This window comes from Nipponia nippon, unplaced genomic scaffold (genome assembly GCF_047370975.1).
Source record: "Nipponia nippon isolate SJK-2023a ecotype South Korea unplaced genomic scaffold, ASM4737097v1 scaffold_3, whole genome shotgun sequence".
Lineage (NCBI taxonomy): Eukaryota > Metazoa > Chordata > Aves > Pelecaniformes > Threskiornithidae > Nipponia > Nipponia nippon.
In genome coordinates, this window is record NW_028262347.1 from 49731346 (window position 1) to 49875524 (window position 144179).

General features: G+C 38.6%; 2 protein-coding genes across 2 annotated transcripts; both read right to left on the bottom strand.

The window, feature by feature from the left end:
- Positions 1–1478: 1478 nt before the first annotated feature.
- LUM (lumican) lies at positions 1479–13034 on the bottom strand. The gene is made up of 3 exons (XM_009463922.2): positions 12729–13034; positions 8735–9631; positions 1479–2538 (listed from the first exon to the last, which is right to left on the bottom strand). The coding sequence occupies exons 2-3, from the start codon at positions 9609–9611 to the stop codon at positions 2384–2386; spliced, it is 1032 nt and encodes a 343-aa protein (XP_009462197.1). The 5' UTR covers positions 9612–9631; positions 12729–13034; the 3' UTR covers positions 1479–2383.
- Positions 13035–30558: 17524 nt separating this feature from the next.
- DCN (decorin) lies at positions 30559–70625 on the bottom strand. Its single transcript, XM_009463923.2, has 8 exons — positions 70447–70625; positions 66159–66391; positions 49437–49549; positions 39485–39698; positions 39186–39299; positions 37871–37964; positions 33179–33317; positions 30559–32080 (listed from the first exon to the last, which is right to left on the bottom strand). The coding sequence occupies exons 2-8, from the start codon at positions 66361–66363 to the stop codon at positions 31886–31888; spliced, it is 1074 nt and encodes a 357-aa protein (XP_009462198.1). The 5' UTR covers positions 66364–66391; positions 70447–70625; the 3' UTR covers positions 30559–31885.
- Between the last annotated feature and the right edge of the window lie 73554 nt (positions 70626–144179).

The window sequence follows — 144179 nt, forward strand, 5'->3', positions numbered from 1 at the left end:
AGAAGCAGAAACCTGTGCTTCTGTGTATCACAATATGAAAGCAAAGAGGTACAGTGTCCAATTTCTCCTTTAGCAGAAGGATCTCATGTTCTAGTTATTTCACAGATAGTGTGAAGAGCAAGCTGTGTAATGTTATCTCTCCTCAACTAACTGGGAATTTCTGAACCACAGGAAAGAATTGTTCAAGATGAAAATGTACTACCAAATGACATTTTCTCTTGGTAGTCCAAGTGCTCATTGAAAAGTGAAGGTTCCTCAGTTTCTGAGGGAGGTCATTGGTACTGTTTGCTCTTTTGACAGGAGGCTTTATTCTACTGTATTGCTTCAAGAGAACTTCAAAATGCCTTGTGAACATCTGTGGATGCTTTATTTGCAACATATGGGTATGCAGAAAATACTCTCATCTACAGGTTTTGATCTATCCTGAGGTGAACTGCTCTCAGTCTCACTGTTCACACTGTTTCATTTTGCATAAAGATAACTGGTTTGCTGAAACAAACTGAAAAGAAGAATACATTTCTGTCCTGTTTGCTAGATCACGGCTATGTGGTGACACATCTTAGTATCAGTTTGTGCTCTAGAGGTCTTAGTGTTTAGTGTATTTACCTGTGAAGGGGACAGTTGGGTTAAAATCTCTCTGGAAATGGTTGAATGCTGTTTCCCATATCTTTTTGCATTCTTTGGGTTTTTTTCAATGCACTTCTTTCTTCTCCTCCTGTGTTATAATGCCTGAGTGCTATTCCATACTGATTCCCACTCTGATGTGTTCAGAAAGCCCTAGCTTTAGACTTTATTCCTCTCTGAAAATTCTAGCTTACTTGTAAAAAAGGTTACTTTCAAACCTTCCTGTATGTGGATAAAAAAAGCAATAACACTTATGAATTCCAAAATGACAAAAATGAGGAGGGAAATATTTCTATTGTCTCCTGCATCCCTCCTTTTGTTTTAGTCCCAGGTTTCTTTGTGAATTGTGTATTGATGCGGAACATCTGGAATTGGCAATGTGTCGACTAAATGGTATAGTGTGTTTTTTGGTTTTTGGTTTTTTTTTTTCCAGAGGTGATAGTTTCAGCTTTTGCTATAGAAACTAGAAGAGTTTCTGTTTGAGCATTTAACAGTCTAGTAGTTAAAAAGAAAATAGTACCCATGGGATGATCTGTGTTTGCAAGCAGGCCATTCATGGCTCTCAGTTACTGACACATTTATTTTAGTGTGTGTTCCAGGATGCTGACAATACTTGGACTATTCATTCCCAGACAGAATATGCTACCATCTCTCTGTCCTGAGTAGCTAGGGCTGCATTTTGATCATTGCCTGTGGCTTCTGAAGAGATTTCATTGTTCTTTCAACAATGCTCAGAAATTAATTTGCATTGTTTCATAGTGCTGTGACTCTCATACTGCAAACTCCATAAGGTATCAACTTAATGGCCAACACAAGTGCAGTGAAGTATGTTAAATTATACATTTACAAACATATTGAAACCTGAAAGTAGAGAAAACAGTTTATTTAACCTTAAAATAAATTTTAATAATAATAGAATAGCTTAGATTGTCTTGTCTTAACCTGAAGGTTTTTTTCAATTTATGAAAGACTGAAACATAGTTGACAATGATATGGACACAAAAATACTATATGCTATGTTTTATTTTCTACAATCTGGTTAAAAGTAGCATGCAAGTAATTGAATAAAAATACTTGTATATATGACTTATTTTGAAATAAAAATTATACCAGCAATGGATAAACATCTTACCATGACAGTTTAAATGAAAGTATGACAAAAAGAAGAGTAAACATTTTTTTAACCTGAAAAATATTTGTTTCTCTGTTATCTTTCAGATATTCCATTAATTTAATAATGTCATGGGCTCTGAAAACATATTTTCATACATTTTAAATTGTTCTTAGATTGTTAAATCATTTTTCCTTTGTAATTGATGACAATATGAAAAAAGCATTAGTAATTAAGGAAGAAAGATTGGTTTGAAAGGAATCTTGTATTTACACAGGCTAGCCTATACTGCTCAGCACTCTGATGAAACCCACTTGACTTCCATGTAAGTCTGGTACCAGCTGGCATGTACTGCATGCATGGACATAGATTTCTATGAAGCTGAATGCTTTTCATCAACTTACCTAGCCAGATGAAGGCATGTTTTGCACCATATTTGGTCATTCTTGTGCTTTCTAAATACAACCCTTTGTAAAAATATGCACACGTTTCCTTAAGGTTGCCAAGTGCATGCTAAATATTAACAAATAGAATGGATAATACGCAGATTGACACTTTTTTTAAGGCATATCCTAATTTTAAAGAGCTATCATGATGTAATTCCTGTAGTTACTGCCCCTAGACGGGAACTGGATGTTCCCAGGTATCTCATTCCAGTGAAATCTCAGCAGCCACCCGAAGGCAGTTGTACATCTCCTGTGGCAGGTCAGCCCGAGTGAGATTGTTTCCATCCAGGCGCAAATGTGTGATCCTGGAATAGGTCATTGGCCCAACAACTTTACAGAAGCTGCTCAATGGGAACTCTGAAACAAAGGGAACATGAATAAGAAAAAGCATGAATAATAAGGACAAATAGGAAAAACCTATTATTTTTCTGCTTTTTACATTTTATTTGGAAATTGTGACCTTAAATTTATTCTACTATTTTTCAATATTTTTCATGTCCACTACTGATGTAATTCCCCATGAGTTTACTGGAACTTGAGGGGCTTGTGTTAGGAGACGTTCTTTGCATTGGTTGTGAGAGGTTCAGAATTTCAAGACTGAGTTTTTCCAAGTGCTATGTGCTCCCAGTACCCATTTGATATTTAAGACTCCAGATTTTATATAGAGGTCTAATCTGGCATTTAGAAAAAAAAGGAAAAAAAAAGAATCTCCAGTAAAACTTGAGATGCAGAGGGACGAATCCATCGTACTGGGTACAATATCATGGAAATGTAAAACCATGCTACATAAGATATTGAAGGAAATAAAAAGCTTCTGGAGAAATTGAAACTATGATATGGCCTTAACCTTAAGAACAGGAAGTCCAATGGGTGTCTGTGTCAAATATTACTTTGGATGTGTCATTTTGATTTACTAGTTTCAAAATGAAATTTGGGATTAGGACTGGGGAGGAGATTCACATTCAAATGGTGTAGTTGAACCTTTCCAGAACATCAGGATTAGAAGGTGAGTATAAATGTAAAAAATATTTATAAAAATATTTATATTTATTGTAATTTATATATCATGATATATATAACCACTATTCAGTTGAAGTGTTATTTGGTTCACATAACACCAGACAGGTCTTGAATGTAAAACTATGTCTTGTATCTTGTAAGCATTATTTACTGTAAGCTAGAAATTATGTGAAGCAGAGAAATTCTGTGCTCAGTATACATAGGCACACACATACACATATTATACACCTCTGTTATGCAGAGAAGATCTATCCTCAAGAGGGAATGTATGTGAAAAAACCTGATGTCCTCTGCATACCACATTGTGTAATTCTGCAAAGATGGTCCTTCATTCTCACCTGTGTTTAACTTGAGTCAGACAGAGGATTAGTCTATTGAAAAGCTCCATCACTACTAAAGTAGCAGTCTGAGAGGCTTTTTCTTCTTCAGGCCATTGACATCAACTGAACTCACACAGAAAATATTTAAAGGGAGCTCTTCAAGGAACCCATTCACCAGTATGTGGACAAATTTCGTATCTTCAGTTGCTTTTATGTTGAAAGGGCTAGCTCTCATAATTTCTGAGAAATCAAGGCAGTGTTCTCAAAATCGGATGCCATTTTAACTACCAATCATAGGTGATTCATGGACTTTTGGAAACATCACCTTATATATCTTTTCTGCATGACCAAAATTTAACTCATCTAAGAAAATGTGATGACCTACATCGTGTTGTAGTACTAAAGGAAGTGGAGGAAGTATCTTTCATATCTCCACTTCAACTTCAATTGGATTCTTTCAGAACTGGCATTACAATAATCTGCTACCATTGATGAAACATGGCTTGTGTAAACTAAGTATAAATGTACACCCATCTGTACAGGCAGCTCTTTAAAGCATGAGAGCTTAAGCAAATTTTTGGACACAGAGATATGATGTTGAAGAACGTGTGAAGGTTTGTGTATCTATCGCAAAATAAGTTGTTTTGAGTAGGGATTAAGGAAATGTATTCAAATGTTAAATCTTGATCACCAATTTGATTAAAGCAAATCAAAACAATTTCCTAGACTTTGTATGTTATACAGCCTTCTTTTGGAAGGGTGAGAGACAAAATGCATCCTTAATGGCGCATTTATTGGGCAGTCCATATTGTAATATAGTATAATTTAAAGCTTGCTGATCAATTTTGATACTGTTCTGATTCAGAATGCAACAGCTGAAGTGAACTGATGATTCCTGTGAGTTAGGATCATATAATCTGAGAGATATTTATAGGATTAGAACTGTGTGGAATTTTGCTGAATGAAAACATGAGTTCCTGAGACTTTGAACTCATTTACTTGGCCTACAGGCTATACCATTAACTATTTAAGTCCAGTTTTCTTCAGATAGTTTGGGCGTAATTTGTAAAGATTAAAATAAACATGAATTCTAATACAGATTTTTTTTTTCCACTTTCTTGTCATTCAGGAACAACATTTTAAGTATATTTTTGTTGAAGGCAGACATTTTAAACCTTTCTGAATTGACTTATTCGGTTTTTTCTGTATTGTTACTTTTGAGCATAAATACTAACATTTGGTTGCAAAACAAGATATGCTTATGCAAGTTGGGTCGACGCTGAACTACTCAAAGGATGTAAACTTTATGCATGTAAACCACAACATTTATCTGTGTTACCCAAATACTCAGCTGTGCTGACTATGAGACTGAAATCACTCTGGAAGTAGATGCAGATCTAGTCCTCACAGAAGTCAAAGGAACTCTGTCATGGACTTCAGTGGGATTTGGCTCCAAAACTTGGTGCACACTGTTTGCATTTGGGTATTAATTTTTTATACAGTTCATATAATTGTCAGTTGTTAGAAGCACATTAAAAATGTTTGTTTGCTAATTGCAGTCTCCACTAGCAGAAAATAAGTGGGTCTTGTGAATGCACTTGATGTGCTGTTACCTATGTGATCTGTATGGGAACTGCACTCAGTGAGACTAGAGCACTGTTGTATAAAATGTCAGTAGCTTGCTTCCTCCTTTATTACACTTATTAGTGTTGCAGGTGTTAAAATGTATTCCTGAATTTATAATATTCAGGTTCAGAGGCAGTGTACCTGGAATTTTGCCACGAGTATGGCATTTATATTTTGCCAACACAGAATTCCTGCATGAACCAGACACTGAGAGAATAAGAAGCATAGGGTGAAAATTGGATTTTCATCTGAACAATTATTTTCTCACTAAAAGTGTCTGTCACCATAAGAAATTCTGATATTCTAACAAACTACCTGAATATTTGAAATATCTGGGGAAAAAAAAAAAAAACACAAAAAACAAAAAAACAAATCAAGAACAGGAATGTCCTCTCCTCTCTTCTCCTCTCTTCTTCATACCTATAGAGCAAAATGGGAGCACAGAAACACTTATTTTTTAGAGAGAATTTTTTTTACTATACGCTAGGTGAGAGTATATCCCTTGTACATAAGGAGTGTAAGCAGCCTTTTGCTGAGAGGAAGATTAACTGTGCAAAGATTCCTTGTTCAGTCATGCAATACAGTGGGCAATCCTAATGGGATCTGAAGTCCCATAGTCATCTTTGCTGGTCTGTGGTCCCAGAGTAATCATATCTGAGTCATTTCTACACAGGCCATTGTAAAAAAAAAAACATTTTTGGATTGGTGGAGTGAGCCAGATAAAAGACCATAAAGTACCTCCGCTAACTATGTTTAGAATAAGTACAACTATAGTACAGGTACTGATCCAGCCGATGGACTGGAGCACAGTATGTGGACCCTTAACTGTCCTCTGGAACATTTGCACATTTCCCCTTGTTATACTCCATTCATATGGTATCTTCTTGCTGGGGTTTCATGTGGAAACAACAATTCTCTCCTTAATCTTTTACAAGTACAAATGAAATATGGAGAAGTCTGCCTTTGGACCCTCTTCTATCACTGAACCTCTTTGATTCCTGTACTTTTTTCCATCCTGCAGAGTTTCTTTTTGCCTTGAGGAGTCTGTAAAACAAGTGTATGTATATATATAAAAATCCTAATGGCATCTTAAAGCATGGTAGCAAACCACTGTTGTTATTAAACAGAAAATTCTACCCTTAAATTACTACTAATAATAAATATTAAAAAAAAAATCCATTTAGAAGTTACAGTTTAGGTTTGAGGTATGGAGAAAGCAAAGGCTTTAATAAACCTTCCATGGTCCTATGCTAGCTTGGAGATCCAACTAGCATCAAGTACAGTAGATAGAGCATAGAGTTGATAGCTAACTTACATTCACTATAATAGATATGTTTCAATTTATTAGCAAGAGATCAGAGGAGTTACTCTGAATTTGTCTTCCTTCCAGTTGCTATCCACTTTGCCCACTGCTCCTCATATCACAGATGAAGGCAAAACATACTAAAGTGAGCCAATTCTGCTACAATTTTTTTTATGTATATATTCATCAACTCTTGTTCAAAAAACTCAGTCACTCAAATGAGGATTTTTCTCAAACAGGTAATTTTTTATGTATAGCAATGCATAATAGTAACAAGCCCAGGATGAAACTCACGGACAATAATTTAGAGAAATATTTCATTTCTTTCTGGTAATATCAAAAGGATTGGAACCAGATTACACTTCCTTAGACAAATATAAATGTTAACTGGTAGCCTAAAGGTACCTGAGAAAAAGGGAGACAGTAGCAAATGAAGAACTCTGGAGAAATTTATTTATGTTAGGTTTCAGTATAAGTGAAAACTTTAAGCTAAGTCTAAGCACTCACAGCTGTAGGTCAGGTGTAATGAATAGTGAACTGCAAAGGCTTTGATCACCCTGTATCTGGTACTTCATTAAATTGAAATGCTTATTGCTAACTAAATTTTGTCCCACGCTGTCAATTAACGTCTTAGAGAACACAATATTATGCCTGTGAAATTAGATGATCAAGAAAATTTGTTATTGAAGTCTGCTAGATTTTATGGTTAAGGAAAAACCAGTAAATGAGTTCTCTTACATCAGTCCATAGGGTAGCAATGACAGTGCAGCAGTAGCCAGTGCACACCCACTCCTCACACCATCCCCCTCTGTTGCTGACCAGTACTCTGGAAATACAGCTTTCATTGCAAAATTAAATTGTTATCAAAATTGCTCAGAAGTCCTTGGAAATGTGAATGGAAAGCAAACTTGGTACCTGGGTATCTTGCAGAAGCCTCAGGACAACCATTCTAAGCAGGGAAAATTGCCTCGTATACCTCATGAGAAATTAACCATCATCATTGTAAGCTCTTTTTGGAGAGGGAGAGTATCTGATAGATGTCTACAGGTCTCTGTATGAGGTACCTCAGGTAGGAAGCATTAACTCATTGTTTTCCCTCATCAAAACAAGGAACTGAGATGTAATAGGAAAAAAAAATCATAATGTTGAAGAAAATGTGAAGCACAGTAAATACAAAAAATTTCAAAAGGCCTTGCCCTGTGTCTGGTAAAATCAGCACTAAAATATTTGCCTTTAAAGGCTACGTCTGTATGGAGTTAGCTATGTATGGAATAGCTGACACTGATAACGCAAACCCCTCATGGATACAAGCAGGCAAACAGAAGAGAGGGTTTTATGGTTTACTTTATGCCAGCTATCAAGATGATGTAAGTCCTCCTGCAGAAACACTGTTATGTTTGACAGATCTGCCTCTCCATCAGGGACCACCACTGACAGAGGTGCAGCTGGAGAGCTTCGACATGTTGATGAGGCTTCTCCAGCTCTCCAGCACCTCCTTCCCACCCCAGGATTAAGACAGCCTTGTAAAAGCCCTGTCTCAGTAGAAACCTCCATGATCTCATGCAAGGTGTGACATTTATTGACTTCAGAAGGAACATTTTTTCAAATCATGCTTGAATGGAGACAAGCTTGCCACCTGATCATACAACCTGGGAAATGGGAATGAAAAGAAGAAACAACACAGGCAGATCTTCAGATTCCAAGATGGGTTTGGAGGGATACTGCATGAAAGAAGGGAGGAAAGAGAAAAAAGCAGCTACTTTGTTCTGTCTTTTTCACTGTGCCCTGTGCCTGATACCCTATGAATTTGTTGTCTTCTCCCTCTCTCTTCCCTCCAGCACTTTCACTACCAGCCTTCTGAAAAGTTACACATACAATAGTCAGATGCTCAGCTGATATCTGTCTCTTTTTGCTGACTTATGAATTCCAAACATCTTCCACACTGATTTAACTTTTCCCACTGTTGTTTTCTTCAATTGTATAAGTCAACTCCATTAGCTTCTATGGAGTTACTCCAATTTACGTAAGATGAGAATTTGGCCAATAATAGCCACATTAGTACGAAAACAGAAATTTCTGTGTTTAAGGTTAATTTGAGTACCTATCAGATAAATGTCTGTCTTTTAACATTAATGTGGACAACAGTCAGAGAAATGTCAGTGTGCTAACAGTCTAACCAGTACCATTTCTTCAGACTGGTTGATCTACCCTTTCAGATACTTGCGTTGACCATCAGTGTCATGACTGTGGTAAATAATATTGAAAATATGCAAATTTAACTCACTGTTAATTTTGTTGACTTGGAGGTAGAAGTTTTCAAGGTTCTCACTGACGGTTGGAATGCTCTTCAGCTGATTGAAGGAGAGATCTAACTCAACCAGTGATGTGATATTGAAGACGTTGCCTGGTATTCCGGAATCTGTTAATTTATTGTGGGACAAGCGTAAATATTGCAGGGTTTTAAAACCTTGGAAGTATTCATCAGGAATATTGGAGATTTGGTTATTATCAAAATACAGCATGAGTAAGGAGTGAGGGAGTCCTGTCGGTAGCTTTGTAAGTCGATTGAAGCTTAAGTCAAGATACAAAAGTGAATTCAGGCCTTTAAAAGCTCCAGAAATAGAATCTGCTTTCAGCTGGTTGTTCTGGAGGTGAATGACAGTCAGATTCACCAGTCCCTCAAGTGCACCAGGATTGACTTTTGTGATCTTGTTATGACTTAATTGCAGGTCATCCAGAGTCTTGGGGAGTGGTCCAACAGCTTCAGTCAAATTGTTGTAGTTAATGTGAAGTTTCTTCAGATGTTTTAGTTTAGAGAAGACTCTTCCCTTAATTTTTGAATTTTCCAAATGGTTGTGATCTAGGATCAGCCACTGTAGGTCTGTTACATTATCAAACGTGTTCTCTTCAATGCCCTCAATCATATTGTTTCGAAGATAAAGGTATTTTATTCCACTTGGTACAATCGGAATGGTTTTCAATTTAAGATTGTCACAATACATGGCAGTAGGGTAGCTTAAAGGACAATTACATTCTGGGGCACAGAATGCTGAGGATGGCCCAAAAGGATCATAACCGTAATCATCTGCAGGACCATACATATATTGGCAAAAAATGCCACTAATCAATAACAGAAAGACATGTAGGGAGTTTAAAGTCATCTTTGCAATGTGTCTTGTCCCTGTATGGTAAAAGGGAATAAAGAAGTTGTAACTTTAATTTTTTCTCTCTTTCAGCAATATTTGAAATTTTACCACATAAAGATTACAATTAAAAACTAATTAATTTAGACTTCCTGTTTAAAGCTATTTATTAAGAGAAAATGTATTAGTTTGTTAGTATTGCATTGCTACAGTCCTTGTCTTGTTATAATCTGCCTTTGTAATGCAAAATTGTAGGCCATTCTGCTGTTGTAAGTAAAACATTCTTTATATCTTCCTGCATTCATTCATTAAGTCACAAGAACGATGATAAAGTCCAAGTTTTTTGAACTTGGCAGAGAAGAGCTTTCAGTTTTGCTGAAGGCCATGTTCAGAGGCAGTTCTGCCATTTAAATTCTATCAAGCATTCCTAATATACTGAATTGCCTCCTATCAAAACAACATGTGGCAATTTGACTTAAGTTTGAAAGAGCCAGAGAAGTTACAAACTGAGGGTAACGATCTGCTGTATAGTGTGTTGTTAAGATGCCTATAGTTTGAAATATCTTCTTCTCATGGATCATATCCAGTAAAGCATGATCCACTAAGTTTTATATTCACCTAAATAACAAACTAATAGACATATATAGCATATTCTCTGGGACATGTCAAACAACCAGCACTGCATATGTGTGCACAAGTATACTCTATCTAATATGGTTCTACAGTGGATCTGAAAGGACTGAATTTCAGAAAGTGCAAATGTTCTTGCAAATTCTATATATAATAATAAATGTATTGATTACATTGTATGACCATTCTAAATCAATAGAATAATAAAGCACTGGCTTCACATAGTTGGTCTTCCAGCTCACATACAGTAAAAGGACTTTCAGTGTCCTTGGGGATGTTTTGCTGTGATCCAATATGAGTGGTCTCACCTTACTTTTTAAGGGCATTCCTTTCTCATCAGATACTCCATGAGATGCTAATCTGTGAAGATAAGTATCTTGCTTTTATTTCTTACTACCTAGATAGACATTGTATTGGAAAAGTGGGTCTAGCATCACTGAAGTCAGTGAGCTTACTTTGATTTTCAACAGTAAAAGACAAGGCTCAGTGTACTTAACTACTGTTCAGAGAGTGAGACAATTAAGAAAATCCTTAGAACCTTCTTATTCTCAAGTAATTTCAGAAAGTATGTGAAGCCTGTAAACAGACCACCAGACATTGATCTCAGATCTGGGCAATCGTCCAGCAGACTAAGTTAGTCTTGCTATTGGCATTGTTTAGTGTTACACAGAGTACCCAGTGTTAAAATGCAGGGCCATAGCTAGAAAGTCTTCCCTAATTTTAAATTTCTTTGCTTTTATTGACTTGATAAAAGCCACATCACATTCTAGTCAGCTAGTAATCTCAACTAAAGTACCTCTAGGCAGGGCCTATTGATCTCATGCTGTACAGCATGAAATTTTTTTTAAAAATGTGTTCATGTTATCTCCAATCACCCACAAAGTCCCTCTGCTAGATATTCAGCTGCTGTCCCCTGAATAAGGAGGACAATTGCATATCTTTTCCATGGTGTTGGTCCTATCACATTTATCTAAATACAAACCATAGTATAGAGCAATCATTGAAATATGAGTTATCAATGTAATTTCCTTTGTCTGTTCTTCATTACTGCATGAGAACATGCAAACTCAACCTTCAGTCCCCTGCTGGTATAAATCAGTACAGCTCCTCTGAAAGCCAAGACACTACAGTGACACAATTCAGCTCAAAATCTGGTCCTGTTCAGGTACTAAACATTAAGGATGGGGGACTAACTGCTTCTGTATTCAAAGTATAAGAGAGAGTGTAATGAACTTCTTGGACTACACTCTTTGGCCTTACAGTGACATTTTTACACACATTCATCATGTCTTACTGATAAAGTAGCATAAACATCCTATTTTAAATCCAAATTCTATTGTTGTTCTAGTTTCAAAATATATTTGTAATGCTAAATTTCATTATTGATAGCATAGGCTGACAGTCCTTTTAAATAGTACACAATGTTTAACTGCTCTGCAGAACCCTGGAAATAATTTTAAAAGTTAGATAGCAAGTGTTTTGAATTATTTTATCAACAACATTTTAAAACATAGGTGACAATTCTGTAGTGCAAGGGCATATGAGCATGTGTGTGACATAAAATAGCACAGTAAAGTATATATGTGGTGTAGTTAACTTATTCATGGATTTCTCATTCACGTATCTAGAAGCTTCTATGTCAGAAGTGTAAAAGGTAAATAGATTGTGTACACATGCTTGTTTGTTGCACCAAACTATACGAATCCAAAAGATAAAATCAGAATACATTCTTAGACGTTTATGTTATAACATAAGCATGCTTGAACTAATTGCCTGTGTTTGTTCTAACCAGTTATGTTGTAAAATACCTGTGAAAATATTTGTGAAGTTGCTCAGGCAGCTTGCCAAAACATACTAAATGGCAAATCCATGATTTTGGAAAAATGCTTACTACTATTTTGGAGCTAGTCTGTACTACCTTAATTCTAAAGTTGTTGTGAAACAAAATAAATATAAATTTAACATTCAATCAGCCTTAAACTAAATATACCTTAATTCTGCAGCATAAAATCTTACACTGTTTGCAAAAGATTTAATTTTAAGAAGTTTCAATAGTATATTTAAAATGTGCTTTAAAATTAACTAAAAATTTCAAAATACCTATAATTTTCCTCTCATTGTTTACTTGATTAATTATTTAAATATCAGGGTACCTTATCTTTTTGTAAAATGGAGAAAAACGATTTAACAAATGGAGTCTGTGCAGCTCTTACTAATAGATTATGAATGAATAAGTAAGCAGTGAGTAGTCTTACAAATTTATTTGTACTGTACATCAGCTCTTCTTTTGAAGTAGAACAAAACAGACTGTAAAAAAGTGCAACACTGATGCACAAAATATGTGAGGTTGTTTTAAGGAAACTGAGAAAGCAAATCCACTAAGCAACTGTTGATTTGTGTTCAATTTACAAATTGGCAAACTTATCCTTACATGTTTTCACATTCCCATTACAGCTACATTTAAATAGCTGAACATTACGGTTAAAACATGCAGCAAGCACTTACCTTATTGCCTTGAAGCTGCTTTCCTTAATTCCCAGAGCAGATGCAATAAGGGACTGTATCGACCAATATATGCTGTAAACAGTGTCAGGAGGTAAAAGCCTGCCAGATCCTCTGTGTTACAAGAGAAAAAAAAAAAAAAAAAAAAGCCCTAGTCACGCTGTTCTCTGAAGCTGCTATGTCATCATGGTGATCTTGTGGTGTGGCATGTACTAAAATGCAGATCTCTAATGAAGTGCAGGTGGATACCATATTTTGTACAAGGACAACCCATCTGTTATTCCTGTGGGACGAGAGAACGATCAGTGTTTCACAAACCTGAGAAAGTTTAGACCACTAGCCATAGCCTTATACAAGGAATTTTTGTGTTTTAGAGGGAAAACATTTTCGATTATAAAACAAATTACAAACAGACTTTTGTTTTCCAACTTATTTTATACTGCTAGACATGAGCTAACAAATAGTGCTCAGACCTCAATGCCGCTGTGCTTCTTCAGCCAAGTGACTCATTCATTTTTCTGCCTTTTTATTTAACTATCTTATGTCCACAGTAAAATATCCTTAATAAAAGTTTTAGCTTGAGGATCAGAACCAAAGATGCATGGTTATCTTTGAATTATAACCTTTTCCACAACATTAAATACTGAGTTCAAAGTTTCTTCTGCAAAGCATTGGAATTTACTTGGTCTGGAGATTTACTTTGGTGATTGAATGCATGTTTGTTTAATAAAAACACATCCCAGAAATGGTTTTTCAGCAGTTACTGTAAACTCACTTCATACATTTGTTCATTTTTGCACTTACAGCTTTCTCCTGCTTTTCAGAATCTGGAACTACTCAGCTTTACGTTGTCTGTTTCTTATTCCATGGATGTAGTTCAAGAATGCATCTTAAGGCTTGGATGAGATGTTATTTTCACCAGGCAATGCCAAAAAATAATGCACTAAGACAGTAACTGTTTAAAGTGGGTCTTAATATTTCCATAAGAACCTTCCTTTATCTCTAAATGGTTGATGTCTTCCCTTTTTATGAGGTGTAAGCTCTTTCTTATAAAGTTGGATGGAGGCAAATGTGAAATGTGCATATAGAAAGCATGCACAAGCTATTTTCAAATGTCTCATGTTTAATTGTTGTGGGTAAGGATCAAGTTTCTTGTCTGTTATCAACTGGCTATCTTTATGAAAAGTCATGGTACAGGATGTGGCTGGGCTGGTGAATCCCTGCAGCTTCCTGAAGAAGAGGAGCCTGGATGGGGGGCTTCTCCCAAATTCTGCTGCTGACGCATCTGGGCCTCCATGCCAGTGCAGGTTACTGGGAGTGGGGAAAGGCCTGGCATAATTCAGCGCCCTTCACCGAGAACAAGAAAGATGCCAAATGATTACAGACCTCTGTGCTTCTGCAATAACACACTTAGCAAACAAATTTGCTCAAGACAGAGGGCTAAGTGCCAGTGCAGCCCACAGGGAGTGAATGTTACTCTTTTGATGTTCTGACATCATGCCTGTCTCCCTGGCATGAGAGAACCATTTACACATTAGGAAACAGATGCTGATGACAGATCATAACTACATTACTATTTGCATGATGCAAATAAGTGAATGTGAAGCAATGGGATTATGATAGTGAATTAAGCTAAGTTAGGTGAAGAAGTGTGCATGGTATCAGAACTAGAAATGTAGAAGTGGACAAAGCTGCTGCTGTTCTGTTTGTGGACAGAGACCAGATGGAGTTTCTCATGCATAGTATGATACTTATCTGAAAATTACTTCATTAGTTTCAGCTGACCAAGGAAAACCCAAACTGTAGCCTTGACTGCAAATGGGGCGTCAAGCAGGAGCATTCAGCAAAAGATAATTGGAATAAAGAATAGACAAATACAGAAAGAGATGCCCTTGTAAGGCAATACTGAGGTTTGCTCTGTGGAAGAAGGTATAGCAAGCTGAGCAATGGAGCATAATGTTTGTAAAGAGAATTTTAAAACTCATGGGAAAGGCACTAGTTGTGTTTTCTCTGGTTAATGATTTGTTTTTAAGGACAAGCTCAACATTATAATAAATTAATACATATTTTGATCTCTCACTAATAGATGTAGTTTTACATTTGCCGTACAAATAGAATTATACATCGGCTGCAAATACAATATAGTGCAGGCTTAACATGTTTTTGGCACAGTTATATTTACGCACCAGTTGTTTATTACATTGATTTCTGTAGGTCCAGTATAAATCCCTTTTCTCATTCTATTAACAGAAATACAAAGCGTACATATCTTCATAACTTGTAGAAAAATCTTATTAAACAAATGTGATGATATTTTGCAATTAACATATGGTAAAAACTTGGGTCATACAAAGTTCAGCTGAGATTTTGTCATTCATATAGTTCTCATCTTATTGACTGTTTTAAATTAGCTATATAAATTGCACAGTCAAGATGAAGAATCACATGCCTTCCAAGGATAAGACATAAAACAATAGATTTTCTCTTTTCTTTAATAAGATTTTTGCCATCTCTCCACTCTGTTACTTAATACTGTCCCTTCAGCATAATTTTATATGCTTTCTTAATCTTACCATTCTGACTTATGAAGAACTCACCTGACAAACCTTTGTTTGGGAGAGCAGGTAGGGACTAAAGCCCAGCAAATGGAGGTAAATGGAGGTATGGCTTCTTCTGCAGCAAAGGGTGGGAAAATGGGTGGGTGATTTCTTCTTTCTGGCCCTATTTTGTGTTTTGGGGTTTTTTTTTGTTGGTAGCGCTCAGAAGTCATTAAATGGCATGTGAACACAGTCAAGCTAATTTCCAAAGAATACACAAAATAATGTGTAAATTCACCTATGACATCTAAGTTGAAAAACAGTTATGAATATGCTTCACACCTGATAATGTCAGGACATATTGATATTTCACCTTTACAGCAACTCTGCTCCTTTCTTGTTAATTCATATTTTCATGGCTGGAGATTGCCAAGAAGTCTGGTAGGTTTTAGTGAAAGAATCTGAAAGTAGAGCTTGCTGCAAGTGTATCACTTTGCAGTGGGTGAGATCTAGCCTTCAAATATTGTTGAGTTACAGTGTCACTATTTTCTCTCTTCACTCATCAGTGGTATCCTTTCTGCCTTTTCTCTCCTGTAAAACTATCTTCTTTATAACTTCTACACACTTCTGCATAAATGGAAACGCCTTCCAATCTGTTTGCTTTTAATCCCCTTTTTCCCAAAAGACTCAAGTTACTAAAACCTAATAGATGTTATCTAAACCAACTGCTTCCTTTTAGTCATAAACCTGTGTACACATCTGGTACACAGATGTGTACCCTAAGAACCAAGAGACTTGGGTGCCCAAAATTATAAGTAGGATATCTGGGTCATAGGAACATAGAGCCCCAGAAAAAGTGCTTGTCGAACTTTTCACATTGCCACATAAAATGAGTAGCGAGTTTTTGCACTGATCACTCATAATTTAAGTTAAATATTACTCTCAAGGTGAAATGAAGGCTAGTTCATTTTAGTTGGCTACCTGCAGCAGAAGGTAAAGAAATCTCTATTAAGGGAAAAGGCCATTCCATGGACACCATACAGCAAGCGACTCAATTATAAAGAGGTAGTGTACTGTTTATGCATGGTTTTCCATGTCTCTAAGTAGTGAATATATAGGCTGTTAGCCTATATATAGTGAATAAATAAAAATATGATATTGACTCAAATCGCCAGTAATAATTAGTTAAATGTTTTTGTGAAGTCTTGCAGCATTTTGAAAATATTACTTAAGGCTGACTCATATCAAATGAGTTCCACTAAAAACAATTCAGTTCCAGATTCTGAAGGTTGTAGGTGCTTATTATTTTTTCATCTGAAAACTTCCATTCCTCCAAATTGAATTTTTATTTGTTCAGCCTCTACACTGCACTTGCATGTTAAACGGAAAGTGTCAGAGTACATACTATAAGCATTACAAAATTTGTGGTGATCCAAATCCTTTTTTTCCTTTCTCCTAAAAAGGAAATAGCAGCTTTGGAAATTTACAAAAATGGTAATAGTGGTACAACCTATTAGCAGACCGCAACAGATATTTTAGTTGAGCATGAATCTTTGTTTTTGTCATTCTGAAAAATTGCTCACTGTTTTGCTTCAAACTTGACAATGTCCATATTCTAGTACTGTTAGCCTCCTCTCCATTGCTTTTCAGAGTGTTTTTGTACTAGACTGCACTTAATTTGATTCAAATTGTCAATGGCAAAATTCTTTTGACTTGATTCAAAGCTTGATTCTTTTATGATAAGAACTGCACAGATGAAGGCAAGATGCTGTTTTTAAAACAGATTCATATATATATATATATATATATATATATATATACACATTGTGTTATAGCATTTAAAATGTGCTTATCTATGTGTAAAAGAAAGTCACGTGGCCCTGGAACATGAACCAATTCAAATGATTCCTAATGTAAAGAATGTAAGAGGATCTCAAGGAGTTGTTGAATTTGTGGGAAAGTTGTGCTTACAGGTAAAAATTATAGTAGCAGCTCTGTATTTTAAGCAGCACAGATAATTTATAGGAAAAGAAAGAGGTGGACTTGGCAAACTTGGCTAGCTCACTGCTTACTGTTTGTATATACTAATGTTATATCAACATAGACCTCCTTTGAAAATCATTGGGTGCTAAACATCTTCCCGTAATCTAAGCATTAGCAATGTGTGTCTGCTTTCAGATCACTACTGTTTAAGGTTAGAAGGAATGTTGCATTATCTATGCTGACCTGCTGTATAACACAAACCATTAAACTTCATCCTGTTACAGCTGTACTCAGTTCAACAAAACACCTTTGCCTACTTATGCTCCAGACAACATATAAGCATGATCTAAGATATGAAAAGTTCGGGAGTTTTCTAGTTTGGTGCAAAAATCTGTCAATTTTTGTCCAGGCTGGTTTCAGGATCTGGCAGGTGATGATGGGCACTCAGCACTTTCCCATCTGTTGGCAGAGGGTTGCATCTTCAGGTAGCAGCCGACATGACTTAGACTGCCAGTTGAGTAAGACTTATTTACCACAGTTTTCATCCTTGTGTCTGCTAATGTGTACTTGCAGGCAGCACCCAGAAGTAGAGGGCTGGTTCCCGGGCTAGTTCCCAGGCTGGTAGGAGGGAGGGTTTGCTCAGTTATCTGAGACCCAGGGCATCCCCACTCAGTACATCAGTTGTCTTCTGTTTCTCCTTGAAGCAAAAACACGAGAAAACTTTAGGCTCATGAGCTCGACACGGTTGCCAGCTGGTACAGAAACAGTAGCTTCCAGCTCTCAGGGTGTATGGTGAGGTCTTTGGGAGGTCGCTGCTTCTGTTTGTGTGTGCAGCTGCAGTGGGCAGCAGCTGCTGGGACAGTCTGCTCTACAAGACCTCAGTGGGAGTAGGAACTGCTGCCTCCTGCAAGGCTAGTTTGCTGCTTCATGCATTCACTGTCTCCCAGTGAATTCCTATAACTGCAACCCTTTGCCTGAAGTAATACAGCAGTACAGTTCTATATGGTTTAGTTTTAGGTAGTCCTGCGAGGAGCAGGGAGTTGGACTCGATGATCCTTATGGGTCCCTTCTAACTCAAGATATTCTATGATTCTATGTAGAAAGCAGCAGTCTGGTGTGCAGCCCTATACCCCATAGCTTTGAACATTATGTCCAGACAACCAGCACATAGGAACATATCCACTTGATGATAAATTTGCCATGAAGATGGGACAGTTTGGGAGCCACTTAATGTGCAGTTTTTTAAAGTACCACTCATTGTCATTTTTAAAATGAAACACCTTGGAAAAATCTACTGCTACTACAGAAGACCCTGTTATCCACCAAATTTACAACCTCATGAGCAAGTAAAGGCTTGCTTAATAATATCTATTATATCATTAGTTATCTATTAGTATTTATTCTGACATTAGTTGTCACTTAATTCATTACCAACTGAATGCTGTGTCATATTTTTACATTATTTTTCCTGGGATTGATGGCAGGTTCATAGCCTTGAGGTATAGTATTGACCTATTTGTAGTCCACGAACAGTAACAATACACTGGTGTTCTGGTATTCCCAGGCTCATGAAAATGAACTGTAAATGAACCAAAGATCTCTTACATGACTTCCTAAGACATTTAAATACAAATTATTATGATAACCCAATTTAAAAGTATTTATCACTAACAAATATAATTTAGTTTTTTCCCTTTAGAAAGAACATTATAGTCTTCATATGAGAAAAGTACCTTGGTCTGATTAAAGTACGTCAGTCTACTCCTTTCCAAATGCAGACAAACAATGTTTACTGATTTTTTTTTTTACATATTTAATTTCTACCCATTGTTTTGTGTCTCTTTAGTTGTGGTTCTATAACATTACTAGAATTTATTTTCCTCATCATAAACTTCAGCTTCTTCCAACTGTCTTCAGCCATGCTATCTGTGGATTTGTCACTGATATCTTCAATGCAACCCAGTTTTATTTTTGCCTTATTACTAATATGTACAGAGACACTATTATATATACTTTATATTTCCTCATTCTTCATGTCTTATACTTTTAATTTTTTTTTTTCACTTCTGATTGCATTTCACTTTTCTACTGAAACAAGCAAGCTTATGGCTAAAATTGGCCTTTTTTGGTTGTAAAATCGGGGGGGGGGGGGAAGTATTTGAGGGCAATCTCTTAAATTCTTTTTGAGTATAAGTATTCTTATTTTTCTTCTAAGTTTTTCCTCCCAGAAAAATTTGCTCATCCTTTTCCTGTGTGGGGACATTGAGCTCCTCTGAAATACTGGCTGGAAATATGCTTTTGACCATATTAAATGGCCAGCTTTGTCAACCACCAGATTCCAATCCAGTGATTAACTTGTCTTTATTCATCATAAGGAGGTCCAGAGTGGATTTACCTCATGTTGTATGCAATACCTTTTGTCTTAGGAATTGTGCAGTGTTGAGAAACTCTACTAATGATTTATTATGGGCTGCATGGGACTGCTAGCAACATCTTACGAAATAAAATTTCCCATTAGAAAAGCTATTTATTTCATAAGTTACTCCATCTTATATCTCATTAAGATTACCTCCACTTCTCTGTGAAATGCAGACCACCTTTTTTAGAAATTATCTCAGATGTTGTATCTTATACTTTGGTCCTGGGAGACAGCAAACATAGGTGTCTATATGTATGCTAGGAGTCCAAGCATTCCTCATGGTCAATGGGGATCTACTAAACAGAGTTATGGAGCCTAGGGAGTGATTTAGCTCTAACACCGACAACATAATAGTATTCAGTTACCTAAATGTGGGCATCTAGTATCATTGGAGGTACTCTAAGGTATCCAGCTCATCTATTTAGGTTATGAGAAAGGACTTAAAGACCTGTCCACTTTTCAAGTGGCAGCTGATGACAAAGCACAGTACTCCATGGTGCCTAATAACAAGGTGTCTGCATTTAGGCAATTGCCTGTTGTCAAGGGGCTTCAGTCAGCTGGTGATGCAAAGGCATCTACTGCTATCTGACATGCCCTGGACTGTACAGCACATCCAAGTGGGACTGGCTGCTATGACTCAGGATCTTGAGGAGATCTGTCCTGTCCTGAAGTAGTGACAGGAGGCCAGGCACATCTAAGCAGTCTAGAATGACATTAGACACTTATGTTTTGGTACCTGAATTGTGCCCTTGGAGCTCCAATCCAGGAGATAGCCAGTCTCCTAAGTGAGGTAATATCCTCACTTTGTGTAAACTGTCTGAACAGTATTTTCTCCAACAATATTCTCTGTAGACTTCTCTTAGCTGAGTATTCAGCACGATGTCTGCAAAGAAATACCACAGAAATCGAGCCAAGCAAAATGAGATGTACAAGCCTGGAGACAGTCATGATCTATTCCCCCACAGGTATTTTCCATTTTCTTACCACCTCTAAAAAACATAATAATAAAAAAGCCAAAATAGGGAATTTTTTGAAAGGTCAAATAAACATTTAGAAGACAGTCCTCTTCTTTCATTAGATCGTCACCTGAGTCCTCACTGAACAGTTTTCTTTTGTTTTAGTCAAGCAAAGCTTTTCAATATATTTCATATATAATTGTGTAAGTTATAGACATTGGAAAGGACAGAAACAGTTTAAGAGATTTTGCGTCACAAGCTTTCATAGGCTTATTTTGAATTGACACAAGAGTGCTTAAGGTCTAATTTGCTCTCAATCCAACCCAAGAAGGGACAAGCTATACCAACATTTCCCTCATCCTGTGATGATTAGGGAGAATACACCACTTTCCAAGTATTCTTGTTCACCTCGCACAGATTTTAGACCTCCATCTAGTTAGCCTGACTCTTTTTTTCTTTACCTTTTTGTATTTTTTGGACTTCAGTAAGCACTTAGCAATTGTATTTGGATAATTAAGTATCTGTATATTTATACACATGTATGTCTGTTTGCTAAATAGCATATTGTTTTGGAACAAAAACTGGAATCAACATCTATCCCTTTAGCTTCCCAGTAGTCTTTTTCATGTTTTCTTAATATTTAAAATTACTTTTGCTTATACAGATATGTTATGCTACAAAACAGAATAGCATTTTCAAAGATGCTGCACCTTTTTGGAATAGTGTTATGAAGCTAACCTAGACGGAATTTCTTTCCTTCTCTCTTCAAATGCTGGGTTGTAATTTCTTTTGGATTGTAGGTATGGGAAGTAAAACATCGCAATCAAGTATTGTAACTCCTCCAAACTCTCAGTCAGATCAGAACTCCATGTTATCAGCTGTTCAAAGATATAAAAAGACAGAGATAAACTTCACCATGAAGGGCTGAACAAAGCATTACAACTGACTAAGAAGAAAAACTAGGAAAGCATTCAGATAGCAAGCAGGTAACAGCATTGTCAATATTTGGGTAGATCAATGCAAAATATTAACGTCACCACACTTAAAATTATTGTAGATAAGCAAATGGATGACTTACCTCCCCTTTAGGCTCTACCTACACTAGTAAATCACATAGCGCCCCTGGCACTGGCAAGTCATTTTTTATAGTATTAATTTATTAGAAGGGACTTTTCCATTATTCTAACCTGAACTGAACAATTCCTAGCCATGGCTTGGGATTTACTACTCTCAACAGAGACTTTAAATGAAGTCACTCTGTTTCGTGGGGTAAAATAGCCTTACAGTTGAGATGGGGCTAAGTCATGCTAGTTGGTCCAGAGCTGGAAAATGGCATGATTTCACTTAATAATAAAGATGCAGCTTTAGACTCTGGAATATAACCTGGACCATCACTAAGAAAATAGATATTCAGGTCCTAAGGTCTGCTGACATTAGCTGATCCATAATTTGAATTTTATCAAATTATAATTTCATTGTTTTCACCATTTTCTCAAAATTTATGTGTGTTTGCTTGTGTGTGTATGTCACTCTTGCTTTACACTGAAGTTTTGAAGAAGATACATGGATTATTTTTAATTTTCAAAAGAGAAACAAATATGTTCCAGAAATAAGATCTGATTCCAAGCTTTAGCAGAGTAATAATTTTTAAGTGGAAAAGCTGGTTTCACATAGAACTGCTGACACAAACTTAGCTACAGCAGTACCGGTGAGCAACACTATAATTTAGGTCATGTTCCTATCCCATAGATAACTTTGATAATATGGCTAGCCAGTTGTGGTATAGCAAAATCCATTGCTCCTATTCCAATCTCATGAAAGCAGAATGAGACCTTGTTTCCAGAGCTGAGCATCACACATTTGTAATAACTTTGCTTATGAACAGAAGGTTTTTATACTGTGTTTTAGCAGTTAAATCTTTGCATTTATTATTGAACTTTTAGCACAACAGTAATTGAATAACCCTGAGAGTACCTGGTGTCAGAAAACACTATAAACAGGTCAATCATATTACAAAGACCCTCAACTTCTGTAAAAGAGTTTTGATGAGGCTTTCCTGCTTTTCTCCTATCCTACTGAGGTTTACTCTTCCCCCTTTCTGGGACTTAGTAAGAGGGTTTTTTGAGGCATGCAAATGTTGATGAATGAACAAGGCTGGTTCTGAGCATGTGTGAGCCTGCATCCTCATGTCCCCTACGTCCAGACCCATCAGAGATTTGTGTTGTCTCAGGCTGGTGTCTTTTCTAGGGAACCCACATGAGGGTCGTTCTTTCAACCAAGTGGGCAACAGATGTGCAGGTGATAGCCTACAATGTTGTGACTCAAAGCATGGTGAAGGGTAGAAGGTGTTTGCTTTACCAATGAACATGATATCCTTCTCCTGAAAGCCACCACTAATGACTTGTCACATATTCACATGTCAAAACATTTTCAGAAATGTGCCTTCCAAGGTGTTCCAGCATTTAGGCTCCTAATTCACTCAGGCAATGTTGAACTTTTTACTCCATGCCTGTGTGCCTCTTACCCTAGTAAAGGTCATCTTATCTATGTCTGAACTGCCTGTTAAGCTTGGAGCTGAGAGTGTCCTCAGGAAAGAACTCATTTATTTCCCACATTTCAAGCCTGCAAAAAAGGCTGTTGGAGTGACTGGGGACTTCTGCAAGCTCTGTATGTGACAACACACCACGTTCCAGTCCCTGAGCACATCAGCAGGCTCTGATTGCCCTGACCAGCCTCATCCACGACCTCCAGCCATGCTGCCTCCACCCATTGGACCAGCAGCTGTATTTAAGCTGAACCCCCGCAGCCCTATCTGTATTGTGGGCATGCTGTGCCTGGTTCTGTACCTGGCATTATCTTATTGACTTCATATCTGAGCTTGACCTTGGACCTGCCTCCTCAGCAGACATCTGTCACTGGATGGTTGGCCAGCCCTGGTTACAGTCACCAAACCAGCTCTGCTCTTCATTAGGTGCTGTGGGACTGTGCACCTTGCTCATGAGGTTGCTGCCCTGCCTTGTGTAACTGCCGGCTCCCAAATTGCCTTCCCTTGCACAGCTGCCCTCTCTTGCTAAACCCCAACAGTAAGCTCAGGGAAAGGACAAGGACCTGCGCTTAAATGTAGCTCCTTGGACAATGAGTGGTAGATGTCTAGGTAGGCAGAGGCTCTGGAAGAGTATGGTCATGGCAGCAGGAGCCTCCTAGTGTACTCAGTGCCATGGTACAGCAGGTGGAATCACAGAATGATTTGAGTTGAAAGAGACTTTTGAAGGTCACCTAGTCCAATCCCCCTGCCATGAGCAGAATCATCTTTCACTAGATCAGGTTGCTTAAAGCCCTGCCCAACCTGCTCTTCAACACTTTCAGTGATGGGGCATCCACAATGTCTCTGGGCAACCTGTTCCAGTGTCTCACCACCCTTAATGTAAAGAATGTCTTCCTTATATCCAACCTAAATCTACCCTCTTTCAGTTTAAAACCATTGCCCCTCATCCTGTCACTACAGGCCCTGGTAAAAAGTCTCTCTCCATTTTTCTTATAAGCCTCCTCTATATGTTGAAAGGCTGCAATAAGGTCTCCCTAGAGCCTTCTCTTCTCCATGCTGAACAACCCCAATTCTCTCAGCCTTTCTTCGTAGGAGAGGTGTCCCAGCCCTCTGACCATTCTTGTGGCCCTCTTCTGGACCCACTCTAACAGGTCCATTTCTTTCTTGTGCTGGGGACCCCAGAACTAGACGCATAACTCCAGGTGGGGGTCTCATGAGAGCTGCATAGAGGGGCAGAATCACCTCCCTTGACCTGCTGGCCACGCTTCTTTTTATGCAGCCGAGGATGTGATTGACTTTCTGGGTTGCAAGTGCACATTGTCAGCTCATATCCAATTTTTCATCCACCAGCATCCCAAAGTCCTTCTCTGCAGGGCTGATCTCAATCCATTCATCACCCAGTCTATACTGATACTGGGATTGCTTCGACCTTCATGAGGTTTACATATGTTCATGTACTACCACACATGCCCTCATACCAGCCCAGTCTGTGAGGTAGCCAAGTGGCTAGAAAACTCTTTTATCTCCTCTCTCTCACTTGAACTGTGAGGGAGGATGGAGGGAGTTGGGAAGCATCCTCAGCTTCCTCCTCTGTAGGGCAAAGCTTTGGTAAATGTCTTCTCCAATTCCTATTCCTACTATCTTTCTTTTTCAGCTCTGCAGAATAATCTAAAATCATTGTGCAGCTGTATTTTTCCATAGTGTGAGCACATTCCCACTGCCTAAGATGTAGGGAAAACAACAGTCCTGTGCGTCAGAATTCTGACAAGGAAGTTCAAAGGAAATATTACCATTTCACAGTAATTTACTCCTGTGACATCAGTAAGAAGCCTAACTACTTAACCTTTTTCCAGAACAATCCAATTATCTGCATCTGTTCAACAGAAATTCACACAATCTTCTCTATCTCCCTGAAACCTTCACATGCAGTGGCTCCTACTATATATCAAAAATGATTGGCATGTCTTTAAAGAACTTGGTGCTGAAAATGAGCAGTAAGGGATAGAAGAGAAAAAAAATACCCAAAAGGTTAATCTTTTTGTTTAATTTTGGTGATGGCATGATGAAATATTAAATCGCCTGAGGTTTAGGATCTCTCAGTTGCTCTCTGTTAGCCAGCTCTTCAAAGACAGTGCTTTGTTTCAAGACTTCACTGCAATATATCCACTTTCTCTGTCCACATTAGAATGATGTGTATGGACAAACCTCCGAAGGATTATTCTCAGAAGTGAATAAACCTTTTGAAGCATTTCAGTTGTCTAGAGTTTCTAACATAGCCAAGCAATATTTAGAATTATTCTGTCTGTCATGTCAAGATTATTTTATGCATTTTGAAATTCCTTTTTTTTTTCTGCACTCTAGAATTTGGTTTATTCTTTATAAGCTTTTGATTCCTGCAAAGATTCAATATCTTGAAATTAAAAGATGAAAGGATTCATCAGCAGAATGCTACATGATTAGCTTAATTGGTTCTGAGTTTTCCTGTTGAAAGGGCTTTCTAACATGCATTTAGTAGCAGACACATGGTCCCTGTTTTCCATGCCTTTATATTGGGATTTGAACACTTTCAAAAAGTTACTGTGTGGAGAAGTACTAGCCTAATTAATCTCAATAAAAGTCTTCATCTGGAAGCAATAATATAACTTGTCCAAACCTGAAGGCTGCAAAAATAGTAGCAAAATCCTTAAGGCTTTTTCATTGAAATTTATTATGTTGTTTAATATATTAGTTGAAAATTAATAAAAGGTGTAAGTATGATTTATCATAAATTATATACTTCAATGCTGTTGAGTCAATAACATCAAGAGCTGGAAAAAACAACCCTGGAATTTTGCTTGATTTCATGTTAGGCATGAAATAGAAAGTTTTGTAAATCATAACCATTTATACAGAATAAAGCAGTACATATTCTACTGTCCATTCTGCCAAATGCTAGAAGCAATAAAAACTACTGATTAATATTTGTGCATATAATCAAACATCATGCCATTTATCACCAGAAATCATAATTTGCAAGTATTCATCTTCTCTCCATCTGGGTATGAGCCAAAGACTACCTGGGACAATTATTTGGATTAAACTTTTCTGGATGGAGGTGGTTTAGACAGTTTTTATTTGTTTGTTTTAAAACTGCCTTTTGTATTTAGACAGTGGATGGCATCATTTGTTTAATTTCCCTTCCAAATTGAGTGTCCATCTGTAGCTTTCAGTTCCTCTGACTTAAAACATTGGAGCTATTCATGTGGGTAAATGTTTGCAGATGCAAGGCCTACAATGTTTGTTGTTTTCCAAAACCTTCTTCACTGTGTTGCTTGCTGTAGCCGTACATGTAGATTCAGAGACTACTCTGAACATCACTGCTTCTCACCACACTGCAGATTCTCTGATTTTGTTATTAGTTCCCTTTATTTCTTTTTTTTAATATTAAGTTATAATTTAAAAAGATATAAGATCATATATATATATATATATGATGAAAACAATACCATTTTTCATAGTTTTGTACATTCTTTCTCCCACAGCTTTAAGTCCCAGTTTAAGCAGGCAGTAAAAGAGTATTAACATTCTTCTGGTCTGCTGACTTAAGACACCCACATAGAGGTAATCTCCCAAGCTTTCAAGTGGCTTAATGTACACACTGAGTAAGAGAACAGCCTGACAAAGCAGTTTTGAAGAAACCACATCTTTGTATCTCAGAAAGGAAAGCGTGGAGTTTAACAAGCAGGGTAAACAGCCCTCTGCAGTGCCTGCATCCAGACTGATCCTCAGGCACTTACGGTACACTAACAGCCCTGAACTTCCAGAGCAGGAAGCAGGGCAGGAGACCAAAGGCTGTTTTATGTCACCTTAAATGCATCCATTGATGAGTCTAGCTGTTTGAGTGTTTGTGTTGCGTTTAATTCAAACATTAGAACAGTTTTTGTGCCTTTTCAGGAGATGCACAGATACTTTGTTCTGTTGCAGCTGGAGCTGCTGGAGCACTGTTAGAGTAATGTTTTATGCTAAAATTTATCAACTATTTTTAGTTCCACTATTTCAGTTTGAAGATGATGCACTTAATATTGAACATCTCACAGCTCACGTTTCCCCTTCAGTGCTGTGCAAACTTGTCACTAACATGCTCCTTAATTTCTTTTCCTTTTTATTGAGTAAACTACTTCCAACTAAATTAGCACCAACTAAACCCCTTTGGTGGTTTAAAATTTGGAATGGAAAAAACCTCAACCACCTAGCAATAGCTTGGTAATGACCATGTAAAATAAGGCCACCCCTTTTGAAAAAAAAAATTAGAGATGTAGGCCAGTCCCTGTAACAATGTGTACATTCAGAGAGGATGAGCAAAACCACATCCATGTGTAAAGCAAGAATATTTGACTGTGGACATACAAAAGGGCTATTGATTTCACAGCTATGCACTCTGACTTAAAAAAAAAAAAAAAAAAAAAAAGAAAAAAGAAAAATAAAACAGCAGAGTAAGTATGTGAATTTGTGTGGCCTCTTTCCATAAAGCCTCATAAACTTTGCTCCTGGTTTTCACAATTACTGAACAGTAAGCTTGTTACTGTCCCTCAGTGACACTAGATGGCACTTCAGAGTAGCTGTGGGATCGAAAAGTCTTTTGTAATCTTTTCTGGTTATTTTGCATATGATATTGTAGATGCACGAAATTAATGCTTGCATCGAACAAAAGCAATTTCTCAGAGTTCTACTAATTTGTATGCATGACTGTGAGGTAGATAATACTATCTGTTTAAAAAAAGTAACAAACGTAAGCAGAAAGAGATTATAACAGAGTGGTTCACTAGTAGGTCAAAAAAAGAGGTTATGGGCCAAAGAACTGTTGCCAGACATTGTGTTTAGAGGATTTGAGAAGTAGTTTGTGGAGGGAACTGAAAAAAATCTATAGGCCTGGAAATCAGAGCAACACGTTAATGACAGGGATTTAAGAGTTGATCCATTCCTGGAAATGAAGTTAGATTTGATGTCATTTATACATCAGCAATCGTGTATATGATGACTGTCCATAACCTGGTGAACTTTAGGAGAAACCAGCCACCTCCTTTCTGGCATTAAAAGGTAAGCATATATGAAGAGGGTAATTGATTTGTAGACAAGTTTTGAAAAATAACATTCTTTAGCAATATATGGTTTTGCTAACAAAAAATGTGTATGTACTTTTGGAAAGCCTGAACCTGAGGAATATCATTAATTTAAAAAGAAAAAAAAAGTGGGAAGGATACTACAAAAGAATAAATTTGCAGTATTGTCATCAAACTGCAGTAAAAACTTAAAGAAGCATCGCTTCTTCGAGACATCATTTTCATTTCCAACTTATTTAGTCAATTCAGTAGAAAACAGAAGGGACTCTCTTCTTTAGTTAAAAAACCTTTTACAGGGATTTTAACACTTTAATAAGGTTCATGATGAGGGGAAAAATAATACATTTAGAGATCAAAAAGTAGCAGAAAACATTGGCCATAATTCTGGAAAGCTCTTTAAATAAGAAAAAGGGAAATCCAGACATTTACTCAGGCGTGTTCATAACTAGTGTGATGAATCGTAGGTGTTATTAATTTAAGATGGCAGAAAATATATTGTTGTCTCTCATTTTATTATTCTGTCTTCTTTATCACAAAAAGACAGAATTTTAAAAATGTTATTAAAAAATTGGTTTTAAAAGCAAAGGCAAAGAAGTGCTATTACTTTGGGTTGGATTTTTTTATAATTTTATATTCGGTGGAAGACATAAGAAGCCTCTGTATGTCAGTTAAATTCTTCCATCATTCTTGCAGCTGAGGGTCTGCCATTACACCTTTTTATTCTCATATCTCTTGTATTCACCAGATTGAATTTCCTGATTATTAGGATATGTTTTGTTTCAGGCTCCCTAGGAGGGTCTATTTTCGCACCTGAGAGATGGTCACACTCTTGCCTGCAGTGACCCCTCTGTGGCCCAGGGATGCAGGGAGGGATAAGATGCCTTAGGCTGCACCAGGGAACAAGTGATTTATTCCTTTATGTGTTTCAATCCTACAGTTGTGGCTGCTTACCATCTTCATACTTTATGGAGGGATTGGAGACACACTGTTGGGACGAAAGGCTTTCTACTTTAACTCTCTTATTTCTTTCCACCCAACTGTTTATAGCTTGTTTGGGTTTGGTTTTTTTTTTCTTTCTTTCTTTCCTTTCTTTTCTTTTTTTTTGTTTTGTTTTTAAGTGGAAGAGCCATCTGTTCTGTATTTATATGAAAAGCAGTTTTAAAAGTATTGGGCTTCCCGCTGCTTTGAAGTCTTTGCAGATGCTGTGTGTGGATAGGGTTCCATCAGTCAGACGTTGTAGGCATGGCTGCACATTTTATGGAAAACCAACAGCGTGTTTACTTTTTGAATTTGTCATGATCTTGCTGAGGTCTCATGTTATAGGATTTGCTTATTCTGTCTTATTGCACAGGACTGGGAATCAGGAAAGTCCTGTTATCTTTGCAGCCCTTGGTTATTAGTGGGGAATGTATTTTATGAGGAACAGCTTGTGCTTTAGCACAGAGGGCAGCAAGCTTGCTATGGGACATACCATGGGTATTAGACAGGAGGACCAGGCTCAGATATTTTCTTCTGGACTTAGTGTTGCATCTGGTTTGAAAGCAAAACCTTAGTATGGAGAGATGTTAAAGACATGGAGGGGAAAATGGAAAGTTTGTTTATATGTTTATATTAAGTTTAATGTAATAAGTAATTATTATTATTTATTGTATAAATCTCTTCCCATAAGTTGTATCTGTATCTGCTAATTTGAACCATGTACATACAAATCCTGTGGAGCTGTTCAAGCTAAGACAATGCCTTTGTTCTCTACTGAAATGCCAGTGCTTAGCTATCTGCATGAAGTCTCTCTCTGAATAATAGCAGATATCCAACCAAGAACCAAAAGGAAAAAAATCTAACTGCTGATTTTCTGGAGGGTTTTCCCTCCAGTGACAGAAGGATATCATGTACTGTTAGTTTTATTTAAAAATAACACTCAGAAAATGTGAAATCCAGAAGAAAAAACAGATGCAAATGGGGGAAATCATTGGCTACTATATGAAGAAGATAGCTAACAAAAGTGCAAACATGCTTTTTCTGTGTAATGGCTTTAGTAATTCATAATTGTTTCCAATTATTTACTACCTGAATAAATGACACCTATAAAGAGAATATATTCCTTTTCTAGAAAAAATACCTATGAGTGCTAGGCATGAAAAAGTTTCTTGAGGCAAGAGAATTTCACACAACTTGCTCTTACTTTAGCTATCACCATGCCAAAGATGTTCAGTTTTCAAGACGTAATCATAATTAAAGTTCTGACACACTGCGTTATGCTATCAAAACAGAAAATAAAGACAAACACTTTGGAGTTTGCCTGTGTAACATTATTCTTTAATATAAATGACATATAAGTTTTACAAATTAGAGAGATTGACCTTGGAGTATTAAGAGGCTGCAGAAGATTCGTTTAAGGTGACATTTTTATTGAGTATATGTTTAGCTTTGTAGATTGACAGTAGAAATGTGCAGCCTACCTTTGATGTGCTTGCTACCCACTGGTATGGGTTGAAGAATCCCAATTTGCAGAGGGCTTCAAATCACTCTAAGAAGATACTTCTATGAATGATGTCCCAGCAATGTCCAGCTAGGCCTTGCAGTTATTTCACTTCCTATTTTGCTATACTTATGTTTTTGCTTATAATCTAAATTTCACAAATTAATCAGATGGGGAGCTTGCATATCTCTACTTGACAATTAAAAACATGGTTTAAAAATCAAAAACAGTAAAGGATGCTGACAAATGTACAATGCAGAACAAGTGAACAGTGAACTGCTATTATTTTTGGCTTAGATATATACATGGATTGATACCAATGACTAAACCCTAATACTGTACTCCGCAAGGCAGTCTCACTGAAGTCATTAAAACTGCTCTTGTGACTAAGGTGAGAGGGATTTGCCCTAGAGAAATTTAGTCATTGAGCTCCAGATATAGGTTACAGGTTTTGTACTGCAGACTACTCATTATTTTGTTCAATAGGATTATGTTAGGCTAATCCTGAATAGCATTGCTCTAGAAGAATGGCAAACATTAAAGAACTATGTGTACAATATGAATTTATTTTATTTTTCCCAAAATAATGACATTAGCAACAACTTTATTTGCCTCTGCTAAATAGATACATTCAGAATTAACTTACTGTTATAGTGGATATTTTTAAACCTCCAGGGCTTGAAATAAATTTAAAGGAGGTAACTCTCACCTTCACAAGCCTCAAGATGATTTGAGAGTCTTTTTTTTCCCTTTACTATTTTTTTTGTGTGTGGCTATAAAAATAACCTCAATCAGTATCTTTTTTTTTTTTTTAATCATAGCTTGACAAATATTTACTCCGAATCTCATATACAATGGAATCTGAAAACCTGTAGCATTCAGCAGACTGAAAAATACCACAGAAAGCATGCTGGAAAAGAAGGCTGAAATAAGTCAGTTTAAAGCACAGTTGGCAATTCTTTTTGATGGTATGCTTGACCTTGTACATCTGTAATGATTCATTTATTCTACATCAATGGATCATCTCCACTTTAAAGTGAAGTTTCTGGTATTTGGCATTAATTGTTAGCAACAATCTTTTGAACAGGCCTATTACAACAGGTACTTTTGCTGAAACACAACCGAACCCCATCTTTAGACATCTATTTGTAATTTCCAATCTGTACTGCAGAACGTTCATGGATACATCGGAAAGCAGAGGGCTGGATTTCCCAGTACTGCACGGGGTTGCTGAAGAGACTCACACCGGAATAGCTAGCCTTTTTGGTGTTGTAGCCAAGAGGGCAAAAGTCGTTGATACCAACTGAAGCAATTTTGTTGTTATGAAGATAGACCACCTGAAAAGCATAGAAGTACAGAAGTGAGACATAGAGCTACTGTGGCAAATAGGATAAATTATTTGATGTCAAATACTTCGTATGTATTGTGCAAGGTTATACAGAGTAACAATATATTCTTTTTTCAAACAAATGCTTGATTCTGCTGACCTTTTGAAATACCTAGAGTATACCCAGTTAGAAATAATTTCTACAGAAAGAGCAGAAACTGTGGAAGGAAATCTAATAACATTATATCATTTAGTCATACTGTAACCAAAACAGGAGTCAAAGATGTGAAATTATTAGTACAGTGCTGTGGTTCAGGAGCATGGGCTGTATATAAAGAATGTATTTGGTGCTAATTGGTTTCTCTCCAGTTCTAATGCTTTCACTCTCATGAGTGCAACGGTACAGGACTCAGAGCCAAAGTAATCACTAATGATGATTTAAAATAGCTGATGAATATTACTTTGCTCCAGAGTCACTATTTCTGATTAATTTTCCCAAGCTACATGCAAGTGGTGATTTACATTCGGGAGTCTTCATTCTTTGGGAGCTTTCTTCCCTGTAAAATCTTAGTCCAAGTGAAGACAGATTTTAATCGGTTCCAAGAGGCCATATTTCTAGATATCCAGCCACACAGACCTCAAAAATACTGCTGATGTGAAATGCATATTGCATCTCTGTGCCCTCCTGAAGGCACAGCTTTGTGAGATACCAAAGGGAAGGTTCTTGGGAATGGTTGCAAAATGTCACTGAGTAGAACTGAAAAAAAATTCAACAGAAGAAATGCTCTTTGAAAGCATTTTTTGAGCTAAGAGGAAATCAAAGCACAGAAATAATCCCATATTTGTTGTGTCCTCTCAGACACACAGAGATAACAAATGCACACATCCAGACCTGTACACCTCCATAGCCACATCCACACAAAAATCAGAATAAGAGTCTTCCTGTTGTATGCAGCTTTTCCATGCTTATTTAATAGTTTACGAAACTTGCATCAAGTTGTCTTTTGCACACATACTGTATGTGTTTCTGTTCAAGACTGAATAACCACAAAAATACCATTTCGAATCTTTCAGCTATTGCTCTCTGAAGCAGTATGATAAACTTTACCTGGATATATTTGTGTTCACCCAGCCCACCAGGTACTCTGACAAGTTCATTGTTGTTCAAATGGAGCTCTCTCAGATGAGGTACATTGTTAAGAGAGCCATTTTCAACTGAAGAAATACTGTTGAAACTGAGACCCAATCTGAAAAAAAACAAACAAGAAAATATATTAAACTTGCCCATATAACCATCTTTCTTGTGTTGGTTATTTCTCTACATTACTCTTGAAGATCAGACTAGGCTAATTTTCAGAATTATGCATGAGGTACAGAGTGACCATGGAGAGCTAGTTTAGTTAAACATATTTGAATAAGTTCGACATCTGATGTGAACTATCATGATTATCATGATATCACTGAACTTGTGCTCATGGTACTGCATACTTTCATGAGCTATATGACTAATCCCACTGTAAATACGTACTGTGTACCTCCATAGGCACCAGTGCTTCTTTAAAAGCTGAATAAGAGTTTCTTGCATCACTTCAGGAGCACTGGCTGTAACTTTCTTTGTCAAACTACATAACCCAGGGTGACCAGAACTGTTAGGTTTAAATCTTCTCCACATCCTTCTAAGATACTCATGTAGTTAGATACATATTACAGACTGGAAACAGGAGCTGAATCACACATAATGATATGTTCAGCAGGACACAGAAGTAAAAATATAATATACATACTGGGTATTATATATATATATATAATATATATGCTGGGTGTATATATATATGCTAAGTTTACCAGCACAATTTATGTCCAATTTGGAAAATCTGGTTCTATCTGTGTATTTCTGTGTTAACGCTATTTTGGTTTGCAATTACCAAACTACAGAATTTTTTCAAGAGACTCTCATAAGTTACAATGCTCTGCGTTGCAGTAAGAAATTCAGTGCTAATTCTGCAGTTGTCATCATCAGGAGCATTGTCCTTTGAAAAAATTATTTCTGTGAAGGCTAAATTTACTTCATCTAGTTTGGTTTATCTTTTTTCTTTAAGCAATTTTTTTTTTTTAATTTTGAGGGAAAAAATGCTCTGAGATTTATTCATAACTGAATCAATTAAAGAATTTAATAGAGGTAATCAGAATCCTTGTGATAAAATAATTTGCTATGGATGAGTACTTTTAAAGAAAGTCTTATTCACAGTAATCTGTGAATAATTCACCTGTAATTCTTTGTGGCTTGTGCCAGCTTCAGTAGTCAGAATCTGGACCTAGTATAACATCACAGAACCAAAAATTCTTGTTTGATCTTTATGACAGAGATGTTTCCAGAAATAATGCTGTCCAAGAATGGAAGCGCATTTTATGATTTTCCATTTAAAAATAAACCATCAAAGAAAGATCTCGTTAACTAGTATTATATATAATACAAATAGTCACATCATACTCATTTAAGCATTACAATGTTGTCAAACTATTAAATGACAAAGGAGAGCTTAATGAGATCTCCCACTGACATCAACAGAGATTTATTTCACTTAGAAATCTGTTCATAGTATCCCATATCTTTGCTAGAATTTGGTCAGGAACAATTTTCATTTAAAAGTTAGTTATTAAAACAAAATTCCTTCTGAGTAGAGTACACCAAGATTTAGGAAACCTTGGGGGATTTGATCCTACAGAGCAATTTGGTCTGAAGATATACAGAATGTCTACAAAGGACTTCTGTGATGAGTGCTCATAGTGAATGTCTTTAAAAGGATTGGAGAAAAAAAACATTTTGGCAGAAGGCTATAAATCCTTGGTTGGCACATATCTAAATATATGCTCACTATGTACGCAGGTCTACAAGCAGATATGTCACACCTAGGGAGACCAGCATGAAAATAAGCAGGTCCAACTTTCATATTGGTCTGTTGAAACAAAAGTAACCCCTTTACACAGCATAGGGATGGACAAGATCCAACTCTGCATTAACTCACGCAGGGAAAGTCTTTTAGGGAAAGAGTAAAATTGGAATAGTCTGTAGAAAAGTGGATCCAACTCCCACAAGCAGTGAAATTATATGTAATTACATCTCATCTAAATGTGTTACAAACAAACTCTCAGTCACTCGGGGCTATGTTTACAAATGAAATAAGTCAATATTAGTGTGTAAAACACAGAGTGATTAAGAGTGTTAGGAAAGAATATGGTCTTCATTTCTCTTCTTTTTCCCATGGGAAAAAAAAGGGAAGAATTTGAAAAATCACTTTTGCTTAGTATATTGGCATATTGCTTCCTTTTATATTAGTGAATAGGTAACACTTTTCCAGTACTTCAGGTGATCTAGTCACAGTGATTTAAATCATTGAAGAGCATAATCAAAAGCATATCTGAAAATTAAAGAAAATCTCAAATATTTTTTCACCTTCTTTTGTCTCCCACATCTCTGATGGCCCATTTCCACTTTTTTTTAACAAACTCATGCTGCTCAACATCATTGTTATTCTGGGCTTGATGCAACTTCCACTGTATGAAGCTAGATCTTTTCGGTAAACTTTAATAGTATATAGACATTACTAACAACAGTTGTGTAATGTGTATATCCTCCTGTGTAGCTCATTCCTGCATATAACCAGCAAAGTCTTTGTTCGGTTTACATTCATGAGATTATTGTTTTTTTCACTGCAGCACTATATGAAGACTTTTGAAAGACTAAGGAGTAATTTTACAAGGAAAAAAACCAAACAAAAAGGACAAATATTGGTGTCTGCTGGAACTCAAGAATTCAAAAGAGAATGAGCAGTAGATCTACACCGAGCTCTTGTGTGGGACATTTTACAGTTCAAAACACCTTAACACAGTTAGAAAAATGACCTGTTTCTCAAAGTCTAGCTGTGCTTTAGGGCAGCTATTAGACTGTTGAGCATGAGTTGACATGATCCAGGAGGAGAGTGGTCTGACCCTCTACTGATATTCCTGAAGACTTAGATGTGTAAATGAAAGCTGGTTTTGGGTAGCTTGTTTCTGTGGCATGAGGGGCATCCTGCCCCTTAGATTTATTCAGTATGCTGTCCTGGAGCTCTCCCATAGCTCCCTCCTTCCTCATCTGTCTGCTCTGTTGTGTCCAATGCTCTCCTTTTTCACCAATCTGTATTCTGCCTTTCTTTTCAACTTTGCAAAACAGGATTTCTGGCTATGCTTATGTTGCCTGCTTAAGTACAGGCCAGAGAGCAGTTTACAACTTGGTGCCTGCTCTGAGCAGGTCCACATTTCCACACCACGATCAACAGAGCATCTTGTTTCTCTGTACAGTACAGCCACAATAGAAGCAGCCCAAGGTTAGATATTTTTAGTAGTCCATCAGCTCTTGCTGCATAAAACTTTACTTCTTAAGAAGGACTTCCAACAATATCGTCCATGTGATGTTGCCTGTAGTGTTTTCCAAGTGTGCATGTGAAAAAGCAGAAAAACTCCGTCATCTGCAGGACAGCTGACACACCCCACACCTCCCTCCTCTGGTAAAGTAAATTACTCTCTACCTGAGTAGTTATGATCTTGTTTTGGTTTTGGAAGTTTTCTTTATCATTTCTCTGGAGGATGTTACAATTTATACTAAGCCTCTGTCATAAACAATAACTGCTTCATAGTCCCCTAACCCATAATTATGGTATTTTTAAGTTTTCATTAAAATCCAGGAGCAGACTTTTTTTGAGCAGGGATGAATTTGTGATCAAATATGAACATGAATTGAAATGTCTTATTTTACAAGCCCTAGGAGGCTGTTCTAATATTTATCACTTGGAACTGCCAGATTCAAAATACATGTTAAGTTACTATATACTTCATTGCACTAAATTGCTGTCCAGGCTACTATAAACAAACAGTGGTAAACTTAATTCCTGTTGCTCAGTTATCTTTCTTTGATTTCTTTTTTCTGCCTTCATTATGATAAGCAGAATGAATAAGATGAAGATCCAGGAATTAGATCCAGTAATCTGATTAATGGTCTTTTAGATCAATTACACTTCTATTTTAATACAAAAGTTTTAAAGTATCGTAGTATTAAAATACCTTGTAGTAAAGGCCCATTTTACTATTTTAGCATGTTATCTAATGTGAACTAATTCACAAATAATTCTGTGTGTCTATAACTGCTCTTTGGGAATTCTCCTTGCATTTTCCTACAGTTAGAGAAATTCATTCAACAACATATTCACAGATTAGCAAGGTACAATTACTCTGAAAAAAATGACACTTTTTCATTTATATTGGATGATTATTTTTTTGTCATGTTCCTGGACTCATTGCAGACTTGCCTTTCTTGAAAAACAAAGGAAACACTGTTGCAAGCAGTTTTGGTTCCCATATGCTTTTTTCCTCAGTTTCCAGGGCAAATTGCATGAGCAATGCAGTGTCCCAAGAAAACTGCATAAACCAAAGATGGAAATACAATGAAAGAAGCATGACATAATTAAAAAATCTAATTGCTCTCTTTATCTTTTTCCTTTTTTTTTTTTTTTTAAATCAAAGAAACAGTTGTCCTGGGCATATATCACTCATAATTGAAAACAGCTGGAAAGTGTTAGAAAAAAAAAAAGTGGTTTGTTCTCTCAAGTCAGTACACAAGTCCTTCAAAGCTTTTCGTGGTAAGTTATGTACTACTTCAATAATGATAGTGCTCATGAAGCCCAAAATGATGTTTTCTAATTGTGTGTGTGGTGGTTACAATTTCAACTAATATTTTATGTGAAAAGAAGAAATGAATTCTTACTTTGCCAAGTTGGTGAGTCCAGACAGACCTTCAGCATCAATTTTGCTGATTTTGTTGCCATCAAGGTGAAGTTCAGTAAGGGATGGGGGAAGGCCTGAAAGAGAGAACACCATCAAATTACTTCTGATAAAACTGGATTATTATCCTTTTTTAAAGGACTTGTGTTATACTGAGGCTCTTTTACAGCAACAAAAAGATTTTTACGAGACATAGCCAAGAACAATTCACTGAATGAAACAAGGAACTTTCACAATCAGGGAACTAAAAACAGCTAGTAACAATTTATTCGGCATGAAATAAGACCAAGCTCCTAAGGTCATCATAGAACAGTTAATTCTTAAAAAATAGCTAAATGAAATTCTTCTCAGATATGAACTCTAGCCCTCATGATAATGTAAATGGGGCATACATAATAGCATAGTAGAAAGAGCCTTCATTTTAGCCAGACTATGCACATGCGTAAATCTACAAACATTTGGCACCTAGGTATTTAACAAGTAACAGCAGCAGAAAATGAGATTATAAAGATGAGGTAAAAGAATTTTAATGTTATTTTAGGTAGAGCACATACTAGTTTGCAAATTCTGTTTATCAGGAAAAAAAAAATTTGAACTAAATATTTTAACTATCTGAGGTCCCTCAAAGGAACATCCAAAACAGGAAATGTGGGAAGAAAGAAATAACAACTAGTATTAACTTTCAAAAAGTTTTCAGCTATTTCAAAACAATCTGCCTCTGAAGTATGAATAAATTGAGTATAATTTCCTCTGGATTGGAACCATTCTGTTTTGTTTTGGTTTGGTTTGGTTTTTTAATAGGTTATGTTGAAGTTATTCTTATTTTGTAGCAATTTGCAATGAACTTCTTTTAAAAATAGTAAATGTTTCTGTTTTGTATAGTAATAGTATTTTTTACATCAAACCCACAAACTTGTGGAGGGCTGATTTTATGCTTCTAGAACTGCAGTTAATTCTACATGAGTTTACATCTGTGTAATGTTGATCAGGCTCACCAACCAGAGTTAGAGCGTGAAACATTCTTCTACTTTATATTTCAGCTATGAGACAAGAAAAGCAAAATAACATAAAATGGCTTACTTTTGACAGTGCATCTCTTGTGAAGCTTCTCATAATAGAAAAACAAAATTTTCCAAACCAGTAAAAGTCAACTGACCAAAAATGAAGTAATCAAGTAATGGGTACTCTAAGGACTGACTCAAAAGGCTTCCATAATCTTTTTTTTTTTTTTCCCAGCTGACTAGAAGTCACTATATTATACCTGTGCAAATCTCTGAAATATTAATTCAATTTCTTACCTTTTGGGATGCTAGTAATGTTGGTGTCCGCGATACGGATGTAGGAGAGCCTCTTCATCCCCTGAAAAGCTCCGTTTTCAATGCCTGAACTCTTGATTGGATTGGTGCCTAGTTCTGCCAACAAAACATGGTCGTGAGCTGTGCTGCAGTGTAGGTACCTATATCCTTCAGGTCAAAGCTAATTTGGAGGTACAATTTATTGGAGCATTTCTTGGTTTTCTACATAAAATCACTGATTGAAATAAAAACATCTTGAAAAAACACTGAGTTGATTTTGTTATAATTTCTTATGCTCGTACCTAAGACAATCACTTGATTCAGTCCGTTAAAGACAGCTTTCCTCAACTTGGAGATCTCATTCTCATGAGCCCGTATCTCCTGAAGAGACTTCGGCATGTTTTCTGGGAGTTCCTTCAGGTTGTTCTTGGACAGGTAAAGTCTTTCCAGCTTCTTCAGAGGAGCAAAAGCTAATGGGCTTATTTTGCTGATTTTGTTGTTAACAAGGATCAATGCCTGTGGAATAATAATGAAGGAGATCTCATATGATCACTAGGGAAATTATTTTAGGAATGAAACATCTAAAAATAATTATTCCTTTCTAGTGTCTTTTGATGTCTTTTGATGGCCAATCTAGTAAGCTGAAGAAAATACAATGCAGTACTCAAACAAATGGATTAAGAACTTCTGAAACAGTGAAAGTTAAACAAGGCATACATAACAAATACAAGTGTTATTTCATTGCCAAGATATATATAGCTTCTGTTAACATCCATAATTCATACCTGAGAATAAGTACAACCCTTCCATTTGAAAGCTGTGAAGAACAAGACATTCACATAAAACTAACATTATCAGTTTTGTTTGCTTTTTTTTCCTGATTTTGTTTATTCTGAGGATACTTTTATACCTTACCCATCATCATACAACCATCCTAACCAGTTTTTCCTGAACAGAAATTTCTATGACTCAATACAGTGAAGGCAAGCCAGCTTAATGAAAATATGCATATCATCACCTCTTTCCTGTTAGTCTTACAGAGTGCACTTATTAGATTTCTGTCTGATAATAACCTCATTTTGGCAGACATATAAGCTATTTTTTTGGTAAGCATAACTTGGTATGGCAGGGGAGAAATTGGAAGCATCATACTCTTAAGTCCTGCAGTTAGGGATCATGGACCATATTCATTCTGCCTACTATGTAGGTGCTAATCTAGTTCTCAAAACAATTGTGATATCTAGACACAGGGTAACTCTAAGCATATTATCTCTCTACACAGTCAGGAGAGAAAGGCATCCATGAAAGCTCTGTTACCTGTAACAGGTGGTCTCTGTATGTCTCTGAAATTTTACATTACTGCTAACTCTCTTGTTGATTAACCTACCATGACATAAAAAGGGAGAAAAAAGTCCCATTACTGTCAGAAAAGTAATGCAGCTAATGGAAAGGATTTCAGATATGACAGATATCAGAATGAATCTTATCATTCCATCTGTTTGCTGTCTACTTATCAGACTTAAAGTGTTGCGTGTTTATGCAGTGAATTACGTAGAATGGGCTGTATAAATATAGATATAATATCTACTTATATTTATTACCAGAGAATCTTTGTTCACTAACTCCATTATGCTATTTTCAGAAACAGAAGACAACAGTTGCTGCTAAACCACGAGTTTTTATATTGCGTATCCTATAGTTAACATTCAGTGCATTTTAATGCACTTTTAATATTTCCAGAATTACACTTCAGTCTGTTTCTTGGAGGAAAATTGAGCATTCAACTCTTTGCACAATCAGTTAAGTATTAAAACAGTGCCAAGAAGCGTATCAGCATCTGTGATAGCACCTTTCCGTCATGAAAACTGAAAGAGAGGTGAGAAGATAGTTTAAAATGGTATTTCATGTGTGTTTTTTCCCTAATGGACGCCTCTTTCAGATCATCCTGAGAAAAGCAAGCAGTATGTTCTGTACGTGGTTTCACTGAGTACACATAAAGCTGAGCATATCTGGTTTTAATTTTGTATGCTAGCTAGTAATAACACATTTGCAAGAGGAGGTAGAAAAGGTCACTCACAGTTCAGAAGAGTATTTCCCTAACAATAAGCCTCTCCCAAATAAATATATTGGTCAGTGACAGACATGACCCCAGCTCTCTTTTATTTGAGCCTGAGCTATAAGAACTGCCATGAGAACACATGGGGTACACACAGGGTGTGGTTTCCTGAGTCATCACTGCCAGAATTGTGATACAGATGTAGATTCTGCCCGTAGTGTAACACAGATAGCTGCACAATATCACGACATGGGAAACAATCCAGTTATTATGAGGGGTACAGCTTGAATTACGTAAATGAGTCTCTTTCATTGTTTTAATCATAACTGAATAACAGAATGTGCTACTGCTAAATTACATTTATTTTTCTTAATTTTACCATGGATTTCTTTTCCACAGATCTCTAAGTCAACATTCAATGAGTTTAGACTCATCAGCACTTGAAATTTTTATCCTGCATCCTGCTTTGTACTGCTTGGTCATTTACTTCAGCTAAAAGTCTGCCTTATCTTTTTTTCTTTTTTATTTGATTTGTTTTAACTTTGTTGCTTTTTAGATAAAAAGTGTTTGGGCTATGATTATCACAGCTGATGATGTGATGTGAAATATTTCTTGCTGGAAATAGATAGGTATACATTGAACTAGTCACTGTAATGTAAATATTCTCTGAGTAGTTGATGTTAAGAGGATTGTTACAGCTCTTCAGAGCAGAACCAACAGTCCTGACCAAAACCAGAAATTATCTAGGTATCTAGGATTAATCTGTTCTGCTTTGCCAATGCTTTCTCCTGAATATCATCATGTTATCTTGGGGAAACACAGAGAACTGTTGTTTTATTCAAACATTCAGAAAGTCTCTCACTTTTAGAAATTATGGTATCTACCAAAGGTATGTTTAAAAATACTGATTTCACAGTGGGAATGGATGCATGGTGGCATAAGGTGGGAAGGCATCACAAGTCTGTAGTTTTTAACTTTTTTGTACCAGGATATCATTTCCCACTTACAGCCTGCTCTGCAAGTCCCTGCTCCCGGTATTTTAAACCTGCATTATTTTTCCACGCTGTTGTACAGCTGTAAAAAAGAAAAAATAAACCCACACATCAGAATTTGCAAGAGAAGTTTTACTGTCACCCAGAGCAACAGCAAATGATGAGGATAACACACCAGCATAGCACCTGGTAAGCCATACCCCTGGGTTCCTTTTCCACTTCACAATAACTCTATTATATGCAAGACTTAAAAAACTAAGTTATTAGCCTTGGAGCAGTGTTGTTTACTTTCCTCAGAATGTGCCCCTTATGGTTTGCATGTAACAAAAGTTAAAACAAAACAGAATAAAATAAAATTAAAAACTCAGGGGAATTTAGAGGTCAGTGAAAACAGGAACTAGAGGAGAAAAACCTAGGGAAAACATCTGCAGGCAGTGCTATTGAGGAAGGGATGTTAGGCAAAAACATGCCACATGGACTAGCTATCCTGAATAAAGCCCAGATGGCATGATGGAGCATTATATTCCTCTTGTTAAAGGACATATAAAAATTTTTTTATAGGGCAAGAAGTCCTTGGAGGAAAAATAAGGGTCAACATGAAAGTGCAAGGGCTGAAAGTGCTGGAGCCCTTGACCACAGGTACCATTTGCGATGCTGTTAGTAAGATATGATTTGGCAGAAATCTGACAGCCTAGAACAGAGCCCCAGGAGCTGATACTTTTATTCAAAAATCTATCTTCTTCCATGCTTCCATTTTTAGTGGAGGGGAGAAGATATTTCTTTTAAAATAAATGTATTCCTCCCCGCTGCCAAAAAAAAAAGAGTTGAAGCATATCACCAATTCACAATACAAAAGGCTGAGCACATGAATGTACAGCTTTCAGCATGACCTGGTATGGGTGCGAAGGTATTTAGCCATAGGTAAGAAAAGAGGCAAGAAAGAAAGAGAAAATACATCAAGTATTAAAAACATCACTTAGTCCTGCTTAGAAGGTTCATAGCAATTTCCTATGGATAAGACAAAAAATTAGCTTCCATCCTCATTTTCCTGAGACAAAGCCTTTTCCCTTGTCATATGTAGCATGTAAACATTGCACGGTAAACATTGACTCTGTTATAACATTGCACTGTGGTAATACCTACAGACCACCTTATCATGACCAGCAGTTTAAGTGGTGCTCAGAGAGGAAAAAAAAAAAACAAGCTTTGCTCCAAAGATGGCTTACTTTTTACGGAAACAACTTTGGTATTAGTGTAGTCAGAAAAAAAAAAAAAAATCACTGTATGACAGGAATAGGTGCTGGCTCTGTTGAAGTCGGTGTGAGTCTGGCCATTTAGCTCCCTCTGGCCTGGTTTCTACCTCAAATATTTATTCCCAAAACAAAAAGGAGAATTCACAATTCAGGAAAATTTTGGAACACTTGTTGGCAGGCTTTTGTCAAAAAACACCCTGACAAACTGCAGAGGGAGCATGTGGCAATCATGTAGGACCTCACATAGGGTTGTTCTTTTTGGGGTTACCAAAACTTACAATTTTTGCCCAGTCTGGGGGTGGGGAGCAGGGGATTGTATTTTTTGGTGTAATTTCATTATGTGAGAATCTCAGGGGATTGTTCTGAGGGGTTTTCAACCCTACTTCTGTTCTTCTTAGTTTAGAACAGTTTTGAAGTGAGAGCCTTGCCAAAATCAGAAGTGAACTGTAAAATGATCAGCAAATTGTCATCAGCCATAATACATGGTGATACATCTGTTTTGCCAGCTGGGGATGGTACTCTTACCTAACATCAAATCTTTAATGATGCATGCGTCCTTCAGGGTTTAAACTGAAAAGTCAATCTGCAGACCTGATGGAATTTCTTTCATTTCCTGGGTTATGTATTACATTATTACCTGTTTTTTATTACAGTTCTGCTAGCAACAGTAATGCCTTAAGAACCGTAAGCTCAGGAGTCAGGCATCCAAATAAAAATAATAATAAATTTCATCCTTTTTGTTTGCCTTATGTTTTCAGTTGTTAAGTCATACTCATAACCTAGACATATAGTCAAGATTTTCTGTCAAATTATTAGGAGTGGATGTATACTTAGGAAAAAAAAAAAACAAAGAACACAAAAAATATAAAATAGAATTTGACTTTCTTCTCTAATTGTATTATACCAGGAGACAAAATTCTACAAAATACCTATTCATTTTAAAATTCATTTGAAAAATCATAAACATTGGTAAAGTTAAAGGGACCAAGAGTCCCTAAATCCAAGGAGGTCTCTGAACAGAATTCCAGATGTTATGTCTCCTGAAGGGCCCATGATCTACAGTTAAAGCAGGAAAAGAATAAAGATATAAAAAAAAACATGATGTTGCAATTATTCTTTATTTGTTGTGACTTAAATTCTTTGGTAGGGTTTGGTAGTAACCCTACCAAACCTAGGATCAAGCAAACATAGATAAGAAAGGCAAGGGAAAAGGGATGACATAGAAACAATAGGGAAGAGATGAATGAACTGTGAGGGAAGGAGATGGCAAGGCACTGAAACAACAGCCTGTCAGTACAAAGGAAAGACGACTGTGGAAAGCAGTTTGTTCACATCCTCAGTACCATGCTGAATAATGTCACAAAGCCAAGGAGCCTGCTGCAGATCTAGTTTGCATGGTGTTTGTGCTCTCACTGATAAGTCTTGTGTAACATGCCTTGCACAGATGACCAGGGAGAAGCTGGCTCTACATTTTCCTGCTCCAACAAAAAAAAATCCTGGTGATCTGGAGTTCTAGAAAATCTTTCACCCCTGTCCTTGTCTACTGAGGCAAGCATTTTGGCCATTCATTGTATCACAGTTTACTTGTTTATTTTATTATTGTGTTCTATAAAATTTCCTTTTTCATTAGCTTAGTATGCTGACTATCTCCAGAATTTTAAGGACCTCAAAGTATTTTCTGTTGTTTTCCTTACATAAAAAGATCTTTACCCTCTGCACATTAAAAAAGCTTTGCATGCATGTGCTGTGTTGCACACTTGTTTCACTGGAAAATCTCCTTGTGTGTTAAGCACAATGCAAAGGGGAGTCTGAGGAAATGACAACTCTCTAAGGGACTGCTGCATTTCAGAAAGATTAACTTTTTTTTTTTTTTCTCTCAGAATATTTGTTAGAACCCTACAGCTGCACTAAGTGGAAAAAAAAATTTAAAAAGCTATCTCTCAGTCCTATTAAGAATGTCTGCCATTGATGATAGTGGGAATTGAGTTCAGAGGTAGAAACTGTACGGAGATATCTGCCTTTGTTTTTTTGCAGTATGCCAGTGGTTACTGATTCTTCATTCCGTGACTTGCAGAGCATTATGTTTACTTAACTGCTCTTTTAATTATGCCTGGGAAAAGGGAACTGAAGATGTAATGAGTCATCAGAAGACTGTGTTCTTTCATTAATACTTTTTTATCTGTTAGGAGCTTTTGTGTATCCTTGGAAGATGTTCTTAGACTTCTCTTCAGTTAGTCTGGGCTCTTGTCCTTTCATAGGGACCCTTCTTTTGATAAAAAAAAAAAATGGAGTGCATGAAACTTTTCTAATGTAATACATTATTTTTCCACTCGATATTACTACAAAGATTGTTTCAGTTTGTTTGTCCGTACGTTTAGTGTTGATAATCCCTTAGTGTGGATATAGTCATAACCTTAAGTTCCAAGTTTAAATCTTTTATTTCTTTCATGCAGGTCTTTTCTTTCAGTATAAATACAATTGGTTTTAGCACTGCTGTATGCCCAACCATGGCTTTGCATAGTACTGCCAGCTTAAATTAAGCAATGTTCCATTTGATTTCAGGCCAATAGCGCATTCGTCTTCTTTTGCTGTAATAACACTGTGCCATTGAAAAATTCCTGTTGGAAAAGCATGCAGTCACTGTTCTGTTGTTTGTGCTGTTCTTATAGTGATCTAATACACAGTAGTTTGTTTTACCTCTTTTTCCAAGTGCCAGGCTGGTTTGCTTTGGCTTTGCCACACAGCATGCAACTCCCTGTGCTGTTTTTGTAGACTCCTCCTTCACTCTGCATGAGGGCTTACTCATGTAGTATTTTGGATTCTTTACTGTGTCCATGGGGTCAAAGTACTGTACTCTATCCAGAAGTGTCAGTCTGCCTGGAAAATTCTGATAGTTTCATAGAAGATTTTTTTCCTGGCTTTTCCAATAGTGCCTGTCTGATTGTTTTGCCACAGGTCTAAATCATAAGCAAGTTTTTTACATAATATCAGATAGTTTTCTGACACCACAAAACTCAGTCCTTGGCCCTAAAAAAAGACTGTCTTCAGTTCCCTTAGTTGCATCCTTTTCTAATTGCTTGTCATATTTCCACAGCTGCAAATTTTAACTGCTCTTTTACCTACTCCGGGAAAGTTTCTGATACAAAGAATATTTTTATAGGTACTTATTTCTCTTTCATTTCTGTGTCCGTGTATTGTGCACTCAAGAGCATAAGCAGTTACATTTGTGCTGAAAGAGAAGCCACAGGCAAGTTATAGTTAGATCCCCTTCTTTTCTCCTTACTTCATCTGTTTTTTAGTACAAGTTGAACTTTATGTTCAATCCAACCTGCTCATGAAAATCTCTTCTAAAACTATTACATCTATGGTTGGTGATGTCTATAGGAATTAGGAAGGAATTTAAAAGGAATATTCAAAAGGAATAAACTAAATATACTGTTCATTTTTTTTAAGATCTAATAAAAGTGGGATTTAAGGAATTGTTCCCTTAAGTGATCACTTCATGCAAGAGGTTAACTGCAGCTGCCGATAATTTTAGATTTTGGAACAATAATACTGATAATTTATGTAAATCTTCTTGTTTTAGTAGAGTATAAGAAGGTTTAGTAGAGTCTAAGAAGTCTAGAAACTTTTGAACATCACACTGTCAAGTGTAACACTAACACAAGCCATGTTTATCAGGGAATATGATTAAAAAGCATATACATGATATATATATATACACACACATATACATGTATATCACACACACCCATATATCTCATTAAAACAAAAGTGACAATGGAACTCTGTCAACAACAAAGCTTTTGAGTTATATTTATCTAAAAACAATATTCCCCTTTCACTATGACTCTTAAGAATATTTAATTGCAAGGTGGGGAATGGGAATCATTCCCAGATACTACACAAGAAGAAGAATGATGCCTGCTGAGAGTAAAGATGGTACCTAGTTACATAAATGTACTGCATAACTAAATTATTATTTTGGGGACGAGATGAGAGGATCATTTTTTGTTCTTAAGTAAATCCAGGAAAACTGCATTCTTTTGGAGGTTATTTGTTAAGACTTATGTTACTGTTGTCACTCTTCTGTATGATTTCCACTGGTCCCTAAGCATGTACTGGGTACTTTTGGGAGTAAGACAAACAAATAATTTCTTCCCTGAAGAGTTACCTATTTAATTCACTATTAAATTATATCTCCTGTAATAAAAGAAAGAAAAAAAATATCCATAGAGTTAACCTCAATGAGATGACATAGTTCACAATAGCTTAACTCACAGCAGGATGTATAAGAGAGACCTGAGCTGAGTGCCAAGTAGGCAGAAGTCACTGGGGGCAGTGCTTTTCATCTGCAATACCATGCTTTGTCTCATTTCATGCAGTGTCATGAAGAAGGATGGCGAAAAGATTAATTTCACTGACAAGACTTTTCTCTTTTTTAGCACCTTGCAGACAATCTTCACTGAAAACACAGGACTTCTCTCCAAGGTGGAAGAAAACCAAAACAAGTGGGCAGTAGCCAAGCAGAGGAATTAAAAAAAAATTCTGGGGCACAAGTCATCTCATTCTAAAACCAAGTCAGATGAAATGTGATGTAGAAGCACCTGCTTCTCTTTGTTGACTGTAGAGGTTATCTGTGTAACTAGTTCAAGTATAGACACCTATGCTAAAATTAGATGACATGACCCTCATCATGATTTACACATGCAGGTCCCTCCACTATGGACAGAATGGCATTGTGCTTATTTCTAGAAATTTTTAAAACTTTTCTTATTGATGTTGCATTAAAACAAAAATTTAAGAGGTAATTTGGAAATAATTAAGGAGATAAATGTTTATAAGATTTTTTTTTTCCAAGTGTGAGTGGATGAATGCAGATTCTTGTTTGAAACAGTGTTTGTTTGGGTGATGGCATTGGCATCATAAACGGATAAAAAGTGGGAGTTGGCTTCTTGGTTGTGAATGAAAACAATAAAATAGAAAGAGGCTGTGAAGAGCCAGGAAAGCAAATCCAAGTAGTTTATATTGATAAAAATCAAAAAGGTTCAAATGGAACAGTACACAGAATAGAGTTGATGAGAGGCTAGAAATATATTATTTTCAGAAATATGCTTGAGTTGGGGTATTACTTTCAAAGGCAGAGAAGTAATAGCCTTTTTCTGGTCTGGAAAGAAAGAGATATTTTAACAAAGCTGAGGCAAGACGATGAGGTATGAATTTTAAGATGATAAAAAGTATAGAAAGAAGGGAGGAGCACCTCAGACAGAGAAACGAAAATTTGGAAACAGAGGAAGGTAGTTGTCTGATGGAAACTTGGAAAAGAAGAGATGAACCAGAAAAAAGGGCAGAAACCAGGGGAGGAAAATATTTCAGCAAAGAGGAAAACAGACAGCAGTGTTGGAAGAGACTGGCAGGTAAAGGAGGATGAGGACGGAGTTTTGCTAGGAGAAGGTTATTACAAAAACACAATTTCATTGTAGTGCAGGAGGCAGAAGATTAATTTGAAAAGATTCTTGAACTAAAATTAGTACATAAAAACTGCTGACAAACCTAGTATATACAAATCTCCATGAGCTCAGAGGTAGGAGGGGAAGGAATACAATAATGAGTGAGGTGGCAGTGTTGAGATGTATCTGCTTTTTAAAGAGAAATAACCAAGTTCTCTGTGCCAAAGGGACTGAAAACAAATAAATAGGTGAGAGAAGCTATGATGGAGATCAGGAGACTGAATGGATAGGAGACAGATATGAAGAACTGAAAAGAGATGAGAAACTTCTGTGGTATGAGAAGAGAGTTTGCTGGAGAGGAATGGGAAAGGAAATAAAGAGGCTGGACTGGTGGAGGAAGATCACAGAGTATTTCATCAGTTTTCCTTCAAAAAATGAGTACCAGGCCAAACCCACACTTTCTCCCCATTTTTTGGCAAATGCTAGTTCATTTATACACTTACATGAAGATTCTTCAAGTTCTTGAAATCTCCTTCTTTAATTTCAGTGATTTTGTTGTTCTGTAAGTCCAGCAGAGTTGTATCAGGAGGAAGGTCTCTTGGCACTTTTTCCAGACCTTGGGACAGTGAAAAGAATAAACAATTGACTTTTAAAGAAACTTTAAATAGGGGTCAGTACTTTTCTTTGCAGCGTTTACCTTTCAGTAAACACCATTTCTAGAACTCATTTCCTGAAGAAGCTTATGAAGACTTATCTGAAAATATTTCTGTCTCCAGCCAGTCAAAGAGAGTTTTATTTGGCTATGTCAAATGAAAATTTATTTATTCACATTTCCATTATGCCCTTTTCTGAGAATATATCTAAGTTATAGCTTGACGCAAAGGATTTAGTTTGGGAAAATTATTTCTAACACGTTTAATTCCACTTAATTGTGTGAATAAAAATTGCTTTCAGAAAGAGGTATGGTATTTATTAATTTCACTGTGTGTTAGCTTTTGTGGACAGAGAACATTTCCTGCTATTTAAAAGGTAGTAGGCTTTTTTTGAAAGAAGTACGATAGTTAATTATAATCATTTCCAGAAAAAAGACTGTTTGTTTGACAGTAACTGAGTAACTTGCACTAAAGTCCACCTTAAAAAAAAAAAACAGTCCACCTCCCCCCTTTTCTTTCATCTGAAACTATGTCCAAGTTTTCTGGAGAACAAATCTCTTGGTTTCATTACAACTGCCAAAAGAACATCAGACAGTTTAAATTAAAGACTCTCTTTGGGACTATTTTCTGAATAGCTGATATGTAAGTCCGATGAAGTCATGGAAATGAAATTATTTAGTGTTAAATAACACTTGCTTTACCCAGCTTTCCTTTCATACTGTGACTTGGAATAGAGCAAATCTTTTATAGTCATTCTGATTTACCACAAAATTAAAATGTTCTTTCCTAACTAGTCTTTTTTTTTTTTTTTTTAACAGAATGTGAAATGCTAAATGAATGGTTGGTAGGAAAAATTTATAGACACTAATAACGTCTCTATATGGGCATATAACAGAAGTGGACTTCTCTGGATAGAATAGTCTTTTTACAAGTAAAATTTTTAACAAATATTTATGAAGCTATATTTGAAGTCTCCTGGGAAAGATCTCTCTGCAATTATTGCCAGTGTCTCCCCAGTATGATTGTGGACTGCATGATATTGTTCTCAGGTGTATATATACCTATATATATTATCTTTTTAAACCTATATATTTTAATCTCAAGCATGGCATTGCAAACACAGTGAGATATGCTTGCCCAGAGATAAGATATGCTTTGCCCACAAAGGTTGTGGAGTCTCCATCCTTGGAGATAGTTAAAAGTTGACGGGACACAGCCCTAAGCAACCTGATCTAGCTGACCTTGCTTTAGCAGGGGGTTGGACTAGGCAATCTCAAGAGGTGACCTCCAAACTCAACAATTCTGTGATTCTGTGATGTTTAATGTTCATCACAAACATAAGTGTTTTCACACCTGGAATATAGGTTTCTCTGTCAAAATCCAATGTTAAGCAAAACCCTTTCGCTTTCATTCCCTTTTAGAATATATATATATATGTAGAGTAAAAAAAATGGTTGGGTCTTATTTGGAAGGATTATGGCAAACCACGAAAAGAAGTATATGTTTGGTACTATATTTAATCTTTTTAACCTACATAAAGAGCACTATTCTGTAGTTACTACTATAAAACTTTACCATAAAGTCTAGAGAGGCCACAGTGATGCGTACTGGAGCTTTTTACTACAATTAGTGACACGCTAAGAATTCATTATAGATTTGGCCATATTCTTAAAAATATCTGCATGCAGATGAGGCCTCCAGTTCATCTTTGGGTGCCTGGTCTGAATCCTCCAACTGTTGAGCATCTCACAGATCCCACTGGTGTCTGTTACTGCTGTTCAGTGTTTAGCAAATTCTGGAAACAAGATTGCTCTTTTGGTTATCCATATATGGGTGCAGAAGACATAAACTTTTGAAAAGTGTTTGCTTCTTTTAATCTTATTTTTTAATTGATAATATTAGTCTGTGTAGAACATATTTTGTTGTCCTACCATTACAAAATTTTGGTTTCTGAATTTAAAAAACATCCTAGCCACTTTCAAATTTATTTTCCCACCCATAAGTTCTTTAATATTAGCTAAAAAATTATTAAAATATTTGGATCTGATATTTATTAAAACTGAGTACAATATAGATTAACCTGGCTGAGTTTTAATCACACCACCATCCAAAAGTTTTAAAAAGCACAATCATCCAGCCTGGGATGAAGTAGTAAAAACTTCTACCGTACATAAAATGACAAGAGCCAAAGCTCACATCTCATCCTGTTTACCTTACTGATATTCAGTGCATGATTATATGATACAGATTAAGATTCTTCATATTACTAACATAACCTTTCCTCATTCAGTCGTGGACTTCATTTTTACTGAAGGCAATTGCAAAACCCTCATTACTTTCAGAAGTGTAGGACTAGAGTTCCAAATATATAAAAATGTGATACCATATAATTTGTATGTTGGTTGTCTTTGGACAGTTTCTGTCCTCAGTGGACAGGAATGATGTCAGCACTAAAAATTCTTTCCCAAAAAGCACTACTTTTTCAAGATCATAATTCTGTTATAAGAGGTTTTTACAGTCTAACAACTTTTATAGCATTTTTCACATATAAATAATAAAAAAAGCTTTAATTATTTGTATTCAAAGTAATATTACTATGTTCTCGTTGTCTATACATTTATATTGGCAGACTGGTATCTGTAAATAAGTGCTTATGGCAGAAACTAGGGCACATGAGAGCTATACAACTGTTCTTTATGTGATGCCCTTGGAACATACTTTGTAAGAACACTTGGATTGCCACTGAAGGAATAATTTGCCAGAGACTAAACTTCAAACTATATTTCCAACTGTACATTTCAAGCTTCACATGTCAGCTTCTAAAAGCTCAAGTGCTATCCCTGAATAAGGTAGAACTCAAAATTTCCCAGAGCAGTAAAGTTAAACTTTAGATGTTTCATATTATAACAATAAGACAAATTTAATAATCAGCTATCCATTTGTGAAAGGTGATCTATAAAAGCGTCCTATCTTGTACTAGAAACTAGAAGGATGTACAATACAATAACTAGCAATAACTAGCAATAACTAGCAATACAATAACTTTGCATGCAAAGAATTTAATTGCCATCCCATAAAGTGTTAAACTTGTTTTATTACCTATCTCATGTATATTCTATTAGGCATTTCCTGAAGCTGTTTTTAAAAATGTTTCAGAAAACAGCTATAGAAATTATATTTGACTTTTTTCTTGACTTGTCTGAGTTTTGAATAGCAAAGCATAGAGGAGCACAGGATGCACCCTGGCTGCTGGAGAGACATTGCGTTATCATTAAGCAGTTTAGTACATCCTCCAACGGAAAGCTACATCAACTGGAGCTCTCCAGTGGAGGAAGAGTTTATAAATGAGTGGATCTGGACACTGCCTTGTAAAATCAGCAGCTAAATAATTCAGGACTAAACTGTGTTTGAGGTGTGGACTGGATCCAAGTGTTCCACCACTTCTCACATCTACATTGCCTTCAAGAGCTGTGCTTCAGCTTGCAGGTCCAGGTCTCTGTATAGGTAGATGTATCTCCAGATAGATACATGTAGGAGGAGCATGTCAGAATTTGAACTAAATAGAGAAAATTGTAATCCCACTAGAAGCTGAAATGGCTTTTGGCTCCTGGGGTAGAATTACTATTTCCCAGGAGAATTTTTTGATTCCTCTGGCTGGGAGACTGAGAAGTTCAGAGCGGAACTGTGGACTGCCCTTACTACTGATTTCTGAGAAACTCAAGTGATGCCATATAATTCTGAAGCCATGTTGTACAGAATGACATGTCCACCTACAAATGCCTTCCAGTGAAATTTATGTAATACCAACTGAAAGGGGAACTGATGTTGGAAAATGTCAATTGAGTCACCTCTCAATCATTTTAAGAGCAGTTTACAGAAGTATTCCAGCTCTTGGCTGTGATTTTTTATACATTAAAGCTTGCTTCTTAAAAAGCCATAAGAAAATCTCTCATAGCAGTCTGTTTTTTATGTGAATAATCAGTGCTACACAGTTTGGTATTCAGTTCCCTGGAAGTGTTTCAGGCCTCTGGTTCCTAAGATTAACTTATAACTGATTAAAGATTTAGATTCTTCTGTCTTTCCCACTGTATGTTAAAATGAAAATACACATGTCGTTATTTATTTTGGTTGAATAAAACTAAGTCAGTTATTATTTAAGTTGGTAAATACATTTTAAAAAATTCTACTTATTCACAAATTAGTAGAAATGGTATAGCTCCACCCTTCCAAAATCCTTGCTTACACTGAAATTAAGAGCCTAAAGATTCTGAAAATATAAGGGATTTAATAAACCAGTTCATGTATTCTTAGTCATAAAGACTATTTGCACTAAAATATTTTTTTGGGAGAATTCATGACTTCCTTATAGAAGCTGAACAGCCATCAGTTCCTGCAGCACACACCAGATCTGTATTAGTCTCTGCAGAGTTCTATAAGAAATTTTCTTCTGTTCTACATTATCAACCTGTACCACTCAACTATTCCCACCAGTGTACACGTATGTGTGTAAAAATGAATGCATATGAAAACACATAAAGAACTGAATATGCCATAGAACTACAAAAGGGGGGGGGAAAGTGTGTAAGTAAGCTTGAAATATTTCCTTTTTTTAGACAGGATCAGCTGAACTTTTATTATCCCTGGCAGAATTTTTCCTAACTTTTTCTTACACTAGTTGCTACACCACAGATTTTTGGAATAAAAAACACAATCAAAATGTATTCATCAAAATCCAGCTGAGCTGGATCATTGACAGATTTCTTTCATGCAGAAAACAAGTGCCCATGCTCACTTTTGGAAGCACTGAAAGGCTCATCTACAGTCACCTAGAAGATGTTTGGTGGGGAGAGGTTAATAGGACCAGGAATCCCTCCTTAGTGGGAGGATGGAGAATAAGGTAACTTAGCAGAAATCAGGCTTGTCTCTGTGGGATCCTATCTATGTGGGGTATCGTTTTTCTCATAATTTCTTAAGCAAATTACAGTCTCTGGCTGTTTGGCTGTGATTGCCTCATCTCCTGGAGAGGACAGAAGTCTGATGGGTCTGCAGTTTTTATGAGACCAGATATTAGGGAGAGAAGAACCAAGGTTGGTATAATTCAGCCCTTATCCAGACCCTGAGAGAGCAGTAATCAGTGACTAGCCATCTCCTGTGTAGCACTGCACCAGCCGAACTAGCATATGCTGCCATTTAGCCAGCCAAACAGGTGTAGGAGATGTAGCAAGGATTTGGGAATAGTGTGAGGACTAAGGGAGGTTACGGGTTTTGGTATACAAGACAGGCTTTGTTACTTTTGCAGCTGAGGGAATAACCTGCTCAGCTACAGGAGATGTGATCAAGTGGCCATGGAATTGTTTAATCCACAAAAGAAGGGTGGCTTTTGAACCATCCTCGCTATGAAGGGATTTCAGTCCACTGCTCCAGTTTCTCAGAAGTGAGAGCCACAAGTTAGTTTGCAGCTTGGCATGGAGCCACATTTCTGCTGAAGCCATACGACTATGCAGAAAAGGAATGCAAGATTTATGGGGCCAGTGAGGGAGACTAAACAAATGGGAGTCTGAGTCTGTAGCCCAGAGATGAGGACACTTCCCTGAGAATTGCGTCCTTGCAACATTGAGACCACATAGTCAAAATAACAAATATGTGAACAGTGCCAGTGCCAATTATAAACAACTTTAACAATGCAACAGAGCTTGTGGTTTGATTTTTTTGTTTGTTTGTTTCGGGTATTTTGGGTTTTTTTTCCTCCCCCTATCCATTTTACAACAAGCAGGGATGAGGCTTATTCGTTTGGATAAACCTTCCCTTCCCCAGCTGGAGAGAAGGGGCCAAAAGGCAGAGAGACATCTGAACACTGTAGCTCAGATACATGTGTTATTACATTGCAACACTCACGATTATTATCACAGGGGCCATAAAATGGGGCTCTTTTCAAGACTTTTCACAAACAGCTGCTGCCAGCTGAGGAATTTGGGCTGAGCTACATGTAATTCCCAACCGTGATCATCAGCGGCTGTTCTCCCGGCGGAGGCAGCCTCTCCAGCAGCTGCCTGTGCTGCCTGTGCACGCTGCTGTGTGTTCTCCCTTGCTCCAAGCCCAGCTCTGCCACATCCCACTGACAGGCAGCAACCCTCTCGGGGGTGAATGTCCTTAGTAATGCCCTGAGTGGACTCCGGGGTGAATGAGGCGAATGGCAAGCTTATGGGGTCAGGATGCTTAGTCACGGAAAATAACAGGACTCAAAGACTGCTTTCTGCAAGAATGGCAAGGGGCTTAACACAGCTTTGAATGCTTTGACTTAGAAAAGTTCACTGATGCTTTCCCAGGCTATGTGCTATTTTACTGGAAATTTGTCCTCTATTGTGTGGGATTTGCAAATAGGAGTAATTTCATTATTTGCATCCTACCATCCATAAAATAAGAAACAATTGTCTTTCTCTACAGAGGAGTATCCACAGCCTCCTTCTCTCTCTCACTTTCAAAGTAAAAGCTTGTTCTTCACCTTCCCCTCGCTTGCTATGGAATCAGCAGTAACAGTTTTTTTCTAAGAGATATAAAAAAATGGTGTCCATTGGAATGCACGAGTCTTAAAATACATCTTCTTAAAAGTGACTCACAACCATTTTTCAGACATTTTTTCTGCTCTTCAGTCTATAAGACTCATCTTCCATTAAGATCCATTTTGGACTTGTTGTTATCACTAATTATTATTTTTGTATACCTCTGACCCTTCCCATAGGAAAGAACAAGAAAACAAACTCCATCCCCTGCTGAGGTGGCCTCTCACAAAGGTAGACCTACTGATATGTTACTACACTGGGTTTTTTTTCCAAACGTTTACAGCATTGCTTCCCAGAACAGAGTGAGGAATGTGGAAAAACAGAAAAAAATTCACACATTATGATAAAATTCAAAATTCCCCATTATGATAGTACTAATAATTATAAAGGCCCTAGCAAAGATTTAAAAATGAATTCATTGCTTTAACTGTTCTTTTCCATTTCCACCCACTCTGTGTAGTGAACACAGATTTCAAAGTATAATGGATATTGCAAGCTACAGATGTTATGAATTATTTTTCAGTGCTAGTCACATTTTTGGTACAGAGAGATTCAGCCTCCTGGCTCCAAAAGTTAATACCTAAGAGTAATGTTATATTCTTGAAACTAAAAATGAAGCAACTTCTATTTCTGTGTTCTTTCTAACTGACTTTTAATTTCAAAGGTCTGGAAGGTGTATGCCTTCTCAAGAAGCACTGAAGCATTTTAGAAAGGCAGAAAAATATTCTGAAATAATCATGAGACTTCAGGGATTAAGACATTAAGTAAAAAAAAAAATCAAATATTATGAATTTTCTGAACTCATTGAATTGCCAGCTTTACATTTCCCACTGTCATGGTTACAGACATAAAACATCCCATCAGAGAACAGCAACTGTCTTATGTGATTCATGCAATCTGCCAGCACCATGTGCATAATGGCTGTAGTCAAAGTGGATGCAATGCAGGTGTACTATCTATGAGTACTCATGCATTAAGGTGAAATATTTATTTCTTACGAGTATTTTACAGTAGTCAGAAGAGAGCATTTCAGTGACTCAGAAAAGTGAGCATTATCTAACAAATTACATTTTGAATGATCCTTTGGAGTAATATAATTTGCTGTTTACCTAGTTCACAGTTTAAGCAGCAGGCAAGAGATGACAATTTAAGGATAGCTCCGTCCATCTTTACTTTGGGATTTGCCAGAATTAGCACTAACATAATTTAGCAACCGTAAAGAGTCATTTGGGGGAGATCTTCTCTGGTTTCAAGTAAACTTAGCCCTTCCTGTTCTGACCACATGGTCATTGCACAGCCCTAGTTTTATTATGACCTGAGGGCAGAGATATGTTCCCGGTTATTTCCGGTACTTCTAAACATAACATGGACATTTCTCATGAATGTTGTAGGATTGTTTTCAACCTACTTTCATGCAAGCAAACAATGGAAGGAGCTGCTGTGACTATGTCTGGACATAGTGAATAACATTTAAATAAACGATGAGAGAGAATTTCCTGACTGAATGGGGGAGTCTACAGACCTGCTAGTTCCTTCTTTCTACTAGATGATGTTGTATATATCCTTGTAACTCTTACATTTTTTGCTTTGTTACTTATTTATTTTGTTAGTCACTTAGTGATAGACCTTCCCCAGGTCAGCTATCACCGAAACAGTCATCTCCAGCCCAGTAGGATGTAAACTCTCCACCACAGAATGAAAGAATAAAGGAGAGAAAATAAATTTCACCTCCTAATCCTGAAAACAGTAAGATTTTCATTCAATACTTATAAGTTCCTTCTTCCTTTTTCCTTTCCTGAAACTTTCTATACATCTCCTTTTTTAATCATTTCTGTTATAGCTTCCCTTGAAAAAGCAAGATTTTCCTTTCATGTTCATACTATCTCTTCTTTTCTTTTTCTTTTCTGGGCTGCTGCTGCTATACAAAGTTTATTAGCACTGTTCACCTCACCTTTCCCATTCTTACTTCCTAATGGTAAAGGATCAGTACAATCTTCCCAGTTTGAATGTGTGGAAATCAAAGCTGAAGACCTAATTGAACTTACGCAAAGAAATGGCATCAGAGCTGAATGATAACATAGCTTTTTAGACCTGTTTGGCTAACTCACTTGTGCCTTTGCTCCTACATCTCTTAGGTAGAGATATTCAGCAAAGAGTTTGGTTATTGCACGACTACAAACACTCTTCTTCAATGTCACCTTAAAATATGAATTCATTGAGACCCTGTTTAGTTTCTGAGGCCCACACTGGAGCAGTAGAAGGGAAAACATGCACTCCAGCATAGAAACTGTCATCCTAGGCTTTCACATTTTAGGTGGTGCAGGAGGTGCAGGCAGAAACTGGTTCTGAGATGACCTATTGCACATTTCTATTGTGCTGGTGATGTATTACAGAACCAGACTGTAGCCCCATTTACATAGAATCGTTTAGGTTGGAAAAGACCTTTAAGATCATCAAGTGCAACCGTTAACCTAGCACTGCCAATTCCACCACTAAACCTTGTCCCTAAGCACCACATCTACCCATCTTTTAAATACCTCCAGGGATGGGGACTACACCACTTCCCTGGGCAGCCTGTTCCAGTGCCTGACTACCCTTTCAGTGAAGAAGTTTTTCCTAATATCCAACCTAAACCTTTCCTGGTGCAACTTGAGGCCGTTTCCTCTAGTCCTATCGCTCGTTACTATTGGAGAAGAGACCGACCCTCACCTCACTACAACCTCCTTTCAGGTAGTTATAGAGAGTGATAAGGTTACACCTGCACATGTTTTAAATGCTATAGCATTTCTGTAAATAATCTGTTCATTTACTGTTTTGCCATTAAATCCCTAAGGTTGCCATGAAATTAGGTGGGCAGAAAAGGTTTCTTGTTTTCACTGCTTTTTAAAATATGAGTATTTACTGCATTCCTTTTCTTATTGAAATTAAAACTGCAAGCATCCTCTCCTTAACAGATTTTTGTAGCAACTCAAAGCACTCCAAATAGATCCCAGGAAACACAAACAAAGCTGGTATGGGATGCTCTCCTGGGTGCCCTCTCACTTAAGAGCATACATGCAGAGAGCACACAAATTCTTTAAGTACTGCTTTTCACCTTTTTCATTCCCTATTGACTGCCTAAAAAGTTTGCAGTACAGTTGCCTATATAGTAAGTGTAACCCTGCTAACAACAGGGTCATTTGTACAGAGCCGTTCAAGTCCCATAATTGGTCCCATAAGTTGAAAACTACAACTCAAACACCCACCCCTCAAAAAAAACCTGTGCAGGCATAGTCCTTGGTCTTAAGGTCCCTTTGTGTTTGTGTTCATTGTTTCCATCTCTTTCCTTGCAGAGAAGCCAATGAGCAAGTTCTACTCCCATCTATCTACTTTGCTTTCATAATGTAAAGGACAATAATGCTCTGTCTGAATAAGCCCTTAAATATGATACAACTGAAAAGACCTAGAATTCCAGCATTTGTCGATATTGTTTGTCAGGGCAGGCGTGTAAAGCGGGAGAAATAAGTTTTTAAAATTGCCATGTATTTTGAAAGATATATTCTTAGATTTGAACCTTAGGAAAAGATAAAATTATATTCAGAAAAACACTCTTTTTTTCTGTAACCAACCTGATTATCTTTTTTTGGCCCACTTCCTTTTAGTCACATGACAGATCCAGGACATAGGTAAAGCAAAATACAGACCAGTGAGTCCAAAGTTGATAAGGAGGAGACACTCTCAGATCTGGGTTAGAGAGAGGTGTTTTGAAAATCTGCTTAAAACTAGAATCTTTTCTAAATACCATGGTAACTGGATTCTGTGAGCACAGTTCTCCTGAATAGCTGGAGGCTAGTATTAGCAGTTCCTTGCTGTTATCATTGGTGGCTTCACATAGGACCCAAATTCCTAGGTCTCCTCCCTGTTGGCAGTGGGTTCTCAGTGGATAATGAGAAGGAGCCTTTGGACTATTTAGCTCCTCCTATGACTTGGCTGGGAACCTTTCACAGTTGAATAGCACAGGCTTTATGTTGTGAAAACACAGATAGTTTCCAAATAGTTATATGTCTTACGAAGTAATACACACTATAAAGGTGTTAAGGACATAATACACATACTATAGATATCCATAGCACTAGTAGGTGTCAGCAGTGATTATTTAGTATGCTTTAAGCACTGTAATCACCTGCTATGACTTATAATAATTGACTCACATTTTACTAGCTATCTATTAGCTATTTATTTGTGCCTTGCGAAATTTTAGAAATGAACCCTTGTCACAGTGCAAACCAGAAAACAGTCACTTCTTGTATCATTTGGACTTGGCAGTCAGGATTTCCATTCCTGCCACTAGGCTTTCTTAAATGGCATTTCCTAGTCTGAAGCAAGCAAACAAATCTAAAAAAAAAAAAAAAAAAGAAAACACACAGAGTTGGTAACTGTTACCTTGGAGTAAGCAGCTAATAAAGAAGGGATGTATTTAGAGTGGATTAATTTTCACCTAGAATCATGTTTATCAACTGGAACATCAGCAATTCAGGTTGAGATGCAACAAGGCCTGTCTTTTAGCATTACACTGGCAAAAGCTAATGACTTTTTGTTAATATAAAGCAGCCTACATCCAGGTCGATATATATTTTTTTTTCTTGACAACTTTTCAAGAGTGTTTTCTAATTATGGGGTTCTTGACTTAATTATTTTTCAGGATGTACTGAGTACAGGGCTTTAATTCATGCTTTCTTTAACTTCCAAGGCATCCCAAAAAATTGTATCTAAGCAGAATATATACAAAAATTTTAAGAATCCATGGTAAATTTATTACAAAATAATGCTGGTAACCCAAGTTTATTTTTTCCATGCTTTCATTTTATCACACATAATTTCATTAATCTGAAAGTAAGTTGCATAGCCTTGAGTGGTCATTGAAGCCCTGTGTTGGCAATTTAATTCTCCAAGAGTGTATCCTTTCTGTCACTGGCATCCACCTTAGATAGGATGAACTGCCCAGTGGGGCAGCTGCCTAACTCTCCCTATGACTCTGAAAGGAGCCCAGATGACTCTCAGATAGCTAACATCACCTGAGATCCTGCTATATTACAGATAATACCTGTAATACTTCATATAGATCCTCCAGTCTGATCTCCAGCATGTAACAATATTACAATTCATCCAGTTAGCATGTGGAAAGCCCAATGACTTGTGTCTGATGACAGTATAAGTTATGTTTGGCTAAAGAATGTTGTCCAAAAAGGCATTTAGTCTTCAGTTTTAAGGCCATGGTATTGTGATGCAGAGGCTACTCTCAGTATGAGTGACAATATAATTTCCCAGATTTCATGGTTCCATTTTTATTGATAACATTTTTGTTAAATGATCCAGTTCCATGAAGTCAAGGGATTTCATGAAAGTCTCAGCTTCTATTAAGCATAAAAGGAATAAGTCTCTAGTCCTTATTGTTAGAAGGAGAAAATGCATAAAACATGGAATGACTTGTCCTAAAGGCTCAGCAATTACAATGTAAATTAACATAACCTTTTTTTATTTAAAAATTATATTTGTTAATGTCTAGCCACTTAAGGATCCACGCTTTTTCTTATTATATCTTTATAAACTTGTAGGATTTTGAGCTAAACATTTAGCTTTAAAAATTATGTTTTTGAAAGGTTGGTAAACATTCAAATAATGGCAGGGATTCTAAAGCTAAGTACACAACAGTAAGTAACCCTATCTATCTGTTTTCTTGAACTCATAAAATGACTGAGACTGATCACCAATGAGGTACGTATTGTTTTTCTTTAAAAAGATTTTATGTTGACAACAGAAGTTAAAATCAAGGTATATCCCAAAGGAGATAATTTCCTTTATAATGAGAGATGAGGTTCCCAAATGGAGTCATGATCAGAAAATGGGAGTTCAGATGTTTCTGGAAGAATTTATACAATGAGATAAATCATCTTTTGTCAACACATAAATCAGCTGTTTTCAAGCTGCCATGGTTCAGTTGTTGAAGAGCCATCAGTTAATACAGTTTAGACACTGTATGTGTTCAGATAAACTGCCTCATGTTACCAGATCCCTGGAATAATGCTTTACATATCTGTGAGCTTTTCACCCACTGATCTCAAAGTGCTTTTCAAACACACACTCCAACATCCATGCTGAGCTTTGATATACCCTTCTTTACAGCTGGGAAAACTCTGCATTTCTTAACTGTGAGTAAAATTCCAATTTAAGCTGTAATACTGCTTGAACTTTGATTACTGACATCCATCTCTTGCACACCTTTTGGAGACCACAAAACCTCCATGGATGTTCACGGCAAGAGGGCTGGAGGGACCCCCCTACATCCTGTGAAGTCTCCAAGGAAGGCGATCTCATTGCATCCTGCAGAACACAGACACTGCTCACTTCGTAAGGGGCTGCCAGACTTATCTGAAGGTGAAATAAAGCTCTGACCACCACCTCCTAATGCGCCTATGGAGCATTCTGCATCCGCTGCAGGGCTGAGTAATCACACATGTGTCCTCCTGCCTACCAGGGCACTCTGGGAGGAACCTTCTCTTGAGACTCCCTTAGGGAGGATGAGACTTTAAACGGAACAGTTAATCCTTGCTAGGGCTTTTACGAGGCATGTTTGCCTGGCAAACTGACCGCACATCTTCCCTGTATTTATTATTTTAAAACATGAAGAGCTGCCTCTGACCAGCTATGTCAGCTACTCCCCACCTGTAGTGTGTACTAATAAGGAAGATGTTCGTGATTTCTATGGAACGCCTGGCTATAGCATACTAATGCCTTATACTGAGGCATGATTAAAAAGTGAACCTGTGATTCCCTTTTAGCAATAGGAGGCAGATTCAGAAAAGGCAGTGCTTTTATAAAGATACCACGGTGGCCTGCCTTGATGAGATCCTTGAGCCGGTTGCACAAAGGTAATACATCTCATATACGGTAGGCACATGGGGCTCTGCTCTCGATCTGTCAGTAACCGCAGCTCAGACAGAATTCTTCTTCAGGGTGTGAGAAGACGGAGTTCTCCTTCCTGCTAACTCAGCTCTTGGCGTGGAGGCAAAATAAATTAATTTGGAGGTATGTGCTTAGGAAGATGTGACTGAAGCTTAAAAGTACAGGAATGCAAAAATTCAGCTGACAAGAGTGTAATTGGACCACTGGCCATTTTTTTCACTGTTTTTATTGAATTTGGATTTTTTTTTATTATTATTATTCGCATTCAGTGCTCATGAGACAAGGGGCAAACCTGATCTCTGGACCCTGGATGGGATAGTTCTCCTGTGGTTTATTCACATAACTCTGTGTCAGATAGTTGGCTTTCCTTACAAAGCAAGAGTTTACAAACAGCAAATGCCCCTTTGGGCACAAAAAGAAGTATGCTGAGGAAGAGAAGACCTCTCCATTAGTAGCCCACGTTAGGGTCCTCCAGCTGCCTTGCTCAGACATCCCCTCTCACCCAGGAGCTCATGACTGCAAAGAGCCCTCCTTCCACGCCAGAGAGTGAATGGAAGAAAGGATCCTGATCCAAATTTCAACTTTCCTTTGTGGGACTTAATTTAGTAAGCTCTTAATATATCCCTGGGAGGAGTCTTGTTATTGCCTGCAGTTTTTCTTCAATTAGTGCCTATGGGACTAGATGACTAAATTTGATAATTTTGGGGGAGGGAGGTAGCTAATTTGTTTGGGTCAGAAACGCCCAGAGCCGAAGGGAGAGGCAGGCCAGGAGTGGTAGTTAGCAGGGAGGTGGAAATGTCATTGCTGGTTTCGTGGCTCATGTGCACGTTGCTTTCCTGATCGCTGCACCCCAAGTTCCCTTCATCCCACAGCCCAGGAGCACGCTAGGTTGTCCTGGCAGGACATCCACAGTTTGCAATGAAATTTTTAGCTTTTGGGGCCAGCTCCCAGCTTTCCTCAAGTCAGTAGGTAAATCTGACCTTGTCTGAGTCTGAGTCACACAGAAAAGGATTGAAGTCTGGAAGAGAGGAGAGCGGAGGGCAGATTTGCCTGTGAGCAGGCAGCACACACAGCTGTCCTGTCCCTGCTTGCAGGGGCGGCCATCAGACCTGTGCCCTGGTGAGCCTCCCACTTGGGCCACAACCCATCAGGGGCTGTCATAGCCACATGTGACAAGGGTGGATGAAACTTAATGCCAAGGCTGGGGAACTCTGAATGATTATTACTTCCTTGAGCTCTGCCAGGGAAATATTATTTATTTTCCAGGGCTGCATATTTTAAGCCCAAGGAGATCTCTCTTCCTTCGTGCCCAGAGGCTGGATGTTATCAGCCAAGCCACTTCAAAAGCACAATCTTTTCATTGCAGTATCTGCAGCATGTGGATTTAAACCAAGCTCAAAATTTATCTCTTCCTTATCACCCCTCTCAAAATTATCTCAGAAACACAGACCTAGGGCCTTAACTGCTCTATTTCTGAGTCTCCTTGTCAACAGGGGACTCTATTAGCCCAGAAGCATCTGTAGGCTGTGGACTGTAGTGCAACCCTTTGGAAACCATGTGTGTGTGAAGGAGAACTGAACGAATATGGGAGCAAGTACAGCAACAAAGGGTTCCTGTGTGAATATCTCTACTTTTTTACCAAGTGAAAGCTCCTTATGTTCTGCAGAATTGAAGCAGACTGGGGACAAGTTCCCCAAATAATTTAAATTCCATCAGCATTAGCCAGTGTAACAACAATAAAACCTAAGACCTTCATGGCATGTGGGGTAACCTCCTCCCCACTCCTCCCACCATGTTTGCTACTATCTGGCACCTAAATGGTAAAAAAAGACAATATCTTTCAACTGGGACAGTACTGTGAAAGCTTTATGAATGCATGGCTAGCTTAGTCCGTGCTCATTTGTGCAACTTCGCTTGCATTGTTCACTGGGTCTTTGCCAAACATATCTGTTGCGTAATTATGTGGCTATCTTTAATAAATTCGCAGAAGTTTCTAGGGATGTAAATAATGTTTCCCCTCCTTTCTGTAATTATATGATACCCACCACAATGAGACCCGGGTCCTAACTGGTGGATTTGTGCCATGATTTACAGTAACTATCAAAGCCAATGCTATAGCATAGGAAAATAGAAACACCCACCTATATGTTTAAGCAGCTGAAAGAAGACTTTTTAAAAAAATAAACTCTATAAAATCATAAGAGAAGTTATTTGTCTGTCCACTGAATAAACTGCCTAATTTCCTTGTGAGCAAAACCAACTTTAATTAATTTTCTGCACTGTACACTGACGTAGACTGAATAATACTGCCTTAAACCAAGAGCAGTCTCAGTGAAGCTGACTTCATCACTTGAGATTTCTGCATGGGAAAGTGAAATACAGTGATGGCAGGCATGGCTTCATATCCTGCTGGGCTGACTGCGCAGACAAGCCCTTGTACGTGAGGGAGTAAGGGGAGTTTGTGAAAAAGGTTCTCATGGTTTCAGCTTGAACAGTGTCTAAGAAAGATATTTAATAAGGAACTCCAAAATGTGTTCATTGTTTTGGAGTGTTTCCAAGCTCTTTCCTCCAGAGAGCTGGTTCCAGCATATATGATTCAGGTTTGGTTATTCCATACTCATGTATTCCAATGGAAACAGGATGATTTCTATGTTGAGGTACTAGACAGTATGATTAAGGGTGTTGGAGCTCAGACCATGCAATTTAGAACCTTTTAAAATGTTTCCATCCCCACATCGGACCTCACTGAATTTATTTAATATGCATTTGAAGGAATAGCCTTGCAAAGTTATTTTCTCTGCAACAGAAGTCTGTGGTCTTTCAAAGAACAAATGAAATGAACATACACAAAACATACATTAAAAAATCAAACATTGCTCGTGGTCACAACAAATGTCCATCTTGTCAGGGCTTTATGGCCTCCTTCACATAGTACATTCTAGTTAAGAGTAGCTCTTTCTTTGACAAAAACCCAGTTACAGAGTGGCAGTGAGTACCAGCCTCACTGTCTCAGCTGCAACCCGTGGCTAGAATGTAAGTATATACCCTATGAAGATACTCTTGGGCTTACCTAGGTCAGAGCACTGCACCACGCGAAGATGGCACTGGCAGCGGAAGGGGCACACTGGTCCAAATCCAGATATGACAGGATCATCCGTCGGAGGCATGTCGGCCGACCCTTCATCCTCCAGCATAAAGTCAAAGAGGCCCTGCTGGTGGAATGGCTTGGCCAAGCATGCTGGCAGCAGTAGGACAAAGAGAAGAGCCAGCCTCATGGCTTAGTTCATCGACTCCAGGCAGAACCTAGGGATCAAAGCAGAAGATTTACAACAAAAGTAGCAGTTTCCCATAGCTGCACAGTTCCTGCTGAAGGAGGTCCAGTATATCCACCAATTGCGTAACTGTTCCTTTCAATAAATGAAAACTGAATTGTGAAAATAGGACAGTTATGTGATAGGAGTCTGGTAACTGCTTGTCAATAGGCTTTTTGTTTACAGAGCAGTTTAAAGGCAACTGTAAACACATCTGTTTGCATATTTAGAGTAATATTTATTAGGAACAGGCAGCGCTGTCAACTTTGTTATGCAAAACAGTCAAAACAATAAGCCACATTTTCCATGTGTCTGTTTTCTGCCAACGTAACAGTCTATTTGATTTCATTAGCATTTGTTTCATAGCAATGAGTTTGTCCCCTGGGGACGAACCTGAGGTTCCCAAACTCACTGTAATGCAGTATTTCATGTCTTGAGAAATATTTTTTAAAGTGCCAGCTTGCTGTGTGTTTTAAATTATAGCCTAGTAAAACTGACTGAGAAAGAGTAGGATCTAGTGACGGGGTGGAGAGAAAGGGGAAGATCTTTAATTGTTTAAATGAGCTATACTTCTTTCCCAGTTTAAACAGCACAATAAAATGGAATACAATGTTGTGTTATATTTGATATTCTTGGCTTTCTTTCCAAATTTTTGGCTAGGGGATTTTATGATATAAACAATGCACCCTGAAAATCCTCTGCTTTGCACTGCATAAGCATTTGAATTGATGCTTGTAGTATTGTCAGCACACTTTCTAATGGGACTTTAGGGCCTCATTCTGCAGACTTTCATGCTCAGGAGCAACTTTACACAAGTATGTATTGCCATAGATATTAACAAGGAAAACTGCTTAAATACATGTTCTCAGGACCTAGGCCTAAATGCATTTCAACACACTGTACATTATGCTACCTGTGTTGTTGTGTGCTAAGGAGAAATTACAAAACAGCTGTTTGCAGGTTTTGTATCAAGGCTGTATAGATCAGCTAATTTCCTGAAAATTATTTTCTTTTACTATTTATTCTATATAAGGAAGCTTATCTTTTAAAAAACCTTCATGGGTCTAGAAACAACCCACAAAAAAAAATGAAGAAACCTGCCTTCAAGTTGCCAAGTGACAGAAAGGCAAATTTGTAATTTATTTAGGAGCCTTTTCTTAAAATGGATGGCATAGTCCTGAATACAGATGTTGCACTTTGTAATGAAAGCAAAAATGTCCACTTGCTTCTTCAAGTCAATAACTTCCAAAATGCCTTGTCTGGGCACTAGCTGGGATTAATTTTTTTTCTAGCAGAAGTTATCTAACAGTTTGGGGCGTGGTATAGGATTTCTCAGCTCCATATTGACTAATGGAAAGATAAAAAACTGGGGGAGAGGCAGAGGAGGACTGTCTCCCTCTCTATATTGACATATGGAACCTACCAGGTAGATGAATAACATGGGCAAATGCTGCTAGGTGAGAGTGGTATACCGAGGCCTCTCAGGAGTGGTTAGTATAAAAAAAGCTAAGTAAATAAAAAACACAGGCCTGGAATTAGATACAGTCTATATTGTGCCTGGGTTCAATTTTCTTTGTGAATTTCTGCCTACAGATGCCAATAGTTCAATCCTGCAGAAACCTTTAGGGCTCAGTCTTGAGAGGACGATAAGGTTACCTTATAAAATATGCTAGTGTTTTAAAATCATAGCTTACATTTCTGTCATCTACCTAACAGGAAGACAGGTATCTAACATCTTCAGATGACCCAAAGACTTCAAAGTGACTTTACATGGAGTAAAACACCATTTCTGTTGCCTCTTTAACAGACATAGCTGGTTTCTTAGTTGGACCTGAAAGTATTTTCTATTCCTGGAGCAGGCATATTACCTACTGCATGCACTGAAGGGTTTCGCAGACCCCAATGTCAACTAGAGGGTCGGAGCATTTTAGCATATCCTGTCAGCCCAACAGTGCTGTGCAAACTCAGGCCATGAAGCAGGGGCAGGCTGTGTCCCCATGTGGGCCATCCTCCTGTGCTCACTCCTGCCCTGGCCCCCCACCAACACTGGGGCTGTGTCCCTTCCCCAGCAACACCCCCATGATGCATGCAGAATACACACGGACAAGTAAGGATGTCACAGCAAAGTGGTGTTAGTACATGGTGGTGAGTTCATACCACAGTTTAATCTAAAACAAGATTTTTTAAATAATCATTATTATGTATGAATTATTGTAAAATAACAATGCAATTTATCAATAGCCTGAAACGGGAAGACAAATTTGCTAAATCATCACCATTCATCGTAATAAGCTGCCTTGTGAAAATGATCAATAAAACATTACCCCAGTAACAATTATTTTTCAGAATGTACATTAACGTTAATAAACATTGGGAATGCTGCACACCAACCCTGGCATGGCACTGGCAGTCAGTGCTTTTTAAAGAGCTTCCCCAGCTCTTTTTTACCTATTTATATATTTTTAAAATATTTTTAAATATTTAAAACTGCTTGTATTCCCCCCCAGGGTCACTGCTGAAGCACCGTCCATCCCAAGAATGCACAATCAGGATCTTATCCTGGAGTTAAATTACTACCCCTCAGAAAAAATCCCAAAACAATGCAAAGGCACTTTGGAAGTGTTTTCACACTTTACTTCTTGTTCACATTAATACTGATGACTTCACTTATCTCAGTTAAACCCTGTAGTAGGCCATTTCCTTTGGTCCCTGTTTTGTCAAAACTATAATAAAATCAGTAAGAGCTGTGTATAAAGGAAAACTGTAGGACAACAAAGGATATCAAGGATCTAATCTGAGGACACAGCAGAGAAAATAGCAGACACAAGCTACATATTAATCAGGAAACAGAAATGAATATGTGTCTGAATATCTTTATTCGTATATGTATTCATACTGCAGGCACACATATCTGTTCCTATTGTTTGCATGTGTAAATGAACATAAACAGTTAGAGAAAAAAAATACATACAAAACTGACCAAGTAAGAAATGTTTACATTTCACTTACAAAAAAAATAGAGAGGGGAAAAAAATCTGAATTTTTAAAGGTCTGTGACACAATATTTATGTCTGCAGGACATAACTGTTTAAATTTGCTTTAATTATGTGTTTACAATGAGGAAGACTTTTCCACAAACAGAGGAAACTATACCATAGACTTGGCCACATTTCAGTTTAAAATACCACTGGAAATATGCTTCATCAGTTCACGTCACCACTGTATTGGTGGTCTTCTTGTCAGTTTACCTTAATATTAAGTTTTAAATATTAGTTCACCTACTGTCAGAAATCTTGCAAAATGCCACAAAAGACAAGTTAAACAATATGTGCAGTTTCAAAAAAAAATCTCCTACATTATATGTTTTACCCATTTTGTGTAATAAAGTCTAGATGTGCAAACATAGGAGTTGGAAGTTTTAAAGAGATTAAAACTCTGTTAACAGGAGTTTCAACTCCAGGAATTTTCTTTTCTACTATTTCATTCATAGGAACCTTCTTTAAATGTGAGTCTGTTGTTTGTACACTGTAACATAGCACTTTCTAACATTACAAAAGCATACACTGAGCCCGTTTAACTAACTGCTACGTATTTTTTCCTCTGAAATTGAAACTGTATTCATTAATGTTTGGAATATATATGAAAAAATCCGAATGAAAGAGAAATCACAGAATGCAGTTTAAAACAGAAATGTAAGAACTCACGCATTTTTTACACTCACTACATCACCGATTCTAAACACTGGATTGCAAACAGAGAATATACTGCTGCAAAAGTTTACAGTAAGGAAAAAGGACTATAGCAGTGCTTATACAAAGCAAAACAAGAGACAGAACAGTCAAATAAACAGTAAGAAATCTGCACAGTCCTTGAGAATGCATTCTTATGTTCCCAAGAAACAGAAGTGCTGGATACAAAACTTAACATTGCTAAACATTTAGTAGGATTTTTTCCTTGCTTCTCTTAAAATTCAACTAGTTCGTGCCGTAGACTTGCCTGAAGTTTTATTAGTGCAGCATAGTTCAGGAGAATTACTGAAAACCGTACCTTTTAATCCAGGGATTTGCAACAGGAGCTCTCAAAGCTGAGATGTAATTAAACTAAATATTCAACCCAGGCAAAAGGCTTTGCAGGTGTGGAAAGGAGGAGGGGGTAAGTTCAGCTCAGTGACTGTCACTTGGTGGAAAACCCTCCTGCTTCTATTCCATAGCACAGTTAAAAAATAAGGTTTCTCTCAATGAACACAATCCAGGCTGACACCCACATTAGATCATATGGTAATGATATGTCTCCTGTATTGTAGCCAGAAACTTTATCAGCTCTTTTGCTTTCTTTTCCTCCTTTTTCTTTTTCCTTTGCTTTATTTCTTTTTCATCTGTTTAGAATCCCAAACTACTTGTACACTATAAGACAGATGCTTAGCTGTAATTCATCTTACTTATTTATGTCCCTACAACATATATTTAGGAAAGTTTTCTTGGTTTTAACTATGTATTTTTTTCTGACTCATTACTGAGAAAAATATTTGGCTGTTCCTCTTGTTTATAGTATTTGTAATTCAAGGAAATGATATAAAATTAATCTTGGAGTTAGTCAAAGTGGAGATTAATATCAGAAAAAAGGGGTAGCTTTAGGTAAAGCTATTTAAACAGATATCAACCTGCCTTTGCTTATGCTATAATCATTGTCAAACCAAGTAGTATATAGTGTAATATACTATTATCCTGTCTAATAATAGAATTTTTATGTATTTCTTCAAACTACAGTATGTTTTTGATATATATGAAAATCATGTTTTCATTAGTAGAACGATTCTAACATTTGTGGTTAGAACTGCTTTATATAAACTTTGCTTTTTTTTACTGCTTTCTCACCAGGACAGCAAAGCAGAGGGGAAATTAGCTTTAACTGTTTTTGGGGGGGAGGGTTTTTTGGGTTTTTTGATTTTTTTAAGACAGTGGAGATTTTTTTAAAGCATGAAAGGACAAATGTATCTGACTCATTGTTCAGATTTGTATTTTATTTTAGTAATTTCTGTTTTGATGCAAATATCAATGGAAGCTAAAATGCAGTTTCTCTATTCCTGCACAATTTTAAAACTCTAGCAAACTGAAAGGAGAGTAAATACAATAATTTCTACTTATTTAGTAATCCAAACACATTGTGAACATGTGTAGCTTCCCTGTGCTGTTAGCTGTCCTATCTAAATACTGGCTTGTGTCTCTGTGTTTTGACTTGTATCCTTTTATTTCTGCCCCTAGGCTAAGACCAGGTGCAAATCTGAAATTAAAGCCTGTAAAATGTGAAATGATGTTTAAAAGAAGACTGAATTTTTAGAAACACAATAAGCTCTTGAAATTTTAGCTAGTCTCTTCATGTAATTTCAAGAAGAACCATTAAATCAGCTCTTATAACTGTTTTCCTTTGGTGGAAGAAAACATGGTAGAATAATTGGTTGCTAGTTTTGGTCAGTGTAGCACAAAGGTGTAATCAGACATCTTACATTACAGCTTCTTTATATAGTTCACTCTAAAAGTTGATCATTTATTCACACCTAGTCCTTGAGCTAATTTCTTTCCCCTGCCTCTCCACTGGATTCAAGACTGCTAATGATTTTTTGTTGTGACATTTTTCTACACATGATCAGTGGTGTTCCAAGCTTTCATGCCTACAACAAAGCCTTATCTTTGTCCAGAAGTGTCGCCATGAGGCTTGCTGAAATCTTGGCTGCATCTTAGTAATGTCAGTTATTTGAACCTTGGTCACCAGCTGCATCTGGTGTTAAAAACATTTCAAAGCAAGATTTTGATGAGGAACAGGTCAGGGTAAACTTGTTGCTAGTTTGCTTCACAAAACCCATTCCTTTCCATATCCTTTCCCAGTAAAATGGCAATACATTTGTTCTAATATCTGTTATGGGGTTGAAAGGTCTTATAATTTAATAGTTAAGCATCTCTTTGGACGCACAGGATGGGATGGACAACCACCTCTCCTTTTTTGTCTTAGGCATTAGGGAGAGTCAAATAAAAACATGAAGATAAAGGTGGGAACAGGTGGAGCACAGGGTGCCTGCCAGGTGGACTGGGAGCTTCCAGTCTGCCTTCAGAGGAACTGCTGCGCATAAAGGGAGAATTTTCCTACTTTTTCTGTAAAGTCCATCCCAAGAAGCTCAGAGGGGAAAAGATGTTACCACCTTTAGGAATTATGAAAACGCTTATGCTGCCTGTCAATATCCAGAGGTAGAAGGGGTATGTGTTAGGCATCCAAGCCCTCCTGAAATGCAAGGTGGAGTATGTGGAGGACTGAGCAACTGAATGGGAGAGGTCTTACAACACTGAATATTGGTGCAGTACCCTATTAATTATTTTGAGTCATTTGTGTGCTTTTATGGGAACGTGGGATCCTTTCTGATACAAGTATTCCTTTAACTCCACTCTTTGCCCCCTGCTACATCACTCAGAAGATAAACAGCTTTAAAAAAAAACCAACCCAACAACAATATTAAGTCATGTAATTTTAAGGCCCATGACCACACACAGGGCCTAGCATCAATGAGCTCTCCTTCCTAGTCTGACCTACTTTGACTACAGCTTAGTCAATACAAAAAAATCATGATTAGAACAATCTTGGTTTCTATATGATTTTATTACTCCAATTTAACAAACTTGTAGGGCTACATGCTGCTCCAAATACTGATTCCCAGAAAGTTACAGGCAACTGCATGTTAATGTTATTTATATAACAGTCTTTTTATTAAATTTTGATGGATAGCATCTGCTTCATTTGCTCGCAGCTTATTTTGTGGACCTTTCAAAGGGCAGTGTAGGAGAGAAGACAGGAAGCCTGCCTGCTGTTGACTGCTCTGCCTGGGTCCAGCGGAAGTCTCTGCAGGAAGGAGATGAGCAGCTGTCCTGTAAGGAGCAAACATACCCTGGGGGAAGAGCTCCTGGAGTGTGGGGCTGGGCTTGAGAGAGGCATGTCCAGCAGGCGCCCAGTGCTGCCAGCACAGGTTGTAGACTCCTCAGAAGAATGGAGAGCTGACATAATCTGCCCCTGGGGGTGGAACGAAAGGGGTTTTTTTTTAGGGAGCCTGGGAAGAAAAAAAAAAAAAAGATAGCATTTATTGCAATCCAGAATGTTACTGGAATAAAACCAAAGCAGGAGGACAGAGTCTGTCCTGCAGGAACATTGCGGCCCAGAGATTCAGGTTCTTCCTCATTCTAAGTTTCCACTACAGAAAAAGGCACTTTCTTGAGCTGCCTTCTAATAGATCCCAGCTTTGATGATCAAAGACTGGTTAGCACTGTTGTGGTTGTTGTGGTAAGGAAGAGGGGCAGGCAAATCTGACTCAAAGTCCTCATGAACCAGCTAGGTAAGTGCCAATCCCCATCAGGAAGAGATGAAAACAGATCCCCTGTTTGGCTGCCTCTCAGGGGCCCTCTCCACCTCCTCTATCTTTATATATCACGCTGGGGCTTTACTAGCTCCATAGCACGGCGTCCTCCACATTCTCTAATATACTACTGCCTGTCTCTCCTCTCCTTTCTACACTATGCATAATAATTTCTTCCAATCACCTGTAGTAAACTGTTCTTTACCATAGCAATGGAGTTCCTCTACTAAAAATGCAAGTAAATATTGACCCAAGCTTAGTAAACATTGATCCAGGTAAATATTGACCCAGGCACAGCCTGACAAGGTAGCTAAAGAGACAGAAATGTAATTTCTGGATATTCTGAGTACCAAAGTTTCCTTCAGTGCTCTGTGACCTCAGAAATGGTAGTCCTGAACTTTTTGACATTTCTACAGATCAAAAGGACCAATGTATCAGATTTTGGATATGTGCTACCAGTAGCATTATTTTTCTGCGGCTGTGAAAGTGCTTCTTGTATAACTGTTTGAACAACATGCAACCAAACTTCAAAAGAGAGATCCCTCTCTTTAGAGGAATAGTGTCTTCCGTCACTGTCTCTCTTCCCTTCTCTCCTTTTCCCACTCTGCAAGAGCATGTACTGTGTACCCCTCATGGTCATCTCCCTGCTCTCTTCTGAAGAGAGTCTATGGGATCTACAGGTCACTCTAGGAAAAAAATTCAAATTGTTCTCAGCTGAGTATCCAACGGGAGATCATGTCCTTTACTTTGGACTCTTTTCTTTGGAAAGGCCAACCTGTTCCTGTACTTGACACTGACCTTCCTTTCTGCTGGCATTTCTATTCTCTCCTGAAAAAAATCGTTCTGTCCAGGTGTACCCAGCAGCTGCAGGAGCTAACCACATATCAGTGTAGCCTTACTACTCAGTATGATTTCAAATGCTCTGAGCTTAACTTCCACCCTTGAGGAGGAAGCCTGTCCTAACTATTCCTCACACTTTTGTAGTATAGATGTACATTTTGAGATCACTGTTACCTCTCTCCCTCAAAAATGCAGCAAATAGGTAAAACTAGACTTCGTATGAGTCCTCCCAGCTCCTAGCCATCCTAGAAACAAAGAGTGAGAGAAAAGTAAAAGTGATTGTGGACCAAAGACCCCTGAACCTCACTTTGATTTTAGCTCTTCACCTTTAATTAATGGTGAAGAAAACATACGCAAAAACTTTTGCTATCATATACACCAATATACCTCTGTATTAGTACTCAGGTGCTCCATTTGCTGAGTTTCAGTGACAGAAGACAGCATTACATTTTGTTCCTGCCTGGCTTCTGTGTGAGTGTCAGCAGTCTCCTGCCCTCTGGAAAATCTCTTACATGAAGGAAAGAGTGTGCTGGCAGATGCCCCTCACCAAAGGAACCAGGAAGCTACAACTCCATATGGAAGAGACCTTCCCAGGAAAGAGTGTCACTCTGGGAGTGCGGGCCATGAAAGAGGGAGTGATGACTGGAGAGGAGAGAGGATTAGTTTAGGTAAGAGGAGATGAAATTTCAAGTAAGCAGCTGTTTCATCAGACTTTGGCCTTTCTTTATATTTTCCAGTATCTTGAGTTGGAGTCCAAACATTTTCAAGGTTCAGACGAAAAATTCAAACATTAATTGTCATTTTGATGGCCCTTAGATCGTGCTCTGGACAAGCCTCATCATCCCAGCTGGATTACACAATGCCCTAGAAAAGGATGACAGTAATTCATGCAAATGTTGGAACTATACTCCTTACGTGTCCTCTGTTAGTCAGGGGTTACGAACCAGCATTCAAAATGAGACGCATCCTGTGCAGCTCTGAACAGCCTATTCCCAGATTATGAAAAACATGTAAATAGCCAGGTCATCCTTGATTTCCAATTTAGTCATCAGAGAGAGTACACTTTTTTTAGGGGGAGGTAGTGACTGTATTACTGAGGAAAGTCCTGAAAAAAGGAGTGGAATAGAAAAAAAGGACCTTCACTGTAGTGTTTGTGTCTGTGTCTCTGTATTAAAATGCTCATTTTTGTGTGTTGGCAATCTGCTGAGGAAATAAATAATTTCTAACTTCAGCTAAACATACAAAACAGTGACTTTGAACATATGAGCAATGACATCACAAAACTTACCAGTTATGTTTGGATCATGTGACCTCATACAGAGAGGAACTGTTGAGAATTTTAAGGTGGGTAGTGATGAGTTACATGAGAACTAACCCTGTCTAAACAGGGTGTGCCCTGTGGGGTTCAAATGAAAAGGATGTGCCCTTCATAACTCCTGAGCTTTTGAAGTAACTCACTGCATTTGAGTCAATTTAAAAACATAATAAAGAAAAGTAATGATGTGGGAGCAGAGTCCAAATAGCACAGACAATATCTAGCATTCAGGATGGAGAAGCGATCGTGAGAACACTATATACTGTAGTCAAATTTTACTTGATTTGAAGACATGGAAAAGTAGAATACAAGCCTCTTCAAGAAGGGTGAAATGAAAGTTCTTAAAAAAGGGCAGTAGAAAGTTTTAAATTCATTTTCACACTATTGTGGCTCAGAATTTAAAAAAAAAGTCTTGAATATTTTTTAAATCTTTTTCTATCAATGTAGAATCAGAGTTCTTCCACTTCCAAGATCACTTGGAATTAGGGTCATCAGCCATTAAGTACTTCCAGGTTACAGTATTGTTCAGAGAACAGTCTTCAAAACATCCATTGCATTTCATTAAGCATTTGAAGAGTCATTCACTTTAACTTGCCATTAACCTGATATGGGTTTTCTTCTGACTACTATTTAAAGCATATTTTACTTTTATTCTTACCAATAAGCTTTTCAAAGGATTGCTCTGACCAAGTAATTGCACTGATGTTCCTCAACAGTAATTTTCCACAGTCAACCTGGATAAAACATAGTGAGGTCTTCTAAACAACAGAGAGTTTAATTCTACATGTAAAAACTTTTAATGTGATGGCAATTCCTTCAGCTATTGAATTACAGTGAAATGTTTACTCTATTAGTAATCAGAAAAAAAAATGAAGGCTATCCTTTTTCTACGTTATTCATTCGTTTATTTCCTTCATTACATGTTTTTCAGTTACTTCTTTGTTTCATACTGTGTTCTCGGAGCAACCTTCTGTTCCAAAAAAGACCAGCTACATTTTAATTTAGAGGATAACACACATGCCCATTGTGTTTCAACTGAATAAAAGTTAAACTATACTTTGATTATGAATAGTCTTGGTTTGCATTTATTTGTCTCACTTTTGGTTTTTTGGTTGGGTTTTTTTTTAGATCTGCGTACGTAATAGATGAATTTATGAGCATGCTGGAACACACCCCCAGGAGATATAAATCACACCATCTTATTGAAATTGCAGCATCCTGTGATTTATGCCATTTCAAAATTTAGCCACTGAATTTCTTGACCCACCTTCATCTGTCATAATATACCAGGAACCCAAACCCTTGGAGGTCTAAGTCAAGATTTGGGAAAGTGATGAACAGTTTTCCAAAATATCTCTAATAGACAGGATGTTCAAAGAGACTTTCAAAGAGCAGTTTTTGAAAATCATGTATTGAATAACACACTGGAGGATGGACACAGAAAACAGCCAGACACCCACACCAACTAATCGTTTTTGAAAATTTCAGTATATTGAACTAGTTTGAATCTAACAACTAAATTTAAGGATGAAATTATTTTGCCTTACATGTAAAAATTAAATAGCATGTTTCAAAATGAATGTATCAGCTTTTTATAACAAGATGGAAAGCTTGCTTCTGAAGAAGCCACACATATGCTTGCAAGTAAAAATCTATTCAGAGACTATTCTTCATTTCTAAAACCAAAACCACTGCAAATTGGATCTTGAGACTTGGACAGGTTGGAACAGTCATTTTTTATGTTGTTAAAGGTCTTCCACTGTGTTCCTGCACCCTGTGTCTCCTCCAAAGTGTTTGAATTAGCTCCGCAAGAGGAATTACATATCTTTCAGTCACAATTAGAAAATTCAGCTCTCCAAGGAGGAGTTCAAACTGTATATAACCCATTCACAGCCTGCAATGCCATTTTTGTGTCAATTTAAAATGAGAAACATTTGGCAAAAGAAGAAATGGAATTAAGTCACAAAAATAAACAATTATTTTTCAAATTACAGGATAGAAGAGAGAAAAACAGGTTTTAAAAATACATCCAAGAAAATTCTAATAATTTAGAGGACTTTGTAGAATCTTTCAGGCCTCACAAATGCCTTCCTTTTGTGGCTTTATTGTTTGGTTTTGGTTTTTTTTTATACAACTATGGCTATAATTTAGGTTATATTTTAGCTTAAAGGACATCTGCTATTTAGTCTGAAGTGCCTATCTAATAATCACAATCTATTTGTCAAGTGCACATCCAGGACAGAAACCTATATGGTTTACAAAGAGTCCATTCTGCAACCTCACTTCTCCTTCCAGGTCCCAAAGACATTGCATTTCCCCAGCTCCAGGAGAATAAACCTCTGGATTATGGATTACAGCAGGCTTGCAGGGGCAAATTAGGGTTACTTAGGGTTAAGATTACTTTAATACATTTTTATTTTGTTCCTTGGCCTTGAAGCGCTAAACCTGAAGTCACTGGGATCTCTTATACCCTTCATTATAAGCATTACCAGGACACATGCAGGAGATGGCATGGCTGGGCTGACAGGCTCAATGGCCTAGATGAGCTCAAGTATTGAACTATAATGACAACAAAACATGTTGCTCTGGGGGTAGATCTCTATTTCATCCTTTGCCACCCTTTTACATAGCTTCATTTCTCAGTATGTTCTTACTCCTCTCCACAAATGTTACTGGCCAGCCATTTTAGATGAACTTAGTACAGTTATGGAGCTCCCACCATCTACTGAAATTCCCCCTCCTTTCTTGCAAGTCTCCCCACAGCTTCTCAGGTTTTGTATTCATTGAGACAGTTTGGTGCTATTTTCCAAAGCAAGCAGCTTCTTCATATCGTTTCTTTTTCAAACAGTGAACTGATAATTTATTACGGTATGTTTCAGATTAAAGGACAAGAAAATTGGTGGCACTAAAAAAGTACAAAATGTATGAAATGTAACTGCCAAACATGCTGGAGACAGCAAAATGGTTTTTGTAGTTTTTAAGTATTCTTTGAATCTTGAAAGAAGGTTCAGCCTGTCTGAGAGTATTTTTTTTAATGGCTTCTCTTATAAGATTATACCACAGGATATTTTATTTTTAAAAAATGAAATCATAATATGACCTTCTGTTTATAATAAAACATCAGTGGCTCTAGAAGATGAAAATTCACGTTCTTGTATTTCAGGTCTGAAGCTTTCAAAAATAATGTCAGATATCTTCCATCAAGGAAAAGCAGAGTCAAATTACTGCTTTATAATGAAAGTTTGTACAATATTTATTGTACCTTGAATTAGTTTCCTTACCAGTCCGAGAATTGCTTGGCCTGTTCTGAAAAAAATGTGAATTTTGCCTTTTACATATTCCTGTTTTTCACCAAAACAGATGTTTAAGTGTGTATTTTAATTTTGTCAAGTTAAAAAGTGATGTGCACTTAGGGATTTGCCATTTTCTACTCTAAAGGAGAAGGAATTGCTGTTTGATACTGAGGAGAGATAAGCCTTGTGCTGGGTGCTAAGTGGGACTATAAAAAATATTGTGATGACCCTATGATTCCTATGACTATAAACTCTTGAGTCAGGGCAGCTGGCAATTATACCGCAAATTAGTATAAAATGTGACTTAATTAAATATGACATTTCTAGACATCTGCAGTACTTCACCCTCTTTTTTTCCTAGTTTCATTTTGTTTGTATAAAGCTGGTGAACAGAAGTGACTGATGTAACATATGCAACAGCTTTACCAATCTCTGACCTACAGTTTGCCCTTTGCCCAGACTTCCCAGGCTTATCTTAAGTGTAAAATCTTGATTTTTGTTTAGATCTACTGCTTACTAAATTTTGGATTTCTTTGTTAGCTTTTCTGAAGTCCAAGACCCATCAACTCATGATTACATAAGGCACAGAAAACTGTGCATCAGTTTCTTAATTCTTCCAGTCTCTTTGCTTTTGGAGAACAGTGTATTCAAGACAGGCAGTAACTGGACAAAAGGATATTCTCTATCACCATGAGCAATGGCTTTATATCCACAAGTATTTTTATTTAGAAGCTTAAGAATTAAATTATTTTATCTGAATATCCTTTTGCTTGTCTTTATAATCATCCAGCTCTTTGAAGAGAAAAAGACCCAAAAGCTTCAGATAGGAAATCTGATTGTCTGAATTGTGTGTATGAAAAAGTCCAAAGGTATTTAACAGGAAACAAAATTGGTTTTGTACAGTATTTTTAAAACAGGCAACACAATCAAATGGAAAATTAATGGAAAATTATATTCTTACTACAGAGCTCTGTTCTACATCCTGTTCTATGTAAAAATTCTGTTGAAAGAATCTCATTCATTATTTGGTTCTCTTGGGTTTTGAGTAATTTCTATAAAAGCACATTTATTTTATTCCCATTTAACTCAATAAGATTTTTCAATAAGAGTGACTGTAAGCTGGGGTCCCACATCTCTTTTATTTAAATGTACATTAGTCATTAACCAGCTATATATTACACAGTAAATATGACATAGTGCTTACAGGGTTGCCAAGCATAATGTGTTGGTTTCCTTCAGTGCTCATTAGTTTCCAGAAAAAAAATATATACTATCTAAGGTAAGCTAACACAATTAATTTGACATGAGTGTCATGGGTTGCGGGTCTGTAAAAACTGTAAACACAAGTGTGACACTCTTTTGACTCTGATTGCTTTTGATCTGATAACCCAGCAACTCTTTATAGTATACAAACTACACCTGTGAAGCAGAAGCTCCAGCACACATTTTCTCAGTAGTGGTATTCCACTGCAAGCTTGTGACAAAGTGCAGCATGAAAATCACACTAATAATAGCAATGTAGGAGAGAGAGCAAAGGAGACCATTCAGTCCATCTTCCTGCTGTCAGGCAGCATCAAGTAAAACACCTCTCAGAGACACTGATTCTCTCCCTGTGGCTGTTTCTGTTTCCTGTGCCCAGGCAGATCCAGAAGGGCTCCACTCCCTGTTACTCAGCTCTACTGATTGTTATTAAAGCTTTCCCAATATCAAATATGAGTTTCTGCTGCAAATTAAGCCAATTACTCTTTGTTCTACTTCTTGTGGGACAACTCATCATGATCTTCTTCATAGCAACCTTTTACATACTTGAAGAATGTTATCATTTCCTTCCCAAGACTTTTCTAAACAACTGCTGATCCTCTAACCATTTCTCCTGTTACACTTTTTTTCCCAGTCCTCTGATGATTCACTTATTCTTCCACAGATTCTCTTAATTTAATCTTAAAATGGGGTACCTAACAATTCATATGAGTTTCACCAGAGCCTAAGAAAGTGGAGCAATCATCCTTTGTGCTTTGTCTGCTACACTAGAAAGTCTTGTGCTTTTACCTTTGTAGAGATATTTATTGACAGTAAAGAATTTTCAGAAGGATTGACTCTTGGTCTAGTTACCTTTTCCCTGAAAGTGACTAAATCTCTTCTTATTTTTAGCCTTAACAAATCGAAAGGAAAAGCTGGTTTTGGACAAACAGCCATTTTTTTGAACAAATCTTTGTCACTGTGTTATGTTCTCTTACATGTCTTCAAAATACATGAAAAAGAGCGACCCTCCACTTTCATATCCAATACAAAGGCACCATACCACCCACCATGTGAAAATTACAAATTATCTCAGATGACTTATCACATCTTGTAGCTTGCTTTCCCCTTTTGTGGAAGAATGATGACACTGATTTTCTATGAAAAGTATTCTTGAGCTTGCCAAGGGTTTCTACATCTTGGTAGCATTATAATCACATTTTAAAGAATTCTGAGGTGGATTATTTGAACGCCTGGCCTTCCCTCACAGTCTTTAACTACCTGACTTACAGTAATGAAACAAGATCTACATCCAGTGGATAATTCTCCTACTTCAGAATCTGACAAAATAGTTTACAAATCAAAAAGAACAGCTTCTCTAAAAACAAAGGTGACTACATACTCTGAAATGAGAAGGAAGAGTTGACACGTCATCTTCTGGTTAAAACAGTGTAAAAAGTGACCATCTTGAATTCCTGGCTTTTCTGTAGACTTCAGGATTGGCTGAATCAAGAAATGAGTTCAGCCGTTGAAAGGCTAATGCCTAAATACCCTCTTCAGGGTTGACAGTGAATATCAGTGCCAAAGCTCTGACAACCATCCTAAAACTAGGTTTAGTAACATTTTATTTCAGTTTCTTTTGTCTGTTTTTGTGTATTGATTGTGTGTGGGCACATCAATCAATGCAAGCAGAACCCAGCAAAAGCAGCTCTGATCAGACTGGAGCCAAACTCCATTGTGTCTTGGAGGCAGAGTAAGAGATCAGCAACACATATAATCTGGATGTTACTTCTGAACACTGATCTGCATTTAACAGAGAATGAATGAAACTGAACATTTACTTCAAATGTCTGGAGTAGCAGATCTTTCTGAGACTGTGCAAAAAAATGTCATGCACAAAAATCACTGTTTTCCTTGAGAGATTGCAGACTTGGATTTCTCCAGTTTGTCTGGTGTAAATATTGCAGATTAAAATTTAATATAAGGCTATGTTCAACCTACTATACCCAGGTTTACAGCAGTCATTTGAATTGGACTGATTTAGTTCTTTTTTACCCTTGCAGAAATCATTTGTTAGTATTTCTTTGGAAGTACATATTATGTCAGAGAAGTCTTGCAGTTTGTTTAATTTGGTCCAAAAAAAAGATTCCTATCTTTTCATATGTGACTGAAGTATGAAATTATGGAGTAAATTTGCAATGCCATTGAGCCTGAGTTTTCCTCTTCACTAGTACAATAAAAATGTGGATGCAAACTTTATAGCAACCCATTTCACATGAACCAGTTACTGAGGGAACATATTAACACTGGGACACACAATGATGTGATTTGTAGACATGAAAGTATAGCCAGGCAACTTTAAAATTGCAGTTCAGCAGGACTGTAGAGTCGTATAGAGACAGGAGAGTTTTTTCTGGCACTGAAGAGACTGTTTGCAATCCAGATATTCTTTTGTGAAAGCCATTCTTGGAGGCTGGATACGGAAAAGGCAAAGTAGTTATATTCATTATATTTTGTATTAAATGCCACTAAATGTAAGACATTCCAGTATGCAAAAATATGTATCCATTAAATATCTGAAAAGTTTATGCTCTAGCACATAGTGCTGTAAATAATGAGTAGTATCTGGGAATGAGCATCTCTTGTGAAAAAAATACATCACTCATATAAGATGGAATATGACTAAATAAAAGTACTAAATAAATTAAAGGGGAAAATCAAAAACATAAGACAGAAAAAGGGGGAAGGAGAGTGCTAGATGGAGAAAGATTAAAACTCAAGCTACGCCTATTCCTCGCCAGACTGAATCACTTAAAGTTTTCCTTCCCTAGCACATATATTTTTCTGACATCTTTTCCCATTATTCACCGACAAGACTTAAGAAATATGTATGCATGAACACTCCCACAGGGTTATACTTCTTTCTACTTTCTCTCATGCTGAGAAATTTCTTCAGTCACTTGTAGAAAAAGGAACCTGTATTGTTCCAAGACAACTTCTATGTTTAAAGTTTCTTAATTTAAAAAGTGGGCTTTTTTAAAATTTCTAATTGACAGGTAGAGTGGATTGAACATTGGTATAATATCATTAAGTACTAGACTCCTTTCAAGCTTGTATGTCACACAGAGGCCACCGAAAGCAATCTGGCGGCTCACTGACTGCTGCCAGACAGGGTTTTACCTGAATATTTCACCTGGGTGCCCTGGTGTAGTTCTAGGGCTACGCAGAGTATGATAAGAACAGAACAGTAAAGGCTGTCACAGGCATGTTGGAAAGCTTGTGTAGCTCATCCAGCATGGGCCCAGAGGGAAGAACAAGGCTCATGGGCAGTCATAAATTAGCAGGCAAATCTGTTTACTAGATATGCACTGCATGCTTTTTTTCATAAGGTTTGTTACTCAAATATTTATTTCCTTGATTTAACAAAATTTTATTTGCTTTATTTAACAAATAATGCTGCTCTTTGGAGCACATTATTCAATAAATAAGGTTTTTTCCTCCAAATTCATTCAGCTTTGCACACAATTTAAAAGAAAGCTGCTTTTTTTTCACAAGAAGCAGGAAGTTCTAAATGCTTATTTAAAAGAGGGCAATGAACGCTTCCCAGTATGATGTCAAAGTAAAATAAATACCATTCTCAGTCAAATATTGTTCAGACAGACACAGTATAAATAGATTATATGAGAGGCCGTGAGAAAACTGCCTGCTTTAATAGGCTGAGATACAGAAATAGCTGGAATAGTATTATTATAGCGCATTTAGTCAAGGATATTTTCATTATTCTCCGGATACACCTCTTTTGCCTTATGGTAGAACACTGAAAAATAAGAATTTTTATTTCTCCCAAATAGCTTGGAAAGAAAATTCCATGTGATATTCTGAATAAGAAATATTGTAATATATAGATTTTTTTGCCACTGTTCTTTATCAACAATCATTACAGTAGAAAAGACTTAGAAACATATTTTCCGAAATAAGTGTCAATGATCAGAAATAAACATTTTCCTTCAAAACCAAACATTTTACCAAATTCTTCTTTTTGCATTTTAAAGACTCTTTTGACACACTTTTGTTTGAGTGAGTGCCTAAAGTTAAAGGACTTAGCAAACTCCTTCATCTTACCCCACACAAGGGAATTAATTTTGTCCTTAATTTAAATTTTAAGTGGATGTTGTGTATGACCATAAATAAATACGTCAATTTTGTGCATCAACTCAGTTGTGTTTGCTCAGTGGGAGACGTGGGAATTCAGCACTTCTAAAATGAGACCACATATCTGGATACAAGTATGTATTTTGGGAATTGTATTAGAAAATTTAAGCTACTGTGAAATCATGTATGAATAAAACATTACGGGAAGAGTAACCAGATATTTCACATACTGAAAAAGAAAAGTGTTGGCTCACATATGCTTTAATAAAAATTTGTATTTTACTTCTGCAGAACACATTTAGAAGGACCACTAATTTCACTAATATGGACTTTGTCCAGACTGCATTTTTCTCCACTAATGGTAAGAAACCATTTAGCATTTCCCAGCTCCAGTGTCTAATACTTTATCTTTCCTTGGCATAGGATTGGTCTGACATTCTTCATGTAGAGAATATTTGGGAAATAGCATGTAATATACTGCTGTGCATTAGTTGCTGCTGAGTTTTATTTTATTACCATACATGCAGAGTATCAGACTAGGCAGAGTACCAGGCACTACTAGTGAATTAACGTTCAGTGTATTAGCCAGACAGAATGCACTGGCTTCTCGGCAGCTTTCCTCTTTGCTAATAATATCACTTATAGCTTTTTCATGTACTAGGAGTACTTCTAAATATCAAATAGAATAGGTTTATATGCCAGAAAACATATTTCTGCCATCTGAAAAACTGAAACAATAGAAAGTTTGAGGTTGTAAAGCTTTTGATTCTTTGACTAGAAGTGTTTCTTATCAGGTATTTATCTAGTAACAAGAAAATAAGGCTCATCTGTCATTTCAGGTCTCTAGGAACCATGGTATAAATCTTAATATTAAAATGATATGTATTTAAGTGACATTTGAAAGACCGATTTTTATGTTCCATCCATGTGATCTTTTTGAAATATGCCATTAGTTTGCACTTAGCAGCACTCACGGAAGTACAAGGATGTTGACAAAAGCAGCAATTAGAAAACAACAGAAATCATTGAACTTGAGTAACATTCTTGGCAAATAACTTGTCTTTCAAAAATGATCATTTCTGATGATCATTTACTTTGAATTGTTCACTGTCAGTGATTTTAAAATGTATTGATGTTTATTGTAATTTCTGCTGAGCAAAGGGCTGAGAAATTATTGGAGGTAACATACAGATATTCATTTGAACCAACTTCCAGATGTACATAAGTTCAGTAAAAACAAATACAGAAACCAAAAGGAAAATAATTTACAACTTGTTTGAATACTTGAAAATATTTTGCCCTCATACATACCCAAATGTAGTGATAACTCAGAAGTCAATCCAGTTTAAATACTTTTTACTCATAGTAGGTGTGTGAGATTTCCAACTCATACATTTTCATGCAGAGATTTCTATAGACAGGTGCTGACTCTGCTTAGAAACAACTTTACATTCTCTAAATATGCTTACAGCTGTTTGAGATTTTGGGTATGATTCATGGAGACAAGCAATATCTAAGATCCTACAGATAAATTATTGCTTGCATTATTCTGGGTTAAAATTATACCTTATAAGATGGTCATAAATATTAGTCAACCCACTAACTGTAAATATTAGGTAACCTACTGGTCTTGACATACACATTCATATTTCTTGATACACCTTGTAGATGCATCCAAGAAATGCAGATGTAATATGGAATTGAAATTGTTAGCAGGGAATAATCTTCTCCAATAAAAGACAGCTACAATGTAAATCACCTATTATTAGATATATTGTCTGAACTCTTAACTCATTATTGTTTTGCTCATTACTAAACAAACCTGCTGGACCAAACTCTTGAAGTCTGCTTCTTGAGCGCAATAGCCAACACTAAATAATGAGAAGGGTCCAAGAAGTTACGGGGCCTGTAACAGCCTCATAAAACCTTTCTGTTCCAGGCATCAAAACATATCCCAGATCTCCAAATTATGAAAAAAATAGGAAAATCTTCTTTATACTTGACTCTCTGATGTTATTTTCTGAACAAGCAAGTAGCATCATTTACTAACCATCCATGTCTTTTGTGCAATGATTCCTAGCTTATGGGTAAGAATTGCAGTTTCTTCTTTTATGAAGAAACCTGCAGCTAGAGGGATGCAAAGACACCCGTTCCCATCTGGAGCTGGAGGACAAGGTGAGCTGTAGCCATGTTCCATCTGAGATGCCCTCGTCCAGCCCAGGGCACTCAGTGATGGAGGTTCTACAGCTCTCCAGGCAGCCACCTCCAGCAGCAGTGATGTGACCTTTCCTAGCAATTGGAAAGGATTTTTTCCCAGTCAACCTCAAAGCTTTCTTGCTGCAGCAAAGCCCATCACTTCCTCTTCTACCACCACTGAAAAGGAGATGAGATAGTCCATTTGGTAATTTCAGTAGTTTGTAGGCCTTTATCTGTGCAGCTCTTTCTTTTCTAGCCCCCAGTTTCATCAGTGTTTCCTCACAGACCATTATTTCTTGTCCTCCAACCTTTCTCAGTGTTGTCTTCTGGATTTTTTCATGGGTCCACATCTTTACTAAAATGCAGTGCCCAAAACTGGACTCCAGCTGATGCTCTCCCAATGCTGAGTATATATCTGTAGGTTATAAAAAATATTTTGTATATCTCACAGGCAGTATTCCTGTATATGTATCACAGACTCCTTTTTCTTTTTTTTTTTTTTTTAACCTTTTCTCCTATAGCATGACATAGGTGACTCATGCCAAGATTATTTTCTGCAGAATTAGTACCAAACCATTTGCCCTCTATCCTCTGTTTGTCCTGTTGTTAGTCCTGTGTAAGTCTGGACTGTTTCACACAATGCAAAACTGTTTGAATCTGATAATTAGGGGATTTTCCTGATGATTTCCTAACAGCTGAGTAGACGATTGAATAGATGGTTTCTCTTTATTTTATCTAAGAGCTAGGGAATTGTTCTGCAGACTACTGTGAGCACATCACTGTTGGTTTAAAAAGGGTGCTCTGAGTAAAGAATTGAATTTACATCCAGGTATTTAACATACAAATATTCCAGCTTCGTACTACTGGTATGGATACAAACTGCCAAGGTATATCTGATTTTTGACAAAATTTGGCCAGTCACATTTTTTTTCCGCATTTTCTTTCAATGTCTTGGTAAAATGATGAAAGTTGAAAAGGTAAGAGCCAGGGGTCTCCCAAAAAAATGGATTTCCTGGCTGTGCAAAGAGTGAATGAAGAAGTCTGGCCCAAGGCTCACCTGGGGGCTGCTCCTGGGAGCAGTGCCGATGCCCTGTGCCAGGGCACCCCCTCAGCAGCATGTGCAAAGGATGCATTCACCTGCAGGGTGACCTTCTGCCCCATATGCAGAAGGTGGATGAAGTGAAGCTGCTGCACCTGCAGTTGCAATGGCCAGCAGCTGCTTGCGGCACAGGGCACAGCCAGGGGTCTGAGCCACCATCCTGCGATCTCCGGGGTCCCTTCACATGTGCAGTAAAGTGCAAGCTAAGTACCCAAAGGATTAGAGCCTAATTCACACTTGCTGGGCAATTAGGAACAGGCAATTTGGAAGTTTTTGTATTCATTTTTATTAGGTGCCAACTGCTTTTTTACAGCTATTTGGGAATGATAGCCTACTTTCATAGGCCATCCAAAAAATTAAAATCTGAAGAATGTGAAAAGACAGATGGAAGGCTGCAAACCATTCATTATTTCATGAAATATAACATATGCCTAGATAAATTCTGCTGATAAGACAATAAGATGCCTGGCTTAACACCTTTAGCACTGCAAATGTGCTGTTGCTATAATTCCTTTGGAAATATTTTGTTACTAATCCTGGTGAACCTGCATGAACATAACTTGCAAATAGAGACAAAAGGAGAGTGTTTGAGTTTACTAAACAGTGTTTGGGTTTACTAACTAAAATTACATTTGCATTCTGTATGCTCCCTTAAAACTAATTAGAGAACAGACAGCTGACAAGCTAAAAGTAAAGCTAAAAAATTGGGAACTATTAACAGAAGGCAAATGAAAGGCAGTTTTACTCCTCTTTACTATCGAGATTCATAAAATACAACCAGTACTATGATAGTTGCTTAAATATTTAGTAGAACAATGCAATTTATGCATGAAAGAGTATAAATATAAATATAACTGCAGTCAGGAGATTGTACAACAAGAAAAAAATCTGAATTTAAATTGAAGCCAGAAGTATGGAGATGTTCCATTGTCCTCTTTTCCAGTGGGGGTGTTGTTTTGCATATGCGGATATCAGCAGGGGACCTTGGCCTCTCCGTGGTTGTAGGGGTCTGACCCATTTTGTAATTTTTAGGCCTGGTGCCATAGGAAGTGAGCTATTTCATCATTTATGTCAAACACTTTCGATACTGATTAGTGATTCAGAGTTCTCTGTCACTAAATGCAAAATTTTATCATTTCACATTTTACAATGTATACACAGACAGCTTTCCATTGTTTTGTGTTGCTATGGGAAATGGGATAATTTAATTTTTCAACTATAGGAAAAGAGAAAGAAGAAATTAAAAATTGCAAAGCGATCAAAAATGGAAAGGGACTGAAACTTACTTTGACTTCTTGAATTTGAGTAGACTTCAAATGAATATTGCCTCTTTAAAGCCAACATTTTTTCCTTATTTCAGGTAACGAAGAGCATTAATAGTAGTTAACGTAGTAAAACAGTTCTTGGTTTTGTGCTGTGTTCCAAGTGAGTATAATGATACTCACGGCTTGGATAAGTGCACTCTGCACTGGGTTAAAAACTGGCTGGACAGCCGAGCCCAGAGAGTGGTGGTGAATGGAGTCAAATCCAGTTGGTCGCCGGTCACGAGTGGTGTTCCCCAGGGCTCAGTGTTGGGGCCGGTCCTGTTCAATATCTTCATTGATGATCTGGATGAGGGGATTGAGTGCACCCTCAGTAAGTTTGCAGAAGACACCAAGCTGGGTGGAAGTGTCGATCGGCTGGAGGGTAGGAAGGCCCTACAGAGGGACCTGGACAGGCTGGATCATTGGGCCAGGGCCAACTGTATGAGATTCAACAAGGCTAAGTGCCGGGTCCTGCACTTGGGTCACAACAACCCCATGCAATGCCACAGGCTTGGGAAGGAGTGGCTGGAAAGCTGCCTGGCTAAAAAGGATGTGAGGGTGTTGGTTGACAGCCAGCTGAATATGAGCCAGCGGTGTGCTCAGGTGGCCAAGAAGGCCAAAGGCATCCTGACTTGGATCAGGAATAGTGTGGCCAGCAGGACCAGGGCGGTGATAGTGCCCCTGTACTCGGCACTGGTGAGGCCGCACCTCGAGTACTGTGTTCAGTTTTGGGCCCCTCACTACAAGAAGGACATCGAGGTGCTGGAGCGTGTCCAAAGAAGGGCAATGAAGTTGGTGAAGGGTCTAGAGCACAAGTCTTACGAGGAGCGGCTGAGGGAACTGGGGTTGTTTAGTCTGGAGAAGAGGAGGCTGAGGGGAGACCTTCTTGCTCTCTATAACTGCCTGAAAGGAGGTTGTAGTGAGGTGGGGGTCAGTCTCTTCTCCCTAGTAACAAGTGATAGGACAAGAGGAAACGGCCTCAAGTTGTGCAAGGGGAAGTTTAGGTTGGATATTAGGAAAAACTTCTTCACCAAAAGCGTAGTCAGGCATTGGAACAGGCTGCCCAGGGAAGTGATTGAGTCTCCATCCCTGAAGGTATTTAAAAGACGGGTAGGCGTGGTGCTTGAGGACATGGTTTAGTGGTGGACTTGGCAGTGATAGGTTAACGGTTGGACTTGATGATCTTAAGGGTCTTTTCCAAGCTTAATTATTCTATGATTCTATGATTCCATGATCAGAGGTTCAATTTCTTCCTTACCGAGAAAGGAGTCAAGATAATAGCACTACTACCCAAACCTGAGAGACTGTTTGCTGCTCAAAAGGAAACTGAAGTTGCAGCCCTGTGGCAGGAAAAAAAAAAAAAAAAGTTTTTAAAAAAACTTTTGTCACAGGAAAAGTGCATCTTTCAGAGTAAGGCTAAGGGCATTTTTGAGTCTGTGGGAGGAGGGGAATGCCAGCAGCAGTGACAACCACTGTATAAACCCCCTAACCCGCTGTTCCAGAAAACTCAACTTCAGTTTCCTTTGCAGCTATCTCAGGCTTCGTATCTAATTGCACAACCTTTTCTTTTTCTTTTTGGAAAAACAGCATAGTATTTTGTTTAAAAAATATGTGAACTGAGGACAAATTGGCAGCCTTAATTAAGAATGTTCTGCCTGTCTGTTTATTGGTTTAAAATATTTCCTGATGAAGTATAAAGACATTTTGTGCCTCAATAGCATGAGTACAATATTCATTGTTTTGAATGACTTAGATGTTGGAGGATTGTCTGAGCAGCTGTAATTTGAAGAGCATATGAGAAAACACTCTCTAAGGAGTAACATGATATCTTTAGACAAAAAGGTTGTTTCAAATGAAATTTTCAGCTGATTCCTGCATATTACTAGTCAGATCTCAAGCCAGTCAGTAGACATGAAGGCAGAAAGTCCAGTAAAGACAGAAGCATAGGCACAAGTTCTTTGGAAACCCAGTATTGTCCAAAGCCAAAGGAAAAATGTACTGTTCTCACTACATGTACAGCATTTCAACTGTTAAAAAAGCTAAATAGTACTGTGATTCAGATGCTGCACTATCATCAAACAGCTGGGTCTGCAGAATTTTTTATTCTGAAGACAAAGAGGGAGGTGTCTGCTGCTGTTTTTAGGAACTCCCTCTCATCTACTGTTTGCTTATATACAGTTGCTGAACTGCGAGTTCTCAAAAGGAAGGAGTTTTTTGATGGAAAACCATTGAAAAATAAAGGTAAGGCTAACATATCAAAAGAGAATAAGAAAAAAAACTTGGTATAAATGCAGAAACTGATAACTGAGGAATTCCTATTTACTTGGTCTCAAACTAGCAAAATTTATTCTTCTCAAGCCTGAATTTTGACTCACTATATTAAAACCCTTGGTCTAAGTAAGAAGGGTTGCAGAAGGGAGCAAATCACTGACACAGAAACAGATTGTTGACCCTCGAGCCAATTCAGGAACCTGTTACTGTGACATGAAAAGGAGGAGGAGGAAGAAAAGGAGGAGGAGGAGGAGAAGGAGGAAGAGGAGGAGGAGGAGGAGCAAGAGGAAGTGGCTCCCATGTGGCAGAGTGCCACTCTCCAAAGGTGTGAAGAAATGAGGAGAGCTGTTAGTGGAGAAGTGGGTCCTCTAAAGGCACCAGAAGCCCTCTGTTGTGTTATGCTAAACCTCATAGCCTCATACTCAAAAATTGTATTAAATGTGGATAGTTGTTAGATACTCAAAGACAAGAATTTCCAAGGGGATAAGCTCTTGCTACCAGCTGACTTCACAAGACTTGTGGATGCTACATGGTTAAGTGAGAAGGAATATCAAATTAAGTACAAGCATCTATAAATAATAAAGCATAAATAACCCCCTCTGCAAATGCAGTCTTTACTTCTCTTGCCTCATTTCTCCAGGAGCATAAGAGGAATCATATCTACTGCCCTCTTTCACACATACCAGTAGGAAAATAATCACCAGAGGTGTGCTTGAAAAATATTTGTCATGTGAAGAATGTTGCATTTCGGTGTCAGAGAACTTTATTCTGTCTTCAAAATCCCATTAAAATGTTTCCAAACAATGGTGCTGAGGAGTGTACAGGAACCGGGAAAAACAGAGGAGAGAAAACCAGGAAAAGATTCATAAACAGGCAGACAACCACACATTCATTATTAATTTACTTCTTGTATTTTTAATTAATTTACAACTTATTATACCACCAAGTACCATTTCCTCCCCTGTCAGCTAGAAGTGCCATTCTTGCTAAATGGATTGAAGGAGTGGAGTATTAATTTGCTCAACAGTATTCAGTCTTCTTGCATTTACTAACCTTTTTGATTACTTTCTTAACATATTCTACCAAAAACAGTTCTCTAAATCACTAGTTTAGGTTTCAAATATTGCTTTAACAGGTCTGAAAAATGTCCAGTCTAGTTGTATTGCCTTTCTATCAGAAGAGTAATTTTGAAATTTTCAAGTATCCAAAAATGAACTTTTCTATAAGGATTAAGTAAAGGAAATATGAGGACATTATTCTTACTGTAATTAATAAAATACTAGAATTTTTATTTTCTTTTTTTAGTGACTCTTGTCAAAGAGTTTTGCTAGTCATAAAGATAGTAACCACACATATCTGCACAGATTTGGGCAAAGCTGCCTGCTGGCAGATAGTATACTAGCCTATCTATAATAAATTGCATAATTTCTGCAATATTCTTCCATCCTAAACTGATTATTCCAATCTGTGTTATTTCTGAGTAACATTGTTACCATGGTTTCTTTTTTTCTCCCTTGTGTAGCTGTGTGACTACATAGCCACAGATATCCAGGCACACTGCTTACACTATTGAATGACATTTAAATAATTACATTTTAAAATGTACTTCAAACTATCTTTGCAAGCAGTAGGGTGGAGGAAAAAATGCCAAGCCAAAAGCCTTCTCAAGTCTTTCAAAACTATATGCAGAAGTAAAATTTTTGTAAAAAAATTGCTGACATAGGAATTCCAACAAATAAGTTTGCCAAAGAATCCCTCTTATAAAACTCAAATATTTAAGCTGCTTAGTTCAGATAGAAGAAATTAATAGACATATAGAATTCTAATTATTCTATTATTGTAGCTTATAATATGCATCTTAAATAATAGTAGATTGATATTCCTGGGACGTTACCAGATTCCCCAACTCAGCCTAGCATGATGATCGACAGAAGTAATAATGTGGCCCCTACCAGTTTTTTAGGGTAGACAGTGAGGACACTAGCCTAGATGTGGAGCAGATACTGATTTCTATATAGCACCCAGGAGCTGACTGTACACTTTTAACATAGAGATGCAGAAAAGGGACCCCATCTACTTGCACTCACTGAGATCTCAGACCCTTCACAGCTTCCCCAACCCACTAAAAATGATTTACTGAAAAGTAGGAGTATCTCCAACTCAGTCTTCCTGGTTGAGCAAAGCTTCAAGCAATGTCCCGGAAATCAGGGTAGGTAATCTTGAATCCCATCAAACTGAAGAGCATAAATCTAAATCTTCCACTTCATGGTTGCCAAAAAAAAAAAAAAAAAAAAAAAACACAACAACGAAAAAAGGCCTAACTTCTTCTAACTTCTTGTTGGACTCAACAATATCTCTCAGGTTTGCTCAGAGCATACCTACCAGGCTGGGTTTCCCAGAGACACTGGAATACCTTTTTCTAAGTGATAGTTGAGTTTTGGCATGAGCTAAATTTTGAGAAGTCATTTCAGCCAAGGATGTCTCTGCAGACAAAGCACATTCTGAGGTACCTAAGCAACTTCTGTACGTTGCTTCGTGGACTTTTCATATCTATAGTCAGATAGGGCGCTGGCCATGACAGGAAAACCAGTCTGAATGTCCCCTGCATTCACTTCTCTGCACCCCCAAGACCACTGATGTAATCAGAGTGAAGAATAATAACTATCTCTTTTCTAAAAAGCTATTTGTGGTAGTTTCAGTGAGCTATTTGACAGCTTAACGCTATGACCAGTTGTAACTCTACACCTGAGGAGACAGCACAGGAGAGGAATTAATGACCAAAGGCAGTACACAAGGGGTGGAAACTTCCCATGGTGGTCTTGCAGCTGTAGCCACCATCTCATGAATCTATAGTCTTGTTCCCTTAATAAACTTTGCCCTTAATGCTATCCATTTCTGTTCAAATTCCTCAAAGTGCAGACCCTGCGTGCCCTATGAAGATTTCTGGCACAGAGCAAATCTCTTCAGTGCTCTCCACATGTTGTCACTGCTAATTAAAAGAAGAAGATAGCCCTCTTTTCCCAAAGCAAAACCAAGAATGTATCCTACAGCTGTTGATATTCCATTTTAATCAAAAAAGCATACATGCCACACAGTTTAGCCCATGTTCTTTGCATTAATGCACAAACCATCTGTCATTCAAACCTCGAATTTTGTTTTCAGAAATCTCTGGAATTCCCATCTGCCATGTCCACATGTATGAAAACCAACTTTCTCAGCCACAGCTGCAAGATAATTTTCAGCAGTTTTCTCACTAGTTTTTAGGTGTTAGGAACAATTCACACCCTGAAAGTGGACAAGTTTCTACAGGGAAAATTATTTTAAGGATATGTGAGATTTGAGAGATACTATGTTTATTTCCCAGGTGATGGTTGGAGTATGTAACTAAAAGTAATTATATGAATTACATTACCTTTAGGTTTAACATGCTTGAAGCAGAAGAACTTGGCCACAAATGCTGTATAGGGACAATCTGGTCACAGTTTGGCTTTTGGAAGAAAGTAACATGTTAAAGCTGATTACTGTAGTTTGGGATTTTCAGAAGTTTTGAGACTCTAAAAACAAGAAGATATGTGGGAAAATTAAGGAACTCAGATTCCATTATTTAAGATGCTAGCCATCCTTTAATGTGAAGAGGTAGTGATAAGTGAATAAAGCAATGTGGCACTACAGTTCTTGTGGTCTCGTTCCTTCTTTTTTCCCTCCTTCCCTCTTACCTTCCTTCCTTCCCTCTTTGTCTTACTTTCTTGTGTTGTCTCTTTTCTTACACTTTTACATTCCTAGGAGTAGAAATCATCATGCGACATTTGCACAGGGCCTATATTAATGTTTCAAGACCTGTGATCAAGGCACCAAGTACAATTGTGATACAACTTTGCCACGATACAAATAAGCAATACAATAATATCACCAGGTAGTCACATAGGATAATTTCATATTGCTAAGGATAAGAATATATGTTACTAAGGATAAGAATAAAAGAGCTGTAAGAGAGACACTGACAGAACGGGACAATGGAAACAAGGAAGTACTTCTGAAGGATAGCAACTGGGTCAGCAGATCAATAAGCGGGAGAACATAGGCAAGCAAGGGGCACGATAAAAGAAGAGGAGAGTCTGATTCAGAGAAAAAGAAAATGAAAAGCAGGAATGACAAGCACGATGTGATTGAGCAGAGGTCCAGTAAGAGAAAGATGCCAGAGACTTTGGTGAGGAAAATGACAGAGCAGACAAGGGAAGAAAGGAACCCTGAATGAATGCACATCACCTCCAGTTCCTCTTGCTACGGGGCAGTAGTGGTTTTGGTTGAGTTTGGCTAATTTTGTTTTCACATCAAATGCCTTGGAGTAATTAATACGTAGTGTCCTGGTTGTTGACAACTGCAGATTAATTAAAGTTTTGCCATAATTAGATACAATTTTAGTGCATCCACTTTTCCTACTGTATGCTTAGCAACTTTTGTGAAGTAAAGTGCCCACAAAAAAGTATAGAATACATGGTACTTGCAGGTACTGCATTGCAAAAGCCACATTAAGCACTCAACTTATAAGCATCTCGTAGTCCAGAAGTGGTATAGTTATATCATGTTCTGCATTTTTGCCCAGGTCTGGGTAGAGACTGTAAAATGCCAGAGGTCTCTGAAAGTTCCTACTTCTCAGAAAACCGCAGGTTTGAACCTAGGGTAGGGCAGTGTTGCAGACACCCACAATAGAGCAGGCTTGAGGCTCCTCTAATTCCTAAGATGCATAAAAGCATCTATCTTCCAAACATTCTCCACTTATGCTGAGTTGGGGGTCCTGCCTTTATTTGGAAAACAAAAATGTGCTATTTGTTGGGGTCTGGTAGAATGCCTAGAAATGTCCATTTTCTCCATTTCAATTTCTAGTTCTAATCTCAAATATACTAATGTATTGAATCAAACTGATAGTATCAAATATACCAGGCACTATAATTCTATGCTGTGTTAGCAGTGTAGCACTATACTGTTTTTCTCATGTAGCTTGGCAACAAAGGCACTGTGTGAGAGAGGTCTCAGTCAGTGAGCCCTATAAATCCCAGTAGCATTGCCTGGATTGTTTGGTTATTATATCCCTCCCTTGAAAACTGAGAAGGTAAGTAGATTGTTCTGTAGGAGTGAAGTCATCACCAAACCAAGATTTCCATGGTTAAAAAATATTTACAGTTCATTTGCCTATATTCAAATATACTACTTCTTCCCAACCAGTAAGAGATTCTGAACTAAATGATAACTTTTTGTACTAACTCCCAAAACGTGCAACAACAAATTTATTAAGAGAAAGGGAACAGCGGAAAGTGAACTTCCACATTAAGAAATATATTTGGAAAATTATCTTTTCTATTACTTTATCACACCTAACTGCACTAGCCATGCAATAAGACATCCAAGGGGACTCTGGAACTGAAAAAAAGATTGATTTCTTGTTTATTGATTCCTTGTTTATTTATGTGTTAGCAATGGAGAATGACTATACATTAGCATCAACCTAGAAGGCAGCCCTGGAAGAATCACAGTTGCAGTTTGCTGCAAAAGGCATCTACTCTAAACAGGCAAGATAGATAGGCTCCTGAATGGATTTGACACCACAAACATGACCCCTGGAATGGTGGCAGACCTCAGGCTGGTGGTAGCATCAGGGAGAGGGGCAATACTTTGGAGGAAAACACTAAGTAGAAGGAAAGAAAAGGAGAAAGGGGATATTGAAAGGAAGAGGGGATAATGAAACAGGGTAAGGGGAGAAGGCAGTAGGAGAGGCAGCTGTGGCTTAGATAGAGGTGAGTCAGTGCATGGTAATTACAGGTCCAAATCTCCCCTAAGTAGGACATTCTCCAAATGCTCAAAGAACCCTCCTTAGGCTACATCTGGAGCTGCCCTTGTAGCTGACGTCTCTGACTGGATCTTCCCTCTGAATTTCACCCTGGAGGATGGGTAGGAAAGGAAGAAGATGACCTGAATTTTAGTTTTCCCAAAACTCTCTCTTGCATGGTTCTGGGATCAGAGTGATAATTGGGAGAGTAAGAGTTACAGCTGGGCCCCATCATATCCCTTCTCCTCCAGGACAGCTGTCCATGCCATCTGGTAGAAATGTGGTTTCTACCTCACACAAAGTCTCTCTCACCACACAGTTGCTACAAGGCCTGTTTATTCCACTGTTGTAGCATATTCCCTCCATTGCATTTTTCTGTTCCCACCCATCATTTATTCATAACAGATGACATTGTTGCTGGACAAATATATGGTGAAGGTGTATTCAGCCTGTGTAAAAGCTCTAAAGCATGTGCAGAAAGTCCATTGACAGACTCTTCATATTTATTAGCCTAGGTTTGTAAAAAGTCCTCCCCCTCTGGCTTTTATTGTTTCCTTTTGCTTTCCTTCCAAATAACAAAGTCTACATAGATGTAACCCGAATATTTAGGACCCCAAGCTCTCAAATGCAATCCATGTCTGTTCATTTTCTTTATGAAAAGTAATGCTGTGATTAGACGTGAAATAACTGTAGCTAATAAATCTGCTCCCAAGGACTGAGTAATCTCATTACAAGTGGGAAATGATGGTTTATTCATCAACATATGGAGTACTTTAGAAGTGCTGGAATAGCCAAACTAACGTGGATAGGCAGGGAAAGTCGGCTTGAAGAAGGGAAAGAACCTCCGGTGATGTTTTACATATGTAGCGACTTATGTGGGAAAGAAGAATAATGTATCTCATGTCTATCCTGGAAAATAGTTCAGGCTAATTGTAAAAGTAAATATCTTTGGGGTGCAAGACCTGCATAAATACTTCCCATTAATATAATAGGTTAATTTGAATGTTCTTAATAAAGATGAGAACATATGCTATATGTGGTGGAAAGGAGGTATATGTCATTTGGAAGTGCATTTTCTTTCTGCTTGGAAGGGTCAACAGACCTCTTTTCTGGCATTGCAGACCTTGTGGAGAGGTGTCAGTCTGGTATTATGTGAAATGCAAGATTTACTTCCAAAAAATGGGATCTCTTTTGAGATAATTGTGGTTTTGCTTCTTTAATTCAGTTTGGGAGAAAAGGATAGCTCTGCAGTTTTCCAGAGTGAGAATCAATCTTTCTTCAGAGTTCATTTCTTCCTTTCATGATTCAATACAATGCCTATAATGACAGCTATTTCCACAGAGATGGAATCTGCAATATCAGTCCAAAAGAACTTGTAACTGTTGACACTCAGCATGGTTCTAAGAACCTTGATTGCCAAACTAGAATGTTTAATTATCACATTTTTTCTCTTTTCATCTGTGAAATGTGTGTGCAGTTTTTTAATTCACACAGTGAAATCTGAACAAAAATCAGGCCCTAGCTGTCTTTTGTGTATTTTTTTAATGACTGGCTGTGGAGGGGTGTTTGCTTTTAGGGGTCAGAGGTGGTATTCATTCATCAGCTGTGCATGAATTGAAATGTTTAACTCTTCCATTGGAAAACAAAGCGCTATGAACATCTCTCTTGGAGCTAAATTAAATGTCAGCTTTATACCTGTCAGCCTACATCTTTCATACACTAATAACAAAGATTTTCTGAAGAGCTGCCAGCAAAATGTATTTATAAGCTGTGAATATGTGAATTGTTCTTCATTCTGGCCAAATGGAAGAAGCTGTTGAGCTCCTACCCAGAATAAGACAACTGGCACCCTCAAAGCCAGAGCTCCAGATGTGAGCAATGTCTCAGCAGAGGTTGAGCAACATGGGTGGAGCTGTCTCCACAAACTGATGAGCATACAGAACTTTTTGGTTGCAACTGGCTGCTTTGTCAGAAGCAGATAGAAATTAAAGTCTTGAAACAGTAAGAGGAACAAGTGTGGCCCTGAGAAGGTGCTAAAAGAGAAAGACTGAAGACTTGGAAAAATTGAGCAAGGAAATAGTCTCCATCTACCTCTTCCTTTCCAAGCAAATGGGACTTGGTATTCATTGTAAACAGACTAGATTGTGTTAAAGAAATTTGTGTCTCTTGAAATCATGTTCTCTTTATTGGGGGGGGGGGGGGGGGGGGGGGGGGGGGACCCACCCAAAACTATGCAAAGCCCTGAATATTGGCTAACTGCTCGGTTTTCATGGGACAACAAACATTTTTACAGAAAGTAGTAGAGTAATGAAATGATGTCTAAATTTGTACATAACATTTCTTACACAGCTAGAATAGGGAAATAAATAGAATATCAAAGGCCAAATGAAATTTAGAGAACAACCATCAGAGAAGTTCCAGTGAGCACCCAACTGAATTCTAGGTGAGGGAAGGAACAGAAAACCTTGTCAGGAGAGAAAGGAAATTGTCCGTATTTTCACAGAATCACAGAATGGTTGAGGTTGACAGGGACCTATGGAGATCATGTAGTCCACCTCCACAAAAACCAGGCTGTTCAGGACTGTGTCCAGTGTTTTAGCAAGACAGACAGACTGAATGAAGCAGATATGTCAAAGTGAATATTAAAAAGGACCTATGACCCAGGACTAGGAAAGACAATTAAAGATGTAGGAAAAGTACTTAGACATATGTATACAAGGAGCTCAAAAGAAAGAAAAATTCAGAAAAAAGTTATTTGATGGCCTTACAGTAGAGGGATATAAATAAGGCCATAGGGAATAGGCTCTACCTTTTGCAAAATCAGTCTAATTTTATGAAGCTTCGAGGTAAATATGAAACCTTGGTTTCTCTGTAGCAAACAGCAAAATTCCCAATTACTTCCAGCACGGAAAGATATCACTCCAATGTTTGAGAAAAATATACATAAAAAGGTAAAAATAATGTAGCAGTGGTAAGGCAAATACCAAAGAAAAATAATCTCCAGAAAAAGGAGATCATTCATTAAAAAAAAATCAGCCAATTGAGATCAAATTAAGAATGGACCCAGGCAATATTTTAATAGCTTCCCATTAAGCAAAGAATTGGGGACGCTTTAAAGGAAGGAAGTAGACAACATGATGTCACCACCGTGGCAGTTCTGAAACTTGTCAATAAGAAGTTCCAGAGGAAGCAGAAAAAAGAATAACTCCAGGGACAGAAGGAAACCCTCTAAGTTGCATCTTAAGATGTAGACTAGCTGATTGAGCTAATACTGCAGTGAGGCTGCTTGCAGCACCCTGATGAGATTGTTTTGTCCATGCCATCTTCCACCCTGGATTAGGAGAGGGCAGAATTCAAGCACAGGGGAGAGAGCCATGGGGAACTGTGGCAAAGTGTGGATAGCTTGTGTTAAGCCACAGTAAGATGGGTTTGAAAGAGAAAAGGCTCATTAGTGCCATTACATAAGGAAGTTCTTGTCAGATCTAACCTCTGAGACACCTGAATACCTGACAGTGTGTTGTCTACCAGCCTTTTATGAGGGGTAGTCATCATGGTATGACAAGTTAAGATATCAAAATATTCCTGAAGGATTCAGCTGTGCTCAGTTGAGCTAAAGGTGAAGAGAAACCATAGCACATTCCAGGTGTCACTCCACTTTCCTTCAATGGTCCATCCTACTATTCTTATTCCTCACAGTGTTGAAAACTATTGTCAAACCTACCAGCAAATCCTCCTTTCCTCCCTGCTGCACATATTGGCAAGGTAGGGAACATTGGCCTGAGTGACCGAGTCATTTAATGCCATGGGAGCACAGTTAGTAGTAACATAAATCCAGAAGGGCATTAAAAAAACTGGATGGAACCAAGCATCTGGACTACCTGAAAGGCCTTGATAATAAATGTATTGCTACTGAGACTCCAACCCTGTTTCTAAACGTGAAATTGCCAGTGAATTGATAGATACTAAGGGTGAGAGGAATCCGAAGCTGGATCCACATTTAAATGTTTAAAGTCTCACAATTTTGTATGTGAGCATGGAACTAGCACCCACATGGCTTGTCAGTCCAATAGATGGTTAAATGTCCAAGCCTTAAAAGAGACACTGCTGTTTATTCATAATATATGTGAAACTGAATTTGGAAAGACCACCCAAAAAGCAAACATGTCCATAAATGCCTTGTAGAAACTGCACATTTCATTGTGGTGTGCTACTGATAAAATTTAAATTTCTTCTTGTTAACTTTTAAAGAAAAAAGTATCATTCCTATTCTCACGGACATGACTGTAAAATGGCTGATACCAGACATGAGCAAGGAAATTGCAGTGGAGACTCAGGGTTCACAGACATAATTTTTAAAAACAAGTACTAGCTCAAACTCTTTTGCATTCGTGCCATCCTTTCTTCCTCTCTACCTGACACTGCAGTGAGTGCAAAGCTCTGCTATAAGATGTCTTGAGCACAAATTCAACAGGGGGTAATATTTTATATAATTTATTTTTGTTTCCTTTTTTGGGATGTATCAGTAATCCTAAACAGTCTTTGGCAAACTAAAGAAGCTATAAAACCTTTTACTCCTCCCTAAATCTGAAGCACTGGGTCCTTTTTTACACCAACAGAAGTTTCACAAGTTTGAAGTTAGCCAAAGGCAGTTTGTGACAACAGAGTAGTGCTGAGGCCCAGACTCAAGCCCCCTGAACACAAGAACAATGAAAACTAAAAAAAAAAAAAAAAATCATAACCCACATACTATATGAACAATTTTTATTAGGGAAAAAATCCCCAAAAGAAAACAGGGCCTCTTCCACAAAAAATTTCTTAAAGCTTTTCATTTACAACAGGGTAGAAAGCAAAACTAGTTCAGAAATTTGGAAGGTGTTTTATTTAGTGATTTGTTAAGAGAATACCGAACCAGTACAGGATGCAGAAGGATATGCTTGCAATCACAAATACAAACTCTCTTGTTTATGAAATAGAAAAAGTGCTATAAATAAATGTCTGGGAAGTCCTGGTTCTTACCACTTAAATGCTTGAGCCAGTCTAGGCAATAAATAAATAAATATTGCTACTCTCTGCCAAGCTGACGGGTAAAATGCTCTCACAATGTTTCCAGTACTTTATGCCTATGACTTGGTCATAGACCACAAGTAAAACTTTTCCATGAGCATTTTGGAATTTCCACTTCTGTACAAGTTTGGGAAATGCAGAGCCACCATCAGCACAGGAAAAAAGGAGTTTCAAGAAACTTCTACAAAACTTCTGCACCACAAAATTGTTTGAGTCTTTGAGTCATTTTGTCTTCATACAGTGTGTCACCTATAGCACTCCATAACTCATTTTTGTGACAACACAGCCGCAGCACCATCCATAGCAGGGCAATCCTGAGGACTTCTACCCAGATAAGATCTAGAGCCTTCATGAAAAGAAAATGTCTGAGGCTGTTCCACAGAGGCCACACAGGATCTCAGAAAGTGAAGAAATGGTGGAATGATCAAAGTAGAGTCTGTGTGGGGAGCAGAGGGTGGCATGTAAGAAGGATGGGATAGCTATGGTGGCACAGCAAGAACAAGGAAGGGGTTTGTTTCCTCTGGCATCAGAGCTACTGGTGGGAGCTTTGGTCAGAATTCTTGGACAGCCAAGGCAAGGAGAGAGCGGTCTTTCTCCTCCTGAAGAGCTTTCTTTTCCCCATTTGACTGGCTCTGCCCAGCTCCTGCAGTGTGTGGGGGTGGCAGGGGAAGCCATGGCGCAGGTGGGCCCCACAGGACTGCAGGGCAAGAGCACCCTACTGCTTGGCATACCTTCAGCAACACCATGTACCATGCGCACAGCTGGGCTGCTGTGCTGCTGGCACTCCCTCTGATGACTGTCCTGACTGCTTTGGGTATCGTGGTCTCCAAACCCTCCACCCTTTCGGTGCTCAATCTCTGCTTAATATCAGGTAGAGCGACACCTTTAGAAATGTCCTTCTGGCAGCACTGGCAGGTTTCAGGTGCTGTCCAAGTAATGTTTTCTTACAGCAACATCATGGAAGCAGGTAGCTGGAAGGTGCCTCAAGAGGTCAGATGTTCAGCCCATCCCCATGTTCGGGGGCAGCTTCAAGCATCTCTACTCCATACAGACATCTGTGCGTTTGAAAGAACATATATTAGATGATTAGAGGGAGTCTTAAATTTCTCTCAGTAACTATACCAGTGCCCAGTTAATGTCTGATCTAAATCTGTCTTGCTGCAAAATAAGCCATTTTCTGTACGTCCTATTCCCCATGATCCAGGAATCCAATCAGTAAGTGTCTTCTGTGTAGCTGTCTTGGCATACCTGTTATCATTTGCCTTTTCAACTCTTCATTTCAAGACTGAAAAAACCCATCTCTCTCAGCTTTTCCACATAAGTCTTATTTTCCAAATGTCTGTTTAGGAGGAAACCACAGGCCAGCTTACAGGCTTAACTTTGAAATCCAGGACTAAGCTTCTATTTTTTATATACTACAAATAACAAGGCAATATCAAATATTGCAAGATAACTGTCAGGAAATTTCAGAAGGGGATTTCATAGCTTGATAGCACCTAAAAAGCTCTTAAGTGTAAAGTGTTTTACTGCTCTGGATAGTCTCAGGCTGGTAGATGGTGAACATAGAAGGGAACTCTGGAAATACCATGTTTACTACATTGAAAAATAATCTCTCCTTCCAGATTCCTGTCTCCCTCTACAATTCTGCAGACAATTTCAGTTGCACAAGGTAAATGAAACTTGCGTTTGAAAGCAGAAAACTGAAAAGCTGAAGGATCTCATACGTTCCTCCTCAATCTGCCCTGATGATTTGCATGCTACAAGTGTCTTGCTCAGCATTTGCAAGGGTCACTTCACACTTCATGGCACCATTGCACTTTTTCCTTCACAGAAGGTGGTGTTTGTCATTGATGCTGCAACTAATGTCAGCAGTTAGCTGTACTGACAGTGTAGAGCCCTTACTGTCCTAATCAGGATGTGTCATTTTTCCCATTTAAGCTCTCCTTTCACCAATTTTTTTGATCTTCCTCTTGTCTAGAAACCATGTGCAGCAAATGGCATGCATGCTCATATTGGCAAGAGCAGGCAGAAGCCCTCATACAGAGCCATCAGCGTACCGCTGCAGCCAGCTGCTCACAGATGCAGGGCTGCTTGCAGCCAAGCCTGCTATGTAAGTTTTGAAGACGGCTGCTTGCAATAAAACTGTGTCAGTCCACAACACAGCATGTGATGTCTCCAGAAGATTGCCGTGGACAGCCTGAGTTTTTCAGACATTGCTGGAGAGCTTCCCCCAGCATGAATGGTGCCTCGCACCGGATGGGGGCCGCTGTGCAGAGCCAAGTGGGGAGCCACAGCTGGCTCTCCTGTCCCTTCCTTGCACTGCGGGTTGCCTCCACTGATGGCTAGCATCAGTGCTGTGGTGACAGCAAGGTGAGAGGGTGTTTGCCTGTTGGTGCCAGATCAGCCCTGGGGAGGCAGGGAAAGGGATCCTCCGAGTGTGACGGAAAGGGATTTTCTAAATCCATTGGAGGCTGTGAACAGCAGGATAGTGAGGAGGTCCTACTGCCATCTTTTACCTACATATAGTCACGCTAAGTCCTGGAGGGAAGTGCCTAGGATAACATGCTAAGTGTCTTAAGAAATTTTCAAGGGAAAGAGGTGTCTGATCCAGAAAACTTTATGAACCTTCTTAACAAATCTTCCACCTTGTGCCTCATTAAAAAGAAAGTATGGAGGTCCACAGCACAGTGGGGCAAGCACTCTTCCCACCCCAGAGTGCTCAGTGAGCTGGAGGAGAAAACCCTGTTCTCACTGGAAGAAAATGACGTGTTTCTCCCAGTTTGTAAGTGCCTTCCATCACACTTAATTCCCTGTTTCTTCAGGGGTCAGGGTGCTAATCTAATGTTTCTCTTTCTAAGCCACATGGTTGCTATTGGGAGTCCTAATTACTTCTGCACCTTCCAGTACATCTTTTACTGTGGCAAGGGGGTAAGATAATAGGGAAGTGCCTACATTTTGTAGTTTCTAACAAGTTTTCTGAGATATATCATAAGCACGTATAGTAAATAGTAGCTATAGCAAATTAAAATGCTTGGAAGAGAACTGTTATGCGGAGCTGCCACACTTCTCTCCAGGATTTCTCCTATGAGGAAAGGCTGAAAGAGCTGCAATTGTTCAGCCTGGAGAAGAGAAGTCTGCAGGGAAACCTTATTGCAGCCTTTCAATACTTAAAGTGGGCCTACAAGAAAGACAGAGATAGTCTTTTTAGCAAGGTCTGCTGTGACAGGACAAGGGGTAATGGTTTTAAACTAAAGGAGGGTAGATTTAGACTGAACACAAGGAAAATATTTTTCACGCTGAGGGTGGTGAAACACTGGAACAGGTTGCCCAGAGAGGTGGTAGATGCCCCATCTTTGGAAACATTCAAGGACAGGCTGGATGGGGCTGTGAGCAACCTGATCTAGTTGAAGGTGTCCCTGCCCATTGCAGGGGGGTTGGACTAGATGACCTTTAAAGGTTCCTTCCATCCCAAAGCATTCGATGATTCTATGATCCTATGATTCTATGATTTCCTCTACTGAAGTACAGTTGTCTGTGCTGTGTGGTGCATCCAGGATGTGTTGGATCTACTTACTACACATATTTTACACTATTAGTCTATGCACAGTAAACGTAATGATTTCAGGACACTTACTTACAATAAGCATAGTTCCTCATCTATGAAGGAGATACAAACTAGGTCCAGAGCTTCACAGATCCATGTAGGTATATTGCACCATGCAGTTGCTTAGTGACATACCTGAGACTTTTGGATATATGGCAGCCTGGCTGGAGTTTCTGACTGAGAGCAATCACACCTCATCTGCCAGCACTATCAGATAGCTACTCATCTGATAGAAAATCGGCAAGATCCGTACAAGCATTTCCAGAAAATTTGCATTTTCCATTAAAAATAGACATGGTAGGGAGAGTAAAAATATATGGTCTCTCCTTCTTTGTCTTTTCTTCCCTCCCCACAAGTTACCTGCAATTTGCCTGTTTTTTCCAGTTCTTTCCTTTCCTCCATCTCCCCCTCTCCCCACCTTGGTCCCTCCCTCCTTTTTGAGCAATTAACTCTGCAGAAGCCAGCTAGCACATAACAGGGGCTTGTTCTTTTTAGCATCCTCTGTTGTGGAAGACGCTAGAAAGAACAGTAGTTTTGAGGTTTTCCTGGGTTATGGAGATGTCATTCAAGCAGGTCATGTCTAGGATATCACCGAAATGAAATACTGCACCTTTTTCAGTTTTCTTCTCTGCTTGGTCTATCTGATCCATGCACCTCCAAGGCCTTTCCCTGCTCATAATATGCCAGCCAGGTCACCAGCATACTTCAGGTTGTCCATGCCTTACATTTCAATGACTTCCTTTCCTAAAGATTAAATCCATATGAACTTTGTCTTTTTGCTTCTTCCCTAGCCCCAATTTCTGACTAAACTGGAGACAGGATGACGGCCCTGTTGACCCGTAACCAGGCTCTGTAACCCAGAACACATCTGGGAAGAAAGAGCAAAGCGATCTCTGGTCTCAGCCATGTCTGACATCCCCCTACCTTCCTCACACGCTTCCTTGCTCCTTCTGTTGCCCTGAACTCCCGGCCCCCCTTTGCCCTTTAACTGACTTCTTATTCCATTTATTCTCCTCTGTCTCTGCACAGTCTCTCCCTCTTTCCCAAAGCTGCTGCTGGGTATTCCTCCACTTCCCATCCAGCATGCACATGTTGCACTTTCTTTCCAGAACCAGCTTCTGGTTATCCAGTAGACTCTGATTACATTTCTTCCATATACACACACACACACTCCGCTTTAGCAGAGCTGGATTTCAGTGAAACGCCTGCAGATGTTTCTCAGATTTCAGCCAAGAGCAAGGTTCACATTTACATTGCTTGGGTGTGACATGGAATCAGCAACCAAAGTATGTTCCCTTGAGGAATTAAGTTCATATAACCCCCGGCTCATGGGCAGATACTTGTTAGGATATTCTGCCTGCCAGTGCTCACTCTAATTCATGTGGTGCCTGACAGCTAGGCATACCTCTCTGCAAAGACTAATCTCTTTCCCTTTTTTCTTCCTTTTTTTTTTTCTTAATTTAAAAAACCACATCTTTCTTAGTCTTGCTTCCCATGGAAGCGGCAGGTTTGCAGTGAACACCTGAGAGTACCTGGGGTAGGAGTGAAGCCAGGCTTTGTGACACACCATAGGGAGTTACATAGCTGTCCACAAGTACACATAGCAGCAAATTTCATTTAAGAAATGGTATTTTGCTCAGAAAGTTGTATCTTAAGAACCTCTTGCTCATTGAACTCGAGGTCTGGGCCACAAAACCAGTCCTGCATCATGAGCAGGCATGTGCAATTCTAGGCAAGATCAGCAAGTTTATGGTCTTACATGAAAAAAAGCTTGCAAACATAAGGAGTTCTCCACCTTAGCTAGAACAAAACTGGCAATGTACTATAATAAAGCACTTGAGGGCTCTGGCAGACACAAAGCAGAAACATAAATGCAGTTCAGCTTTTCTAACATAAGCACTTTAAAAACAGTTCTACTGTAACGGGTAAAAGAGCTGTTAGAAGAGAGTGTCTTTGATTAAGAAATCTTAGACCACATCAGACTACCCTATTGTCTCATAACAACTACCTTCAGAAAACTCACAACATGCCCTGCTTATGCCAAGTACCACGCTCAAGATGGCCAGCCACTATCACTGCCTTCCCTTTGTGATTTGGGACTGGGAAGATCAGCCTCAACAGAGGCCTCTCTCCTCTTAATGATTCACAGATGACTTTGCTGGCGTTTCTTGCAGTTCCTCCCAGAAGAAGTTTACGAAGTGTTTAGAGTTCAATTATTGCTGAATCAGTGCATCTTCATTCAACAGGAAAAGAGAAATGCACTTCCATCATCGTCTTGCACTGAGGTTGATTAAAAGCAGCTCTTCAGCTGGTTGTGGCCTGTTTGCCCATTGTATTTTAACACATATTGCCAGGGATATCTGAAAGCAGTGGTTCTGCTTGTTTATCGGGGCACACAAGTATATCTGGTAAAGGCAGCTCTGCATAGAACTGTTTAAAAAAAATATGCTTATGCTTATGTGTATGTGTATGCCTGTATTTGTACACATTGTATATTCTGGGGCCTCATTCCCTCATGTCCCGTAATTCACCCGATCATTCATATCAAGGACAATGTATCTAGCCACCTTTCCACAGTGGATGTGATCTCATTTCTGGAAGAGATCATGAAAACCTTGCCGAAAAGGAGCAGGCCCTGATATTCTGATTTCACAGTTGTGACACCTCAGTTACTTTCAGAAAGCCACCTCCAGTATTGCTCTCAAATGAGACAGACTGGTTTAGAACACTCGCAAATACTTACTGTTAAATGGCAAGCCAGAAAAAAAAAAAGAAAAAAAAAAGAAAAAGTATTCACCATGTATCTTTTTCAGGGCTACACTCAGAGGTTTTCTCAGTAACATCAAGCTGTGACAGTGCTGTGACAGCTTTTTTCAGATGTCCTGCATGGGAATCAAGACCTCTGCTTGTATAGTTCCTCCACTGCCTTCTATCTGGTTTCACATTTTCCTTGACTGCAGTTGGATATTTGAAAATGTCTGCTGAAACTCTAATTACAACTGCAGTAAACATGAAAGACTTGTGCAGTTAAATTGCTCACATAACACTGATTTTGGTTTGGTTTTGCTTTTGATATGAAAACAACAAATGTTCCACAGCCAATTATACATACCTTAAATAAAGTTGAGAGCAGAGAAAGACCCTGATCACCGATGCTATTTAACTTCCTTCAAGTAGCCAACTCACAGAACTACAGATGCAGATAAAGAAAGGCTACAGATATTCCACAAAAATGTTGAAAACAAACGCTTGGTCAGCCCACTGGTCTAGTTTCAGTAATTCATGTCATAGAGTTAAAGGCTGCTGTTCGTTGTTCCTCCAGAGTGCTGGTTTTACAAAGGGAAGAGTGGTGAAGGTTACTCAACATGCAGACCCTCCCTTCAAAGATATTGCTACTGATTTTGGCCCCGAGAGGGGTTGATCAGCCCCTGTTTGAAAGTGGGGAAAGTCTATTACCATCCAAGCTCATATGATAGAAGGTATGCAGAGCATCAAGGGAGTGGTTTCAAGAATGAAACAGAAAAAGATCAAAAGGACACCATTTGGATTTGTCTTTAGTTGCGGCTTGACTTGGAGATTGCTAACAAAGAACCTCTTTGATCTAGAATTTTTATTACTGCAGAGAATAAATGTCAGAAACAAAATATTCACCTTAATTATTTTTCTCTCTTCCTCTCCCCTGCCCCAGGGAAGTGAACAATTCAGAGCCTGATGTAGGTTTTGGAAATGTAACTGTGTACTGTTTTTCAAAGTTCCTTTTTACCCGCATTTCTAGCAACCAGCCACAAAAGCTAAAGATTGTCTAAAAAATAATGGGTTTGGGCTCATGCTAAAATGATAGACTGATTCTCTAGAAAGCTCTGAGGCCAAGTAAACTGTGCCAAGTGTAATTTCACATCCTTGCTGATTGTCCTTTTTCTCTGGTACAGTCATTCATTTGCTCTGTCACATGTCCCAAATTATAAGAACATTATAAAGAACATTTATCAGAAAGTTTTTGGCCCATGACTGTCAATGACTATGTGGGTTTCTCTGGAAGTTTCCAGACTTTTTTTCTTCTCTGTTCCCAAAGATGTATTGCCTATTTCTATTTTTAAAAAGGAACTGAAGTGTTATTCCTGTAATTGCAGAGATTATTACTGTGTCTTTCACACTTCCTTTTGCATCAGAGCAAATGAACATCGGTTTAGTCAGATAAGGCTAATGTGATCATTTAGTGAAAAAATAGCTTATGCAGAACTACCAGGAACTTATCTTTTTCTACTTGACAAAACCTTTGCCAAGGGTGGCTATAACTGGCTAGTAAATCTAAATAGGAGCCATCTGATTTTCCAGGGGCTTGAGCAATACAAACTTGCATTCGAGGCTTTGACTGGAATCGGGCTGAGGCAGATGCTCTACTCCACCCACTTTATAAGTTAGTATGATTTCTTAGTAATTTTTTCCAGTATAGCTTCAACTGCAGATCAGAATTTATCCTTTTCTAGTTTTAGAAATTACAAGAAATTGTATCTGGACCCTTTAGCCTCTCTGAGACAGAAGACAGCTTGCTCTGAAAACAGAGTAACAGCAGATGCCTGATGCTTCCACCAGGACCATGAAGTCATTATACTTTACATTGCATATGGGGAAAAAAAGCAGTTTTTAAAGTAGTGCTAGACAAGCTTTCTTCCAGTATTAGGAACGAGCTAGATTAAAAATCCAGAGATGAACTTGATTTTTCAGTTTGAATATTTTAAATAAGCCCCAGTTGTTCTCCAAAGTCATGACCTTTTGCAATCTTGTGTCCAAACTTTACTCCTTATTTACTCCCCTGCTGATGACTTTTTTCTATGCTAGATGTCCAGATGCCACCCTTCAATAAAGTCTCATCTTTTCAGGATAAAAACTGCTGGCCTGAAGACTGTCATAAACTGAGTCTTTTGAGGAATGATCCGTGGTATCGTGTAATCTCATATTCATATATAAGTGAAGTAGGAAATAGGCAAAGGAACCAGAACATTTTAGTTTCTTAGGTGTAACAGTGGAATCCATGACATGTAGATTTACTCTGTCTACTTTAGTCTTTGAATCAGCTGCTGCCATTGTAGGAGTACAACTGGCAAAGCAGCTCCATCCCAAAGCAGATAACAAGATGACAGAGCACACTGGAGAGCAGCCAGCCAGGAACTTCCTTTTTGACGGCCATGACTGAAAGGGGGAAGTCTTGACAAATATTTGGTTCTGATACACTCCATTTTGGTCCAGACACTGGTACTGTAGTACTCAAATGAAACCAAATTTTGTTCTTGTTCTCGTTCTGACCACCACAGGCTCCCTCTGTAAATGCCAAACAGTAACCGTGATGCAACTAATAAAGTTCGAGTCTTCATTCTTTCTGTGCTGTTTATATAGTGGCCTTCTGAATAAATTCAATTTAAAAGAAAGCCCCATGGATTGATCTTGGCAGTTAATCACCGGCTGTGAGCAAGAAGGGAGCTTCTACTTCACATTTCTTCAGATTAATTGCTGAATCCTATTTCCTAACAACTGTTCAGCTACTATTGTCAGTGCTATGAAGCAAATCTTTCTGAAGAAAATTGCTCTGTACGAATTTTGGGGAAAAAATGTGCTTCTTTTCCTCACCACGATTTTGTGAAGTTCACTGTACATAAGAGAAAACCTGAAGTCTCTCCAGAGTTGCTGTAAAGAACATCTATTTTCCTCCACCTGCCATATAATACACGATGATATTTGCACATGCAATTCTTTCTGGAATCAATTTCATGAAGGACTTTGAATAACGAGAAAGGAAACATAAGGAATTTGGAGCAAGTTTTACTCAGTCAGATTTGAGTTTAGGCTTGCAGATTTTTGTGCTTTTCCAAATAGAGTTTGATGGCATCACTAATATGCAGCATAACGGGAGACAGAGACCAGCTGTGCTTTGAGAGTTAATCTCATAAACTGCTTCCAGAGAAGGTCACATTCAGAACCCCGAGGGCTTCCAATCTGTTCAGACTTGAAAGGTATGTCAAGGAGGAATTGATTTTAAACCATCCAATTTTAACATGCAGTTGGGCCCCAGCACTGCACATCCCCTGTGCACACAGCAAGGCACCAGTACACAGAGCACGTTTAGAAGCAGGCTCCCTCTCTCTCAAATTTTGCATCTCCAGGAGAATACATGTAATAACCAGAGATCCACAAAACTTAGTGATTCATTTGACACAGAACCTCCTATATGACCTTTAAGATAAAAAGGTGCATTTCCTCTCACAAAAGCCCTAGTGCTTGCAGTGTGAGTACTGTTTACGGCATGTAGGACTCTGCTCTGATTTGTTAACTCCCTTTTTTTGAGCAAAAAGCCCCTAAAACTGACAGGCAAAAGTTCATTTATGCTCCAAATACTTGTCAAAAAAAAAAAAAAAAAAAGGGAGGGAAGGGAAGGGAAGGGAAGGGAAGGGAAGGGAAGGGAAGGGAAGGGAAGGGAAGGGAAGGGAAGGGAAGGGAAGGGAAGGGAAGGGAAGGGAAGGGAAGGGAAGGGAAGGGAAGGGAAGGGAAGGGAAGGGAAGGGAAGGGAAGGGAAGGGAAGGGAAGAGCACTACAACTTTTCAAGGAGACAGTAGATGTTTTTTTGCAGACTAAGATTGCAAGTGCAGATGAGAGGAATTAATCCTCATCCAAGGGATATTCAGCTGGCATCTTGATTCAGGTATTGCAGCAATTTAAAAAGAGAGTAACCTCATTTTCTTCCGGTCTTGAATATCATTGAAGATGCTTAAGATTGAATAACACCTACATGTTACATGTGGATGTTCCAGGTTTCGGCACTATTTAAGATTTATTGACCCTGCAGATATTCTCAGGGGATTTTACTTATTTGAAGGTTGTAGTGTGGTACAATCAATGAGTGCAAAATTCACCCTGTGCAAAGAAGTAAAAAAAAAAAAAATTCTGTTTGGTTTAAGTTAAACTTTTATTGTAGGTCAATTTTTAAATTATAGTTCCCAGCTGGCATCACTCTGAGTTTATAGCCACAAAGATCTTAATGTTTGCACAACATTTCAGGGAGTCTTCACTTCCACCCATTTACAGAACTTGTCTCTCTCCATATGTCAAAGCTATGTTAGAAAGATGAAACGGCAGATTCCTTTGTCTATGTCAGATAGGACAAAAAATCGAAGAACCACAATGAACCCAGAGGACTGATTCCCCTTTCCTGCCTGTGTTTTCCCCAGAACAGAACAAGAAACTGCATATGGGGAGTTTGAAAGTTTTGTCTTATGCATCATTGCTTTTCACAGAGACCAAGATACTTCACTCACAAGTTATACAACAGGAACTACATGGTTATTTACAGCGCTAAGGGGAGAGGACTTTCATTTCATCTAACTTCTGTTATCTGTAAGTTAAGCACTCAATGTAATCAGTTACGTGTGCAGCCTCTCTAGTGCATGGAGAGGAATAGGCAGTTATAGGAAGTAATTCATTTTGTTAATCATACAGATCTATATTAAGATTAATCCATTGCCACATGGCTATATAGTTTCTTTCCACAGACCACGGAAGAAGCCTAGATGGTTAGCTGAGGTTGGACCCCTAAGATCCATAAATCACATCCCTAAAGTACTGGAAACCCTTTAAAATCTGTCCTTTGCACCATCTTGCCATCCAAACCAGCACTGCAGTGTTAAGCTATGAGAAATATTTGCTTTGTCAACATCAATACCTTGCAGCCAGGTTCCCCTCCCATCCACATATTGTTTCTTCCACTTGCTGTACACACTCAGTGACAAGAACCACACTTTCACTGATTTACAAAAGGAAGGCAGTAATTATACAACTCACCTGTCCAGGATCTCCATCCTTTACAGAATAGCTAGGGTAAGAACAGTATCTGAATGAGTACTTTTTCTCAGGGGTAGTGTGAGGCTGCTACTTCAGAAACATTTTTCTCTGAGGTCAGGTTACACTTGGCTGTCATAGGGAAGTGAAAGTCTGTGGCACATCTCTTCTTGGGTCAGTTTTCTAGAATATGAGTATACTGTATTTAATCCCTATTTCAAAGCTGTGCTTTATGAAAGTCTCCATAGTGAAGACAGATTCATCTGTCAAACACTCTTCCAGAATCCAGAGACCTGCTCAAATACTGGGCTTGCCAGATGATGTTCTGCTTTGTCTTCAGACATTTCAAAAATATCCTAAACCATCTTAAACTTTATAGATATTGCAGTCTTTTACTGTTGTCCTTAATGGCAACACATAGGATTTTAACATTTCCTCTGTTTCCATAAAAATGGCATATTGAAAATGTTGCCAGTTCAATCGATCAATTTACTTTTTGTATTTTGATATTTGCAAGCTCAGAAATACAACTGAGTGGAACTGGGTTTCTTGAGATTTTACAATGGTCCTAAGACTTCATAAATTTTCTCCTTATGCCAAAGAACAATAGGATAAATCACTATGTCCCAAAATAGTCACTTTCTGAAGAGTAAAGGCAGTCACATCTCATTTGATAAACCCAAGATGAAGTATCACTTGGGACTAGCACGAAGCTCTTCCATTGCATTGTGTGCCCTAACCACCAGGCAACTGGGGGTGTGTGGGCTCTCCCTGCTTCTCTCTTTCACACTTGATCAGCAATTCTATCCTGAACCTAAAAAAGGCTTTCTTAATAAATTTTGTTTAAATAGTACATTCCTGTGGAAAGACTCAGTTTCAGCAAACAGATATTTTCTGAACAAAAAAAAATATCAAAACAACTGGTCTGTCAAAGAGGTTTTCTGACAGCTCTATTAGGGCAAGGCAACTTAATGCCACTTTCAGATTATCTGGGTATGCTATTAGGAGTTTTCACTTGCTATATCAGCTCACACTCCAATGGGTCCCCTCTTACCCTCCTTACAAATTTCCTTTTGGAATCCCTAAAAGTAGGATTTAAAATGAACATCACAGTTTTCAAGAACTGCCAGCTTTCATGATATTAATCTAAACATGCAATACTTGATGGTCTCTGGGAAGCCTTAGTCCTGTGAGTTTAATATGTAAGTTCTTTGAGGTATCATCTAAGAATTGCATCCCAGTTCTTAAGGTAATTTTTGAACATGTTGGTGAAGAAAAAAATGACATAAATTAACACTCATCATCACTCTGAAAGCATAGAAACCAGAAGCTAAACATGAACTTTACATCTATATCTTTCCATTTTTTTCTTCTTATTGCACTCTGTTATGGTTTTTGACCACAAAAATTGGCAATTCTGGTTTTTTTTTAAGCGGATTTTTAACAAGAGGCCTTTGGGTACATTTTGTTCATAACAGAGGCCACAGAGCATTTCACAATGTTTATGAAATCTAGACAAGAAAGTTTGAGGCAGATGTCATTCAATCCTCTGTGCTACTTTTCTTATTCAATCAGAAGTCTTTTCACCCTTCCACTACTTCTGTCATAACTCCTTGTGTATTTAATCCCATCTGTATCTAATCCAACAGTGGATGGGATGCCAAATCTAAGGAGGAGCAGATATATATAAGTACCTGTCTATATCTAGCCAGATTCAAATATGTCTGATAGTGTATTACCAACTTTCCCATCCCAGCTCCTATCAGCTTCTCTGAGACAGCAGAGAGTTACTGCTTAGGAGTGCATGGAAATACTTCTGCAACATAATTCCGTATCTATTTTTGCTATGGAAATTCCAACAGCATTGCTGTCATTGCTCTATACTGAGTCTGCTCATACAGTGCTGGTTTGACTTTTCTGTGAGAAGACCAGATTCCTAAATCTCAGACCCAACAAGTTATTTTTTTCCCCTTTTGATCTTCTTTCTTGTCCATAGCACACATCTACTATTTTCTTTTCCTGGGCACTTGTCTGACATTGTGATAAGCACAGAGCAGCATTTAAATAATTAGGGCATTAAATAACAAATGCTTCTTATTGTCTTGGTGTTACAAACTTCACAATAAGTGTGAGAAGGTTGCACTGGGCAGATGAAAGACAGTTTAGTGGAACAGCATACATTGCAATTTCCTTATGCAGTGACAGAAAATACTTATTATAAAGTATGTGGTCATTGTGGGCTTGGGACAGGCACACATGATATCTAACCAGAATTTCCTGGATGCTTGAGCCCTTTTTTTCTCCAGTCTACAGAGATGCTCTAGAAACCAGAGATATACTGTGCAGTCAGAGGGTTTATAGTTTATAATGCATGACTTGGTTTCTTAGGATCAAAAGGTAGAGAAAAGTAGCAGGAGAAAATAAGATTACTAACTTTAAATAAGCAGTTAGGGAAAACAGGGGCAAATAACACTTCATTGTCACTGCATTAAGCAGTTCAGTGTTTATCCAGATGCTTTGTGTTGGCTGTTCCTTATTGACTACTGTCAAACTGTTCTCAGAGCACTTTTCTCTTATGACTTTTTTTTCTTTCAAGCTAAAACAGGGATATATGGTGTCCGTTCTCTGTTGAGCTGGACTGAGATCAGATGGACCGAGATCAGTTGCCATGCACTAAAAGCAGTAGCAGTGAAGCAGCTGGAAGAAAGGTGCTATCCACTTTTAGCTTTGAAAACATATATTTGGAGCTAATGTTTTTGACACCAGGAATTCTCATATGAGCCTCCTAGGAAGCTCACAAAGTCCAGGATGGTCAAACTCCATTCAGAAACGGAAGCAAGTTACAGAACAGTGGAGTAGCACTGCCCCTGAATATGTCTCGGACCATGCTGTTCCCCTTCAACAGGTTTTCAAAGTGAAAGGACAGAAAAAATTAAACCAACTTTGTTCTTTTTATTATTATTATTTATAAAGTTTTTCCAAGCTTTTAGTATTGCTTTACCAAAATGCTTTTCATATCTGTTTTCCGTCTTCATCCTGTATGTCAGGAGTCCTTGCCAACTGCTTTACATAGTCCACAGGAAGACTCAAGTCAAAAAGCAGCTGTGGACATGGGTCCCCTTTCATCAGTTTTGGGGCCTTCCCCATCTCTTGCCAAGATCCTGACTGTCTTATTTCATTAATGAAAACTTAAAGTATCACACTGGGGACAAAATTCTGACATTTCTGCTCTCCCAAAGACCACACTGAAGTTAATGGGAAGAAGAAAATTATAGCCCTGGACAAAAAAAAACACAAAATGGGCTTCTTCCACCATCCCCAGAGCATCTGATGGAAAAAAAGAGCAAACGCTATCTTAGCAAGGCAAGTTGAGAGGAAAAGATGGGTCCAAGTGTAGTGAGCTGGGCTGTGGAAGTTATAACATGGCACTTCACAGGGTGAGCATCATGTAAAGGAATAACACGAAACAGATGAGAAGGATGAGCCAGGGAATATGCTCCTGCCATCTTACACAAGGCAATAGTCCAGCATTAGCCAGAGGATCCCCTGCGGTGTGCTGCTAAAGGCACTCTACAGCTTTGGGGAGACACCCTACACCCCACCCCTCCACCCCCCACTAACCCCCACAGACTGTTTGTAATGCAGCTGAGATACCCTGCAAACTGACTTGCAAAAAGCACTGGACTGCACTGTGCATGGGCTGTGAGGTCACGGCACACAGGCACGCACAGATCAGCTTTATGGCTCTGGACACTGCAGCTAGCCACCGTCACAGAGCATGCTGTAAGCGCAGGAGTTGGCCACTGAAATCCCCATCGCTGAACAGACAGAACTGAGAAACTCAGTAACCCAATCGCTTCTGAACTCGTCAGCAGGGTTTATATAACGATGAGCCATCAGCTCTTTCACTTCCAGTACTGCCTCAATTTACGTGGCATAGTAGCAATCTGGCTTTGATGGAGAAAAATGGGAAGGAATGTGTTCCCTGCAATATACAGACAATGTGAGTAAGAAGAGGCTGTGCTGTTAAATGATACACATCTCCATCCAGAACATTTTTATTACTCTTGGAACTAAATTGAAGTTTCCACTCTCATTTGCTGAACATTAATCCAGATTTCTGTGAGATGCGCCCAGATACAGATATAATGTCTTTAATGAACGGCTCTGCCCATTCATTTCTTTAGCTTTTCTGTTTTTTCCTGCATTGATGATACTACAGACATATGGAAAAGAATGAAAAACCATGTGGAATAAAAAAAACCTCAGACTAACAGATAAAAGACCTAGGATTGTCAGTTATAAATTCAATACAGGTCTGGCTAATGTTTATACACTAAGTATGAAATGCAAATGATAATTAAAAATTATATGACTGTATTACAGAAATATTTTAAATACCTATTTTTCAGTCTCTTTCAATCTCTTAATTAAGAAACATCTTTTGCCTTTTAAAATATTATCCTTTAGGACTTAAAAAAAATGTAAATAAAATATTTGCTACAATCCAGTTTCCTAGTGTAGCAGCTGATATTACACAGCTTGTATTGTTATTGTTTTGTCTGCAGCTCAGAAAATCCACTGTTCAGTCCTTTCAAAATTTCTAGGTGTATATCACTTTTTTTTCTTCTGAATTTGTTAATTTTTTTCCATCATTCTTCTTTTGCACCTCGTTGATCTTATGCTTATTCCCTTAAAACAGTATGTCTCAGGCAATGCCTCAACTGAATTATTACTGGTAAAAACAGATGTTTAAAAGCCACCTATCAACTCCATAAACTTGTTCCCCTCCTTAAATGCTTATTAAGATTCCTGAGGCTCCAATATACCCAACTATTCCCTCTGACTTCCTGATTCTGAGACTGAAATATTTTGGTTCAGTGTCTTCAATAATTTTCTTAAACCCTCTTTTCCATCAGACATTTTAAGTCTCATGACATACATTCCATTTCACTGACTTCATCTGATGGGATTTCCAATTTCTGGAATATTACTACTTTGCCTCATTGAACGTTTTCGATGTTCCCATTAGCTGTTCTGGATTTGGTGTGCTCCTTTTGTGTTATAATACTAAGCAGGCAAGCAGCATTTATTTTCCCCCCATCAGACAGAGCTGAGGACTAAACCAGCAGGGTCAATCCAGAGTTTAGCACCTCTGCTGGTAAGTGTACATCAGCACAAGAGGGAACATATTTGAAGAAAAGTCTGACTGACTAAAAAAAATTAGATTGCCGACCTTTGACAAGTCACTTGTCTGCATGCTATTTGCACAAACTACCACAAGCAATCTGACAAAAATACAACTACTGCATTTTGAGTTTACTGCCCCAAATCTAGAAAATAAGTAGCGTATGAAACACACTAGTGATATTATAGTTCTTAAACAATATTAGATCCCTGACTCTGGTTAGCTTTTGTTAAATCTGTTGTTATTAAAGATGTAACTGAGACTTCAGTTTACCTAAGCATAGGGCTGGTCAGATCACCAGACCACTGAGCGTCTGTGGATGAGTCTTCCCCACAGAAGTCAATGGTATCTTTGCCATTAACTGCAGGAGACAGAGAATCAGGTCCTGATAGCAGGGAAAGGTATTTTGCCTATCTGAAATGTATGTTCCATGTTTGAGGTGCCTTACATTTTCACAGGGACTGATATTTTCATTAAGAATAAGATGGGGGTGCCATTCAAATGCAGCTGTAGAAAAATCAGACATCTAGTCTAAGTTAGTCATCTAAGTTCTTCCTGTAACCAATGCAGACAGAGGGACAGAGATTCATCCCACCTGTCTTAGATGACTATCCTAGAATACAACAAATCTGGACCTGGTGTCTCCACTGACCTTGAAGAAAGCCCACATACCTATTTTTTAGATAGCTGAAAGAAATGAACCCACCTAACCAAAAGTGTCTAACAAGCACTGCTGCTGCTGCTATAAATCTAAGTGTAAAGAAACAGTTCAGACTTGGCTTCCTGTAAACCCAATGGAGAAAAAAAGAGTCCCACTGACTCAGCTGGACACTTGTATTAAATGGCTTAAATGCAGCTGTGAAATTTCATCTGATACAGATGAGAACAGCACTGACAGCTACACTGATTTCTGCCAGCTACAAACTGGGTCTGGGGGGTGAGCAGGGAAGATCACGTGGGCTCTATTCCTCACCAAACTCTCATGATCACTTCTGCAGTTGAACAGAAGGGCCTCTCGATGCTGTTAAAAAGCCCCTTTGCTATTTCCAGCTTATTTTTTCCCACATATTTTCCCTTTTCTCCTCACTCCTGTATTGCTAGTTTCCACAGGAGAGAATACAAGACCGCTAATGAACTACAGTGACACTCTTCTGCATTACAAATATCCCCCCAAAATCCCTACTGGTCTCCATTCCTTCTCCACATATTTTGTCTCTCAACTTGTAATTTCAGCTACTACAGAAAACATTCCAAGGCAGCACCGGCTTTAGAGGCTGCATCTGTTAAAATGGGCCATGGCCTGCTCTATGGGCCTACAGTCAACTGGCATAGCAGCTATAGAGTACGTTGTAGTCATCTGTACTGCTAAGGTCATGCAGCTAAACCCTCTCCGGCCCCACCATCCCAACACCATAGATTCATGCAGACTATTTACTGAGAACAGGATTTGGCCCATGCTGTCCTACAGGCTCTCGCATTGTTGGAGAGGTGCTGGTGAGCTCAGGTCAAAAGTGTGCCCTAGAGACTGCCAAACAAGCCGTGGAGATGAGCACTTCTTGCAGAGGTTTATCTGGGAGCCTGGCCCTATTTAGTTTACTAGTACAGATATAGCCAGAACATCTAGTAATGCCAGTAATGTGCACTAACCCAACTTCTGCTGCCAGATATATCCCTGAATCCACTGCGTAAATCTGTGAGTATCATGTCAGTGTGAACAAGAATACCAGCTGGCTTTAACACTTTAAACCCAATGTTTAATGCTTGTACTAAGGAGGGATAGTCATCCTTTATTCCAAATTATCAAGAAGAAGTAGTCCAATAAGTTCCTTGCCTTGATACGTGTATTTTTTCTTCATTGTGCCATTTTAGAAAGATGGATGATCAAAACATTTAAGCCAGAATTTTAACATTAGAGATACCTAATGGTTAGGTGGATCAGCTCTTTTAAAAAAGTACAGAAAAGCAGAGAGAAGGACCCTTTACTCAACAGGGCGGAAAAATGGCCCTAGCATTCTTGCATTGTAGAAAAATGTGGACAAAATGTGTTTATTGTGAAACTTTCCATCAACTTGAAATAAATGTCAGGTTGTATTATGACCAACAATTCCTGTTCCTATTGCATCATAATTTCCCTGTCCTAACTTGACAGACTACATTAAAAAAGCCAACCTATTTGTCAACATTACCAATTTTGCCTCATCCGTTCTCTTTTTTCCTGTTTGGATTTCTTCTCTTTCTGGAAGCTGATCAACCTCTGACTCAGAAGTTTCCCCAGATTTTCAAATAATTGACCTTAGGGTTTAATCAGGAGTGAAAGCAGAAGCAGGTGGGAAGAATCTTTGTAATTTGGTTTACAAGCACATATTTCCAGAAACCTCGCTGGCACTCAGTGGAAACATAGTTTTAATTTTCCTCCTATAAAGGATGGATTAAGTGAGGTTGCCGGAAAATGCTCCACTTCAAATATTTGACTGCATGCTCTTGCAGCCTGTTAGAAGTCTGTTAAGGTTATGACAGCAACATGACTTTGTGTTACAGTTTTTGCATTTTAATCTGTCGTGAACATAAGGAGCTGGAGTAAAAGTTGGGTCATCCTCAAACAGTGCTTTGCACCACGTAATTGTATCAGGGCCTGGAGAAGGTCACCCTGTTTGCCGTCATAAGTCTCATAATCAAACATTAGCAAGAATGGCTGATATGAAAACAACAGCAATTCTGATAATAGTGCCCCATTCAAAACTCAGTTTATGCAGAGCTTTTTCATAGGCTTTGGTATAAAAACAGGAAAGAGAACAATGTAAGAGTTTGTATCGCTTTAAAAGGAATACTCCTGTATTCCTAGCTAGGTGTTTTGTCTTTCCTGTTTCCACCATAAACACATGCTGGACAATAATTCTCACTGACTTCAGTAGGGTAAGCAAGTTTTCAAATTTTAAAGCAATGGATGATTAGGACTTACTGAAAAGGTGACTGTGGCTGAATCAGAATGAAAAAGTGCATTTACTTAGAAAATACAGAGGGTCTATCAAAAGAGTCAAGGATAAGCTTTGGGTAGTCAGGAGACTTTTAGATGCGTGTGTCAAGACTGGGTTTTTGAAGTTATCCAGCTGTTCTTCATGCATCTACTTAAAACACAAAAATACCCATGATTTAAGAAAATTAAAAAAAAAAAAAATGTTCATTCACTGCAATATCCCCACAAATGATTATTTAAAATAGTCCAAAGTATCTTCTTGTGTTAGTATATTTTGCTATGTTATGTCTCCTCTACAAAGTCATTCTCCTAGGGCTATTTACAGAATATCAGATTAAAATGTCATAAAAATAACTGAAATACGTTCCAAACAGTGGTAGAGATGCCAAAGCAGCACAGAGTTCTTCCAACACTCTTGTATTATGATTACTTAAATATCACTGGCTAGTCGCTAGTGTTGTGAGTCATTCCCATGTAGGTCAGTGGGATTATTTGTTGAATAAGGCATCATAAAGTACCCAAAGGGTGTTTTGAGCTAACAACAAAATGATCTGAGAACATCAGTAGTCTCAAATTAGAGAAAATGAAAAAAAAACCACCCACACTTTTATAGTGTTGCACATATCTTTTATTCCTAGCTATAATAAAAGCCTATACCCTTACAGACCAAAACATTTAGCTTTATAGGTGTTTTCCATTTGTCCAAAGAACTGCCAGAGGAATAGGTAATGAAGACCTAATTTATCACTTCATTAGACCAACTGGGATCAAAGATTCCCTTTGTGGTTTTCTGAGACATGAAAAAGAAGTAACTATGAAAACTAACTCTCAACTTTTCATTATTTTTACAGTTGCTTTTTCTTGTTTTCATTTCTCAAATATGCACAACTATGCAGGTGATGAAAATAAAATAACTTTGGTACTTTCATATTCAGAAAAAAGATCAGTATTTTCCTGTTTTCAAAGTAATTGAAAAGGTAGAGGAATATACTGAGCATATAACTGTCTCTTATATTTTTGTTGTTGTTGCTGCTGTTTTTGCTGTCACTGTTATTGTTAGCCAGTCAGTGAGGTAGGTCTATGTCATTTTCTTGAAATGACCTCAGGACTATCAGAAAGACGTTTAAACTCAGAAGACAGATTTTTTTTGGAACATAACAATGAACTTTTCCTGAAAAAACTCAGAAGAGAGAGAACAGAAATAGAATATAAATCTCTTCTCTTTCTCCATCCACTCTTTCCTTGCAGGGCAAGTCTTTTCCTCCAGACCTCAGTATAGCAACTCAGGGACCACCAGGATTACAATAAACTCTACAAAGTCCTTTTGAGTCCTTAGGAAAAGTCTAAGGAAAAGCCTAAGGATCTTCTGATCCCTCTTCATGTACCTGCTTCCAAAACTTTTGTAATTTAATGATTTTCGTCTGAATTTTTTCTGTCCTTATATACAGTTTCTTACTAATTTTTCTGTGTCCTCTTTCCATTTTGTCCTAGACCTTTAATTCAAGTCATGAAATACCCAAGAAAGAAACACTGAAATAGCTGCACAACAGCCTAGAGTTCCTTTTTTCTGGACACCTCATACAGCTAATAGTCCAGTCCCCTGTGCAAGGGAACTCTGTACTAAGATGGTTATCCAGGCATAGCCTGTGTGGTAGGAGAAAGTAGATGGAAGGACAGAGGTGATAAAGGAAAAACAAAATTAATGCTTCCCAGTTCATAAGTGCCTAACATTATATTTAGGCAAAATAACCCTAGAGAAGCTTACATCTCTTGTAAGAAATGCTGAAAGCCAGGAACATCACGCTGCAGAAGAACCAAAATTTAGCTTTTTCCTTAATTTCTCCTTTTTACCCCTGCACTGGGCAGAAGAGTATTGAGCACCAAAGAGGAGCTGGGACAGGGTGTGCAGCAGTGCCTCTGCACCTCAGCAGGAAAAATGAGCACAACTGCTCAGGTAATGTTGTCTGAAAGGCTTCTCTCCCTCTTTCACTGGTTGCCTAATTGCTTCCTCTCCCCTGAAGCACTAAGGAATGAGAATGAATGGAAGACATTTATGAATCTACCATCTTATCTTGGAATAAGATAAAGTAAGATGACTTATTTTCGAAACATAAATTGCAAGCATGTAAGACTGCTGTGTACGTAATTGCTGACATACCTGCTGTGACAGGGAGAAGTTCATGGAATAATGCATATTCTGTCTGGGTGAAGGACTTGCCCAGGATGCTGTCTAAAGTTCATGAAAGTGCTGAAATGCTCTCTTTTGAAAATTACATTTAAAACTTGCTTTTTATAATGAAGAAAAACTAATTCAGTGCACCTGGAACAGTAGAAGCACTACCGTTGTCTCCTTAACTCACTGGAAAATACTGACAAAAGAGGATAGAGAGCTTTACATTAACACTTCGTTATTTTACCTTGTCTATGCTTCGACCTGCTCTAGACGCAGTCAACAAAGTACTTCCTCTGCACGTTGCCCATCGGGATGAATAACTTATGCTCACAGTCTCACAGTATAAATTATCCTAAAGTTTCTCACTATTTGCCTTTTTTTTTAACCTCCTCACCACTAATGCATGCACCATCTCTTACTTTTTGGAAATTAAAAGAGAGGTTTTTTTGTAGGTACAGATACAAACTCATAGGAGTCGAGTGGTTCTCCTGCTCTGCTGTTGGATACGTTTGCTCTCCATGCACATTTTGGCTTGGAGAGCTGGACTCTTATTTAGGCTTTAGTTATGGTATTGGACTTCTGGTTTTCTATCTTTTTGGAGTAGATTTACCTTACATCAGCAACTAAACACTAATTGCATTAGACAACTAGAGAACAAGTCTGGATGGTGTAATTGGGTGTATAAAGCCATAGTTCAAGACCTTACTCTGCCTGATTGGACAAGCCCGTTTTACCACATACCTGCAGAATGCTATAATGCCCTCCACCCCACAACCCCAGGCAATTTTAGATAACTCTTTCTCTCTGCTTCATCTTGCTTTTACTAGAAATGCCACCCAGCTGAAATACATGGCATTATATTCCTTTTTTTCAGATACAAATCCACTTCCCAGGAGACTTTTTTAGCAACTTTACCAATGAAATATTTGTAGCAATAATAAAAGATAAAGACAAAGACAAGACAAAGATAAAGATGATAAAGATAAGAATAAAGATGATAAAGATAAAGATAAAGATAAAGATAAAGATAAAGATAAAGATAAAGATAAAGATGATAAAGATAAAGATAAAGATAAAGATAAAGATAAAGATAAAGATAAAGATAAAGATAAAGATAAAGATAAAGATAAAAAAATAAAGATAAAATAACCACACACACACAGTTAAGACAGTTTAGGAGCTTTTCAGTTGCCTTTAATGGTAAGAAAGTGAAGGTTTATTTTTGACTGAACCTTTTACTGAAGCAGCAATTCTTTTTATTTTCAACCAAGATGGGAGTGTCTGGAATGTTACTTTTTATTTTTAAAATAAGTCATCATTTTCACCGTCAGCACTCAGATAGGAGTCACATTGATCACAATACTAGTGGTTGAAAGGTCTGAGCATTTTTGTGGTTTCTTGAATAAACATCACTAATTCAATTTTGGTGTTCTCAAATTTGTGGAATGTGATATTTGGAAGGGTATAAGAACTGAAAATCATTCTACTCCAAGAAACAAACGCTTTCAATCTTATAACACTGGATGGAAAAAGGGCTTTTTGGTTTGCTTTGCTTTTTCCATAGAGGGACAAGAACAAATAAAGTCTCTGCAACACTTAACAGCAATTGATAAAAATGAACTTACTGATTAAAAGATTTTGTTTCTTTTAGATATTCTGATCATATTTAGCTCATCAATACTCTGTGTTTCTGTCCAAGGGTAGCATTCAGTCATGATATTGTAAAATGCTTTCTGTGAGTGATTCAAATGAAACAGGCTTACAAAGCTCCTAACGTTATTTGGACATGGTGGTTTCCGGACTCACAGTCTTGATTATCTGTTTCTGCTCAGTGTCTCCAGTTCATACTGCAAAAATCCAGTTCCAGGAACTAAGCCAATACTACAGCATTTATTTTCTCTGTGAAGTCTCTGAAGACAAAGAAGAGGTCTTTTCAAAATGCTGAAAAAAAAAAAAAAGAAAATATAAAAGGAAAAAAAAGACCACAGTTAGCCAGAATTGTCCTTACAGTTTATGCTGTGAGGAGTTCTGTATTTTCTGTTACTCAGCTGGCGTCACAAGAACTCACCTCTGCTGCTCTACCTGTTGCCAAATGGGACGCATTCATGAGGAAGCTACATTTGAAGAAAACAACATCTGGGAACACTACATACAGTAACTGTGCTGGTCAGAGGCAGAGTTTCTTCCCCTGGATGATGATTGTCATGTAAGTGCCAGGAATGCCTGTAGCTGCAAAAGTGTCATATTGCCACAAAACAGGGTGACTAACATTCTCTTTGGTACTGTTGAAAGGATCCAGGGCCCTTGACACCCTATAAACACTGAAAACTACTATTTCTGGAATACTGTCCATAGCATTTGACTCTTTAATTACATGTCGCTATTAGAAGACTTGCTTATGAGGTTTTAGTTTGGCCCTAAACTGTCTAGGACTGATGGTCCAAAGGAAAATGAATGAAGGCTGAAAGGATCTGCTATGGTCATTGACTTCGGTCCCTTGGTACCACTGGTTACTTGCCATGCAGTCACCTCCATAAGTGTCTCTAGCTACATTTAAAGAGTGATCAGGCTTTGCAGCCACTCCTACACCTCCAGAGCATTCGTTCTTTTAACTACTCACATGACTTATCTTCATGCCCTGTTTTTGCAACTTTTTTCTGGTGCCAAGAAACAAAGTGCTGAAGCAAGGGAAGAAGCAGAGGAGATTTTAACAGAGGAGACAGACTCACACATGCACACACAAAAACAAATAAAAAAAAGAAATGGGGAGAGGACAGAAGGAGAAAAGAAAACAAACAGTAGAGAGACAACAGGGAGACCATACTTTCTCACTGAATGAAACCAAGAGCTGCAGGAAAGAATTTAATAAATAGTAGCAGTTAAATGCTCAGTGGGGTTGACACCTACCCTCCCACCCGCCAGCCCTTACTGACGTGGCACTGGGCACCCTCTCCTGACCAGTGAGATTATCTGGATTAGAGAGTTGATCAGGACACTAGACCCATCAGTACAGTGGTAGCAAGAGTCAAGCTCTCATCTGTTCAGCCACAAACAAGCAGCCAGCACTCTCCTTCCCCTCCCTGTCACCACAGGAAGATCAAGGGTGAAATAACTGCTAAGAGAAGATTAGAGAGCTTTTAAATTGCATCTAACACCATGTCTTTCATCTCTAGCTGCAACTTTGCAGTGTAAATATCATGCTGTGAAGACTTAAACAGACAAAAATGTTGACCTGACTTTTTTTTTTTTTCTGCAAAAGATGTGAATTCCTTGCAAGAGGAGGGGTTCCCTACACAGCAACCCAAGTCAATGGCTTTCTCTTTCAGTACAAGAACTGATAATAAAATAAGTAGCTGCCTATATCCATTCCATCTAGGGGCTAATGGCAAATAAGCAAGTTAAAGGAAAACAAACTCAGAAAGGATTAAGGACAGTTATTAAAAAAACCTGAACATTCAGCTGGTGTGTTGATATTTATATAGAAATAATTCAAAACAAAATGAAACAAAGGCCTGTCTTTGAGTGTGGTAGAGCTGGAAGATTTGTGGCAGGACTGGTCTGCAGGAAACAAAGAGAAGTAACCCACCTAGCTGCATGCATTGCTGTAATTATGATCTTAAGCAGAATCTATATACAGTAATTCCCTCCTAGGTTTTTAGAGGAAAAATATTAATCTGGCAGAAGGTAAATTTGGCAGTTGGTCAATCAGTAATAGTGAGATGTGTGAGGAGAGAAAATTACAGGCAGAGAAAGACAAGACAGGAGAAGTCAAGGTATAGGAAGGGGTTTTGTGGTTTTTTGATTGTTAAACAAATTGGATTCCAGAAAAAGGGGACGACTGTGTGGATGGATGCTATCTGGAACTGATCTATTGATTACTGTGGCAAACACCAGAGGGGGAAAAAAAGGATATTTTTATAAATTCATCTCAGAATCATTTCTGGAACCACTATATGTTTCATTTTGATTACTGTCTTCCTTCTCAGTTTTGTAGTTGGTTCTCCTTCCTCATCTTTCATAATAGACAATGAGAACCAGGATAAGTAAGCGTGACCGAAGTAAAAACTTGACCTAAGAGTGGGCCTGGTATGTACCTAAACACATTTATGTGATGACTGAATAAATCCTGAGGAAAAGATTAGATTACAAGGCTGTGGGGAGGGAGAAAGGGAGGAGCATCCATTCATACATGGGAATTGTGGTGGAGGGGATACTCATGTTTTCAAATACAATCTTCGAAGTCAGGGCACACATTCAGATTACAGTCATTAGCACACTCGTTCACAAACAAAACAGATGTCAAGGTCCTCCCAGTCCCTTCAGTCCCCCAGACAAACAAACAAAATTTGCAGTATTTCACACACAGGTTACACAAAATTGCAAGTTGTCCTTTCCTCCAAAAGCTGCTTTATTTGCATGAGGCAGCAGCACCAGGCACGAGGTCTGTGCACACCACTGCAGTGAAGTATCAACCTGGCTTTTCACTTGCTTTGCACCACTGTGAGAACAGTGTGAGGGAGAACAACAGCCCGTAGTACACAGCTCCTGGGACGAAGCCTGCGCCACCTTCTGTGGCTGGTTTCACAGTGGCACTCTGGTAGAAAATAATGTGCTAGAGGTAGCCACTGCTATTATTATCATAGTAGAAGCAGTAAGCGTGACATGGTTTATTTTCATTCTCTTTAAATTTCAAGATTCAGAACTACCTGGCTCTGATGAATAAACGTTATCTGTGGCTATCATAGCCTTTACACAAGGGCTTCTTTTCTGCTTTTATTTTAACAAAAAACCTCTGAAAGCAATACTCCTCTGGCAGCCCAGTTATGTGTGTGTACGTGTGCGAGTGTGCATGGAACAAAAGGGTGGAGAGGAGCTCTGGGCTGTAGTTACTACTTGGAGTATATCTGTTTTGTACTTACTAACCCTCTGCTGCTTCCAAGAACAGCTCAGTAAATCATGCCTCTTCCACTGAAACTGCATATACACCACTGTATGTTTTCAGCAGGGATCCAGATGTGAGCAATTAGGCCACGCTGCACTATTATGCTGCCTCCCATATATGAGACATGGCTAAATAAGAATAAACCAGCTCCTTCTTAAAAATGTGCACTGTCCTTCACAGACAGGCAGTGGTTAGCCCTTGCTGGCAGCTCCAGCAAGCACTTTCCAAACTCATGATCTAAATGCATGCCTAGACTCATGTCCTGACTGCGTGTTGGGATAGGTCCTGTCGCCCACCAGCCCTCGCTTCCTTCTTGCTCTGCCAATGTGAAGAGCTCTGGCTCCGAGGCTGGCAGGCAGCTATGTCATGCAGCACCCCCCTTCTCCTCCCACCCCCCAGCCATCCCGTTTGGACAACCAGGAAAAAGGAACACTCTGAAGCATAATGTACCCTAGAGGACAAAGACAGCTATTTGGACTGAACCCACCAAGAAGAACATCCAGGATTGCTCTCAGTCCCTCTTGGATATGAGGTTTGTCCAGCACCTCGGAGGAAGTTATCATTTCCACTTGCTGTCAGTTCTGTGACGAAATCCCAGCAAAAAAAGCACAGCTAGGGAAAGCCGGTCTGCTGGAGAGAAAGGTTTAGGCCTTCAGTAATGTCTAAACAAATGGCAACAAGCCACTCAGGTTGAGTTTTGTTTCCTTGAGAGATTCCAGACTGCTCTGAATCCAGTAAACAAAAACTGCCACTGTGGAAGGCAGACATATTTTTCTTTTCTCTTGAGAAATTGTAGATGTTATTCTATGTTCTGTGGTGGAGAAAGTTTCTTGAAGCAACTGGAATGTCCCCACCAGTGAGATGGCGAGAGAAAGGCTCTAAGAAAGCCACCTGATTGCTCTTCAAAAAGACACTAGAGACGGATAGGCATTACAGAGAGACATTACAGACAGACTTTAAGACATTAAAACTGTAACACTGGATTAGCTACTAGTTGCTCACTATGATATCTAAAATGTTGTTCTAGTATTGAAATATTTGACGAGTCCACTGGACCAGGCTGAGCTGACACTAGCAGATGGCTGTGGTGAAGGTAATCAAGTCATCCTACTTTTCTGTCCCTAGATTTATTTTTGCAGCACGTAGACACATATTGAACTATAAAAGGAGCAAAGCTGTCTATGATAAAAGAGGGTATAGGGAGAGAGAGAGATAACTATTTACAAGGAAGTTTGACACTCTCCAACTCTCTTCAAGCTGTGAAAAAAATCCTTGGAAACCACTGAGAAGAAGGGAGCAGTCACAGGCTGGGTGGTGCAGCTCATGACTGCTGAGTATTTGGGGGATGGGGGGAAAACAGCAATCATTTAAATGGATGTAATAGTTTCAGTATTTTGGAAAAGCTGTATGTATTTACTAAAAATATCATATATACAAGGGGTATATTTTGCCTATCCAAAAAAAAAATGTTGGCCCTTTACTTCCCAATGTGTTTACATCACTTCTGTAAAGAGTCTGACACACACTAACATCCTAAACATTTCTGGAGTTCAGACATCTTATACCATAATCATACTTTTTTGCTAGATCTTCAAAAAATTGGCTGCAGGAATGCATTTCACTGTCTGGCTTGTGAAGGTTTTGGGCACCCTTGGCAACTACAGAACAGAGGTTTGGCTCTGCTTGCTGGCTAATCTGCCACCTGTCAGAAAGCCCTTTCCTTTTGGTGCAGATTCCTGGTCGACCCAGCCGAGCAGCAATGTTGAGTGCAGCAGGGAGAACTCCCTGCATTTCAGTTCCCCCACAGGAATGTCTGGGGCTGCTCCTCAGGAAACATCCTGCTCTAAGCCTGCAGGCAGCTGAGAAAGCAGGGAATGTGCTCTTGACGGCCAGCACACCCTCAAGAAACGTTTGTCTGCAGGTCCGGGTGTATTTGTTGACTACTTTGATCAGTCTGTGACAACAGCAGAGCCTTCTCAGTAGTGGTGGATTTCATTTACAGCACCCTTTCCCTCTCTAGACTCCTCTCAGCCTGTCTCAGCATGCCACCCCACCAGGCCACTTAGCACCTCCAGCAACATTTTTTCTTCTTGTGCTCTTTCCTGTGTTTTCTTCTTTTTGTCTTGTGTCTTATCTCCCAGATAAAGATGAGACTGTTATCCAGAGGAAGCATAAGCAAATAACATCTGCTTCATTTTGTTTTCTTGAGAAAGCACAGGTTACTGATGCTGGGCTTAGAGGGAAAGAAATGTAGGCAGCCTCTCACTTTGGCTACCATGAACAAACAGTGTTTGCATGTCTGCAGACAGTAGTAAGAGGTGACTTTTTAAACCTTCCCATGCTAAGATCATGGCCAAAGGCAGTATGAGAATATATTTTCTCCAACTATTTCAATGGACTTTGAATCAGACAGATGGACCATATGACCATGTCCATGGACATGGAGCACCTACAGCGTAAGACAGTAGTGTCCATCCCTACCCGTTCTGATCTTTGAACTTTCCCAACATTCATCAAGTGACCAGTAAAGAGACCTCTCCTTCCTGACTGCTGCACAAAACACCGTTCCAAAAGTCCTGTTCTTCACCAGCTACTTCCTGGGCTGGTCCTTTTGTCATTGGGTCTCTAATTTCAGTTAACTTCCCAGGTACCCAGAGTTTTACCTTGCAGTGGTCCCTGAAACAGGTTCACCAGTTTTTCATCACATTCACTCACTTCCATGCAGTCAGTTCTTCACCCCAACCAGATACCCTTTTTGAGACAGAGGAGTATTTGAACCCAAACTTCAGGAGCGAGCCCTGCCAAAAATTCTTCTTAAGATAAACATGACCGCCCCTCAGCTTCTGCTAACAGCTGTTGTAAGAGAACAGAGTTCCTCATGCAGGGTGAGAGGACAACCTTGTGTTTCAACTCCTCTGGCAGTATGATGAAAATAGGGGTTTGATATGTTGTGGAGGATTTGTAAAAATGAATGTTTAATTACAGAGTTTTTTCTTTTTTTCTTTTTCTTATAATTTTTATTTCAGCTGCAAACTAATGAAAAAAGTGGTAGTTTACAAGCTCTCCAAAGCTGAATGAATGGAACATTTCAAAGAAACAGTATATAAAAAAGCATCATATTTATCTCATGAAGTTATAACGTGGGCAGTAATTTATCAGAAACCTTCCTCTGTCATTTCATGCACAGTTCTTTCCAGTCCCTGCTACGTGGTATATTAACAACCCCTTTCTATCCAAAGCAGCGGTAAGACATGCTTCAAAACAGTGCACTTTTGTAAGACTTCGTGTGACCTTTCCATTCTGTAGGTCTTCCCAGAATAGGATGATGAATACAGTCTAGCTTGTTTGAATGTTGCAAGTGGTCAACAGTGTTTCTGTGGCATGTGGTGACTACAAAGCCTACTATAAAATGCATGGAAGGTTGTTGATATGACAAGTTATGGTGCTGGTAAAACTAGACAGCTGTAGCCCTGAAGAAGTCTTCTGCAAAGCCACAGCAGGGAAAAAAAACACACATCAAATCCAGTTAAAAGCTTTCTGAGACTGGCTTGAGAGCCCAACCTGCAAGAGTAAGTGTATAGCTTAGATAGATACCAACACTTTATTTTTGACCTGACTCCTAGACTGCCAACCTGGACACCAGGCAGCTGGGGAGGATGCTGGGGATGCGGTGATGGGGAGGACCACCATGGCTCCCTGCCCAGTGCCCCGCAGAACCAGCACACGGTGACCGCTTCCCAGTGCTCATGGTCCAGCAGCCTCTGAGCTAGACACAGGCTGCTCCTGTCCACCAGCCCCCCAGTCGCCTGTGCTCCCACATGTTCATTGAAATAGATGCAGTGACAGGCTGGGAAACCTTGCAATTCCTTGGGACACCATAGTTGTGTGGCCCTGGGTTTTAAGCAAGCGTTCTCTCCTCTTTTGAGCAACATCCATGTTGTCTCTTCCCCCTCTGCATTTCACTTCAAGATTTGGTTTTGTTTAACCCTGAAATGCAAAGGGAATAATCTAGGTTAAAAAAAAAAGAAAAAAAACAAAAAACAAAAAACAAAGGACCCCCTCCCCACTCCATATTCAGACACTTCAGCAGCAGCAAACCTGAGCATGGTTTTTCCATTCAAAGCCATTAACTGGCCTGAGTTTGCTAAAACCTGGGCTAGCGCACATGAAACATTCAGTGTGCCTGTGAACTGCCCTGCGGCTTGAGAAATTCAGAACCGGTCTGCCTATCTTCCCCCAGGAGTCCCCCAAATTTGCTGCCAGCACCGCCGGTGCCTTTGCGAGCCCCAACACCGCCCCTTCGTGGCTGGAGCCGTCCTGCGAGTGGCTGGGCCAGCGGCTCTGCAAGCTGCTGCCTCACGCACTAAAACTGGAAAGCACTGGTGTGTTTATGGAAAGGGGTGGGCTCCCCCTGCCATCCCGCCCTCTCCCCCTAAATTCCAGTCCGAGCAGGAGATCAGAATAAACGGGCTGTGTGTCCCCCTCCAAAACAGACTTTGCCTACACCACCCTGCATCCATGCCTCAGTCCTGAGCGGGCAGGAGCTCCAGCTGGTCACACAACTCTTTTATGACATTTTATCAGCTTTCATTTTGTTCTCTGAAAACCAAGGGTCCGCTTATGTGTGTGACTGCTTTCTCTTCCAGGCAACATGGTACAGCAGACTCAGTGCACATGTGTGCAGGGCAGGGGAAGAGGCAGCGATGGAGCAGGGCAAGAGTGCCTGTATCACACGTTTGCATCTCCTCACGTTCTTGGCAGGACCACTCTGTAAATTAGAGCACTTGCACAGTTGCTCTATTCTGCTTTTTTGCAGCAGCCAAGAATACTCAGTGCACAGCCCCCTCCCAGCCTGAGCGTGACTGTCACCCAATCCCTACCCAAAGGCTGTTAGAGATGTGGACAAGAGCCATTTTCCCCCCACATCCCTGCCTAGGATCCCACTCTTCCTTCATTGATCCAAGCGCGAATCACCAAGGGCCACCACCAGCTGTGCAGTCCCTTCACTTTGCCGGGGTGGCAGAAACACAGAGCACTTAATCACTTGTTCGGGATTTCATTTCTCCATTGAAACTTGAAACACTTTGCCATAAACAGTGTAACCAGATGTGGCAAGGCTCGGAGATCCTCGCATATCCCAGCACATCCCTTTTTAATGTAATGACAGGATGAATACCTGAGCAAACATGTAAAGCATCGGTCTTGCTCACCTAGGTGGGAACATCCCTTGCTCCTCGGTGCCGAAGTGAGGATGTGTTTCATGACTTCTCTTGCTTCCTGCAGCAGGCTTTTTGTTATCACATTTACTCTTTTCCAAGCCTTCCACCTTTTTTTCCCCCAAGAGGCTGATGGCTCCTTTATCAGAACCAGTCAGCACAAACTGCTGGATGACACAAACCAGATGGCCTGCATCCGCTTCAGACTGGGGCAAAAGATGGAAGCAAAAGATAATAATGAAGCACAGCTGGCTGATAAGCATGTTTAAATTTTGCAGAGATTAGCTGTGAGAACAGGAAGGAGTTCTTTCTCTCCCTTCTGTTTGTTTAGCATTCTTTAATTGTTTGTTTTTAGGATGGAAAGCATGCCCATTCAGACTTATCAAGCAAGTTAAAGCAAGGCACAGGGAGAAATTTGTCTCATTAGAAACATGAAAGCCCCATCGCAGCCAAAACTAAACAGGACTTTCCATTTCCCAGAGCCACGTAAGCTGGCGAAGGGCTGCTCGGCTCCTGGACGTCCTCGCTGGCGTTGGCCGGGAGTTGGGGCCGGTGGGGAGCAGCGAGCTCAGCCCGTGGGTCCGCCTGGCTCCCCTGGCTCCGCGACAGAGAGAGGGAGGGAGCGGGACTGCACAAGCGCCACCTCACTTACAGATGGGATACAGCAGCGCCGGCAGATTTCATAACTCCTCTCGCATGGCAAAATGCTCCGTTATTTATCTGGGCCGTTGCAGCGTGCACTGTAAGCACAGGTTATTCAGCAGCGAGCCTCTCCTGAAGTCAGCGACTGAGTGTCTGTGCCCGGTTTCCACAGATGTAAAAACAAGCTTTGGAAAATAAGTGTTTTTGTAAGAGGAACAAGCAAACAAAACACGTCTGAAGGAAACGTTGCAGTCTGAGGGACTGACGCTGCTGCCACAGGATGACAGGAAATTTTCCTGATGTGCTGCAAAGCAGGGAGACCCAGGCTGCCACCAGCAGCTAAACTGCCATTGCAAAATGGGGTGTTTCATTGCCCTTCTTCCTCTGTGTGCCCTGAATCTGAACCAGCCTCTGATCAGTTCCCACACCTGCAAGCCTGCAGTGCTTTCTGTGGATCCCTGCTGGTGCGAAAGCTGAGGGATCAGATCAGTGGTATACAACATCTCACTTCTCCCTCTTTTCTGACCGACAGCGCACACAGGAGGTCCTGCGTAACACGCTTGTACAAAGATTAAAGCAGAAACTCTATCCGCGCTCCCTGTTCACACCTGGTAATGGTACAAATGAAGAAAGAGGCAGCAGGGTCAGCTGTACTCTGAGTGCCTTATGCCACACCAGCGAGGCAAAGCTGTGGTGGAGCTGGGCTTCCACCGGCTGTGCATCCTGCCAGGCAGACAGAGGCATGCCATTGAATGTCATCACCCTTCACTGGCACCGCTAGAGCTCGGACACTCATAACACGTTGTGTTATAAAGCTTTGATTCAGGCCTTTAGGACTAGTCCTTCACTTGTCACAAGGGGCTTAGAAAACACCAGACCAGGAGGGTAATTCCGTGATGCTCCCCTCCTACTTTACCTTTAAAACAGTACCAGCATGAAATGGAGAACTAAACAGAGCTGTTGAAGCCAGATATGCTCTCAGCAGTCATCTCAGTGGAGAGAGGAGGGGAGAAAAGTTTTGTTCTGTGTTTCAGAATATATTAAGAGACTATTGCACTAATATGTGGACAAAGAAAGTACAACTGATAGAAACAATGTGCTTCTTGTGTTTTAAACGATGTGGTTTGTTCACATGAGCCACCCTTTTGGATAGCTACACAAACTTGTTTGCAAGACTCACAGTGCAAATGTACAGAAACCAGCTGTACTCATAAAGCTTGTTAGTTATGTTGGAGCCTGGCAATCCCCATGACTCAGCTGAACACCGACCTTCTGTTTCACCTATTGTCCCCCCTATTCTTGCAACTGCAAGAATTTTAGTTTCACGGACATTTATGAAAAAGTATCACTTTTTTTCTAAAACAAATCTCTAGGAGTTGAATAAGATCTCTGAAAAGCCTGTACTTGGCTCCAGAAGCCCCTTCAGCACAATGATGTGAACTCTTGTTAACATCCTAGTGGCGCTGCAGCCTCCCGAGGGCTGTGCTGCTCGGGCTCTGTGGGCCACGTTGCCGGGCGGGAAGGCACAGGGTGGCCGGGGGCCAGGGGAGGGCAGCTGGCTAAGGCCAGCACACCTCCCAGCTGTGCACAACTGCCTGGATGCTGCGAGCACTGCAGAAATGTAGCATGCTGTTTCTCTGACTTAGATTGCAGGAGGGTGATGAGAATGATGATTTATTTCACTAGGTATAGCAGATGAGGGCACCTTTTAAGACTGAAGCCTCCTAGGTAATTATAATCGGCAGTAAAACACAGAATTTGCCCTGAAAAGCTTCCTATCTAATTACACATATTACTCCAAAATTATTATGAAGCATTTTTTTACTGTCTGGGTTTATTTATATAAATGACGAGTATTTTAATAAGTACCTTAAGTACATATTAAAGTTTCAAAATGACACAAGGAACTGCAGGTGCTTTGTAGATGTCTGTTTTCTGTAAGATCATGTTTTTATGATAGCTTACATAAGATGAAGAAATAAATATACCTTATAAGTCATTTGAAGGCTTGCATACTCCCAGTATGTGTTTTCCCATTTCTACATTTAAAAATGTAAAACAAGCTGGATCAAATTCACACACTAGTGGTACTCGTGTGCTTTGCTGCAGTTGCTGTCTTAGAACCCAGAACATATCAATTCACTTGTACAACGTGATCTTTTTCTTTTCTAGGAGGGAGGATGGAAGGAGCAGATTTGAGGTGCCAAAATGTGAAGGATAGGCACTGATGCAGGAAAGCAAAGCTTCAACCAAGAAAAGTACCAGTGGGTCCATGTGGCTGCTGTGAGACCTGGTTTATTACCTTTGTACGACAAGGGCTTCCACATAGCAGAAACAGTAATAGGAGCACCGATACTCCACAGCCCAGAAAGTTGTAAATAAATATACTAATAATTGCTTTTTTTTTCACTGGTTTCAATAGGTCACATCTTTCCTCTCTGACTCTGAATTGAATTTTCCTCTGTGCTGAGGGCCAAGCATGTGACTCTTTGTAGCTGTAAAAAAGAAAGCAGCAGCAGACCCTTGGGGTATAGAGATATTACAGCAGCCACGCAACACATTTCTGCATTCAGAAAAGCTTTAGAGTTGGGTCAGGCAACAGCTACTAAGCAGGGACATATGATTTTTTTTTTTTCATGTTGTCAGAAGAAAATGTGGAACTGATAAGAAACACCTGTGGAAATGGAAAGCCATCTCAGAAACCAGGGTTTGTTTAGGTGATGAAGAGATAAAACCTAAAGGCATGTGTTGCAAGGCAAGATAATCTTGAACAGAATGTCTGTTTAAAAAAAAAAAAAGGACGAAGCAGTAGTATGTTACAGGTAATCGGCTTTCTGTGCAAAGAGAGGTCCTAGAGGATCATAAGGCAACATTGGTGCAGTATGTAAAACTGCATGAGCTGCATAGATGTTGTTCATTCATTTTTCTTCATGGAAAAATAATTCCATTTACATTTTTATTTGCATCTTGTAAATATTTTCTTGGAACCCCAGCAGGACACTGGAAAGCATAAAAGCACACATTACCAGCTGAACATATGTAACCAAGATTTTCTGTTCGCTTGCATGCAGCTCAGCCTATTCCATGTGCTCTGATTTAAAGCCCTGTAATACACTTACCACATAGGAATTCTGTTTAGCTGCATTTAACTTTTTGAGGGAAGATTTGTCAGGTCATTTGTTTTACTCAATCCATACATATTTTCATGCCTTTGTCCTGCTTGCTGTGAAATAAGCATTTTTAAAGGAAGTCAATCTCAATATTTCTTTTCATAGTCTGGAATGAATGCAGCAGTTAAATGATAAATACTGGGAAATGTGTAGTACAGTGTGGATTTAATGGAAACATTGCCGTGATTCTAGGCCTCGGTGTTGTGGCATTAAATCAGTCAGAAGACAGAGGCAGACTGCTGGTGTGTGTGATGCCCAGAGGAGGAGGCAGTTCCAGTAATAATTTTAGAGCCTGTAAAGTGACTCTAAAATGGAAATCTCAGCAGCAGTTCTAAGAGGGCCCAGCTGAAAAAGATACACAAGTGCATGCCCAGTTTTAAACACACAAGTAGTCCTGAAATCAATGAGACCACACACAGGCTTACAATGCCTTGAAGAATTGAGCCCTTAATTGCTTATTAACTGCTGCAAAAAGACATCAAGTTTCCTTTGTATTACTTAATATTAAAAAGGGCTTTGCCAACATAAAACATTGGAGGAGCCCAACCCAAACCAAATGCGTAAAGTGAGGAACCAAAGCAGCCTTGCAGGAGGGCTGTCTTTTGCTAAAATTCTCCCTTGTTTCAGTCATGTTGAGTTGCTCCTCCTGTTGAGATCCATGCTCAGCAGCACTCATTTTAGGCAGGACCACCAAATTACAGTTGCTTCCCCCTTTGAATGATGAGCAATTGACAAGTTCTGGAGGTTTGGGGAAATTTTTTTTTTTTTTTTTTTGGACACAAAGTTCTAATCAACCCCTTGTTAGCAAAAAAGTTATATCTGTAGAAAATCTTTTTAAGACCTGCTTGGGATGCCAAGCTTCTTTATCTGCAAGGGCATTTCTGCAGCTTCTCAAACTGTGTTAAATGAGTGGCAAATGAACTTTAACGAGCTGATCCTTTTGCACTGTATGAGGCAGGGAAGTGTTAATATCTCTACCTTACAGATGGGCAACTGATCTGCAAGGGGTCAGAAACCTCAGCTGCAGAAAATCTGGAAAGCTGAGCTGACTTTATTGGAGCTGCACTGATTTATACCAGCTGAACATATGGCCCCAGAAGATTAAGTAGTCCGTGTGAGAAATCTGTGGTACATCTGGGACACTCCAGGGCCTGAGTCACAAGATCATCCTTCCTGCCCATAATGCTCGCAAACTTGTCTCTACTATGCAGGAGCCTCTGCTAACTATTTCTCTAACCTCTTGGCAAAGCAATAATGAAATTGTTTAAATGACTGAGCCCAGGGAAAGTTGGGGTTAGCTTATGCTGTTGACAGAACTGCTTTCTCTGGTTACTTTGTGCATGACATTATTTTGTACAGGTAAGCCAAAACTATATAAAATATTGGATTATTGTATTTCCAGTCATATTCTAAACAGAAACATAGCAGAAGGAATTTGCAGTCCAACATGGGGAAAGAGTCTGTTAAAATCTTACAAAATGGCATCTGTGTTTCCTTTTTGCCTTAGTCCTGTGCCATACTGTATATGAGTAGCTGAGGGCCAATACGCCACTGCAGAGGTGTTTCCCTGCATACACTTTTTTTATCATCAAGGGTTTTATGTAAGCCCTGCACTGGCATATGCACATTTTCCTGGCTATCTTTTGCCCAGGCAAGAGGGAATTTTTGTAAATATAAAAGGTCTGAATAAAGTCAGGTATATACTTTAATAGGCTATTAAAGCACAATCATTTTGTAACTGGGACAGCTGTTGTAGCCACAGCAATATTTATTTAACTATTGCTCCAGGACAGAAAAACAAACAAACAAACAAAAAACCTAAACAAAAGCCCTTAAATCACAAACCCAGGCTAAGTCTTATTTAAGCAGGTTTCCAAAAAATATATATTGGGGCGAAGCCTGTACAGTTTATGGGGAAAGAAACAGTGAAGCTGTTCACTTTGGTTGATGTGTGGGTTACTGGGATACTCCAGACATGGCTTCAAAATGATACAATGTTAACTGGTTACAATGTTCCTGTTACAATGACAATTTCAGGTAGTGATAATGGTGAGAAAGGTAATGGCACCAATCAGTCGGAAGGAACAGAAAAATATAATGAAAACTCATTTAGAACTTCGGTTATTACTACTTTATATTTAATTAGCAAAAGGTTTCATATTGAGGGGATCAGTATTGCAAATGATGTGAAACAGTCATTGACCAATAAGCAATGCTGCACAGTGTTCCTAATTCCCAAGGTGAAAAGTAGAACTGTATTACAAAAAAAAAAAAAAAAGAACAGTCTTCTTGAACAAAGCAGAAGAATAAGCACATACCCCACAACACTGATCTAGAGAATGAATGAAAAATGTAATCAAGCTATTCCAGAAGTTCAGAAACACAAAACTTCTTTGTCAGTTTTCACAAAAATATGACAGACAACCTGCAAGATTTTTAGAGGATTAATATACTTACATACTTATAATATACTGTGAGCTATATTTATCTCAAATTCCAGTGTATTTATTTTAGTGGGATTTATTTTTAAAACTTTCAAACATTTGTTGAACTACCTCCTGAAAAGGGGTAAATATTAAGTGACCCTCCATTAAGGAGGAAAAAAAAGGAGAAAAGTTTGCTTAGCACCCATTTCCAGCCTATTATTCAACAACGAAGCAACATCTGTAAGCAGTTTCTCAAGCGCTCTGCGTAACCCAGCACCACCACCTGCTGTTTGGAAGGAAGATTCAATTTCCCTCGTCTTGCACATTAAATCTCCAGTACCATCCATGCAAAGAGAAACCACCCATTTCAAACACTCAAAGAAGAGGAGGATGACAAACAAACAACGAAACAAAAGAAAGAATTTCCCACCCCCAGTAATGTATGGGAGAGGCAGCTCTGCCCATTTTAACCATGGAGTGATCCTTCCTTGGATATGGGGTGAAGAAGCTGAACTGGTCATGCCAGCCATAACTGCACGCTGTTTCTGCTCTCTTGACTCTGGGTTCCCATGAAATCTTTATAGACTTTGGCAGTGCATATGACTTGCCTCCAGTGTGCTACCTGTCTTCCCCCAATTCCGGCAGCTTGCTAGCAAAATAGCTTATGTTGGCTGTATTTCGGCCCTTCTCTCTATGGGGGCTGCTGAAATTTCCTTGCATGATGCTTTCATGGGGAAGATCAAATGAATACTAGCCTCCCAGGTTTATAAACATGGAATACGATAAGGTCCAAAGCTTTTCCTTCAGAAAACCTGGTGAGGAAGCCCCTCATCCCTTTCCGTGGATGGGATGGAAAGGAGAATCTGTGCCATTTCCTTTTAATTAGTAATAGACCAAAAAGAAAGTAAGTTGTAGCTGAGTAGGCCCTAAGAAAGCCAAGGGAAGACATTCAATACCATTCTGCTGCCTGTATCCAAAGATGCAGCTAAAAGCTGTGTCAGCTGCACCTGAGAATCGGACCTGCCACTGGACTGTGAGAGAAACTGAATTACAACCAATGGGAACAACTGTGGGGGAGCCATGTTCCATATGGGCTATTAAATCACAGCCCAAAAGCTGCCTCTTTTTTTCCACCAGCTTTCCCTTTAGACAGGTAAATCTCCAGCTAGCCATTTAGGTCTATCTGCGTATCTAATTCTTTCCAGGACTGATGCTCTGTCCTATATCTTGTGCAGACATGCACAGAGCATGTTTAAAAGGGCATGTCACTGATTAATGGCAAACAGTGCAATTCTTAACAGATAGTAAAACATCCCCCTGCTGCTAATCAGTACTGTCAATGAACTGTGATGTTAAGCATGTGCATTTCTGTGTCACAAGTTCAGTGAAACTCCACGGTTTGGCTGTGGTGTCCACAATTCTCATTCACCCCAAAGAGGAAAGAGTTTGGGGTTTTGCGGGGCGAGGGGGCGTTGTTTTTTGTTGGGTTTTTTGTTGTTGTTGCTTCCCCCAGAAATGAGAAGTCTTTCGTGCTTTAAGGCTGCTATTTCTGCATTGTCTGTTTCCATTCAGCTCCTAAGTTGAGGTGATTAGGTTTTGTTTTATTTGCATGCCCAGCACGCACCTGGAAGTTGTACAACTAAGCTCATTATCAGGTTGATGTAGGTTACATTTTTCTCCTCTCCTGGTCTGCAATCCCAGAGCTGTTGCATGAAGCACAGCACAGCCTGATTACCTCTGAGCATCCAGACCTTAGAAGAGTTCCAGTTTGCAGTTTCTGCCCTCCCTGACTTTTGTCTTTGCTTAAAGCATTACAAGAGCTTAAGACAATTTTAAAACGAGAGGTGTTTGTGGTTTTTTGGTTGGTTGGTTGGTTTTGTTCGTGTGGTTTTTTTTTTTTTCCCAAAATGGAATAAATACATCCTCTGTACCACAGAACTGCAGGTACCTCAGTTAGCAGTTGGACCAGCCAGGTGGCACTAGAGCTGGTGGAGCAGGCACAGAGGAGCCTGCCTGCCTTACCGCTGCAGAGGACAGCCCTACAACAGGACATCTTGATGAGGCTGAGAAGTAAATATTGGACACATGGGTTGGAGGTCTCTTTCCAGCTCTTTTCTGTACCTACCACTGCAGCAGGGATGCACTGGGAATGTAGTTTGCAGCAACAGCCATTGGAGTGAATTAGCATACAGGGGACAAAAAAAAAAAAAGGCTTTATATCCACCTCATAGCTGAGATGTGGATCAAACAAGGATTGTTTCCCTCAAACACTGTTTCACAGACACCTGAGTGCATGTTCACCTTCACTAACTCCAGGGACTTCTGGAAGATGATCGGGTTTTAAGTACTAACCTCTTTCTGTTGGCTGCAGAAAGAGCTAAAGGCAATTATGTTTTAAATTTAGGTGCCCATATTCAGTGCCCCTGATCGAGTGCCCTGAGCTGGAGGCCACATCAGTACTGGCACCCCAAATGACTACAGGATCAGAGAGGACACAAATATGTTGAAATGGTTGTGTGTGTAAAATGAATATGAAACTAATACGTAAAATTTATCTAAATTTTTGTAAGCACTAAATGCATGCAGGAGAGGTCTGGAATATTTCCTACTATAACAAGCAGTGGATTTTTGTAGTGGAAAAGATGTAACATTACTTAGAAAATACATAGCAATAAAAAAAATCTGATAAATCCCTGCAATGACATACTACAGCACTGAACTTATCAGTGATTTTCAATCTGGGTATGCTGGGAATCCCCCTTTTGAAATGTTTAGTATTTTTTAAAAAAACAGGACACCTTCTAACTGCAAATATGCAAACTGTCAGTTGCATAACATGGACTGTAAACATGATGGAGCTCTTCACTGAGCAATAAAAGATGAAGGTATTTTCACTTTAGTTACCTGAAGGAGACTCTGAGTATATCTTTAAAAACACTATTGCTAAATAGTTTAAAATAAATGTGGTGTTCTCCAACTCTTGTGACTGTGATTATTTATTTAAACTGTTTATTATTGGATCAGCAGAGGTCAAAAGCTAACATCTATCCATCCTTTCCACCTAAAGGAAATTCCACTCTGATGTCTCTATGTGCTCTCCCTTGCCTTTTTAACACGTTTTTAATAAAACTGGACTTTCTGATAGCCTTATAGGCATCTAAGTGCACACACATCAACATTATCAAGGTTTACCTGGTTATTCGGTAACCATGCAAGAAGAAGATGGCTCTCAACCTTATGACTGCCAGAGAAAGAGTCCCTTGGTATAGACTAAATATGAGTATTGAAGAGAAAAATAGACTGTAATGTGATAGGAAGTTGGTGATGAATTTCTGATAACTTGTTATGACTTAAATCTAAGGGAAAGAGACCTTCCAGGCCCTTAAACGTTCCATGCTATATGGAATATTTTATTATTTTAGAGATCAATCTGAGTGAGATTTCCTAGTTTCAGAAATGCCTCTTGCCTCACTAAAAACATTACATTTTTGTCAAGCCTGAACTCTTTTGGAGATGAGGGCAAATGTTGAGGTTCTCCAGTAAGCAAATCCTCTGCCAAGTTCAGGTTTTCCAGTTTAATCATGTTACTAAAAGCCATCTTCTTAATGCCCTTCTCATGAATTTGATT

Bases quoted from the DNA above. Each gene is read 5' to 3' on its own strand.
- LUM (XM_009463922.2), bottom strand. From the start codon at position 9,611: ATGACTTTAAACTCCCTACATGTCTTTCTGTTATTGATTAGTGGCATT. The intron at 2,539-8,734 runs GTGAGTTAAATT...CCTTTGTTTCAG, and splicing joins CCAAGTCAACAAAATTAACA to AGTTCCCATTGAGCAGCTTC.
- DCN (XM_009463923.2), bottom strand. From the start codon at position 66,363: ATGAGGCTGGCTCTTCTCTTTGTCCTACTGCTGCCAGCATGCTTGGCC. The intron at 39,699-49,436 runs GTAAGTGTATAA...ATTATTCCACAG, and splicing joins AGAACTTGAAGAATCTTCAT to GCATTGATCCTTGTTAACAA. The intron at 39,300-39,484 runs GTACGAGCATAA...TTTTGTTGGCAG, and splicing joins GAATCAAGTGATTGTCTTAG to AACTAGGCACCAATCCAATC.